This window comes from Esox lucius, chromosome 5 (genome assembly GCF_011004845.1).
Source record: "Esox lucius isolate fEsoLuc1 chromosome 5, fEsoLuc1.pri, whole genome shotgun sequence".
NCBI lineage: Eukaryota > Metazoa > Chordata > Actinopteri > Esociformes > Esocidae > Esox > Esox lucius.
Window position 1 is genome coordinate 21,100,756 of NC_047573.1, and position 130,341 is coordinate 21,231,096.

A 130,341-nucleotide genomic window follows, 5' to 3' on the forward strand; every position below is an offset into this window, starting at 1 on the left:
CACGCACACTCTCGCACCCACACACTCTGTCCCATTTATCGACTATGCCTGGAGATACTGACCCATGTGTAACCATCTCCTCTGCCCTCTAGTGTTCTTAAGAAGAGTCCCCCCCACCTTGTCAAGGAGATTATCCTGGTGGATGATTACAGTGACAACCGTAAGTTGCTGTTTGATGACTATCCATCTCTTTCCCTGTGCCTTCGTCAGTCTGTATCAGTGCTCCAGGCTTTTGTCTTTCCCACCACTTGGTCTGTAAACGTAAGCCCTTGTACATAACCTTTTCCTAGGCTACCTCTCGACTCTGTAACCCCCTGACACCAAGGGCATATGCCTCCTGCCTGGGCTGAGCACGTCAGGCACATTGACGGGCATCTGTCCTGTCATATTTATTCCCTCATTGGGTCATCCAACGTTTATTCCCCTCACCATAGTTGTCATAGAGGTTTATTGTAGTACCAGTCAGCTTTTTTAAATGAATAACGTGACACCAGGATCAGAGACCGTTTTGTCTGACACTTGATTTGAAGAACCAAACTAAATAAAGTAAAAACTTTATAGCACCTCTGTGGGTGTTTATTTGACATATATATATGTGTAATATGTATAGGGTTAATAACTAATGTTTGATTTCTCATGGTTCAGCTGAAGATGGAGCCTTGCTGGGGAAAATTGAGAAGATCCGGGTACTTCGCAATGATCGACGAGAAGGTTAGTGGACTTGCAAGGAAGGAATAAGGCTTTTAGTCAGAGTACTATTTGGAGACCATTTCTTTTGACTTTGTCCTAAATTTGTACTGGAGTCAAATCTCCAAAAGTGAGTTGTAAAAGTTAGGGAAGGATCATTAGGATGTGGAAAGGGTTGACCAAGCAGTTTCGATAGTTCTCATGTAAAGCACTTAACATGTTTTAAGGGGCCAATGGGGATAGACATTTTCTTAAATATAGATTTATATGGTCATGTTCAAAACAATGTAGAGTTTGTAAGAAGCCATGTCTTTTTTTTTAAGTGCTTTGTGTGTTGTCCAACAGAAAGAACATAGGGGGAAATCTGCAGTCCTCTGTTCTTTATTGCCATCTCTGCAAAAACGGATGATCTCATTTATAAACCCCGCTTTAACATATGGCAAGCTGCGACTCTCGACCTTCTAAGCTTTCATATCATTCTATAAACCTCGGTAAAAAAATATGTTGACTAAATATCCCTTTTCACCCTCTATTATTTAAAAATTGTATCTACAGGGTGAATTAAATGTAAATAACTAGAGGGGAAAAAAGTGGCAAATGAAGATGCGCTCCTCCTGAACGTTTGAGAACCAGTGCCTGGATGGAGAAATCCAAGGCCGTCAGTCTTTTGAATAGCCCATTGTGTGTTTGCAGATGACATGATGTTGCTACAAACACCCGGCTCACACACGCCCGTCTCCTCTCCACAGGTCTGATGAGATCTCGGGTGAGGGGGGCCGACGCGGCTACTGCCGGTGTTCTCACCTTCCTGGATAGCCACTGCGAGTGTAACGAACACTGGCTGGAACCGTTACTGGAGAGAGTGGCTGAGGTCAGTTTGTCCGACAGTTACTTCCTGATAGGCAGTTTGTACTGGAACTCTACCCATTTAAAGACACAGCCGAGCCGAATCGTAGTGATTTGTGTCATACACAGACCTGGCGTCTCCTTCCCAGAACAGGGCAATGTTTATTAGGTGGCTCTTAAAAAAAATATATATTATAATAATCATTGATTGTTTGAGCGTCAGGGGACGAGAGGGTGCTCTGCTTACCACTGCTTGGATTTGGTTACAACAGAGGGAGACACGGCGGACAGACAAGACATTGTCTCCCTTCCCTGACAGACGATGGTGACAAGGCATGATGGGGGGGGGGGTCTCAGTGTCTGTCACTGAGACCTGCAGAGACCTGGCTGACTGAGTGCTGGGGCCTTCGCTGGAGCTTTACTTAAATCATGTTCTATTTTGTTGCAAGTCTGTTTTTCTTCGTAGGTGCGGCGGTACTAGGCTTTTCTTAAGTTTAGGGTTTGTGTGAAGTGTTTATGGGTACCTGTAAATGATTTGTGTAATTCGGGAGCCTGCTCGATTATCTCGTTGAAAGAGCTCAGGGCAACAGTTTTTACTCCGGTTTACTTCAACAAAACAAATGACACATCTGATAATGTTTCTGTGGTCGTTCCTGTGTACTTGTACATTTATTACTAAATTCTGTATTATGTTGTTTATCCGAATGTTGAAGATTTACCTTCTGGTGTAAAAACATGAATATTATAAACAGAAAACAATGTTTTAATTGAGCCACATATTTCCCTGAAGGCGAAAAAGAGAGAACATTCACCACAAAGGCATATTTCCCCTACAGCCTTGTTAAGATGCATTGTTTTCTGACGCATGTGGAGTCTGTTCCCTGTGAATCATTTGGTTCACAGGGGAAAAGGGATAGAAGCATGAGGGCTGAGCGGATATTCTGCAATAGGTGTGCCTCCCTTTGGTCCAGATGGAAGGACGACTGGGACGATCATTATGAATAAAAGGCAGCATGTATTCGTAGATATACTAGACCTATTTCATATGTGTATTATTGTAGCTTAATTATCTCGATTGCAAAGAATATATATTTTGACAGTTGTAATTAACTTTCAATATCCGGCGCAGTAATTGATAAAGCAGGACCATGTTTGAGAATCGTTGGGTTTTTAGGTGAGCTACCACATTATTACAAGACATAACAGCTCACTTGAACCTAATGGTGTTGTACTGTAAGTATAATTATTGATTTCATTTTGAATCAGATAATGTTTTAGGGTGGAATGCATTACCTTGTTTGGGATAAAATTACAATGAATCACACCTCAAGAAGAATGAATTAGCCTAGAGTGTCAGCCTACCCATTGTTGGAAATATAATAGACCAACCTGACTACTGTATGCAGTGAGTCAAAGCTTTGTGCCGTTAGAGCTCATGGGTGGTGCTTCTGGAAATGTCCTTGGTTCTGCTTTAACATAAGTCTCAGCTGCTAACACCTCGGAGGCTTAATTAGACGACTTCTTACATATGATGCTAATGATTCTGAATGTTAGCATTTTTCCTCATGTGGCTAGAAGTCACGTGTGATGAACTAGTGTGAGGTAGGTGAAGAGCATAATTAATTCCCTCCAAGTATTGGGACAGTAACATCAAAACTTTTTATTTTTTTTTGTATTCTCAAAGCAAATGAAAATAAGATTAAAAGATAAATATGAGGCAAAAATACAGACCGTCACTATTTATTTCTGTCCGTTTCATCGCCTGTATGTTTTAACAACTAGGAATAGCAGCACTGTCAGCAATGCATTGATTGTTCATAAATGAAAGTGCTGTGAATGTGTAGTTCTCTCAGTTCAAAGGTCTGTTTTGTCCTTTGGTTTTACATTTGGAGTCTGCTTTCTTTGTGTCAGTAGGCATAATCCCACATGAAGATTAGGAAGCTGTCTATGAAAAAGAAATTGGCATAGTCAACACTTTGGAATGTCAGTTTTCCTTCATCAGAGGAAAGAAGTGTAGTGTTTTAGACTGGCCAAGTGTCTCCTGATTTAAATCCTGATTGAACATGCATGTAATTTGCAGAGGAGAAAGCTGTCAGAAACTACCCAAAACAAGCAACATTTAAAAACAGCTGCAGTAAAGGCATGACAAAGCATCTCAAAGGATGTTATCAGGAGTTAATGGATATCGTTGGGTTGCAGACTCACTGCTGTTATTGCATGCACGGGATTTGTGACTAAATAGTAGGTTTCATACTACTTACATTTGCATTAAGTTGAATTATCCCAATACTTATGTTCAAATAAAATGGGGGGGGGGGGGGGGATACAAATCTGAAAGTGCTGTTATTCTTACTTGGTAGAAGTTGTTGAAACAGCAAGGGAATTAATGGGGACAGTTTTGTACTTTTGCCTCATATTCATCTTAAAAAAAAAATCATATGCCTTGAGTGTACAGCAAAACCTTTGTCAAATTTCAACTTTACTGTCCCAATACTTATGGTGGGGATTTTAAGTCAGACTTGCTGATTGGCTGACGTCGGGCACATTCCTCACAACTGTTCTGAGCGCTGCTTAGCATTCAACATGTTTGTTAATGTATTGGGAAGGCCGTGTCTGCACATACACTCTGAGCTAAAGCATTGCATTGTCTTCCGGGAGTTCCCACGATTTGGATGGAAGCCTTTAGATGGGACTGAAAATGGGTCTGAGTGGTCTTACCTCACGGTTGGGTCTACAGGAACACACTCCCACAGGCAGGGATACCATCTCTGAAACGCATGCAGATGTTTACAGACCTGCTGGAACATGTGCACACACACACACACACACACACACACACACACACACACACACACACACTGTTTATACTGTTACATGTCTGGCAGATACTATTGGAGCAGCAGCCACCGCTGAGTTTGGCCGGAGCTCAGACGCCTACTGTTATCCTGTTATTAGCATTTCATCTGCCGTCTACTGGCCTGATCTACTGAGTCGTTGCGTTGGCTAGTGGTGACAGAAGACCGCACCTGGAGATTTCTGGAGACAGACAGGCGGACAGACAGTGACATGCAGGCAAACAAACTGACAAACAGAGGAGTATAATCTACATGTAACACAATACGCTAGTCAAACATATATACTATATACATATCCTGTTTGGCACCTGACCAGCAATGACCTCTCATAGACACAAGCAGCGCATGCACACAGACACCCAGACACACACACACTTAAGCTTAACTAACCAACCCAGACTTGTACCACAGAGGAGTTTCCATTCTTTTTATTGGAGACAGTTGGGTTCTACGCTTGTTTACCTCTGTCTGGTTTGCACACAGTTTAGGAAAAACTAACCACTATTAATATGATTCATTGAGCTCTAACTGACCATTGGTTTGACGAAACCTCCATGAAACTGCAGTTCCTTCAAAAGACTTAAATAGTTGTGGAATTATACAATCCGTCTGATGTCATTTTCGGCAAATTATCCACTTAACCTCTTGGAAATATATTTTTGTTGCATCATATGTTCTTTTTGCATGGTAATTTCCTGTTAGTTCAACTAAGCGTTTGGCTGGCGAAAGATTTGTTTTGGACCGTAACACTGTTATTCAGCTTTTATCTAGTTCCGATTGTGAAATTATATGGTGCCCTTACTGAGTATTTCAGTTTCTCTGCAATGCTGAAATTGGATCCAGACTCAGATCCATTTTTATTTTTTTATCTTCATTATGCATTGTCTACCCTCATGCCCAACCCATCAAAGACCTTGGATTTTGTGGTTCCAATTACGTTTTGATAGCTGGGGCCAGGTTTCTTCTTGGGGCGTTGCGTCCAACCAGCAAAATAATGCCCAAGAACAACGAAACGCTTGTCTCATCTTTACCTCCCCGCGTCTCCCACAGGACAAGACGCGAGTTGTTTCGCCCATCATCGACGTCATCAACATGGACAACTTCCAGTACGTTGGCGCTTCAGCGGATCTCAAAGGAGGTAAATCCCACTCGTCTACACCAGCAGCTTTCCTTTTCTCTCCCAGACAGGCTGGCTTTTAGGAAAATCACATTGCAGTTTCCACTCTGTACCCAATGTCACCTTCTGCCAGAGACATCTGGGGTGGGTGGGTGTGTGTGTGTGTGTGTGTGTGTGGTTTTTTTTAGGTCTAATTATACTCATGGGGACCAAATGTCCCCATGAGTATAGTAAAACCAGAGAAAATTTGACAGTCAGTTTCCGGCTCAGGGTTTAGGGTCAAACTTCATTTTATAGTTAGAATTTCTTAAAGGTCCAGGTGTTGTTGGTTAAGTTTAGGGTTAAAGTTAAGCATTACATCTAGGTAAAGTTTAGGCATTAATTTTACTTTATTGAGGTTATTTCAATTTTCTGGTCCCCATGAGGATAGCCATACAAACTTGTGTGTGTGTGTGTGTGTGTGTGTTGGATGGATGGCTGTGCATGTGTATAGTAGCAGATGACAGGGAATAAGAGCTTTGTGTAAAACAGTGTGAAAGCAATACAGTTGTCAACTAGAAGGAACAAAAACACACTTGACAACCAGCACAGATAAAAAAAATTCAGCAATCCAAATGACTCCTCGTGTTCATTCGAAATCCCTTCTTACCTAATTGGTACCTGGTGTGCATTTTCCCATTCTAGGGTTTGATTGGAACTTGGTCTTCAAGTGGGACTACATGACCCTGGAGCAGAGGAGGGCACGGCAAGGGAACCCCACTGCTCCAATCAAGTAAGCCCTGCTTGCCTTTGCGTTCCTCCCGCTGCCCCTTCTGCCTGCCTGCCGGCCTCACCTCATTTAATAATTCACAGCCAGGCATCTGGGTCGGCCGGGACAGGCTGAGAGTCAGGCAGCCTCAGATGTCCGTATCAGTGTGCAGTGGCTGTGCTGAGCCCACTGTGGGAACCCCCGAGTCCCAGAAAAAGACGCAGAGCCTTTGAGGTTCCGTATGTCCCGTTCTCTCCTCAGTGGTGTCATGGGGGGGGGTTAAGAACTGGCAACGGTGATTGAAGGTGTCCTTCACATATCTCCCGAAGCACATCTGATAATGTTCGGTTCTTTTCATGCTGCTATTTTGACCAGGAAGTCCTTGAATGAACACACAGACACTCAAGCCACCATAGTTGGGGACGTTGAGGAAAGGCGACCATATTTGATTACAGACCCGGGTCAATGCTGGCCAAACATTCACTGTTGATCAGATTTGGAATTGTTATAAGTTATGTTTTAGATATGAAGTATGTATTAGTGTTAATTGTGTGGTATATGTGGTTATATGGTCTCTTTTTAGTTTTTCCGTGCATGATTCACTGTTAACTAGACTAGTTAACAAAACCATGGAGTCATGGATATGTCTGTAAGCACTCAGGGATTTGTGGTACACCAAATTCAAACATTATTGTATGACGTAAAACACAAAAGAATGGGTACCCCTTTGAAAATCTCAGATTCCAGATAGTTAATATTTAGACATGCAATATTAAATAGCATGATTTTCATAAATTGCATGATTTTTATTAATAGCATAGCCATGTTGTTTGGTAGCAACGTTCAAAATGAAAATTTTACCTACAATAAAACTTGAGCTGAAAATGATAATAATCATCTGAGAACTTAATTAAAAAAATATTAAGAACACTGGCTTCTTATTGTTTTAAATGAAGTTATTTGACTAAGTACACTCAAGGCCAAAATTACAGGCACTGTTTCACTTTATTCAAATAATGAACAGTTTCATTATTGTCAGATTCCAGACGGTGGGCTTAGACATTATTATTTTGGATATACTTTTATTAATACCGTTGCCATGGTTGCCGGTAGTAACATTCAAAATGAAATCCTGACCTAAACCAAAACGTGCGCAGAAATTAATAATAAAAACAGCATTTTTACAGACACATCCAAAGTTAATCTTTGCCGCTTAAAGCCAAACATACTTATAAAATTAACCTCGCCCAGTTTTGTTATCTGCTGTTTAAATTGATGGCTCATCGTGATTTCTCATCGGCAGGTTTGGGAGAGTCACAAATGCTAATGAGTTCTCAAATGATAATGATGTCCTTTGTTCTGTACCGGCGCACCTGTACTCTGATTGACCCCTGCACCTTAACACTCATTGTCATGAACTTGTCTGATCATGCCAGATACTCTAATGTCCCTAAAAATACCCTCCTCTTCTAGCTCCTGTTGCTTTTTGGCTTCTTCTACTGATTTCTGATTGGCTCACAGCTTGAGCCTACTGATTCAGCAAAACATCTCTAATCACCAAATAGTGGAATATGTTTGCGATTTATACAAGTAAAAACTTGTCAGAGTCTGGTATAACAGCTGATTATTTCAAGTTGAATTATGTGGATCCATGGAAACAATTGCTTTCACAAAACAGAGTATAAGTGCAAAGACCAACCGAGTAGTGTCATAACAATTGTTCTGATTACACATTATTGCTTATAGCTCTTTATTCTCCTCCTTGTCAGTCCCCCAGAATATTTTCTCTAATGCTATGAGATACATACAAAATAGGGGTGTGCAAAGCAGCCAGTATTTGTATCTGTATTTGTTAAGGGGGAAAAAGTATTTGTTTTTGTATTCGAGTAAAATTCAAAATAGGCGTATATTTATTTTTATTTTTTTTGCGTTAGGGCTGGTTCACCCGATTGCAGCGTAATTAAATAATATCCAGATCAAACTCCGCTTCCTGAAAGTTATAAATTGCCTTTGGAACCCAGTTAAGGTACAAAAATCTATTAAACAAAATTGTGACGCAGTTAAGTTTTTCCGCTCAGCCGAGCGCTCTCTGTTGCTGTGTGGAGAATGGAGATGTGTGGAGCAGCCTGTGTCAGTTACTGCTTTTATTCTTTTTCCCCTCCCCCGACTGAACGTCATTCACTCAACCCGGGCATGTACTGCGGTCTCATGAGAAAACGCAGCTTTTTGATATAACGGTTTTCTTGTTCCCGAATACAAATAAGTATTTGTTTGAAATAAGTATTTGTAAAAACCACGTTATTTGTGCCTTTCCGAATACCGTATTCGGGTTCGGCTCCACCCCTAATACAAAACATGTCGTCATACTAATAGGAAAACAAGAGAACCCTATACAGTCATGGCAACCATAGTTCTAGGTCATAGTTAACAGACCTCCCTAATCTGAGCTACCCCCAGTCCCTGTCCTACACAAACGGAAGAATACAGAGGAGACACCGGCAACTTTACCTTGGCGCCAACTGAACAGGGTCGTGATAAGTTAGGGTTGAGGCCTGGTGCCTTGGTTGTGGCCCTAATCACTTCTAAGAACAGGGCATACTGACCTGGGTCGTTTTCTATATGTGGCAACCATGAACAGTCTAAAGCAATTTAAGGCCTCATCTAAAACAGTCAATTTGCAGAATAATCAATTGAATAAGAATAGGGTAATGAATTCATCTTTTACACTAGACACTAGCTATGTGGGGTCAAGAAAACACAGCTTGAGGTGTGTTAGCGAGGTAAAACTATTGAAGTGATCGCAAGGTCTACGATTGCTGGTGTTTCCTGTCCTTTAGGGGTTCCAAACAGCCTTTCAGGTCGAAAAAGTGTATTTCTACTGATTTGGGGCTTCAAGGAGTGAACCTGTTTTTCATTTTGAAAACAAAATGGCCTCTGAGGAGAAGTCTTGTATTATTCCAGCCTGAGGACAGAACACCACAATTGACCTGCTAAGTACAGGCCCATGCTCAGTAAATCACATGCTATTGATGGGACTTGCAGAAGAGAGAAACTTTGCTCAACTTTGCTTAGTCTGACTCATCATGTTGTCTCATGGTCATGACTGTACTGGACTTTCTACCTCTCTCTTAGGACTCCCATGATTGCCGGCGGCCTCTTTGTCATGGACAAAACCTACTTTGAACTGCTGGGAAAGTACGACATGATGATGGATGTGTGGGGTGGAGAGAACCTTGGTAAGAGGACACAGAAACCTGTGAACTTGTTTGTCTTTGTGCCAAGGCGCAGAGATCTCCAACCGATCAATCGGCACCAGCGATCACTGGCATTATGCCTAGCTCGCCAAACAAGTCTAAAAGTGCATGCCAGTTTCATGTGCTTCACCACAAACTGTTGTGAACTAACCAGGCCCATCAAGCACCCAGCTACTATCCAAAGTATGCTACATTGAGATTTTCACATCCCCATGTAGCCAGTATTGGGTTGAAAAGTCAAAGAGACAGTCAAACGTGTAACCCCTTCCAATTGATTTCCAGCATTATTGCCCGTGTTTGTTAGACGCATTCATCTGTCAACCTTCGTGTCTAGCCAGTTAAATGATAACCATCTTGTAGGTTGACAGAACTACTTTAAACTTTAGTAAACATTTCTCTTTAAACTACAAAGTAGGCTTATTTGGAAGTACAAGTATATAATTTAGTCTATTATTTGTTGTTTTCGCACCCTGTCACTTTATTCAAATAATCAACATTTCTTCTAGAAAGTTATTGAAATTCAAAAATAAACATGTATTTATTTGGTTGGCAGAACAAAACCAAAAATCTAAATAATAAATAAATCCTATAATTGAACAGACAATATTATAAGCACCTTGGTTTCTGCCATATGAAAGTCATTCACTCAACCATTTTGAATGAAGAACATTGTTCTGTTTTGTTTTCACTTTGTGTACTGCAATGAGCATGGAGAAAAGAAAGAACGCAAGAGAATTGAATTGCAAGTACAAATTCAAGTCCATCTCCAGAGACCTTAATGTTACTGTTTTGACCTTATGTAATGTTATAAAGAATTTCTATGGCCCAAATCACTGTAGCCAACCTTCCTGGATTTGGAAGACCGGAGTGAAGGATTGTTTGAATGGTAGAGAAAGCACCTTGATCTCCTGCCACACAAATCAAGCTGACCTTCAGGTACCACAGTTTCCTCTTGCACCATCCATCAGTGAAAGGAGGTTGTATTGTAGGGAACCAAAGTTCAGGGAGAAAAAAGCTTGATTCACCAAAGCACACATGAACTTGCCAGAATCCTTCTAGGACTCTCCTGTGGACTGATTGGAGCTTTTTGCTCTTATCAGCACATCAACGTTATTTACAGCAAAAAAATGAAGCATCATATTACACCTTCCCAGAAGTCAAACGTGTTGGTGGTTTTGTGACATTTTGGGGTTATTTTGTTGTATCTGCCACCAGGTGCCTTGACTATGTGCATGGCATCATGAAATCAGGGGAATACCTAGGCATTCTGGAGCGCAATGACAAACACAGTTTTAGAAAAACGGTCTCTGTCATGGGTTTTCCAGCAGGACGGTGACACCAAACACTCCTGGAAAGCACCCTGGAATGATTAATAATGAAACACTGACCTGTTCTGAAAGAGGGAGTTAAACCACCTGTATACGTTGTCAAAAATATATAACCCAACTTTCTCTGAAACCGTGTTGACGTCAAAGGTTCCGGTCATGGAAAGCATAAATATTGAAATGCCGCTTTTTAAAACTTGCCCAAACTATCTATATATATATATATATATCTTTTTTAAATGTGTTTGTATTTGTCTTTTGTCATTGCAGAGATCTCCTTCCGCGTGTGGCAATGTGGGGGCAGTCTAGAAATTATTCCCTGCAGTCGGGTGGGACACGTCTTCAGGAAGCAGCATCCTTACACTTTCCCTGGGGGTAGCGGCACCGTATTTGCTAGGTGACTATTGATCGTCCCTGTAACATAGACTCGGCTAAAGCCTGCCCTCTGGTGGTTCCCCATGAGTATGAACAACCAACCACGTGCCGTCACATTACCACACGGAGCAGCTGAGCATGCATTAGGGCGGGCTAACAATTTGTGGCTGTGTTTAACCACTAACGCTTACCTTCATTTTACCCCTAATTGTACCCTGGACTTAAACGTTCTCCAAGAATGGGTGGCTGAGGGGGCGACGCCAATACCTGCTATAATTAGTTGATTGTAGCCCGTGGAGAGGCCCGGTTTCCATTTCCCTGAAATAACCCCACTGTTTACAGTCTCGCTGAGCTGCAGTCATTAAAATAGAGGCTCTCGTCTTGCCTGCACCCCTGCAGTGTCAACTCTGTGACAGCACGCGTCACGTCAGGGGGATTCATCTATGCGACCAGAGAGAGAGTCTGTCAGTCACGACGCAACCGACAAACCCAGCGCGGATTCTCAAGCCTTATGATGTGTGCACCTCTCTCGAAACAGGCCTCGTCACGTTATCTTGTCCTGTCCGTCGTCTTTTAACATTCATCCCACCGTCCCCTTGATTAAAATTCACACGATCTGCGTCTAACATTTAGGCTACTGTACCATTAAGTTGTCAAAAGGGTCTGGAAGCAGGAACGGGAAGACTTCTAACTGGTCTGTTTATCCCCAGGAACACGAGACGAGCAGCAGAGGTGTGGATGGACGAGTTTAAGAACTTTTATTATGCAGCTGTGCCATCGGCTCGTAACGTCCCTTACGGCAAGTAAGTGTCCCTTCAGCAACGCTTCCAGGAGATTCCACTGCGTTCCCCGGATGGGCCATGAAAACCAGGAATATAATGGTCCAAACACATTTGAGTTAGGGATCTCTGTTGCCTCCTGATGTTAGGCTACTTCTGTCTGTCCGAGTGTGTCGGTAACAGGAAGGGTCATTGTTTTCTGTGCCTGCTAGCATTCAAAGCAGAATGGAGATGAAGAAGAGGCTGGGCTGCCAGCCATTCAAGTGGTACCTGGAGAATGTGTACCCAGAGCTACGGTAGGTAGAGATCAAACCTCGCCATGGTGGTCACGCTGGGTTTTGCTTTGAAATTGGGCACAGTTGAAAGGGTTAGACATTCAGTAGGTGTTGACTGTGTACAGTAGATGTTTACTGTTTCCCCCTATCATTACTTCATACATTATAAGTGGGTCAGACTTTGGCGCCACTTGGAAATTATACTAAGAGAATGTAGCTAGTGACAGACTCCGTTGTTACAGTGGTGAACATGGTCCATCCATGCAATTCTGTGATGTGAATTTAAACTTCAGAAATGGAACGACTTAAATCGCACCCACCCGTCAATTAATCACAAACGAATTGAAAAGAACTCCTTTTTCATCAATTGTCAAATAGCGACCTGTTTTTAATCCCTGAATGGTCTGCCTTCTTTTCAAATTGACCCCGGGCCTTTTTGACATCCGCTTGACCTGTGCCGCATGCCTGGTTCGTTTAGGGTCCCCGACCATCAGGACATCGCCTTCGGAGCTCTGCAGCAGGGCGGAAACTGCTTGGACACACTGGGGCACTTCGCGGACGGAGTGGTTGGGGTCTACGAATGCCACAACGCTGGGGGAAATCAGGTACCATTCAGGGCTCAGGTACTGCTCAGATCCGTTACAGAAGTAGGGTTACAGACGTCCTAGAACTTTCTGTGAGCTCCCTGCTTGGAGGATTCCAGATGTCCTGCTCATAACCCCTTCTGACGCCGCGAATCCTCCAACTGGGATTTGGAAAGGTCCTGGGAGTGTGTGACTCTACACACAGCCAGCCAGTACACGGTGCTTGGCGGTACACTGAGGCGGGTTCCTAAATACACCACGGTCCAAGCTTTTTACAGGGTCACTGTTCACCGCGGGTCGTAAAACGTCTCTGCACAGTCAACTACCGGTTCACATAGGTGTCTCGCATTCACTGATCAGATGGACTGGTTTTATGTCCTCCTGTGTCAGAGGCGCTTCAACCCCTCAGATGTGGTTTTAACGTTATTAGAAACGTTATTAACGCCACCCTACGTCTTCATTTGAAAGTCCACCGTTTTGTCTTTATTTGTACAAAACCGGCCCCAGCAAGTGGTTCCACTGGTAGGATGCCAGATGCTGTTGTGGAGGCAGGCCGCAGCGTCAGTGGAGGAGCGGGGCTCAAGAGTGACGCACGCACGCGCGCTTCGCGCGTTCAGAGAATGACTATGAACCGTGTGAAAGTAGCCGACGGTCGTCCTTCTTTTTGTCCTCAGGAATGGGCCCTGACCAAGGACAAGTCGGTGAAGCACATGGACCTCTGCCTGACGGTGGTGGAGCGCACGGCAGGCTCACAAATCAAACTGCAGGGCTGCAGGGAAAACGACAGCAGACAGGTGAGTGAGCTGATCCCCGAGCATCAGGTCCATCAGAACAGGTCCATTAGGTCAATCAGAACAGGTCCATCAGAACAGGTCCATCAGAACAGGTCCATTAGGTCCATCAGAACAGGTCCATTAGGTCAATCAGAACAGGTCCATCTGAACAGGTCCATCAGAACAGGTCCATTAGGTCCATCAGAACAGGCCCGTTTGGTCCATCAGAACAGGTCCGTTTGGTCCATCAGAACAGGTTCATCAGAGAGCAGCAGGAGAAAAACCAAATTGACTGACTTTTCAGGCTTGCTGTTATGAAGGAATTGGAAAATAAAGTAGTTCCTTTATTACATGGAATTTAGAATAATCTAAAAATGTTTATGGGGCGGTTGATTCCTTTGGATGTGTACTATAAATAACGCAACACCCAGTCATTAAAGCTTGCATAATTGCGGAACCCGTGTATGTTTGGTTAGTGAAACTCTGAACAAGTTGTGCAGCCCCCATGCCCTCCCTGACCCCGCCTTGTGTCTCCAGAAATGGGAGCAGATCGAAAGTAACTCCAAGCTGCGGCACGTGGGCAGCAACCTGTGCCTGGACAGCCACAGCGCTCGCGCTGGGGGCCTCACGGTGGAGGTCTGTAGCCCCAACCTCAACCAGCAGTGGAAGTTCACCCTCAACCTCCAGCCCTAGAGAGAGGGAGAGTCCCCGCCAACACCACCTCCTCCTCCTTCACCACCTCCTTCTCTCCTCCTCCCCGGAGCTACAAAAGACTAGAGCCACCCAGCACCAACAACAGAGACATATGGACGGACGGGTGAAGACAAACGGACGGACGGATGGAAGGTTATAGACAGGGGCCCCAGGACGCAGACACAGAAAGGACATGAAACTACAGACTACAGAGTGGGATGATGCTCTCCATCCAACTATATACCTCAGTGTTTCATCTTAGTCCAGCCCTTTGGAAAGTGAATGAGTTACTTTTCTTAATGCAGATGAAATGGAATGGGACTTTTCTTTTTGGGGGGGTGGGGTGTTTTTCTATTTTGTGTGTATTTTAACTTTTTTTTTCTCTCTCTCTCTCTTTCCACTGATGTTCAATGCATTTCTGAAATGGATGTGACTTACTTTGTTGTTATCCCTGAGTAATCTACCTTTGTTGAATGTAAAAGACATGTTCCACAGAGGTCCCCAGGATTAGACAGACGCCACCCAGGCAGAAAGGGGAGGGTTTTGGTATGGTTTCAGTTCGGGTGGGCCAATAAAAGTCCTGCTATTTAAAGGGAATTATGCTCTGTTCCAGTTGTACATTGCAACGTTTCTCTAACCTGGTTGGTGGGACGTCCTGCCCAAGTGAGTGGGAAAGTGAAGTAAAAAAAAAAGGCTTTTTTTTTTGTTCCACAGTTCATACTGAGTTTTAACTCTGCTCCTGTCAGACTTGTTGTAAGAAGGCGTCCGATCAAAAGTGTGCTCTTTGCGGGCCTCTCATAGATGCTGGTGGGTGGGGTCAGGGGTTGCTGAGTGTGGCTGTATTGCTGCTGAATCATCACAAACTGTAGAACAGGCTGTTACTGCTCTTCTGTCATGGCTGCTTTGTCCATCGCAGTTAAATGGAGCAACCCCCCAAACTACAAATCTTCTATAATGTCATTGTTTTTATTCTACTTTACAAAAGCAGTAAGTACAGTGTCCAAGTTTATTGTGGATCTTTTGTTCCTAACATTATTGGGGGCAAAATTATACTGTAGAATAATTAACTGCGTAACAAACTAAATTTAACTTTTATTTCTTTATAGCCTTGTTGCATTCTGACTTCTCTTGGGACTGAAATTGTATCTGCATTTGGTATTGATTTTCATTTTCAGTGTCGGTGTTACCATAACTATCCCGTCATAACCTCATAGAATTTACATGGGAAAAGACTTGTGTGCATGTTGTACCAATACTTTTTTCTCAGCCCCCCCCCTTCTCTTTTTTGCTATGCTCACAAGCTGTGTCTAATGTCTTGGCCTTTTTTATATTGATCATGTGTCATGGAAAGTCTTTGTGCAATAGTTAACAGATTTCAACAGGTTTCTTAAGGGCAGGTCTGTCTGCTATAGTTAGCAATACGATTTCCATATTTCAGTATCATTGTTGTGTGTCTAGTTTGCGTCTGCGTCGGAACCTGTTCTGAGTTGGTTAATACATACATGTAGCTTGTAATATACAGTATGTGGTACTTTAAACGTTACTGTTTATTTCAGAGGGAAACAGAACCCACTTTAAATGTGATGGCCAAAGGAGCCTAAGATCACTTAGGAAAGAACCATCCATTGAAATGGCAGTGTTTGTCTTGGTAAATCCCTTGATATCAATAGACTAATTTATTCTAGAATAGCAAATTACTAATTATTTAGTAATACTTGCTGTCTGTATTTTGTGAGCCCTCGTTATATATGAATATATCAACCATTTCAGACTGTCAGTCCGAAGCATCAATCCCTGTGTGTTCGACATCGTCCTGGACAAACTAGCATATCCAAAGGGAATCCCCAACCAGCACCACATCCATACAGAAAACAAGCCTCACAGTGACCGAGCCGAGGCAGGAGCGCTCATCTCTCCCTTATGTGGAGGTATTGCATTTCAAAAATGCCAAAGAGATGAGGTATCCTACGGTGTGAGATGTGGAGCAGGGGATTGAGGAAACGTCCCATGTTTTACCTGCAGTATCTGCAGTTCAGAATGTGAGATCTGTGAGTGGGCAGGACTGAGGGATCATGAGGAGAGCAGGAGGTTGCAGCCTCCCATGTGAGAGGGGTTAGTAGGGTTACAAGTTGCACACGGTAAGAACTTTGTCGGCCATCACTTCACTGTTGAAATTGTAACAATTTCCGAGTTCACGTCAGTTGTAACAATTCAAATGTGAAAGTTCAAATGTGTAGAGGGAGGCCTACAGTACTAAACAGGATTGCCCGTGTGAACCTTGTCTACATGGTGGCAGCCGTTGTTAACGTATTGAATAAAGCCTTTTTTTTATAAGATTTGTGTGAAAATGACATGTTTGCTGTTCACTTTAGGCATTACGGAGAGAAAAAAAAAATCAATTTTAATTGGAAGAAATGTTTACATAGCACAATGTGCCAAAGTTATTTACTTACCTGATTTACATTGACAGTACCATTTGTGATCACGTTTTGGTGAGATGTGCCATTGACTTGATAACTGATGGTAAAACCAAATTATTGATCATAGGAAAATTGTCATTGGAACATTATCTAACAAGATTTGTTCCTTTGAGAAGATGATTGTTTACTGTAGAAGAAATTGTAATTCGAATCAAACAGTGGCAAAGAACACAGCATGAGGTTAAAACATGTAAATGTCTGTATATACAGTCTGTTTGTCTATGTACACTATGTACATGCATACACAAGCGACAGCAGTTCCTAGTGACTTGGTCTACTGTACACAGCTTGTAACTGTTCATTGTTTTATAGTTATGGCAAAAAAATCTACTTTGAATGAGGAAAAATTATTAACTTAAATAAATGCATTTATATATAAAGGAGGTGTGGACTTTGCTTTTTTTGAAGGCTTAATTAATATGAAAATGAGGCGGGAAATGAGCAATGGGAAATTAAACTTAAGAAGCTGATGCTTTTCAATTTTGTTGGCAGCTGTATTTAAATCATGCAGCCAGTTTTCCTAGCCTACTTCCACTCATTGCTATGCAGAGTCATTCTCAGGGGATGAGAGGAGAGTATTGTCATGGAACAAAAATAGCCTCAAACAAAGACATTCAGCCCCGGCTGTTCTCCAGTGTATGATTTCCAATCAGCACATTCTGGTCTGCAAACTTGAGGCTTAATTATTGTGGCAATACAACCACAATGCCTGGCCCTACTTAAGAGTTATTAAGCCTTTGTAAACCCCTTCATTAGGCCTTCATAGACTCCTGACAACGTTGGTGTATAAAATTCATGAACATTTATTAGATGGGTGCAAAATGGTGTAAACAGACGTTGTACATGTCACAGTCAGTCATCAGGGTGGGGCACGGTTAACATGGAGATCATATAGGGAAGGTGTGTAAAAGGCTACATACACACTCAATGAGTAGAGGACAAAGATGTGTAAGATACAACAATCACTTATTCTCCAGCAATGAAAGACACAGACAGGACAAGAAGCAGTACCTGCAACAATGCATTCTCAGGGCAGTCACACATTTCAGTTAATGGTTTGCACATACATGTTTTGACATTCAGTTCTTATAGAACGAATCTGATACATCAGGAAGTTTGGTCCAGTGTACATGTCACTTGTACAATGTCAAATGCACCATTCTGAAACAAAATTTCAAATTGAACTTATCTGTTGCAACATTTTTACTGACCGGTAACGACAGATGAAATGTTTAACTACTTCAATATTAATCTTTATTCTGTACAGTGTTTTGATAGCACCTATTTTATTTTTTAGTTAACCTTGTTATAGCAAGCAATGATGCCCCGAAGTCAGCAAAGCAAATCTCCTGTTCATTACTTTTTAATTCTCGTACATACAGGACGTGTTAAGTTTTCAAATGTAACATTACACCTGGAAGAAGTCATCTTTTAACCCCAGAAATACCAGCGTGAATAAACGGTCTGAAATGTTTTGGCTAAAGGGGCAGTGTTGTATTTTGTGATGGGCCTGAATATGTAAATGAGCCAACAGAGACAAGGTCACGTGTCACAAAAGATTAGCAGTTGACTGAACGCCGTAACATCCATTACACTTCACTCCCCAATAACATTTCAACATCCCATTGCTTTTCTGGGTGGGAATTACATTAGTACACTGATGTGGAATCCGTGCTACCTACTGTCATATTAACATGTTTATTTCAGTAATGTCGATCTACTAATGCAGAAGGGAGACGGTATAAAATGAACGCACTTCACAATAGATGTTTTTGTTTACTAGCTAAGGACTTAATGGGCCTGACTAGACAGGCAGAGGCAAAGTGTATGGTAATGATCTTATTTGCATGCAGCAAGTCCATTTAAGAGCTAAGAGCCTAGTTCAGAGGTGGAGGCGGGTGCACTGGACTCTAGCGCTACTGTCAGACAGGGAAAGACTTGGAGAATGACAAATTATTATTGAGAAAATTATAGGATCTAGCCTCGGCTATGGCTTAGCTTGGTTAACCTATTGATATGGTTTGTGTATGTAGTCTTTCGGGCTTCTTTAAAATAACAATACATTTAAAATCTCAAGTACTGTAGAATAAACCAAATTGTCTAATCCTGTTGTAAGAAATGAAGATCCAGTTTTTAAACACAAACACATACATATTGATTTAGTAAACACTCATTTAACACTCATTTACAATCTAGTCTTAAATAAATTATAATTTTTTTTTTAGATATTCTCAGCAGTAAACATCTAGTGTCCACTTGAAGCAAATCCATTTTGGTGGTTTTGTCTATATTGCTCTCTCCTTGACATGAAACAATAAATTTAAGGAGATGTTACAGATAAAGGCACTAAGACAATACCTAATACATGGCTGAGAAACAAAACAAAATAAAACTCTAATCATTATTTGACCTCTTTGTATATTGTAAATATGATCATTCCTATAAACCTGAGATTTTAAAACATCTCTTTAAAACATTGCCCAAAACCTTTCATACAGAAATGTGTAGGTCTGCAAATTAACAACCCGACTAGAATTGGTTAATAAATCACAGATAATGCCTTGCTATGGTGGTACTAACATAATTAAATATATCCTAATAGATGTTGCTTAGTTACAGTAGATATTTGAAAGCACATTTGAGTCATCAAGGCACTTGATGACTAATCATGATACACGACAGAGATTACATTTTAAATTTTTAAGTGTTTAATTTGAACAGTTGTTGACTCTATCATGCGCACTCCTTGGTGCCTTTAAGTAACATTTCAGAACAAAAGAGCATTAATATAAGAATCATCAACAAACGTATGGCGTGTCAGAAAATCTTTCAGACAGAGATCAGTGCACAGAATCAGTAGATCACACAAACATTCACAAGAAGGATCCATGTTGTTTATGGAGAAAAAAAAGTGAAATATCACAATCATGTGTCTTACCTAAAAGTGAATTATCTGATAACACTACAATCGTACTGTATATACCTTCTAATAAGTACACACACAAAACAAATGACCACCTCATTAGCCTATGCAAATATTATATATTTTGGTATGTATTCATAGTTTTTATAACATAGTTTTCATTTGCTTTTAGTATTCATCATCTTAAAATGTACTAGTTCATCAACAATATCCCCTTAAAATCATTGCTGCATGAATATTTTATCACTTGGTTGTGGCAAGTCACCACACAGTGTACACTAATTATCCCTTTTGTAAAAAAAAAAATCCTGCTTTATAAAATGGTTGAGCTGTCCTGTCATTATGTAGGAAACTTTGGCACCACCAAATAAACAGGACTATGTCTTCCCTATTTTGCCACTAAATATGGATGCGCACAATAGTTATTGCGTATTAACGTGTTTCATTCAACTGATTTGTTTCTCCGAGGAAGCATTTAGTACCACCATTAATAACAGGGATTAATCAAAGCTAGGGATGTTTAGTAAACGTATCAATAGACAGTTATTGAATCACTTCAAAGTGCGAGACCATGGAGGGGAAAGTGCATGAGCAGTGCTCTAGCTAGGACAACTCTGCTTCAGTAGTACAAATCTCACAAACACTTTACACATCAATAAAACAGTCACAGTGACAAGGAGTAGACAAGCACGAATGTGTCATCGGACCACTGGGATAAATGGGGCCTTTTCTGTGTGGACTTGCACACAATTGAACACTTTTTTTGTTTTGTTTTTCTCAAAGCTCTGATTTAATTTTTACATTGACGTTACATTCTCTACTGGCAGAAAAGACATGGTAAATCCACGGTGACATTCACTTCACTAACTTAAACAGCTCAACATACAGCACAGTGAGGAACTATTCTGTCCCCAGGCAAGAGGCAAGACAGCACCCTCACAAAGTAATTACGGTTACAGGAGGATCCATTCGCCGAAGCACATTTGGAAGAAAAAAACGTTGACAAACTTCTGTGAGCCTGGTGTTTTCTTCTCCGTGTGTTTTCCGGTGACATCATTGGACTGAGATAGTCATTGGCTGACGGCATTTAATGTTCAACTCAAACCCAACTCACACACCTTACCGTACAGATCAACATCCGACTCGCTTCCTTGAAAAGTGCGGCAGACGTGACTGAAGTACATAGTGCCTCGCCTGATGATACGGCCCTTTGTTCCCCAGCGAAGCCAGAGGTATCATTTGGCAGACATTCCAGTCCATGTCTGTGTCTGTGAGCTCGGTCTGAGTGAGTCAGGATTGAGCTGTGGATGGTTCAGTGTACATTTCGTGGTAAACTGGACTGACCACTGCAGCGTTAGATGATTCGAAGGTACAGTGTACCACATGAAGACGGCAGAGTAGCATTAGGAACGGATACTGTTTATCATACGGTATCAGTCCTGCGAAGGTCTCCTACTAAGCGCCCTTCCCTTTGTTGCCTGATGGCCTGACCACAATATTTCAAAAAATATTCCAAATCAACCGGACAGACTGATTACAGGGACTGCAAGCCGTAAGATTGGATGACCAGTTGCATTTGTTCCTATAGGCATGGTCGGCTCCTGGCGTAAGCGATATAAGCGGTCGCTTAGGGCCCCGAACGCTAGGGGGCCTCTGACTGATATGGGGAGAGAGGGCCCCAAAGGAAATTTTGCTTAGGGCCCCCAAATGGCTAGAGCCGGCACTGCCTGTAGGATAACGCTTACTACTTACTTAAGTGTACTGAAGTGCTTGAATACAGTAAGTATTATCCTGGCATGCAGATGATTTCCCATTATGTAACCTGAACCATCAGCAGGATCCCAAGCACTCTGGGATTAGATGGTAATGAAATCTAGTAACCGGGTCCACTCCTTTGTATTTGACTTAAACAAAATGGAAGGGCTGGATCCTGAGCTCACAAAACAACGTTAAAACCCGATCAGAGTGTACTTTTTTTTTTTATGTTCCACAAACAAGAGAACATTATCCAAATGCTTTTCGATCATGCAGTCTGTGACACTAACAACGCGGCGGCGTGTGCACTCGTGAAACGTGAACCTTTAGACATTCCTCTTGTATTCCCGACTCAGACCCGGAGACCTGCCCCAGACAAGGAGGTGTTGTCACTCGACCCACTTAACCCCTGACTTGGCACTTCTAAAATATGGTCTCCGTGATTGTAAAGAACAAACGTGTTAGTGTGTGGGTGGTGTATGTCCGCGCTTCAGATAAACAATGGGTGCCCGTGTGGCGGTGTACATGTGTGTGAATGCACAGGAATGGGCAGGTTTTACAAAGACAACGCGGTCGTTTCACTGGCTGGGGGAGCAGTCGTCCAAGTCCAGCAGCTCCTTCACCAGTCTCTCCCCGAACTGAGCTCGGCTGTACCGCTTGACATGGTAGGCGTCGGACATCTTGTACAGGATATAGGCGTTGTTGATGGCTATGCTGATGGTCAGCCAGAACACCTGCTGCCACGTCTTGTTGGGCTTGTGAAAGATGAAATACCTGAAAGGGAAAAGACCAACCCTGATTGGCTGTCCGGGGATCTGGGGAAAACGGGGTTGCTTCATAACACGCGCCTGGCGCTGACGTCTACCGGATTGGATAACGCGCGCTGGAATGCGACCAGTCAGGGCAGATGGAAGGGCAGAACGCCAGAGACATTACCAAAGTCAGGAGGATGCGTTTCAGCCTCTCCAGATGGATCCGCACATCCTCTGTGTCAGCCTCTGAGCTGCAGAATACCACGCAATTACCATCCAAACTAATTGGAGGCAGGGGGAGGTTAGGGAGGGACAGAAAAGCCCTGCTCCCTGGTGTGTGAGTGTGTTTGTGTGTGTTGAGTCCTCCTATCCGTCACTTCGCTTGTCCCCTTAATTAAAGGCTTCTGTCTTTAACTATTGTTTCCATTTGGGACATATACACATCACTGGATGGGCCCTTGACAGCAGCCAGTATATTAAACTGTAATGAAGGAGTGTGATTAAGAACTCGAGATTATTCATTGCACAACCCTCTTGATAACCTCAACCCGCAATCATGATACAGAGGCATTTTCTATGGCTGAATGTACTTCCCCACGCTAAACGCTAAAAGGCGTTCTGTTTGTCATGGTATCGTCTTCAATTACGCTAATGTGACAAGTATGATTGGCATTCCAATGGGTAAACAGTAAGCGGTTCACATTCTTAACTGATCACTTGCTTTGAACAAAAACAGATAACGCAGCTGTAACATTTTCAAGTCTTTTTGCTTTTTTGTGGATGGCTGTAACCATGGCTGCCAAGTTCCTGAGAGCGTTTCGGGTCAGCTTTTTTTAGATAGCGCTGTGCATGTAGGAAGACTGTCGTCAATTCGGCTCCGCATGGAGCACTTGCAAAAGGACAACCTGAACCCCCATCCCTAGCCTGGCCAATGTGGGCCCCCAGAACCAGCCGGAAAAGGGGCGGTGGGGGTGGGGGGGGGGTGAGAGGTGAAACCGCCGTGACACCTCAATTTATTCTGAAACCCTTTCAACTTAACCCAGGGAAAAACCCAGGGCCTTCTCAACACACAGGAATTCCCCATATAAAAACCAAACAGGTCCATGCTTTTCACCCACACACTTTCAGCGGTGTGGGGGCTGGCCACCCCATCCTACGGCAGGTAATTATCACACAGGTGAACACCATTCGCCCAGGAGGTGAAGAGACTACAACCCCTCCCGTGGCACTGGGCAGGCTAATAAGTAACACTCACTTGCTGTACTTGTCGTCGTACTTGCAGATGTAGCTGAGGTGTGCGGCGAAGGCCTCCACGGCCAGCGGACAGGGAATCTCTCCACTTTTCCTCTTGATGATCACCCCTGGAAACAGACACACGACTCAGACGGGGCTAATAGGAGCTAGGAGTCACACTTTACTGGGTTCACTCAAACCCACCCCAGCTCTGTTCACACACGGCCTTCATTTATTCATAGGATAAAGAGCTTCTAGGCTTCTCCTGCAATGCAGGTTGGATTGATTTCAGCCCACCGTGTATTAAAAGAGAAATATCATAAATACTTCAAACAAATATAATGTCAAACAACATTAGAGTAGAGCCTATTTGTAACCAGGTATCGAGTGAAGTTGCAATTCTATACATATCTTAAGTCAAGGCCTCAAACGCCAAAGATGATGGTTTCTCGATATGGCTTTGTAATAGTCAATTTATTTCGCAGTGGGAGGCTCAGGGGGAATTGTTTTGTTGTTGAAAGTTATGACAGCCAGTTAAAAATAAATTCATGAGTCTTGTCTCTGTGCAACATGACTGTAGAAACACTCTAATGGTTTAGTGGAGAGTTTCTGTTTTGCTGTATTTTAAGTCCTCATTATCTGTAGTCAGATGGAATTTGCACTGGATTAAGGGGAAATGAGGACTAACATAAAGAGACTACATCCTCTCTAGGATTATTTCAGATTAGAAGGATTTTCCTAGTTGAATACCAAAACTTCAATAAAGCAGCTTTTCTTTTAACACAGTCCATGATCAGAATCCAAAACCTCCCTTGATCCCGCTCATATAGTCAGGATCCATGCTGTTTATCTATCAAGATCTAATGTATCTCCTTGCCTTCGGAATTCCTTTGAACAATGGTGTGGTACTCCCATGTTTGTCTTGTCTCTGAACATCTCTTTATTCACACAGGGAGAGGCTGGTAATTCATTAGGTGTTACATCAGATTTCCTCCGCCGTCTACAGGGTAGATTACGAGTGCATTAACACCTAGCAGACACTGTGAAATCCACCTCATGTCAATCGTGGGAGCTGGCTCAAACTGTCCACCCTCCCTGAAGAGCTTAATGACAATAGACCAATGCAACTAGATGTTTTCCCTTCAAACTTGCAGTTCCCCACAAATCATTGCCGTTGATGGAGTACAGTATAAACACCAACTTGAACGCAGCTTTTGGGTATCTTTTATTTTACCCCGTTTTTCAGCCCAATTTCGTTATATCCAATTTGTGATTAAGCATTCTACGTCAGCTGAACCCCCAAGGCAAACCCTAGTCTGAAGCAGCCAAACGCAAGGCAGTGACTTAACAACGGCACCATTCAGGGGCCCCCTTGAGTACATCTTCTGAAATACATGAAAAACAAAGACGCGTTCCAATGTAAAGCATTATACCAGTCCCGGAGCAGAGCTCCTCACCTTCCTTGGTGGGTGAGTAGGCGTTGGTGAGGAAACGGAAGTGACCCTTGTTATACCAGCTGATGAGAGAGGTGTTGCCTTTCATCATAGCGCAGGACTGGCCTCTCTGCTGGGGACTCTCGGGGTTCACCAGCATGGACTGGGGAAGGCCGGTGCAGTCGCTCTTCCTGGTGCTCAGCAGCCCACAGCAGTAGATCTCTGTCACAGATCAGGCAGACATTAGAAAAATTTTTAGAAGAAAAAATTTTTTTTTGAAGACCAGATGATAAAGCCCAGCAGACAGATATGTTCTCACACTGCCTCTAACTCAACAGGAAGCAAACGGGAGACCAATGACTCACATTTCTGTGTCAGCTGCAGGGCAACAGGCTGGTTTAATGTGGCTTCCCTTCTCATTACACTACTGTAGGCTGTTACTTCTTAAGTAGAACTGGTGCTTTAAGTTTTAAAATGGCAATTGTCGCACATTACTTTCTAAGGTAACATGGGACACTTTTACGTCCGATGCTCCCAGCAGTTACTAAGGTCTACAGACCACATGTCGCTCAATGTGTATTGGACTGGAATGAGCGGTGACATAGGAAGTCTGGTTCTGTAGGAAGTCTGGTTCTGTAGGTACAGCTCCAATACAAACCCTTCCATGCAAAGCCACTTTACCTAGAAACATCTGGGTGTCATTGAGCATGACGTGGCCTTTGTGGGTCCTGCTACATCACAATTGGGATTGACTGGATCATACCAAAATATTTTAGCCATGATGATGTAGACTTGCTTGTGTATCTTAGAGCATCGTCTTGTTGCGTGATCCACGTGCGCTTCAGCTTCACCTCACAGACAGATTCACTCAAATACCCTTTCAGGATTCTCAGATAAAGAGCGGAATCCATGGTTCCTTAAATGATCGTCCTCAGACCCCACAGCATTCTCAAAATCCACAAAGCACCACAAGCCCACATCAGAATGGCTGAAATACAAAAGCATCATTATTTTGGAATGGTCTATTTTTTTATTGACTGAGAACATATTGTCAGTTGAAGAAATTATCTGGGAGTAAAAAGGGTTAACTGCCTAGCTCAGTAAATAAACAGATGTCTTTCACCTAGCTGGCGCAGGGATTTGACCAAGAAACCTTTTGGTTACTGGTCAGATGCTCTAACCGCTAGTCCAAATTGAGATTTTGTGGCAAGACCTATAAAGAGAAGTCAATGCTTTCTGAATTAAAGCCTCTCTGCATGGAAGAGTGGGAGGAACATCCTCTACAGCAAAGTGAGAGAATGACCAAAAAAAAAGGTAGCACTAAGTTGCAGTCATTCCACTATATTAAGTATATACCCATTTGTTCACTCTTCAAAATGTTTTGGATGAAGATATACATGCAAAATTTGAAGAAAAATCTGATAGGGGTAAATCATTTTCCACGGCACAGTAGATGCATGAAATATAAACACGTTGGTTCTCATAGAATAGTCAAGGGTAACTTCAATTGGCTATATTACCTTTTGTTGCTAGAGTACACAGTTACAGTAATTAAAATTGCAGTGTAGAGGTAAATATGGAGATTAAAGTACAGGAAAGAGAGACAGATAGGGAGAGGCAGTAGACAAAGACAGAAAAGAGGGACAGAAATAAATGGAGCGATAGACGAAAAGCTACCCTGTTTCTCAAACTCCTGGAACAGGTTGAGACTTGTGATGCTAGGCCCGGTGAAGATGATGGTGTTTCGACCCGAGAGGTTCTGACACAGCTGTTTGGCCACCGTGCTGTGGAGCTGAGGCTTGTTCTTCAGGGTAGCCAACCCGTCAGAACCTTGGCCCTCCTTCAGATGCACATAGATCTGGAAGGCACAGTCAACGCAACAGAAATCTCATACACTGACATATACAAATATAGACATACATTTCCTCAGGAACACTCTGAGTAGCGTTATCATTCCGAGTGTTCCACCTTGCTCCTACAATCTGAATCACAGGCCTGGCTAAGCTCCATTACTTACATTTTACATCGGAATATTACCGCAACCAAACAAGCTGACTGATATGGCAGTTTTAAAATCAGTTTATTTTTTCATTCACATTATGAAGCCTGTTGTTTTAAAGCAATAGATAAGCCAGAGACAGTCTTGGTCTTGTGACCTACACAAAATATTACATTCTCGATAAAATTCTTCTTCCCATCAATTAGGATGAGTTCTGTGGAAATCCATTAATTTCCTGGCCTTCCCGGGTCTGAGGCATGTGGCAGCAGTCCGTTGGCTTATTATATGCCCACCAAACGCAGAGAGCAATTATTTTAAGTGGGCTGGCACTTTGTTTTTTTAAGCAGAGGCTGGCCATCACTAATGTGGTCCGCTTGATTCCCTCTATTGCCTCATAACTCATCATTTGTGTTTTTGTTGCATTTGTATTTTGACATTCCTGCTGTAAACGGAGGGAAAGTCAAATGGAACTGATTGGGTTGGTAAAAACCTGACTCATGGCAAATGTCAACAGAACATTGGGTGGGTGGGGGGGTGGGGGGTGGGGGGGCTTTAAGGCACTGGATGGTCCCACATTAGTCATCCCACCCCTGCACTGTCTGAGTAAGTGGGACAGGCATGGCCTGACTGCGCTAGTCCTGTCCTGCCACGTTGGTATTCTCCAGAGTCTAGACGAATGGCAGACAGACAGTCTTCTATAATCCCAGTGTTGCAGAGTGGGTGATTAAAGTTACGCGGCCATGGATATACAAATAATAATCAAAAAGGTTACAGTCTCTACCTCTCTGTTTTATGTTTCAGTAAACGTAACATGAAGCATGTTCAGTAGGCCCCCACACCATCGCACACACACACACATACACCCACACCATCACACACCCACACCCCCACACCATCACACACCCACACCATCACACACACACACACACCCACACCATCACACACACACACACCCACACCATCACACACACACACACGCCCACACCCACACCATCACACACACACACGCCCACACCCACACCATCACACACACACCCACACCATCACACACACACACGCCCACACCATCACACACCGACACCATCACACACACACACGCCCACACCCACACCATCACACACACACCCACACCATCACACACACACCCACGCCCACACCCACACCCTCACACACACACCCACACCATCACACACACACACGCCCACACCATCACACACACACACGCCCACACCCACACCATCACACACACACCCACACCATCACACACACACACACCGACACCATCACACACACACACGCCCACACACACACCCACACCATCACACACACACACACACACACGCCCACACCCACACCATCACACACACACCCACACCATCACACACACACACACCCACACCATCACACACCGACACCCACACCATCACACACACACACACCCACACCATCACACACCGACACCCACACCATCAAACACACGCCCACGCGCATGTACGCACACACTCCGTACCTGACAAATGAAGCCAGTGGAGGTACACTGGCGGACCCACAGACTGAACTTTCTCTTCTTCCTCTTCCTCAGCTCCCTCTCTGTGCAAGTGGTGATGAACACAGGGTCCTCGTCGATGAGTGGCTCATGGAGCACCTGCGGTTCAGGGCCAAAGATCAGAATCACCCCATAGTGATGCACACTCATCCCCTTAGTTATTCATTCATTCGAACACCTCTATCCGGCTACAGGGTGGTGTACAAGCAGGGCTGTGGGGTACTGAATCGCCTGAAGAGGGCGACACGGCAGCTGCTGAAGACTACTGGAAAAGGTGGATGCGTGTGTGTGCGCGCGCTACATGCTAAGGCTGCGGGGCGTCTCATCACAGACGGCTGTTTCAGTGGGTCTGAACCTGGCTCCTCCAGTGTGCACTATATCAAGGTGGATTCAACCCAGGCATCTGTTACCATAGTGACTTTCCACCAGGACCAAAGGGACACAATAAAGCAGATGGTGTTTGTTTTGCCCAGAACAACACACGCCAACCATACTGACTAGTGTGTCTCCGCTGCCCTGCTACTTTCACAGTCTCTTAACTCTGACTTCCTCCCACTGGGGAGCCACAACAAGACCCATCGCAGACAGCCAGACTGAGAGGAAGGACAGAGGGGAAGCACCGGGCAGCCATCTTAGAACTGCTACCTCAGCTGGCTTGTGAGTCACACTGAGCACGGTGGAGAAGTCACCGGAAACCCAGAGATCTTTTCTGGTTGTTTCTACAGACCCTATTGGTTTGTTTCCATTATGCAATGTTGTGTTATTATGTTCCATCTAATTTTCATTGGCTGATTAATGACCTTGTGATTAAATGATTTTATGGTGACAGTTTTACATTCACTGCTGTAAAACATCTTTCCGGGTGAGTGTTCGTTCGTGCAAGTGTTCATTCTCAGTCAACCCTTCCCGATGAAATTAAGAACAAGCTAATAAATAAATGTGTAAATGAACCATCCGGCTTCTTTACATGGAGTCAAAGAGCTAAATAGCAAACAGAGACATTTTTACAAGAAGAATGTGTTGTATTGAATGTTTTCCAACTATTCAGTCAGAAACAAACCGAAGCTATACACAGGTGTTATTATTCTCAAAAAGATACTTTGCATTAATTCCTGCATGGGTGCAATCAATCCCAGGTGGAAGCAGCTCTGTTTAATGTCTTTTATTTCTTTTCACTGCTGCCATTAAATATCACAGTATGGTATTAGATATATCCTTTAAAATATTCTACTAAGTGCTCTACTGATGTCTATATTACTACCTATGAATGCTCTATTGGTCTTTGGCCTCTAGGGGCTGGATGTGTATCAAACCAATTTCACAACCCCAATGGCTTAATCTTAGTGGCCATTATACAGATTCATTATATCTCTCTTCTCTGTTTTCTGCAGGGACCACTGATAGCTAAAGCATTAGCTAAGATAAGTGGCAGTCTGAGAACCATTAACTGAGGGAAAAACATATACGGTGCTGGATTTGATTTTAATATGTTGTCTGCTATGTTAAAGGGAGAGAGAGAAAATGTCCAGTTATCTACGCAGAATTGTTATGCCACAAAAAAACTGCAATTATTCTTTTATTTTAGAAGAACCCATGCAAGGCCATAGATCAACCGGAAGGCACCCTCTGTTTTGACATGCACTTTTTCTTTCTTCTTATAGCAGAACTTAATTGGCTGTACAAAATATATAACTATAAAATATACCTCTCGATAAAGGCTTCTGGTATGCTCATTATAACCGGCATAGGCTGAAGGAGGTGTGCTTCCCAGACAGTACAGGGAACATTTTGGATACACAATTTTTCTTCCCCACAGCTAGGGAGAAGCCATTCATTATTCAGACTGAACATTCCCCCCAGTCTGTGCTGATCAGAGCCCCAGACAGAGGCAGCCTTATAAGAGACAGGCGGCCACAGCACACCCACTGTGGAGCGATAGAGGGCATGTTGCACTAATCTCGGTAAACCAGAAGGTAAATAATCTCCTGAACGCATGTCAATTCATATTCTTAGGCAGTTGATGTCCATGACCGAGAAATGTTTCACTTGGCCGGCTAAACAAACTCCTTGCCAGGCCAAACTCTATGCCACACCCACAGACAGGCGTGAGTTTCCCATAAACCAGTGGAATAATAATAAGAAAACTGATACATAGTCATGGGAAAAAGTCATTACATCGTCCGTGTACAAATGTGACTGGAATTTTGCTAAATTCCAATCACATTTGTGGATAAAGGTAACCCATTTCAACAAATCACAAATAAAAAAGAACTGCAAAACCATTAATGCAATAAAAAGATATAGATTTGCAATTTCCTTATGAGGAAAAAGTTAGTACATCCGTACCTTTACCATCACATAAAATAGCTAAAATTGGAATCAGGTAGGGATACACCGATATATAAGCCAGCAGATCACTTGATAGACCAATTGATATTGATGATATTATCAAACAATTTCTTCATCTTCCATTTATTAACTTTTAATTTCAGGAAGGAAGAAGCCTCTGCTCTCAAAAAGGTTCAACACATGACTGATATTTGTCAGTGGTTGCAGTGCCAGACACCGTGTTTGAAAACGAAACTCTCACTTTGAATAGAAAAATCTCTAACCAACCGTGAAGGATGAAGGTGGTGGCATTATGGTTTGGGACTTGCCATCATTGAAGTAACCCTGAATTCCACATTGTACCAGAGAATTTGTGAGGAGAATATGATTAGATTAAACTTTGTCATTGACCAAGTACAAGCACAGTACAATGAAAAGCAGTTAGCATCTAACCAGAAGTGCAAATAGATGTGCAATTAAGGCAAATGCAGTACAAATGGCAATACTAAATGTGCAATTAAGGCAAATAGAGGAGGGCTAAAAATGTACAATTATTTAGTAAAATGTATGTTACAAGTGGGATAATAGTTTAGGCCACCTGTCAAATAGCTAAAGCTAAACCAAACATAGACTGTGAACAGGACAATGATCCAAAACAGACAACCAAAGCTACAACAGAATGGCTCAAAAATAAGAAATGAGGGTTGTGGAATGGCAGAGTCAAAGCACAGACTATTGAAATGCTATGGGTGGACTTTAAGGAAAAACGACATTCAGTTATTTTAGCCACAGAAAGGGAACACCAGCGAATAAAACTACTTTGTTTGCACTTCTGTTGAGTTTTGATGTTGAGTTCATGTAAATGCATTTCTGTTGAGTTTTGATGGAAAGTCTTTGAGCATAACTTGTTAAATTAGTCACCTTTATCTGTCATTAGTTTTAATGTGAAGATCACATATCCATAAGTACAAATACATAAACAAAAAACTATTTTCTGGGGGTGTACTTACTTAGGACTCAGGACTGTAGATGGCCTAGGTAGTGGGCAGTAACATAATAAGAAAGTGATTCTATGAGTGAAAGTATTTGCATTGACAAATTATGAGGGTTTTGTAAATTGCCTGTCTGGTTTGCAGATGTGGAAAGAAAGAGAGCGATAGAGAGTGATTAGTGTCCTTATCTGAAGCAGAGACACTGAGGCTTTCAGCAGTGCTGTGTCCAGGCTCCAGCCTTGGACACCCTAACTTACAGGCCAGTGGTGTGAAGGAGCATTCCCTGTCCCTCAGCTCTGACTGACTGGTGGGGTCGGCCTCATTTCCATACAGACTCCCTGGAGTGGAGCAGAACAGAGGGGGAGGAATATGCTCTCTCAGCACTCCACTACTCTCCGCCCATGTCAGCTCCTGGAGGCAGCAGCGCGCCTTGTCTGACTGAGAATGTACATGCAATGCCAAACCTCTGACAGTCACCAGGGAGCATGCTGAAGCAAACACTGTCAGCCTGCTGTACAATGAATATATACTGTAGCTTAGAATACAGCACTATTTGACTGACACACTGGGCACGTCGAAGGGTTGTTTTCAAAGACAGTTGCAGAATATTTTATTAGACATTTGCATTTCACACATGCGTAGGATTTCCTTACTCAAATGTTATATTGGTTGGTTGCTTACTGTATGTCTGGGGGTGGCAAAACATCCAGAATGAATCTTACCCTCTGATCAGCATAGCCTCCTAACATCACCAAGCATGAGTAAAATGTATTGTATATTTAGTTAACCCTTATTTTATCAGATAGTTTTCTCCTTCAACTTATTTAATTCACAGCAGAGCCTGTAAAATTAATACAAGCCTGGGGATAATTAGGAGGCTATGATGATATGCTAGATTAGAAATGTAGCCAGAATGCCAGGGTTAACATACCTACGCTTTGAATACGCACTGGAATATTTAGTGACCACAGAGTCAGGACAGCTGCTCAACATCCCATATAAAAGACTGCACTCTACACAGAGCAATGTTCCTGGATTGGATCTTTAGACCCGAGGGAAGAGTGCTCCCTACTGGCCCTGGAACATCACTTCCAGGGGCGCCTTGTCTCCTAACCAGGGACTAACCGGGAACCACCCTGCTTAGCTGCTTAGATGCACGGTGATATGCAGGTGACATTCATAATTATTTCTGTAAGGTCAACTATCTTTAAACTTTGCATTCTCCCAGACCATTTTCTAGCACAGAAACACAACACTGGCCTGTCCTACCTTTAGAACATAGCCCCTCGTCCAGATTCTGAAAGTGTTGGTGAAATCCCCATAGGCCAATGCCAATCAATTCAATATTCTGAACTTAATCTAAACCAATCTTCATTAAACAGGCCACATTTTATTTGGGTGCTGCCATTTTGGGGCATATTTTAGGCAGAAAACAAGTTTACTTTTAACGGAGCGCTACTTTGGGAGCTGGATAACTAACCATTTCCATAACCAGGACAAATATGGACACAGCACACTGCTGTTTTAGGAGTATATTTCATATGATAACATTCTCACTCATCCCTTCCAAATGAGTCAGAGCTGGACACAACAAGCTGTAACATCCTCTGTCTGTGTCCCAAATATTGACAGAGCAGGATACTTGTCAATATTAGGAAGGGGGTAAAAATCTGTAATACACAATAAATTATAAATATCACGTATAAAGCTTGTCAGCTAGCACACACCATAACCCATACCTGAGTCTGCGAAGGTCGGAAGGTGTTGTAGCCAAATGACTGCTGCAGTGAGTCCAGGAAGGGCTGAATCTTATAGAGGCCCTGGCTGCCGTGGCTGGAGCGGAAGGCTACGATGTGGAAGTACTTGAGGATCTTTTCGAAGCGTGCCTGACTCATCTTGAGCGCAATGCTGCGGTTGCTGAAGAAGCCGCCGCTCCAGATGCTGAGCACCGATTCGCAGCGGTGAACACTGGTGGAGGTTACAAAGCCCAGGAAGGCCCTCATCTCGGCTGGCGTCACGTTCCGCCAGCCCTCGTCGCTGCCAAATCGCTCCTGGTACTTCTTGGCGTACATGTTGGTCTGCGATACCATGTTCTGTATGGCGTTGTCGGGCACAAAGAGCTGGAAGAAGTCCATGCAGGTGGCTGTGGCTGGCATCCTCTGGGTAGGACCTGGTGACGGGTTGAGAGACGGAAACATACATGATGCAGTTTCATTTTCGAAAAGGTTTCTCCCAGATGATCATGTTAATTTGACAGCATCCGTTCCAAATGACTTGTAAATGGATCACTACTGTGTAAACAACTGTGATTCCCAAGAAGAGAGTTAGAGTTTGATAGGGTGGAGTTATATTTGTGCATGGAGTTCTCTGTGCTATAAAAGAACAATGTGTGGGCCAGCATATTAACCCACATTTATCTCCAGTCTACTTAGATTATTGTAGGTCACTGATAGCCCTTGGGGTCCAATCAACATTTATTCAACATGACAATAACCATAATTTAATTGAAATGACACTGCATTTTTTGGGCTTGAGGGAAGGACTCATTATTGCCATATGCTACACATTCGTGTATAAACACAATCTTGTCTTAACATACAGTTAATGTGGAAAAGGCTGACCAAATGAACAGTTACCAACTATAGTTTCCTGCGCAAGTTAATCAGTTCAAGGCCAACTTGGTGAATGGAGATCTAACCTCTTTAAGCAAATTGAATAAGATTAAACAGACATACGCAAGGTAAGAAAGGCAGTCCTCCCCTGAAACTTACATAGCCAGTCTTCCAGACAATTAACTTTAACATTTACAGGAAGCCAGTTAATAGAGAACAGAGTGCTCATTAAAACTGCTGCATAAACCTGTCACAGGTCATCATCAGAACTGTTCATTAACTGTGTGAACTGTGAATTATCTTTGAACATGCCCCGGACACAGACAAGAACAGAAATAGAACTAATTTAAGTGTTGTTCCCTCCTGTTGTACATTAAGTGAAGGAGTAGAGGAATACCTCAGCCAAGAGTCGAGGTTCAGCCAAAAATCACAAGAGATCCACAAACATAGAGGTAGCTCTTATTCACAATAAAAAGCTGATGAATCAAAAGGGACAATAAAATTACATTGTTAATTGATGACTCACCTTCGACTCAGAAAATAGTATAGTGAGTAGTATAGCACTTTGACATTTAAATCCACAGGTGGATTGTTTATTTTTCTAAGCATCCAAATGTATAATAAATTATTGTGTTTTATAAAATAAATAACTTTTAAATACATTTCTATAATGTACTTCCCTGGGCCTCCTTTGGCTCTGAAAATGCTGAAAAGTCTGATTGTGTGAGCATTAGGAAACCAATATGAAGATACTTCAGTACACATATCTGATTGGCTAACAGAATGTTTAACAGCATTATCGTAATTTTAACAATTATAGTGTGAGTAAATGAATCTAGACTGTGGATGAGATGAATAACTCTAGGCTACAGGTCAAAGGGTAAGAGCCAGGGATTTCCAATAGATTAATTTGGTTTGCAATACAATCAATAAAGTTAACCAGTCTGGCCTAAAAATAATTATTGATTTGGTGCAACTGGAATTGAGAATAGTTTTTTTCCACATTACCGTGAACTCCTACTGTGTCCGTTCACTGTCAGCAACAGATTTAACGACAATGTTACTATTTTGGAAGACATTTTCATCTGACTGATGAACTATTTTCCGAGTGAGGAACCATCAAAAATCTCCCCAAGTCACAAGTCCGTTAAGTATTTTGTTTCTGAAAATGTCACTCACATAAATTTCATAAGCATTTACCACTGCAGATGCTATTCTCACATAATTCCATAAGCCTTTATGGTTCATATTTTAAATTCTTTAAACTCAATACAAGACATTCAATATACTAAATATAATATAATAGTATATATTGAAATTCATTTACATTAGTAAGCATTCCAGATGAAAGGATCACTGTGTTTTATGCATTTAACAGGAAATAAGACACTGAATCACCTTTGATAGCTACAGTAATGTACATACTACACACTTATGAACACGCTAAATGCATTTGTAGCTCTGAAATGGGTTGATAATCTGATTATATGGGTTTTTAAGATCATTCAAAATGTCAGTCCTTTATGTATGGAAACAGACAGGCACCTTTTTGGCTTTAATAGGTCTGAAATGCCTGAACACTGCAGTTTCCCCATTGAGTGTGTATTCTAGCACCGGAGACAGATACATGAGCAGTTCAATACAGTCAAATGGAGCGTGATTTATTCTAAAGCCTTTCCACGATCGTAATGTTGCATAACATATAATACTGTAATAGATTATACTGTTATTTGTTGTAATCCTGAGGGGGCTGTCCTGAAGTGCATGCATACTGCTGGGATTTTATTGGGATCATAGAATAAACCAACAGGATGATATTTCTGACCCATGGACAATTTTACTAAGTAGTGTTTTAGCCGTGTAGCAATGATTACAGAGTAACAGTGCAGATTTATGCCAGTTTCCCCTCTTTTTGTAAGCTCTAGCATGGTGCATTGAAATATTACCTTGAGCTAACAACAACCGAACCGACTCATTTTCATCTTTCCTGGCTACACCAGCAAACAGCGTGCCATCAGGCTTTTTCACCAGAAGCTTAATGCTGTCCAGCTTTTACCACATTTCAATTAGGCAGCTTGTTTCAGAGCCAATTACTGAATTCAAATCCCACCAGCTAGCACAATCCTTGTGTCAACACAGTGTAACATGAAAGGGTTTTCAGAGAGAAAGCTAACCAGGCTCCAGTTAAGTCAGCAACAGCCACACATTTTATAGTGAAGACTTTAGAGAACCTAGGCTTCTGTATGATGAATTGATTCCCAGAGCCTTTTAATGAATGCATTTGCAAATTATTAACACTAGCACCTGTCTATGCCTGTACTGAAGGCCCTACTAAAGCTTACAGGCAGATGGCATGATTTTCTCTCAGATCGTGACAGTGGCACAAGGCACCACCAGACAACTGTGGAGAGAGAGGGAGGCCTTTATTTTCGAGTGACATCTTGGCCAGTCTCCACAATCAATCTGAGAGGAGTGCTTACATAGGATCCGTTTGCCTTTCAGTTCATAAAAAAAAATGATTGTATGAACAGATCCTAAATGAGTACCCTTACTCTGAAATGCTGTGAGAATACGAGCCCTGGTCTCACTGAGAAGCTGCTTTGAAAACCAAGTAATGATGAAGCGAGGAATCTCAATATATATTTACTTGTTTTTAGATCTATTGCGCTAATGTATTATTCCATTTGAAATACACTGATGAGACAAAACATTATAACCACCTGCCTAATATGCTGTTGGTCCACCGCGCGCCTCCAAAACCGCACACACTGTGGCATGGACCCTATTAGACCCCTGAAGGTGTCCTGTGGTATCTGGCACCACGACATTAGCAGCAAATTGTTCAAGTCCTGGAAGTTGCAAGGTTAAGCTGCCGTGGATCGGACATGTTGGTATAGCACATGCTACAGATGCATCGAAATGAGATCTGGCAAATTTGGAGGCCAGGGCAACACCTTGAACTCTTATATGGTTTTCCTCAAACCATTTTGAACAATGTGTACAGTGTGGCAGAGCGCATTATCCTGCTGAAGATGGCTATCAGGGAATACCATTGGCATGATTGGGTGCAACTGGTCTGCCATGATGTTTTAGGTAGGTGGTACATGTCAAATTAATGTTCAAATGAATGCCCGGACCCAGGGTTTCCCAGCAGAACATTGCCCAGAGCATCACACCCCCTCCACCGGCTTGTCATTTTCCCACAGTGCATCCTGGCACCAACACTTCCCCGGTAAACGGCGCACACGTACACAACTGTCTTTGTGATGTAAAAGAAAAAGGGACTCATCGGAACCAGGGGACGTTCTTCCACTGCTCCAAAGTTAAATTACGATGCTTGCGTGCCCATTGTAGGCGCTTTCAACGGTGGACGGGGGTCATCATGGCCTCTCTGACCGGCCTGAGTCTATGCAGACCCATATGCAGCAGGGTGCAACACACTGTGTGCTGTGACACATTCCTCCCGTAATCATTTTTCATATTTTCTGTGACTTGTGCCACAGCAGACCTTCCGTAGGTTTGGACCAGACTGGTTGGTCTTCACCCTGACGCCTGTTTGTGGTTTGTCCCTCCTCGGACCACTGTCAGTAGGTACTCACCACTGCTGACTGGGAGCACCCCTGCTCATTTCACCTGCATCCAATGGAAACTGACTACGAAAAACAACTTCCATTGGATTATGAGCCATCCATCATTGACAGTAGCAGATGTACTTTACATGACTCTCTCTCAGCCAATAGACCCTTTCTGTGTTTACCAACGTTGGTTTCGAGAGGGCGATGCGCACACATCCTGGAGGCAGAAACACCGCCAGGCCAGCACGGAAACCACCAGTTGCTGATACAACTAGTAACGTTGAATCGGATTAGAGCGTGTGGGAGGCAGTGAAAGAAAGTCTTGGTTATCTAAAATGTTTTTGGAATATTACCATTCATTACTTCCTCAAGCTCCGGGAGACCTTGTCAGAAAAAGCAAACTAGCCAATGGAAGCCAAGGATGTTCTCCCCCGAAAACATATCATAACCAACATCATTTGTTTCCGTTTTGGGTGTATTCTATCTACAGAACATACACTAATCAATTTTCCTGTCTTTCCTGACTGATTTCCGACAGTAATCAAATTTTTCTGTTAATATGGAGAAGAAAAAATATATATTACTTTGAACCCAATAAGCATCTTATTTTTGCCTTTCTTGAAGGTTTAATTATGCATTAGCAAAAATGTACAATTACTTAGTGGGTATATACATGAGGTTAAACTGGCAATGATGTTATTGGTTGCTGGAGAGAGAGACAAACAGCAAGAGAGTGAGAATGAGTTTAAACATGTGTCCTATGCAAACATTGTGTCTGTAATTCAGTAAGGCTGCTTTGCAACATGTCCTCCATGTCCACATCCTGTTTGATCCTTAGTGCAGTGGTCATTGGGTGAGCTATTTCATTTGGAAGAGCAGCGTGATGCTGGTCTGCCCACTGTTGACTCACTCAATTACCTGTGTCTCCATGACAAGCCTAGTGCCATTATCTCTGACCAATCATATAGGCTGTGACCCTCCAACCAGTTTAACTCATATTGTGACCTGATCCCTTATTAAACCACTCGCGGGCTGAAAGTGCAATATGTTCTAGTTAATACTGAATGTTTGTTCATTTTGCTCATGTGAATTACAACCTAATTTAATCAAAAAAAATTATTCTAGGGAAACGTCAGACTAATGCCAGTAAAATGACAAACACTCCTGTACTGTGTAGGGCATGTATTTTAAAGGGTTCAGGAAACATTATTTGACATGGTACAGTAGGTGTGCCATACAGTATGCAACATTAGGTGGGAAAGTAGAAATAATGAATGTGACATTTTACAGTGATTTTGATCATGTGTGTGACCAAGGCCTCTATCTCTCTCGCCTTCTCTCCTCTGTCTTTGGCTGTGTCTTCAATCAGGGCCAACGATCATAACCTTACCCTCTAGCATCAGCACACACCCACGCATGCACACACACACACACACACACACACACACATCCACATTTTTATTTATTTATATACCTGTGGGGACTTGATGATTTTTTCCAATAAATATACTAATTTCCCTAACTGAAAATAACAAACACTTAACACTAAATCTTAACCCTAACTCTTAATCGTCATAACTCCTAACCTAAAAGTAACCCTAAGCCAGACCACAAAACATCCCCATGAGCTTGATTTTCCGTATTTAACTACCCTTATGGAGATTTTTGTTCCATACAAATAGTAAAACAACAACACACACATACTCACGCAGATTTGTGAGAGAGGATAACACTTATGGTCCAATGCCTTAAGGGATGGAGATATGACCTATATAGCCAATTCATAATCAAAGTGAGGCTTTAATTCTTAAAATTACACACCATATGTGTCGTTGTAGGAGGGCACCGTGATATCTTGCAGTGTGTCGCTCCATCCATCCTCCTCTGCTTGAGTCTTTGAGACCGAGCCGGGTGGACCCCCGCTTTGACTATTCCCAATTTCACCTGCCCTTTGCTCATCGCCAGCCTCCAAGCAGCAGTTATCTGAATTCGAGTCACCCGAAGTGCTGTAAAAGGGATTGTCGCTGCTGTCATCTCCCGATTCCCCAAAAACATCATCTGAGATCTGCAAGCTCTCGTAGCGGGAGCGGGCCGCCTCCAGAACTGACAGCGCATTCCTCCCACATTCCGCCATCGCTCGATGCTCTTGTAGCTTACCAAACCGCACAATATTTGCATGCAACTATCCACGACTGGCAAAAAAAAACGTGTAACACACACCTGCCTACGTCTAGTCCCACTGTGGGTTTTTAGAATGATACTACTGCAGACTGGACCTGATTCAATAACTTGAATGCCCTTTCTTCAAGGCATATGGACGGGAGGGGAGCTGTCCTCATCAAGGGTAGGGTAGGCTAACTTAAACTCCCATCCGCGCTGCGCACGGAGACCGAAATTATCAATAGAGTATCACCACTCTGCGCATCCGGGTTGGGCCGGCTATTTGGTGGATTGTAGGAGGCTACCGTAGAGATAATAACAGCCTACCCGTCGCCACTAGATTCTCTACTCACAAAGTCAAACTTGTCTTTATTCAAAAAAATATAATTAATAACTTAAATATTGCGCATATTTTTTTTAAAATCGAAGGCAAGATATAAAGATAGTAGTGTGGTTAATTTTAAAATTAGAATATGGTTAAAAATCAAATTGTAATTAGAGAAATTGTAGAAATAGGCGGGGTTTACCATAATCTAGTCTTTGTGGCTATAGAAGCTAGTCAGGACCATGAATAGGCTACGCCTTATCTACTTGATCAGCTGATCTGGTTTACTGACCAACAGCGTTAATAACCCAATGTAACATCAAATATGGTGCATATAATGTATGCTATAGCGTCCGGCCGAACAACGCAATTTACCTATATTACTGTATTTATGATACAACTCTGCCTTGTGTCTTATTGTTCATGTCTGATGCAATAGAAACGGCTAATTCGAATATAAAATACAGTTATGATCAATTAATTCGTATATTCAATGACAGTTCAATAATTTTAAAACCAGGTTCAACATAAATAGGATGAAATTTATTTCAAAGACCTCGTGCTTCGAACGGCTTAGAATAAGCAAAGCATCCCTACTTCAGGCGACCTGTGGGGGGTGCAGTAGACGATTCACTCGATGCACTTAGCCACTCATCTTATTTGTTGGTACAGCATCCTGCCATGTTTGCGGAAGTATAATTGGATACTTTTGATCTGTCATTCTTCAGAAATTATTTTGTATCCTTTCTTGACTTTCTGTTATAACTACATGTCCTACATTTCCCAGTTTCAAGGATAGGACGAATGTAAGATGAATCTGCCAAAGGGACCGGATTCTCTTTGTTTCGACAAGGACGTGTTTATGAAGGTATTAAACCAATATGACCAGTAGAATGGCTAACTTTAGCTAGCTGCTGTACTGTAGCTAGTCAATGTTAGCTAGCTAGAATTCCCATATTTAAATTCTCTAACGTTAGCAGTGATCTAAACTAAATTTTTTATGACATCTTGTAAAGGACATAGATTACATACGCATAAATTCGTTTCCACAAATGTAGTAAACGTGTTTATCAAGCTGTTAATAGCCCGATTAGAAACTGTAAGCACATAGCAAACTTAGCTAACAAGTTTTTTTTTTCTTTGCAGGACAGAATTTGCATGATTATTCTATACTTAGCTAGCAGCATTGTTACCTGCACGTCTCTTTATTCCATCTATAAACATAATGTGTTTTCCTGTTCTCACATTCAGGATGATTTCGACGTGGACCAGTTTGTTGCAGATTGCAGAAAGCATGTCCAACTTGAGGAGATGCGCGAGGACCTTGAGATGTATTACAAGTTGCTTAAAACAGCAATGGTTGAGCTCATCAACAAAGACTATGCAGACTTTGTCAACCTGTCGACCAATCTGGTGAGGTCTTACGGCTGTCACGATCTAGTCCAAGCCACACTGTTCCCTACTTACAAGTGACATTAGCTACTGAAATTGTACAACCATGCATTTGCAGCCAAGATGGCAGTTATATTTTATGATAATCAAAATGAATAGATTTCCCTCAGAAATACAGCGGGAATCTGCTTAATGTGAATAATATAAATCAGTTTGTCTTGTCCCACATTGGTTTAAGATATTTAAAATACGTATATAGCTCCAGTGGTATGGCATGATATTGGGAATAATGGATCATAAAATTGATCTATATCTCCTTAGGTTGGAATGGACAAAGCCTTGAACCAGCTTTCCGTACCACTGGGTCAGTTGAGGGAAGAGGTGCTGGTATGTGCTCAGTTCAACAATTGTTTCCTCTTACATTTTAGAATGTTTGTAAACACATCTCATCAGTTTCTTTCACTTTAATTTCTTTTGGCTTGGTCACACTGTTTGCTTTGTTTAACAAAAGTTTTTTTCCACACATTTTCTTTTTTTCTGTTTGCATTTTCTCCATTGTCAATTTTCAGATTAGGGCTCCAACTAACAGCTACTATTCTGATAATCTATAAATCTGACTCATTCGATCATCATATTAATCAGAACACATTAAATTCAAATTATTTATTCAGAGAAAGACTTTTTTGGACAGTGAAGCGAAGGAAAGAAAATTTAGCCACATTAAGCTTCAATTCAAAATGAAATGTGAGGTCTAGGCACTCAGTTTCCCATAACGATTGGCTGATGCATTCCTTGTTCTTATCTGGGCAAGGGACAAGCCTTGAGCAAGCATGAAATCTCAGGTCATGATTTGGAGATAGGAATTGTAGTTTTTCGCCCAGCCACCCTGTGGAGAAAGCTCATTTCGGCTGCCTGTATCCGGGATCCCTTAGAGATAGGGTGAGAAGTTCGTTCACCCGGGAGGAGCTCAGAGTAGAGCCGCTGCTCCTCCACATCGAGAGGGGTCAGCTGAGGTGGCTTGGGCATCTGTTTCGGATGCCTCCGGAACCCCTTCCTGGGAAGGGGTTCCGGTCCCGTCCCACCGGGAGGAGACCCCGGGGAAGACCTAGGACACGCTGGAGGGACTATGTCTCCCGGCTGGCCTGGGAACGTCTCGGTGTCCCCCCGGAAGAGCTGGAGGAAGTGTCTAGGGAGAGGGAAGTCTGGGCATCCCTGCTTAGACTGCTGCCCCCGCGACCCGGCCCCGGATGAAGCGGAAGAAGATGAATGAATGAATGAATGAATGAATGAATGAATTGTAGTTTTTGGTGTTTTAACAATATATTCAGTTTTAATAACACCTTTCATAGAGTTTGAAAGTTAACAAATCCTTTGTTTTATTTGTTCATTTAGGTATTGAATATCAGATCTTAACATTATCTTAAGAGAGTATGCAGAAATAGAGAATCATAAATGAGACATACTTTCTCATAGCACTGAATGTGTTATTTTTCTTTTCCATTGCTTTTTCAGAGTTTGAGGACATCTGTAAGTGAGGTGATCCAAGCCATTGACAACCAGCTCTCCAAGCAAGATGACTTGCAAAAGAAAAAGGTTACATACATGTCTGTAGCTGAATGCCAGAGATGCTTTTAGTTTTGCAATTAATTTAGGACAACAGTTTATAGATCACATTTATGTTAGACAAGTTTTCTCAAACTGATTTCTCATGTCATTGTTGCCCTAAACAAGATGTGCGTTATGAGACTTATCCAAGTTGTTCGATCAGTGGAGAAGATTGAAAAAATCCTACATTCCCAGAACTCAAAAGATTCAACATCTCTTGAAATAAGCAGGTATGTTAAGGATTTGACATACAGTCACTCTAGCATACTGATGTTTTTCAGTTAATGATACAGCGAACTCTCAAAAAAGATGGCATTGTTCCCATAGATTTTGGCCATGCTTTTCATATTTCCAGAGAGTCCTGTGTCGGTGTGTGTTTGTTTCCTAATTAACTTCTTTTTTTATTTTTAAGTCCTCTCTTAGCTGGCCAAATTCTGGAGAGGATCGCTACAGAATTCAACCAGCTGCAGTTCCATGCTGTCCAAAGCAAAGGCATGCCCCTGCTTGACAAAGTCAGGCCTGTAAGTCCAGTCACATCATTCACCCTGGCTGCCAAATTGTGGGTTTTTGTCAGTACCCAAACCAGACTAGGTCAATGGTTGATCATTTATCGACGGCATGTCTGTGTACGGTTTATGTTTTAGCGAATCGCCGGCATCACGTCTATGCTGCAGCAGTCTCTGGAGGGCCTCCTTATACAGGGCCTCCAGACATCCAATGTGGACATTGTACGACACTGCCTACGCACCTATGCCACCATTGACAAGACCAGGGACGCGGAGGCTCTGGTGGGACAAGTCCTGGTCAAGCCCTATGTGGATGAGGTACAGTTGTGTGGCAGGGGAACAGTCAGGCCTACGAAGAGTGTATTTAGCCAGATTAAGCCTATTCCTGGAATAAAAAGCACATGTTTATTGCTTTTTAATCCGGGTTTATGCGTTATCTGGTTTCTGGGAAATCAGCTCTGAGGCAGCACATTCACTGGCAACCGAGTTTACAAACCTTTCCCTGAGTATTGGAGAAAGAACTGGTCCGATAAATGCCAATTAGTGGACAGAACAAATGTCACAACCGATCTGCCTGTATAAACATGGCCATAGTGACCAGCTCTCCAATATCTTTGTAAAATGTAAAACAAGATTTGAGTTGTTTGACTGTGTTCTGCTTCAGACATGGACGTTTATCCTTTACTGTAAAATAACGATACGTGTCATTATTGTGTTGTCGACGACAGGTCATTGTAGAGATGTTGGCCAAGTCCACCCCAAGTGGCCTTCAAAGGATGTACACCAAGCTCCTAGAGTTTGTGCCTCATCACTGCAGACTGCTCCGTGAGGTGACTGGAATGGCCCTGTCAAGGTACACGCCATAACTGAAACCTGGAAGTCTTCCTTTACTACAGGTGGAAGATGCTAAACAGTGGAATGCTCATTACAAATGCATAGCCTGCAAATGTGTTTTACGCCCGTGCCCTTCTTTACAGTGAAAAGGCAGATATTGTGCCTGGATACGACTTCTTGGTGAACTCGGTCTGGCCGGAAATCATCAAAGGTATCGAGGAGAGAATCTGCTTTCTCTTCAACCCTGGCAACCCTGACACGTTTTATGAGGTATGTGATGTAGGTACTAGAGGTGCCCCCACAGCTCCCTGATTGGTGTGACGGGGGGGAAATCCAGATCTAATAACCTTACTAGTTAAATCTCTGCGTCTTTTATGGTGTGAGTGGGCTCATCCTATGAACTCAGGTCACATGGTTTAACAAAAAGTGTTTGCCTTGGGAAGGATGAAATTGACGTCTACAGCCTTGTACTTGTGGGTGGTGGGGGCGGTGTTGTTAAACACTGAGGAAGTCACCTGATTGGGCCGTAGCATTCACAAGACTGCTTGCTTTACAACATCGTGTTGTCCTGTCTTAAGCACCGGTAGGTCTCATATTGTAAATGTATTTCAACCGTTGTTTTATTTATTATTGCCTGTTAAATATGTTATTGGATCACATTTTTCAGTAAGAAATGGGCTATAAATTCACTTCACCACTTAGCTTACCTCGAGCAAAGCGACAGTGTGTGTAGTAGGATGCTTCACTATCTGAATGCTAGAAGGGCCTGTTTCCTTTCAGGTACTGAAACTACAGTTGCCTGAACTGTATGCAGCTTCTGTAAGGAGCAGATTGTCAGACCTGAAGATCGCCTTGTTTTCATGCGCTACAGCATGTCACATCACCGTCTTTACGCATAGGCTGCTCCCATTATTTGAGACTTGCAGAATGAATTGCCTTCCGGGGAGAAAAGTGGGGAATGTGCCTTGAGCTTTGTTCAGAACTCCAGTGTGATAGATGAGAAATGGTGTGCAAATTGGCAGGTCATGAGACAAATGGGTATGAGAGGAAAAAAAAGGTTGCTCCTATTTTTAACCGCATGTATTTTATTAAACTAAATCAAAAGTGGTTTCACACCTGATTGAATAGTGCCGTGGTAAATACGGGTTCTCTGGCTACTCTGGGAACCATCTGGTCAAACTCCTCCGAGCATTCTTTGCCCTCATTTATTTTCTTGCTCGTGCTCTTACACTATCCTTGAGATGTCTTTTTCCTTGTCAGAAAGGGAGGCCTAATTCTCATTCTATCCCTTTCGGCTGTGTTGTGCAGAGGTACACTGTCAGCATGGACTTTGTGAGGAGGTTTGAGAGGCAGTGTGGCTCCCAGGCCAGCGTGAGGAGATTAAGAGCTCACCCTTCCTATCAGAGCTTCTACAACAAGTGGAACCTGCCAGTCTACTTCCAGCTCCGGTGAGCAGCTTCTCTGGCAATTTAATTCAAATTATTGTATGTAATATCTCAAGTGAGGTTTCTAGCATGTAGGACCTCGTTTTTGACTTATTTTTAGGCTTGAAGCATCATCCATTTACACTCACCTAAAGGATTATTAGGAACACCTGTTCAATTTCTCATTAATGCAATTATCTAATGAACCAATCACATGGCAGTTGCTTCAATGCATTTAGGGGTGTGGTCCCGGTCAAGACAATCTCCTGAACCATGCGTGGCATGGTTGTTGGTGCCAGACGGGCCGGTCTGAGTATTTCACAATCTTCTCAGTTACTGGGATTTTCACGCACAACCATTTCTAGGGTTTACAAAGATTGGTGTGAAAAGGGAAAAACATCCAGTATGCGGCAGTCCTGTGGGCAAAAATACCTTGTTGGTGCTAGAGGTCAGAGGAGAATGGGCCACCTGATTCAAGCTGATGGAAGAGCAACTTTGACTGAAAAAACAGTCGTTTCAACCGAGGTATGCAGCAAAGCATTTGTGAAGCCACAACACGCACAACCTTGAGGCAGATGCGCTACAACAGCAGAAGACCCCACCGGGTACCACTCATCTCCACTACAAATAGGAAAAAAAGGCTACAATTTGCACGAGCTCACCAAAATTGGACAGTTGAAGACTGGAAGAATGTTGCCTGGTCTGATGAGTCTCAATTTCTGTTGAGACATTCAGATGGTAGAGTCAGAATTTGGCGTAAACAGAATGAGAACATGGATCCATCATGCCTTGTTACCACTATGCAGGCTGGTGGTGGTGGTGTAATGGTGTGGGGGATGTTTTCTTGGCACACTTTAGGCACCTTAGTGCCAATTGGGCATCGTTTAAATGCCACGGCCTACTTGAGAATTGTTTCTGACCATGTCCATCCCTTTATGACCACCATGTACCCATCCTCTGATGGCTACTTCCAGCAGGATAATGCACCATGTCACAAAGCTGGAATCATTTCAAATTGGTTTCTTGAACATGACAATAAGTTCACTGTACTGAAATGGCCCCCACAATCACCCGATCTCAACCCAATAGAGCATCTTTGGGATGTGGTGGAACGGGAGCTTCGTGCCCTGGATGTGCATCCCACAAATCTCCATCAACTGCAAGATGCTATCCTATCAATATGGGCCAACATTTCTAAAGAATGCTTTCAGCACCTTGTTGAATCAATGCCACATAGAATTAAGGCAGTTCTGAAGGCGAAAGGGGGTCAAACACAGTATTAGTATGGTGTTCCTAATAATCCTTTAGGTGAGTGTAGTTGTTTTGGTCGAAGTTCCATTTCGGATATTTGATTGGCTGACTAGCTCCAAGTAAAATTCTGAAGGTGAAAGGTTTTTGGGCAGCTTTTAATAAAATGTGACTTTTTGTGCGTTTGAAGAAAACAGATTAGCTACTTTAGCTGTGGTATGTTCAGGGTTGTTCAGCTCTTGGTTGTCTGTGCAGGCTGTGTGGCTACACGTACTGAAATACCAATGAAACAGTGTAGCACTAGAAAGTGGTGTTAACACTAATAACCTTGAGAACCAGGCTCCGTGGAGTTTTGGAGGTTTGGTTACGCAACACGAACTGCGCAGATTTAGAAGTGAGTTCCAAAATAACTCAAAATAATCCTGAAAAAGATTTGAACTTCGCTCCCTTTACAATTGCTACCTACTGCTTATATCCAGTTTTCCATTTTACTTCATGGATGTCCTTGGGATATAATGTTATGTATACAGATGTATGTGACAACCATATGAATCATATATTTCAGATTTAAGAGTTGCTTTATTGCTGTGTCCAGCTTAATCCCAATTTATTTTTTGCCAAGGCCTCCTGATAAATACCCCTAAAGGAAATATTGATCGCTTTTTAGAATCACAGTGAAGGTTGTTGGACACTGTGTGTCAACCAGCCCACGCATGTTTCACAATAGAAAGTCAATCATGCCACACACACTTTACCTATTAAGTGTGCTTTTATTCCTGTCACAGCTATGTTATGTAACAAATGTCTTTTTTCAGTCAATTTAAAAAAACTTTCTCTGGCACATATAGCACAATTGTCATCCTCTGTTGCAATGCCATTTCCAAGAAAATGTAAAATGGGAAAATGATTGATCAGTTCCAACTGTTTGGCTAGTAAAACAGTGTCCAACAGCCATGTATTGACTTGTTCTTACCCATGTCTGTCACAGGTACAAGGAAATCGCTATGTGTTTAGAGAATGCTATTGCTGACGGCTTAGAAGCAGCGCCAGGTCTGTAGCTACACTCCGTAATGATGTAATAATGGATGTGTTATTCCTGGCTTGTACTGATTTTGTAGCTCCTCTCTTCACTGTCCCCACAGCGGGCAGTTCCTACCACCTGCTGGTGTCTCAGGTGTTGTGGAACAGCCTGCTCAAGTGCTGGGAGGAGAACATCTACCTGCCCCCTCTGGCTCACCGCTTCTGGAAGCTCACCCTGCAGCTTATCTCACGCTACTCCAAGTTCCTGACTGAGGTATGACCTCCAAGAAGGAAACTTATCATTTGTCTAACACTACCTAACGTATCTCCAACATAATCCAGTGAATCTCCAACACTCCAGCCTTCACTTCCTCCACCATGATAACCGAAACTTCTGCCAGCATAACTTAACTTTCCTCCACATGACGACATAGTCTATGTCCGACATAAGCCAGCCTTCTGTCCGACAGAAGCCAGCCTAACAACGTAAACTCCACCATGGTAAACCAAACTTTGTCCAGCATAACCTAACCTTCATATAACCCGGGAACTTAGCCCTCCTCTAACATAACATTTTAACATTCCTCCAAAATGGGAATACTATGAAGGCAAAAGATGATCCTAGAAAGTCATCATAATATGTGTTTTCTATGCCCTGACTTTCAGGTGTTGACTAAATCTCCCTCCGCTGAGGTCAGTAAAGACCCTGTGAGGCCCCTTCCCAGCTCCGCCTCTTCCACGTCAAGTCGCACCTCTCAGGATGATGCGGGCAGCGAGAGCGGGAGCCCAGCAACACTTTCGACAAAACAGCTGGTCTTTATAGCCTCCGATGTAGACAAACTGCAGGACCAGGTTAGTGATATGGGCCTTTTTTATTAATGTGTGTATTATTCGATTATTTGATGTGTCATATGTCTTCACCATTAAATGTTTGCCTTTCTTACAGATTCCAGAACTTTCTGAGACGATAAAGCGGAGACTGGAGGTTATTGGGTACAAAAATTTCACCATTGTTTCTGGTATGTCATCATCGTGCATGAAATATCAAATGCACAAATCTATAAGTTCTTCCAGTCAGTGATACGTTTTCCATCAGCTCTTATGGAAATGTTTCTGAAATTCAGTTCCTATTGACTTTTGAAACCCTCTAGAACTTTCCCTCTCTGCCTTGCATTCTTTACCCAGAGGCACTAGAGGACTCCAAAGGCTCCTTGTCTGGCTGCATTCCCACTCTGAACAGAAAGATGACTCAACATCTCACAGAGAGGTGCTGCCGCTTCCTGAAGAGTGCCTCCGAGACCCCCCGGTTGTACCGCAGAACCAACAAGGTGGGAAGGCCCCTCCATCCCCGCCCTCTCAGCAGTAGAATAGTGCTCCTTTCGGGCTTCCGCGTTCTGGAGATGATTAGAGAACATCTGTTGTACGGCTCCAGTATATCGAGTGCTCATGTCTGAATGCACCCCAACGGGCTTGAACCAGCGGCCCTATAGGAACATGTCAACGTCGGTCACAAACAAAGCAGTTTCCTTTGCTCCGCAGAAGCCACAGCCTTTGCAATGGAACAGCTACTTTGAGGTCTCTCAGTGAGGAGTTTTGAACTAAATTTGAGCCGGTCATTTTACAACAGTTCACACTCACCGACTTACAAAGAATGTTCTTTCCGATTATCCCGTCCCCTGTACAGGACGTGCCGTCCAGAGCCTCCGCCTACATGGACAATGCCTTGCGGCCGCTGCACCAACTCCTGAGCGACTCCAAAGACATGGTGAAGCCCACCATCGCCCAGGACTGGCTACGGGTCACCCTCAATGACTGCACCCACAGGTAGGTGTGGACACTGCTGTCTGTTGGACGTCTGATTTGGCCCGAGTCTCATGAATGGGGAGAGAAGATCATTTGAGGCTAATTCTGGTATGAAATGGACCTCTTAGTTCTTAGCCCTAGCATTGTGTTATAATGACATTTTAAAAGATCGAAAGCTGCCTCGTCTGCTGGTTCTACCTGAGAGCAGAGCTGCCTGTTCCAATGTTTGGTTCTAACAACGGCATCACACAAGGACACCGACTAACCATGTAATTCCATTGAACTCAAGGTCAGTCCACCTCACTGACTTCAGTGGCTTTTCGTTCCGCTCCGCTAAGCACAAGTTTGTCATTTTCCCTCTTGACTTTGGGCAGATATTTTGATACGATATCAGACGTCTTGAGTTCTGTGAAGAAGATGGAGGAGAGTTTAAAAAGACTGAAACAAGCCAGGAAATCGGCGACCGCCAACACCACAGGCCCGGCCGGAGGCCCCACGGATGACAGTAAGATCCGCCTGCAGCTGGCCCTGGATGTGGAGTACCTGGGAGAGCAGGTGGGGCCCCCTCGTTAGAGAGCACCAGTGTTAACTTTTGGTTGAAGGAACATAGCCTAGGGAAAAAACCGAATGGTTGCTGTCATGGTTAGCTTCTAATGGAATATGGATGTTTCTTTCCAATGGCAGATTCAGAAGATGGGTCTGCAGCCTGCTGACATTACAATGTTCTCCGCGCTGAATGACTTGGTCCAGGGAGCGCGGGACGTGGCTCAATTAGAGCAGGCTGTACCGTAACCCAGGACACCGGAGGAATGAACGTGTGTGCGTGCTCAGGTTGAGAGAAAAACGGTCTTAACCCAAAAACAAAGGGAGATGTTGAAATCAGGAGAATTTCAAAATGTTAGTTACAATAGCAGTCAATACTGCCCACTTGACTGACACAGTGCTGATGTAATGGGGTCAAAGGGGGTTTCCTGGAGGTTCACCTGCCTGAGAATTGCTGAAAGAAGACCAGGGCAGCAAATTGTTTTTACTTTTGGTTAAGGGAAATTGTATTGTACAGTAAGAACAGAGCTCTTGAAGGATGCAATATTGTACATTTTAAATTAAGATTAAGTGAATCAAAGCTGTAATAAAATTGGTTATAAAAGCTTTGGATACAACTTCAGTGTGTAGTATGTTGTGTAAAAGTTATTTAAGGTCAGTTGTTCCAAAAGCTGAACTAATGTAACTAAGTTCAGTGACATTTAGTTTATTTGTCTTCAATCAGTCTGGTTTTGGGAAGAGGATAGTCATAAATGATTAACATTGATACCCCAAACTTTAATTCTCAGGAAAAATATGGTACATTTTAGTCGGAAGGGTTTATCAAAAGATCTGTATTTCCACGGTAATGAGTAACAATTTTATTTATCACAGATCTTGACAAAAAAATCTAATAAACTCTTCATAAAATAACTACTAACTCACCTTTGAATAATCCTGTGGAAGCCTTTCTACATTTGTCATAGTATTTACAGTACACTGATTTAATTTTACAATGTACTTCACATTCTTCATTCACTGTAATACAGTGTTACTTTACAAACCTGACACACACAAGTTCCTAACTCCAGGAATAAATTATCATACCAGTAAAGGAAAATGCAATAATGTTTTGATCTTTCGGTACAAAAAAAGTACTGATCCAGGTTGTTTTCATGCCTGTTCTACTGATCCAGGTAGTTTTCATGCCTGTTCTACTGATCCAGGTTGTTTTCATGCCTGTTCTACCGATCCAGGTTGTTTTCATGCCCGTTCTACCGATCCAGGTTGTTTTCATGCCCGTTCTACTGATCCAGGTTGTTTTCAAGGCCGTTCTTGTGCTGTTGGTCAGTGATTTGTATTGCTGTAAAAAGCCCTAAAGGGATGGGTCTTTTATTTTTCCCAACATGAGAATTGCATTGGAGTTTCCCTCTACAATAGCAAAGAAGAAGGGCCTGTTGACTGTAAGTTTAAGAGGAATGCCACCATCTTGGGTCTTGTCTTGGATCTCAGCGCCATCTTCAGACATCTCAAATGCTGCCTTGTTGAACACCTGAACAAAAGTCATACAATTCAATACAGTTGTTAAACACTCCATTCTAATGATCTATTATTTCTCTTTGGTCTTTTTGTGTTCACTACACTGCACAGGTAGAGTTCATGAAGTCAATCTGCTCCCTATCATATGTTTATGTAAATGCATTTTACCTTATCTACATTGAACGGCTTCTTGCTACTGAGTCTCTCAAACTCCGCTTCTGAACCCAGTAGACGTTTCTCAATCTCAGCTGCCATGTCAGAGAGCAATGACCTCAGGTCAGTCAAGGCTGACATGGAGAATTTTGGCAGAGACAGTTCCAGAAACCTACATGGAAAACACCAGAACAGATTGAACAGTGGTTATTTCTCTCCATATTAACATCCTGGTAGCTTACAATGAATTGATCGCTTTTATGTCTTTAAATATTTGTGGAAAGTGTGGGATTAATACCAAAAAAAAAAACGATTGCATAACAAAATGATACACACCGACATATGCACTCGTACTGTAATATATACATATACTGTATATAAGCAATTTATGTTGCAACACTACTATATTCAGCTAGTTTTCCTTGTTTAATGCTGTCTGAAATGCAGCACATTTAAGTGACTCAAAGTTGACTTGTAGGCATAGTGACCCATCTGAACAATCTTTAGTCACTTACCCCTCCTTCAGGTGGCTGTGCCAGCCAGAGATTACGTCTGACCGTAGCTTAGCCTCCAAGTCATTCAGGCTGCTTCCCTCATCGGGCAGCACCAGGAGCATGTACGCCCGTTTGCTCAGAGCCAGTTTCACCACTTTGCACTTTCTGCTCTTATCATTCAGGTACTTGTAGTTGCCTGTGTGGGTCATGAGTGGAACTGAGACTGTTGTCGTCTCGTCGACCTTGAATTCCTGCATGGTCGTTTTCTCCGGCTGGAATGCTGTCCTCCAGTTGCCTGAAAAGGGGAAAACAGCTATGTAGGGCAGTCAGCAATGAAAGCACATGGCTTACACACTCAGAAGGGTTATTTGGCTTCACCCTTGGGGGGAGTCTTTTGAATAACCCTATTTTGGTTCTGGGTAGGACTCCTGAGGGTCATGTAGAACTCTCCATTGAATTGAAGGTTCTGCGTGAAACCCAAACATGTGGAACCTATCTTTCTGAGAGTGAATGAAGGGCATTTAGTTGTATTGATACTGTCTGATGCTGTGATATGTTGATGCTATTCTGCACATGTTCATTTGGCCTGAACATCAAGTGCTTACCTTTAAAATGGACAGAGCTGACAAATAAGAGATCGGTGATGGGGCTGAGGTCCTTGAACAGGTTTGTGATTTTCCCCGCTGAAGTCATCTGGACGAAAGGGTTTACCTGGATCTCGGCCTTCTCTGGATCTGAAAAATTTACTGCTCTGATGTATGAGGTATCAGAAAAATCCTTGGTGCCTTGGACAAAGTCCTTGGAGAGGTCGGCTCCCTGACGAACAAAGGCCCACACCCTAGTGTCAATCTCATCCGTGGGCCCATCCACCAGGGAGTTAATGTCCTGTAGAGTGCGGAGGACATTGTGCCCGTCCACTAAGGAGACACAGTCTTCTCTGTCAGTGTCCCTGTTCAGGCCAAGCAGTTGCTGATAAGGGATGGCTGTTTTCTTGGAGGCCCCAAGATACAACGTGACCAGGGTGCCATAGGAGTTCATGGGAGAGAGCAATGTGTTGGAGTCCTTATGCTTGTGGCTCAGAGTCTGGTACATGCGGAGCCCCAGCGAGTTGAGCAGCTCGGCCAGAACGGCAGTACGCTGAGTGACGTTCTGTTTCAGTCCGTCAGTGTCTGAGGGGGCCCGAGTGTCTGGGGCAATGCTGTCATTGTCAATGGGGGTCAACGGGACTGTCTCCAGGGTTCTGTTCACTTCGCTTATGATGGTCTCACAGCTGACATTCTCAGAAGCAAAGAGGTGGAATGGGTGGACGTAGACACGGTTCGCCAGTCCCACCGAGAGCCAGGAGGCGAGGAGCAAAGACAAAAATATGTAGCGCATTTTCCAAATTCTTTGGTTTGAAATCTCCTTTGAAATGTTTCTATGAAGAGAAAGAACTCTGTTGGTTAATTCTGTCCTGCATTTCAAACCATGTCCATGGTATTTCGCTAAGTCTGTCTGTCAAGATACATTTATTTCCTTTTGCACAGAAAAACACTTTCCTTCAACCAGAGTGTCAGTGTGTTAAACGTTAGGCCATGAAGGACTGACCATGATTTTGGGGTTAATTCCACATCTAAATTATTATTTAACTCCCTCTTATTATCAAATTAACTTTAAATATATTCAAATTTCAGTCAAGCCTTTAAGTTCAGAGATGAACATTTTAGTCAATTCTCAATCACATTGTTAGAGACATTCCTAATAAATACAAAAGTCTGTATGTAATTGGTCAATGTACATTTTTAGAAATGCATGGCCTGGATGCAGCGTGCAAATGTCGACAGCGTGCTGTTTGATCGTTTTTATTCTCCTTACATTTTCTTCAACTAGTTACAAGTACGCAACTTTTGTTTCTAAAAAAATATATATTGCTTCTAGATACAAGTCAAACATGGAAAAAAAATATTTTTAAACCAACATTTTCTTTTTAAGACAATTCATATTCTCTCTCTCATTTCATAATTTCCAACTGCCTGTCACGTTATTACTTCAAATATGGTATCTCTGTACATTGAAAGTGAATTGAGAAAGCATTGCCTTACCCTCGGAAGGCTTCCCCGAGTCCTAGTGAGAACAGTAGTGGACTTGCTGTCTGCTTTTAAACAAAAAAATCAAGAATTGAACTGAAGCAATCAATCTGTTACTCATTAACCAGTCCAGTGAGTCACTGAGGATTCTGGGATGACCTGTTCCAGCGAGGGTTTTGTACTTAATAAATAAATGGATAAGAGGTGACCACTCATTTGTTCTTATGCCCAATGTATTTACTCAAATGATTGTGCAAGCTGAAGTTTGGGGGATTACTTTCACAATACAGTGTTTTTGTGTTCATATGTGAAAGTGACGTGTGCGTGTCTGTGTGTTTTTGATAAATGTTTACTGCCCTACTGCAGCAAACATTACTATCGGCACCCTTTAACATCTATTATTCTAAATGTCACAAAATATAATAATAATGTTTTTCGTCATAGCTCTGAAAAAGGTTTGTTCATGTCAACCACCACGTAATGCATTAATCGTTATTCAGAATGAATGTATAACAATTACATATGAAGAACGAGGCCCTAATATCCATCAAAATGTTACATTAGCTTGCAGTGTACAATGGCAAAATGAAGTATGTACTGAAGCAGCTGTATCCTGGCAGTTCTGTGGTTATAGGGGATATGCCTGAAGCACAGCCACAGTGAAGTTACCACACCCTCTCAAGTACAGTTGCTTCAGTCTGAACTGCCATTTCTCTTGCTTTATGAAACTTTCTTATTAGGGTAACTTCCTTGTTCTGGTTTCAATAATAAACACATTAATAACACATTGTATTACTCGCAATTACAAAGGTTCATGTGTTTTTGACCACATTTTTGTGCCTTTGTAGAGCAAGTACACTGTAAATAAAAACATGTACATTTTCTGAAACAATACTGCCACCAAATGAATTGCTGTGGTAACTTCACTTGTGGAGAATTATTCCATGTAGGCCTGTATTTCTCCCTGTAATGTGATTATGGTAATATACAGTGGATTGCATTACTCATTTTTAGGCTATTTGTTTTTCTTCCGCAAAATATTTTGTGATGCGTAATTAGTTTTTGTACCACATCCTGTATACAGTGGATGGATATTAAAAGTCTACACAACCTTACAGAAAATGCAGCTTTTGTTTACGTAAAGGCTGAAATTAAGAATAGAAATGTCAGACTTTTTTTTAAAGATCAATATTCACAGGACAAACTTCTGAAAATGTATATTTCTATATCTTTTTAAACGGTCAATGCTTTGGTTGCAAAAGTGTGAACACCCAACAACTAATCCAGAACTAATTATTGTGTAAGTACCTTTTGCTTGGATTACAGCAGTTTGTTTCGATAAGTCTCTCAACCTAGCATACCTGAGTTTTGTAAATTCATCCCACTCTTGCAGAAGAGTTCAAGCTTAGTGAAATTCTGAGGGGATGTCCTGTGCAAAGCCCACTTTTTAGGTCAGTGATTAACATATTTTTTAAAACCTCCCATTCTGGGCTGGGTGTGTAATATGTTGTTTATGTGTCCATAGTGGAATCACTATTATACCTCAATTAGCCATTACATTTTCAAAAAGTTTGGAAGAAAGTGGCTTTGTGGTCATCATTTCATGACAGAGGAGACAACAGGGAAAAACAATCAGACCATAACACCTTTTCCGACATTGTTTGGGGAGATTGGATGTGTCTTTGTGCAAAATACAGTGGGGAGAACAAGTATTTGATACACTGCAGATTTTGCAGGTTTTTCTACATAAAAAGCATGTAGAGGTCTGTCATTTTTATCATAGGTACACTTCAACTGTGAGAGACGTAATCTAAAACTAAAATCCAGAAAATCACACTGTATGATTTCTAAATAATTAATTTGCATTTTATTGCATGACATAAGTATTTGATCACCTACCAACCAGTAAAAATTTTGTCTCTCACAGACCTGTTTTTCTTTAAGAAGCCCTCCTGTTCTCCACTCATTACCTCTTTTAACTGCACCTGTTTGAAGTCGTTACCTGTATAAAAGACACCTGTCCACACACTCAATCTAACAGACTCCAACCTCTCCACAATGGCCAAGACCAGAGAGCTGTGTAAGGACATCAGGGACAGAATTGTAGACCTGCACAAGGCTGGGATGGGCTACAGGACAATAGGCAAGCAGCTTGGTGGGAAGGCAAATACTGTTGGCGCAGTTATTAGAAAATGGAAGAAGTTCAAGATAACGGTCAATCTCCCTTGGTCTGGGGCTCCATGCAAGATCTCACCTCGTGGGGCATTAATGATCATGAGGAAGGTGAGGGATCAGCCCAGAACTACACAGCAGGACCTGGTCAATGACCTGAAGAGAGCTGGGACCACATTCTAAAACCATTAGTAACACACTACGCCATCATGCATTAAAATCCTGCAGCACACGCAAGGTCCCCCTGCTCAAGCCAGCGCATGTCCAGGCCCATCTGAAGTTTGCCAATGACCATCTGGATGATCCAGAGGAGGAATGGGAGAAGGTCATGTGGTCTGACGAGACAAAAATAGAGCTTTTTGGTCTAAACTCCACTCGCTGTGTTTGGAGGAAGAAAAAGGATGAGTACAACCCCATGAACACCATCCCAACCGTGAAGCATGGAGGTGGAAACATCATTCTTTGGGGATGCTTTTCTGCAATGGGGACAGCACAACTGCATCGTATTGAGGGGAGGATGGATGGGGCCCTGTATTGCGAGATCTTGGCCAACAACCTCCTTCCCTCAGTAAGAGCATTGAAGATGGGTCATGGCTGGGTCTTCCAGCATGACAACGACCCAAAACACACAGCCAGGGCAACTAAGGAGTGGCTCCGTAAGAAGCATCTCAAGGTCCTGGAGTGGCCTAGCCAGTCTCCAGACCTGAACCCAATAGAAAATCTTTGGAGGGAGCTGGAAGTCTCGCCCAGCAACAGCCCTGAAACCTGAAGGATCTGGAGAAGGTCTGTATGGAGGAGTGGGCCAAAATCCCTGCTGCAGTGTGTGCAAACCTGGTCAAGAACTACAGGAAACATGATCTCTGTAATTGCAAACAAAGGTTTCTGTACCAAATATTAAGTTCTGCTTTCCTGATGTATCAAATTAATTACTTAAAAATCATACAATGTGATTTTCTTGATTTGTGTTTTAGATTCCTCACAGTTGAAGAGGCCTTTCTGAGCGCAATATGCCTTTGGTGCCTTGATTGGATATAGGATACATTCAGTACATATTTGTATTCTTTATTTTTTGTTTGGGTCGTTATTGTCGATATACTACAATTTAGTGTAACCATTCTATGGGAGGAGTTCGGTGAGGCCATGGAGAAGGACTATCGGCTGGCCTCGAAGAGATTCTGGCAAACCATCCGGCGCCTCAGGAGAGGGAAACAGTGCCCTACCAACGCTGTTTACAGTAGAGGTGGGCAGCTGTTGACCTCAACTGAGGATGTCGTCGGGCGGTGGAAGGAATACTTCGAGGATCTCCTCAATCCCGCCGTCACGTCTTCCATTGAGGAAGCAGAGGATGAGGGCTCAGAGGTGGACTCGTCCATCACCCGGGCTGAAGTCACCGAGGTGGTTAAGAAACTCCTCGGTGGCAAGGCACCGGGGGTGGATGAGATCCGCCCTGAGTACCTCAAGTCTCTGGATGTTGTGGGGCTGTCTTGGCTGACACGCCTGTGCAACATCGCGTGGCAGTCGGGGACAGTGCCTCTGGGATGGCAGACCGGGGTGGTGGTCCCTCTTTATAAGAAGGGGGACCGGAGGGTGTGTTCCAACTATAGGGGGATCACACTTCTCAGCCTCCCCGGGAAAGTCTATGCCAGGGTTCTGGAGAGGAGAATACGGCCGATAGTAGAACCTCGGATTCAGGAGGAACAGTGTGGTTTTCGTCCAGGCCGCGGAACACTGGACCAGCTCTATACCCTCTACAGGGTGATGGAGGGTTCATGGGAGTTTGCCCAACCAGTCCACATGTGTTTTGTGGATTTGGAGAAGGCATTCGACTGTGTCCCTCGTGGCATCCTGTGGAGGGTGCTTCGGGAATATGGGGTCCTGGGTCCTTTGCTAAGGGCTGTCAGGTCCCTGTACGACCGAAGCAGGAGCTTGGTCCGCATTGCCGGCAGTAAGTCAGACTTGTTCCCTGTGCATGTTGGACTCCGGCAGGGCTGCCCTTTGTCACCGGTTCTGTTCGTAATTTTTATGGACAGAATTTCTAGGCGCAGCCAGGGGCCGGAGGGTGTCAGGTTTGGGGACCACACGATTTCGTCTCTGCTCTTTGCGGATGATGTTGTCGTGTTGGCCCCTTCAAGCCAGGACCTTCAGCATGCACTTGGACGGTTTGCAGCCGAGTGTGAAGCGGTGGGGATGAAAATCAGTACCTCCAAATCCGAGGCCATGGTCATCAGTCGGAAAAGGGTGGCTTGCCCACTTCAGGTTGGTGGAGAGTGCCTGCCTCAAGTGGAGGAGTTTAAGTATCTAGGGGTCCTGTTCACGAGTGAGGGAAGGATGGAACGGGAGATTGACAGACGGATCGGTGCAGCTTCTGCAGTAATGCGGTCGATGTATCGGTCTGTCGTGGTGAAGAAAGAGCTGAGCCGTAAGGCGAAGCTCTCGATTTACCGGTCAATCTACGTTCCTACTCTCACCTATGGTCATGAGCTTTGGGTCATGACCGAAAGGACAAGATCCCGGATACAGGCGGCCGAAATGAGCTTTCTCCGCAGGGTGGCTGGGCGATCCCTTAGAGATAGGGTGAGAAGCTCGGTCACCCGGGAGGAGCTCAGAGTAGAGCCGCTGCTCCTCCACATCGAGAGGGGTCAGCTGAGGTGGCTTGGGCATCTGTTTCACCAAGCTGCTTGCCTATTGTCCTGTAGCCTTCCTGGGAAGGTGTTCCGGTCCCGTCCCACCGGGAAGAGACCCCGGGGAAGACCTAGGACACGCTGGAGGGACTATGTCTCCCGGCTGGCCTGGGAACGCCTCGGTGTCCCCCCGGAAGAGCTGGAGGAAGTGTCTGGGGAGAGGGAAGTCTGGGCATCCCTGCTTAGACTGCTGCCCCCGCGACCCGGCCCCGGATTAAGCGGAAGATGATGCGATGCGATGCATTCTATGTTTTCTTCCGTCACATACATTTTAATATCCTCTATGCTCTCATGATGACATCTCTTCCTGTCTTGAAGCTTGGTTCAGAAGAACAACTCCGTCTTTTCTGTGTCTAGATGGTTAAATACGTCATTCATAATTATTCACATAAACCATGATTGAAGAGATACTAGTTGTCTGATTTGTTATTACGCAATCTACCAATCATTGCCTTTGAAATGTAAATGCTCCTTGGGCTTTTTTTGTACTTGAAATAAAATGCTTGACTGAGGGACCTTATAGATTCTGTATGTATTAGGGGGCAGAGAAAGAGTTGTCATTTTAAAATATATATCAGTTATTTCAAATCTATTAAAATGTTGTTTGGAATCATCACACAAAAGAGAAATTAAATTTAAATGACCCAACAAAATGTGAAAAAGTCCAAGAGGTGTGAATACTTAGCTAAGCAATCTGCTGTAAAATTTATTTATTATGGATTATGTTAATAGCATGTGGTGGATAATATTACTCAGTGTAGCTATGACTATAAACAAGCTATTCTCTATAAAGGTCTTCTTTGATTGGACAGTTCCCATGACTGTATTAACGCCAATCCAGTTTAGATATGAAGTGAAATGTACAGCACTATAGGGCGGAACTAGTGAATGGGAGGGGTTGTTACAGAAATATGTGGTTCTGATAATGATCTTCCAGAAAAGACCACCCTGTCATTGTCAGTAGACCACAATACTGTATAGATTTATCTCGGCGTTTTATTGATCAGATGGCCGATGAAGACAGTTTCCCGGATTTGAAGACATTCCCTCCGATTTGCAGAGTTCGTTCTCAAAGTGACAGTTCCGGTTTCAGATCGAGAATACGGTTTAGATTGCGATGCGCCCGTTCAGGTGAGTATATGAAAGTCTATACGCGCCAAAGTACATTATAGCGTCTACCGCTAGTCCATCCTTTATTTAAATATGCTTACTGAAATTCAAACTACATCTATTACAAAATGAAAAAGACTGAGCGCTTTAATAATGGAAATATTGAGATGGGTTTGTTGTACTGTAGTCTACCTCGGGTGAAAGTTCAGTAGTTTAAGACCAGTATCCCGCACTTTGAAAAAAAAGAAGAAATGTCTACTGACACACGAATGAAAAAAAAGCCTTAAAGCCTTAAAAAACGATTGATTATAAGATGCTTCCAATGATTATTTCTCAAACTTTAGTGTTTAAACTATTTTTATTGATATATTTTTTGGCATCTACAATAAAGTCCTAAACTTTATTGGGAATTGAACGTGATTACAACTCTGGAGTCAAAAGCCTCTTACCAGACCTCAAGGTGTTCACCCTGAAAGTCTGCAGGGGATAATGCCATCATGGCCTTTTAGATTTCTGTAAATGTACAATATCTACATACATTTAAAATATATATTTTTTTATTCAAAAGAGCACACAGATATTCACATCAATTGCTTAATGTATAGATTATTGACAAGTTGTTCTAAGTTCCAATTCCATGCAGGCCGCAGAAGATAGACAGCTTTTTCAGATACAGATAAATACAAGATATATTCTGATATTAAAGATGAAATGAATGTCATATTTCTTACACTTCAAAATGTATATAATATTTAAGTTATCCCACACTGAAAATTTAGTTAAAAGTATCTGGCAGATAACTCATACCTGTTTCATGAGATAACCCAATGAACATTTCCCTTACGCTTTTCAATTAGTTGATGTATGCATCATATAAGATCTGGTAGCTTTGAGAGAAACATTTGGGGATCCTTTTTTAGAATTTACTTAGAACGAAGTTGTCCTGTTTGTCGTTGGTTTCCTGTTGACATTTCTGCAAACTGTACAGTTTCTCCATTACTTAAGTCCTGTATGTGTAGCTATGAGGTAGAATGCACTCATGCAAGAACTGTGGGCTTTGAATAATCACACTTAAGATTTTATTTCCCATAGAAGGTTAGACTCAAAACAAGAGAGAAGGTTAGACTCTCTTGTTTCAGAAGTTCAGTAACAACCCCATTTGCTGTACGTGTTTCTTCGTTTAACCCACACAGGTATGACAGTTTTGACCTATTTCACAATATTGTTGAGACTCCACAGTTCTTATGAATGCGCAATGTCAAGCTTGTCGCTAAAAATGTTCTGACATTTAGTCAGAAGCTTTACTATGTCTCCTCTATCAAATGTCACATCACTACATTACATTACTGTCTACTGACTGTTCCAACCACTTCCTCTCATCAGCGTTGTTTTCTCTTGTTGGCCATGTGCATTTTATTTGCCATTTAAGTTCAGACTAACTTTTCAACTCAGAGGTTGTTGGTTTGAATATCAGGGCAAAGTGAAAAATGGGTTGCTGTGTCTATGTGCAAGTCACATATCCCTAATTGATTTCAAGGTAGCCCTCAACAATGGCTGACCATTGGAAACTTCTGGAGTCATGACAGAGTGGAGGGGGCAAAGGACGGAAGGGTTGCTCTGCCCAAAATATGTTACTATCAATTCAATGAAGTATAGATTCTTATTTGACATATTTGTTTCACCATTTACAAATGATATCACTTTTTATGCAGATGAGGTAATGGCCCTATTGCCTTGATGTGTTTCCGATTAGTCGGGTGTGTTCTGTCACAATTGGTGGAGGCATAAGAGAGCTGTCAATGTCGAGTCTTTATTCTAGGCTTTGTGTTAACCTTTTAAGTCTGCTATTAGTGTCTGTTGACGTGATTAGCAAACAGGTGTTAATGAAAGCCTTTATGGGGCTGAAAACTCAGAAACATAGCCAAAACCTTAAGCTTACCAAAAACAACAGGAATGTCATTAAAGAGAAGGTAAGCGATAATGAGCTCAGCCATTGCTAACGACCTGGTAGGCCAAGGAAGACCTTTACCATGGACAACCGAACAATGATTAACATAGTGAAGAAATAAACTGTCTGACAGATCCAAAAAAACTCTCCAGGATGTGGGGGTGGATGTTTCAGCCACTGTCATATGCAGAACATCTCACCAGCACAGGCAACTACAGAGTCTACACTACAAGGTACGAACCACTAGTTAACCTCAAAACTGGACAGCCAAACACATTGTATTTCCCCAAAGTGCCTACAGTATCCTGTGAAGTACAACTTCTACCCCAACCTGAGAGTGCTTAGTTGGACAGGAAACAATAAACAAAAACATATTGCCGTATGATCTACAGTCTAGGTTTTTCAGGGCCAAATAGTGGGAGGTTCTGAACTGGCCAAACCTATCTTTTATTTGGTGAGGATGAGACATGAGGCAACGATGGGTGGTTGTAGTATAGGCCAGTCAGATTATGGCCGGACGAGATACCTCGTATCTGGTGGGTTCAATAGTTTGCAGACAGCTAATGCATGGAAAGGATACTCAACCGACCACTACACCTAAATGCTTAGTTTCACATAATATTAATATTAGGTCAACGTTTATTTTGGTCCACTGAAAGAGGGGAACTATGTATAAATAGTGTTAGAATTCTAAATGGTGAAACCAGTATGTATGCCGAGAGAGAAATAGAAGGAAGAACAACAACCTGTCTTTATGCAGTTGAAGGAAATTACAATCAACTCCAATTGTTAGTCAGATCCATTCGTTAGAGAACATTTCATGCAAATATCCAAAATCGTGATATTTTTGTCCTGGTTTTGTGAGGAAGGAATTATTCAGTGTTTATGGTCTCATTGCTGTTTATGGAACTTAATCAACCTTGCAGCTGACAGCTGCTGACTAACTGTTCTATAAATCAACTTGCCTCATATTGACTCATTATCTGTCAATGAGTCAATTTGTCTGTCTGTCAGGGTTTTTACCCATGCATGACCGATTTTCTGAAACACATGCCAAGTCTAAATCTTGGTCATATTTATTATTATACAGCTATTTAGATACAATTACCAGTAATATTTTGTTGACAAAAGTGGTCACATGACTTGAAGAACAATGAAGAATCTTCCAAGAGAAAGAAGCGCGAATATACACGTGTACTTAGACTATTGTGTATTAGTTTGGGGTCACTTAGTACATTTTATGGTCCATTAAAATAACATCAAATTGATCAGAATTACAGTGTAGACATTGTTAATGTTGTAAATGACAATTGTAGCTGGAAACAGCAGACTTTTTTATGAAATATCAAGATAGTCGTAAAGAGGCCCATTATCATCAACCATCAGTCCTGTGTTCCAATGGCAAGTTGTGTTTGATAATCCAAGTATATCATTTAAAAAGGCTAACTGATCATTAGAAAACCCTTTTGCGATTATGTTAGGCATCGCTGAAAACTGCTGTGTTGATTAAAGAAGCAATAAAACTGGCCTTCTTCAGACTAGTTCAGTATGTTCAGGATTAGTGTTTGTGGGTTTGATTACAGGCTCAAAGACATATCTTCTGTAACTCATCAATCTGTTTTTATTCTGAGAAATGAAAGCTATTCCATGTGAGAAATTGCCAAGAAAATGAAGCTCTCATAAAACGATGTGTAGTACTCCTTTCACAGAACAGCGCAAACTGGCTCTTACCAGAATAGAATCCATAGTGGGAGGCAAAACACCAGTCTCAACGTCAACCGTGAAGAGGCATCTCTGGGATACTAGCCTTCTTGGCAGAGTTGCAAAGAAAAGCCATATCTCAGACTGGCCAATAATAATAAAAGATTAAGATGGGCGAAAGAACACAGTCTCTAGAGAGAGGAAGATCTCTGCCTAGAAGGCCTGCATCCTGGAGTTACCTCTTCACTGTTGACGGTGGGACTGGTGTTTTGTGAGGAGGACCTGTGAGGCATCTGTTTCTCAAACTAGACACTCAAATGTTTTTGTCCTCTTGCTCAGTTGTGCACCAGGGCCTCCCACTCCTCTTTCTATTCTGGTTAAAGCCAGCTTGTGCTGTTCTGTAGAGGTATATTACACATCGTTTTCTTGGCAATTTCTCACATGGAGTGATTTTCATCATGCCTATGTATGTATTCCATTGAAAATCTGCTGTTTTCCATTGAAAATCAGCAACAAAAGTAATTTACAAAATGTACAATGTCTACACTGTATTTCTGATCAATTTGATGTTATTTTAATGGACAGAAAATATGCTTTTCTCTCAAAACAAGGACATTCCTAAGTGATTCCTGGTTCCTAAGTGACCCCAGTGTACATTTAAATCAAATAATAATTTGAATGAATAAAAAAGGGAAAACGTTGTGGGGAACACTGTTCAGGTAATGTTATATTTTAAATCTGTAATATCTACTGCCATAGAGGTTGTTAAGGATGTCTTTAAATTGAATAGAGGTCAGGTCAAAAGAGTGGGGAGAATAGCATCTTTTTTTTATAAACAAATAAATAAAAAAATATATAATTTAATTTAGCCACAGAGCTGGTGGTATGCAGATTTACAACTCAGCTAAATTCTGCAACAAGCCAGAAGACGTTTGAAGGCAATGATGTTAGAATATTTGGAATGTGCAACATCAGGTCTTTCTATACCTCGGAAAAATAGCAGCATGGGGTGATTGCTGAAATTGAATAGCTAAGACCTTTGACATTCCAGAAATCAGTTTGGAGCAAGGCCATAACGTATGTGTGAGTTTAGCAGAAAATTGCAATCAGCGTTCACTCTTATTGTTTAGGTGAGGATATACTTTTGCCAATCGGGACTTGATGCAGCATTTATATTATACTGTAAAACAAAGGGAGTGGATGGGTTTACTATTAAAGGGAGTAGATAAAGCTAAGGGAGTATTTAAAAATAAAGAATAAGCAATCCAAAAAATATTATTTAATATGAGCAGTCCCAAAGTAAATTGTTAACAGTTTATAGATCTAGAACAATATTATGAAGTTGAGTTATGTATAGCTGTCAAACAGTACTTTGCAAAACTGTTAGGCATATGAACTTACTACAGTATATCTATATGTTTTATAAAACACCCAAATTACCCAAATAAATTGCTTTAGTTTGAAGTTCAGGTGCCTAAAACGTTTGCACAGTACTGTACATGGTTTGCATATCATTAATACAGGAAGTGTTGTGTATTAAGATTTTTAATGGCAGGAAATGCTGGATGTTGTCTGGGAGATGTTGTTTCTGTTATAACCACAAGAGGGAGGGAAATACCCTGCTGTTCAAGCTCACTACCTTTGTTTTATCTTCAATCTCTCAGGCCAGCTTGTTTGAAAAACAATGGAGTACCTACTTTATTAAAAGGAAGAATTATTAATCTAATTGTAAACATAAAGCTGTGATATTATTAATACAAAACTAGGGCTGCATACTGTATTAATAGTCAACAATAAAGGTTCACATTGAATTTATAGAGAATTATCAAAAAACATTTACATACACTCAGTTTATTAGGTTCACCCACTTTATAATGGAGCAGACCTCTTCTCTCCAGAACAGCCTGAATTATATGGGGCATGGATTTTACCAGATAACCAGAAATGTTTCACAGGGATGTAGGTTCATAGTGACAAGATGGCATCCCACGGGTCCTGCAATTTGGATGGCAGTGCATTCCTTCTGTGAACTTCCCATTCCATCTCCTCCTAAAGATGCTCTGTTAGATTGAGGTCTGGGAACTGTGTAGACCAGCCAAGTAAACTGGTACATTTTTCATAATTGGTGATTGGATGCCCACTGGATCTGCTTTTTCTTATTTTTAGCCGATAGAAGTGAAACCCAGTATAGTTTTTTGCGGCGTTATTTGCCTGTTATTTGCCTGTTTGTGGCCCGCATGTTACCTTACACGATTCATGTCATTCTACTTCAACCTCTCTCATCAGCAAGTTGTTTTGACCCACAGGACTGCCACTGGCTGGATGTTTTTTTGTTTGTCACACCATTTGTCAATTTGGTCTCTCGTAACTGAATTCCTTGATGCATATCAGACTGCTTTAAATAGCAAGTCAAAGCCATGTGACTCACAATCTCTAGGAGTGATCCATATTCATGAATGGTTGGTGTTCCTAGAAAACTGGTTACTGGGTGTATTGACTTGCTTAATTACAACATGTTTTGTCTCTCATTTCAGTATATCTGACCTTTCCAATTCTTTCTGTGTTCCCACTTCACAGAACCTCTGGGATATCTCTGATTGAACAGACAATGACTTGTTTGTGATAATTATAGGTTTTGTGTCCCTTCAGCATCAGTAAGAGGTTGGATCCTGTTTCTCCCTTTACCCAATTAGTCACATAATTACAGTCAGGCAGCCAGGCAATGTAGCATGCTATGCACACTGTGCCATTTATGTACAATCTGCCCAAAATAGATACTATTTGGTTGAAATGTTAGAGTCTAAAGACTACATATCTGGGCTCTTTGCTACTACTGCTTTTTGTCAACACAATGTCTTTTGTTGTAGTATGTTTGAATATTGTAGTTTGAATACCGGTGTTTCCAACACATCCAGCATTGCATTCTATCAAAGATTCATACAGTATAAGATTTATACAGTATATCATTACATTGTGTAATGTGTAAGATGCTCTGAAAGTTTACAATGTAGCAGCCTCAATTGTCTTTACAGCCTAACAGGCATGACAAGATATTACCAATTAACATCAAAACATGCTATGTTTGTGTGTGAATTATTCACATTTACAGCTGGATCGGCCATGGGAAAAAACACTGTTCTGTGAAAGTACATCGATTTGCCAGGTTTTTATAAACCAGGTTGTTCAAATCCTTAATGCCTAATGGCTGATAACCTCAGTATCAGAAACGGTATACCATCGGTGAGTCATGACATCACTTCTTAGTTCTCTAACTGTGTTGGTAACCAGTTTATAATAGCACTGAGGCAATTATTAAGGTTTGTGGTGTATTGCCTGTATACGATAGCTAAGCACTGTGTCCAGTCCTTCTGTGATGCGTCGTGCCTCACATCAGTTGGCCATATACCATGCCCCCTCGTGCCTTAATACTTGTTTGGGACATTAGCAGCTATGAACAGTGTCTCTATGCAGGCAGCTGTGTGAGTGAAGACGGCTACCTGCAGCTACGTGTGGTCTGTGGTTGGTTCTGACTATATTAATATCACTGAACACCCTCCCCTCCCCTGAAATGATCTTTCCTCAGGTCTGCTCATGGATTTGAGGACCTGGCAGAGGTCTAATTTAAGAGTAGATATTTATTTCCGGATTCAGGTGTCCAACAACACTCACGTCTCTTGTTGTTAAGGTTTTCAAGGCACACCATCATCTTGAGCACTCATCGGGTCAAGCCTGCTAGGGTATTTTTACCCAATGCAAAATGTTAGGTTGTCTGGTTGTACTTCAGTAGCTTACATTTGTGTCAAAGAAAACATTGTTAGAAAATCCTCACCAAAATCTGGTCAGACCAGGCAAATATTTCCGACCTTCAATCCCCCAGTTATGGTGATCACGTTATCACTGTAGCCTCATCTAACTGTTTACGGCTGACAGGAGTGGAAACTGGTATGGTCTTCTGCTGCTGTAGCCCATCCTCTTCAAAGTGGGACATTCTGTGCGTTCAAAGTTGTCCTTCTGGTCATTTGAGTATTTGTGGCCTTTCTGTCAACTTAACCAAACGAGTCTGAATTGGCCAGAGAACCAACTAAATTGGCCACTGAGTATGTTTAGACTATTTATACCCAACCATGTATATCTTTCCGGCTACCTGTAGATATAATGTTCATAACGTTAGAATCTGAGCCACTGTCAAGCATTCTGTTCCCCTGCATCATTTTCTGTATTTTAATCAGCAACATTAACAGACATCTATTCCTGGCTAAATCCCCACTAACCTGTGGGGTAAGCTGGGAAAACTGCTCGAACATCTTGCTTACTGTTTCCCAGCCTATAGTCTTCCCTCAGATGCAAAATCATGGCCCTGTAAGCCGACGACGCCAATGAATTCACATCTGCATGAGTATCATTACCAAACGGATGAAGGGCTGATTATTCTTCCATTACAGATTTCCGCAAAGCTACCCCGGTTATCCTTGAAAGTGGATATGATATGTAATGTTAAATTTCCCTGCTTAATTATTATTGACGTAATTGTAGATGTAACTCATTATCATGGAAGGGGTGGACCGGCCCAAAATATCAGATGGGCTGATCCATGTCTAACTTGGGTCTTTTGCAGCAAACAATCATTATTTGGCTAAAAATAGCGGCCTTGAGGGAAAAAACTGTCTAGTGTGTGGTCAATTTGTAATTTTTCTAGTCCGCCCCCTGATCATGGGTCAAGTTACAAAATAGTTCTGAATAGGTCTGAATATATGCTGTAGGCACATGTAATGCCTTGTTCAAGGACAATGGTAACCACACTGATCAGTGTGATTGTGCCAGGTCATTGGTTCATTGTGACTATTACCTTTAAAAAGCCTCAAATATAAAGCCAAATACATAGTCAAAACTACGGACAGGCACACCGTGCAATTTCTTCTCACACGATATGACCAAGTTGTCAAACAGTAACTTGTGGTTAAAATGTTAGCCTTTCCATCATTCAATTCTGCCAGATGAACAGGACATTACGGATCTTGTTGCTATGCGTTTGTTATTATGTAACTTATCTTGTAATATTATAAAGCCTAAACAGTAATGATTACATACATTCAATTACAGTATGTGTTGAAACACCAGCGGATGCCTTACGTGTGGGTGTTAAGACAATAGGTGTAATTCTGTGGTCCAGCTGTAGCAGCATCAGGTATGGTGGTGTTAGTAGGGCAGGTGGTGTTCAGTAGGACACATGCTGTTCAGGTCTTTTTCAATGTCCATCATTTACACGATTCTCTAATTAGGAATCAGGCTTTTCACTGGTCAAGCGGCGGAAGGATGTAGCTGGAAAAAACACTGGATTTCAGTTGGGGAGGTCACATCCCTCGTTTGCTACAGGCAGTAGTCAAGACAGTTTCTTTTGTGGACAAGCGTTGGTTGGTACAGTAGAACTTTGGCTCTTATCTCAGGTAACATATCAGGCTCTTCAGCTACAGTACTACCGTTTTAGGCCCATGATTCCTGAGACAATGCGGTTTTGAGTGAAGTACCTTAGCGGAACAGAAATGATCTTGTCATTATCTTTGGGGTAAATCATTATCTGTCCAGGCTTACTGTGCTGGATGATTTCTATGGTGCAATGCAATTTACAGCCTTCTTACAGACAACTGGCTCAGGGACTCCAACACCCTCAAGTCATTTTTTTTCTCAAAATCCCACTCTTCAGTGTTGGCTGCCAGAGAGAGAACATTTCAAAATGACTCATGCCTTTTAGAACACTGGCCAAGTTCAGCACACAGCTTCAAAATAACTGTTAAGAGATGATCCTGTCTCCATTGGGTGGAACCTCAAATCCACTTGTTAACCAAATCCTACCATCTAGCAACCTTTCATATTTGCTCACAGAGTCTTAGGTGCTGCAAATAGCATAAGTAAAAATCAAGGTAAATAGCAGTAATATAACTAGTCTGTCTTTAATGGAGGTTAGAGCTCTCCCTCTCTCTCCCCGTCGTCTCATACAGCCACTAAAAGCCCCAGTGGACAGGGAGGTTCCACTTGATGGGCCTAGACTTGCTCAATCAGACCCTGCTAATGGAACTAATGGTTATTCTGTCATCCCCCTGTGCTCCCTGCACTGCTGGATAGTCAGGTCCTCTGCAGAGAGGCAGGCTGTCTGGAGCACTGATTAATGTCTAAGAGCCAGCCCCCTGCACAGGAGGGCTTCAAGGGAGAGAGAGAGAGGAAGATAGGAGAGAGAGAAGGCGGCACGGTAAGGGGGAGGGAGATGAGAGATAGAGGGAGGCTCGGGGAGAGGGAGGGAGATAAGAGAGAGACATGGAGGCAGGGAGAGATAGAGGGAGGAAAAGACAGTGACGAGGAAAAGAAGGGATCACAAGGGCGATCGTTTTCTCTTCGGCCAGTCATGGAACATGCTTGTGAGTGCCAAATTATGTTTGCATGTTTTTCTCTGTGTGTGTGTGTGTGCGCTCTTGTGTGTGTGTGTGTGTGTGTGTGTGAGATAGTTTTTGTCCTTGTTGTCAAAGTTACTCTGTGTGCTTTAAAAGTAGCTACATTTATCCAAATGTTCTCTGTTGGGTACATTTCCCCTGGTCTGTGCATGAAGCAGGTTGCCTAGAGACAGTTGTGATTTCTGCGTACCCTACTGTGTCAGCATATTGAAGAAGAACTTTGTTTGTTTTATTCTGTGTAATTCACTCTGCCTTTTGGGACCTCTGCCAGGCAAATAGATCCATTCCTATAATGGGATTTTGTTAGATTAGCGTTGTTTAGGATATTAGCTTGGGCCTACATTTTCTGAAGACCCGTTTTGTTTAGCATTTATTTCGTAACACAAACAAACAGCCATTATAGGCATCAACACCGCCAACACGGCGTAATGTAAGGTATTATCCTAGCTAGTGACAGGGATTGACTTGAGCGGTACAACACAACAGTCTTCTACTATATTTAGTCTGTCATATTCATATTAATATTTAGTCTGCCGTATGGATGTTTAATGAATGCCATACAAGTTAACCAAATATATTCAACTATGGACAAGGTAAGATAAGTACATAGATCGCCCACATTGAGATATAAGTAAAATGACCACACTGATGAATATATCAATATTACAGAATAAAAAAAATTGCATCTAATATAGACAAAGATACCTAGCCATTCCTCATGACTTTATAATGTGTGTTCAGATTTGTGTGTTTCTTAATGCATGTGTTAATCTTGTCCAGGTTGTTTGGATCTGTGTTTTACAATGCAAAATAGAGTTTTGTATGCTGTAAGACTATCATATGTAGCAGGTTGTCCACATTTGCATTGCTTCAGACAACAATGAATCAACCAATGATGCAACAAGGCTAAAGTCGTGTACAGTGATGGATGAGATCCGGTCACACATGATGTAATATTCGCTTGTGTGAATGGGAGGTGTATCTTTTGCCCTGAGTCACCCTCGAAGGTCTGGTCACAGTCATCATTGAACGCAACCCTTGAGTAATTATAATTAACTGCCATGCTCAAGGGCTGAATTACTTTTTTTCCCCTTGTTGGCACTTGGATTGAATCCAACAATCTTTTGATACTGGCCCAATACTCTTAACCACTGGGCTACCTGCAGGCTCAATACCCTTAACCAATAGGCTACCTGCTGGCTCAGTACTCTTAATACTAGGCCACCTGAAGGCTCAGTACTCTTAATAATAGGCGACCTGCAGGCTCAATACTCTTAACCAATAGGCTACCTGCAGGTTCAATACTCTTAACCAATACGCTACCTGCTGGCTCAGTACTCTTAATACTAGGCCACCTGAAGGTGCAGTACTCTTAATAATAGGCTACCTGAAGGCACAGTATTCTTAATACTAGGCTACCTGAAGGCTCAGTACTCTTAATACTAGGCTACCTGAAGGCTCAGTACTCTTAATACTAGGCCACCTGAAGGTGCAGTACTCTTAATAATAGGCTACCTGAAGGCACAGTATTCTTAATACTAGGCTACCTGCAGGTTCAGTACTCTTAATACTAGGCTACCTGCAGGTTCAGTACTCTTAATGCTGTTACCTCTAGGTTACTTGCTGGCTCACTGGTCTTAACTCCAGGCTACCTACTGACCCAACACTGTTAAACTATAGGCTATCTGCCAGGCCAACGAAGATTACATTTTCCTGTCAGAACCACCCTATACCAAAATAATGTAGTCAGTATCAAATAACCTTGTCCAATTTGCATTGGACAATGATGTCTACTTCTAAGTTATGATTTCCATTTGAATTTGAAGTGGAATATCTTCAACAGAGTGAGACAGCATATACTGCGCCCTTTCAGTAACAGACCAGTCTTGAGCCAAACAACAGACCTCAGTGTGGCAGTGGAAAAGTTGATATTGGAAAAGGGCCGATGTACATTTGACAGTAATAACTGTACAAATCAATAACACTAAGTAGAGAGGTTTGAACCAATGCACACCTTCAGTGGACGAAGCATCAATAAGCTTAATAGCATGACATGTCTGAAAAAAACACTGGATTTCATTTGGGGAGGTCACATCTCTCGTTTGCTACAGGCAGTAGTCTAGACAGTTCTTTGTGGATAATGATTGGTAAGTACAGTAGAACTTTGGCTCTGTCCAGTTTGTTCATCTATACGTGATCACTGGATAAGATTTCTCTGCACTGTGAAATATAATGCTATTGATTTTCACTGCAATGTGCTATTATTAAAAAGCCTAGATTTCAAAATGAAAGCCATCCGGCCAGAGAAAACAAGTTACTTACTAACAGGATGCCTTGTATTGATTTGTATTAGCTACAGCATTTGAGCTTAAGAAGTGAAGTGGTCCCTTAATGACAGATTCCTGCAATCCAAACAAAGTTACAAAGTAACTGATATCAATTTCAATTGTTTGCTTCTGAAGAAGGTTGAATCTTATCATGCTGTGTATAAAGTTGTCCATTCTGGTATGTAAATGTTAAGGTTTCCTCTGAATACTATATAGAGCATAGCATTTATATGTAATGGCAATGTGTTTGGATTTGTTAATGTACAAGAGCATTTTATTTACAGCATTAACAGGGGAGTAATGAGGGTTGCCTAGGGACAGAACAATAGTTTTTTTTAGTTTATTGTGTTGCAACCTCTCATAATGCCTTTTATTTTTCGGTATAGTTATCTAATGGCTTGTAGTAATGGTATACACACCATACAAGTCCACAACAGAACATTTTAGCCGTGAAATGTGTACTGCAGAAACCTGAATGCCCTCACTGTTTGGATTTGTACACTAAATGTTTTTGACGTAGTGAGTAAGTAAGATTGATACTATGATTTTGCTTTCATTTAAAAAAGTTATACATAAAGCCTAGGATATATGATCTAAAAATGTTTGGAGTTTTCTCAGTGTGCTAAAAATACTATTAATCGACGCATAGGAAGTAACCTTTGAATTTTGAGGTTAATAAATAAATAATATGGAGAAAGCACTAAAAAGCATCACTTAAACAATAATTACCTTGTATTTTTTGCTGAGATTGCTGGTTAATAATGTATTGCTATTTCCCTTTTGCCTCCACTTGTCTATGAGCTGTGTACTACATTGAGCTTTTGTGCTCGGAAATCCTGTTACAGAGCAGTTCCTTTTTTGTCTTTGGCCATTAGTCAATCAATCAGTAAGCTACAGAATACAGTAACATGACAAAGTCATGTGAATCCAGTATCCATTTCACTTTCTACTACTCCCTTCATAAGGAATTATTAGATAATACAGAAAATAAGTTCCTTTCATGTTTTGAAAGAAGATATTGTATTAATTATATTCTAACTAGCATTAAAAGTATTTACCTAGTTCTTTCTCAACAGTCAGGAACCGAACAGGGGACAGGGGAATCACTAGTGGAGTGTGCTGGAAAGTAATAGTATTACGTTTGAAAGATTTGCAGGGCTGTATTTGTGTTCCTGTGGAAATGTTGGAAAGTAGAGGACTTTCCTGAAGTCAGACAATCAGACAATCAACACCCTTTCAATATGCACTTACACAACGCTTTAGTTATATTCCTCAGTGATGTCTTCTCTATAGCAATGTAGGCTTTAGTTTTTAGACAAAATGTGTGGTAACCTGTAACAGATAACAGGTGCTGCTGTGTTCTTGTTTTAATTTGATGGATTGGATGGTTAAGCTTCTAGAATATCTTTGTAAACAGGATTCTTTATTTAACAGTAGATGGCAGTCTTGCACCTAAACCAAACTGTCCCTGCATTGGCCAATAGATTTTCACAGACAATTTGTTAATTTAGGCTACTCTGTATACCAATGTATGAAGTATATACATTCTTGCCATTCATTGTGATTTTAATCCCATATATCAACATTACATGTTTCTTTAATCAAGCTTCTATATATACTGTAGCTGTGTGAACATTAAACTTAATCTCTACTGGCATGTTCCCTGTATGTACCATACCAATGCTCTTACTAAACCTGAAGGCTGTAATTAGCATTTGTGTCAGTGCCGGGCTGCATATTCATGTTTCTATAATGTGGTGGTATTTTATCTCCTACTTCCACACGTCATGTGGCCAGGGTGTTGACTGAGCCCGTGCAGAGTTCTCAGTGACATCAGTGATACAGTGATTGCCCATAGGCTGTTCAAAGCTGATGTTCACTGGTGTTGAGATACACCCATGGGTTGAGCCTCTTGCCACGAAAGGAAATTGAGCCAGCCATCTTTGGTGTATTTTTGAGTGGTGTGAGTGAGCTCAGGGCTGCTGATGTCATACTCTAGTGTTAGCATTTGGGGCCAAAATAGCTGAATGTGCTAATTGTTAAGCGCTGGCAATGCCGCTAAATCCAAATGATTGTGATTTAATAACAGAGAAGATACACTTAATGAGGGCAGTTTAGGTTTAGGAAGTGGGAGGTGGGAGGACAAGGGGCTGACTTATGGTTAAGCTGCCTGTGAAACAATGCTTAGGGGGGAGAGCTGGTTTCCGTTTGCTCTGGGCAGGAATTGGAAAGCCTTCCTGAGAGGTCCCCACCCACTGGTCATACTGCTTTTCCTTCTTCTCAGGAAACCATAGGCCACAGTACAGAGGTAGCTGTAATATTATAGATGTTTCATCCACTTGGCCCTATTACCACTTAAAAGCTATAATCCTTGGTTGCTATTTAATATATTTGACTAATATGTACATTATTTGTATATATCCCAAAACTATAATGTTAGTATTATAGATGCCTCCTTAGCCCTTGCGACCATATCTTTGCATTATTTGTTTTTTTGCTAGGCCTATCCCCTATCCCTTAACATTGACCAAAAATCTGAGGCATGGTGACTGCTCTTTTATTTATGCAATAACATATTGTACTTTAAAACTACTTTCTATTCAGTTTTCAAATTCAGAGTTAAAGGATTGTGCTAATTTAATACTCCTTTTAAAATGAAAAATAATAAAGCATGCCATGATTGTTTTTATTTAATACATTGTCTTCTTCTGCAATCATCTGCTTGCAACTAACATCTGATAACATCTGTCAATATATTGTAATGTCGTTGTGTGGTTGAAAATTATATAAGATGTTGAAATTCTTGAAGTATAGTATATACATATCAGTTATACAGGCTGTGGGGAGATAAAAGACACTTCCTACCCGTGACCTCTGACGGTTAGCTGCCTAATCTGCATAAAGGAATGACTGGCATTCATGAGCTGAATCAGAGGGAGGTTACGCAGTGGTGTTGAGACCCAGCGAAGTTTTAAAGACTTAAACCCAATAGTTGGCCACTGCCTGAAGTAGGTGAAATGAATTTGAGGATTAGGCGATGGCGACGATTTTGTGGTGAAAGTTCGTCGGGGACCGCGTGATTGTAGCTTTTGCGGTCCATTGAAGACAGAATGGGCCAGACGTCAGCCTCCACCTTGTCTCAAAATGCTAGTGGTGAGTCTGCGTTCGTCGTTTACGTGTATAACGCTGTCTTATTGTTCAGGAAGTCGATAACTGATAATTTAGACTTGTTATTTTCTTACTTTACCCCTTGAAATGTTCAACTATACAACAAGTTTGAGTTGGTTGACTGAAAGGAACTTCTGTCCTTTACTCAACTGTTCTCATGATATGCATCTACATCACTGCAGCTGATTCTGAATGTATCTTTAGGTAGTTATTGTGCATCAGACGAAAGTAACTTTCGTTTTACAACCATTGTATCAGTAGCAGAACGTTATGTTAACCAGTAAAGGAATGAAAAATACTAATGAAAACATATATTTACTCTGAAAACCAGGGTCATGTAGGTTTGCTGAAATGGAATAGGCTAGCCGACATAATCAATAACCTTACTTGCATTAAAACATTTAAGCAACACTGAAGAAATGACACTTTGCTACAATGTAAAGTAGTGAGTGTACAGCTCGTATAACAGTGTAAATTAGCTGTCCCCTCAAAATAGCTCAACATACAGCCACTAGTGTCTAAAAAAAGTGAGTACACCCCTAAGTGAAAATGTCCAAATATGTTTTTACAAAAAATAGATTTTTGTAATTCAAATATTTACAAAAATTTGAGGGGTGTACTCACTTTTGTGAGATACTGTATGTATGTATGTATGTATGTGTGTGCGTGTGAGAAGGCACAAAACATTTGTACATGTGTCAATCTTTTGTGTCTTCATTTTCCTTACAGACATGGATAAACAACTTTTTGATTGGGAAATAAATGTACTATTACAAAATGAACCCTCACACTTTTACTGAAAGATGGAAATAAGCTTTTGAAGTCAAATATGTTGGTGCTGTTACAGGTGACTGTATACACATGATGCATAATCCAAAGTAATATCATAATATATAACTGAATTGATGTCAGTGTACATATAAGGGTGGGGAAATATGTTGCCTGCCAGCTGGTAATGGAGTGCGAGATGCAACCTTTGTAACATCCTAATCACAATCCTTACTTGAAGGGGCACCGTGTGGAATCCTGCCTCTAAACAATAACATGACTGAACTCCTCCTCGTCTTCCCTTACTGAACCAGACCAGTATAGTATTAGCTAGTCCAGGGGGGTTTAGGGTGGGAAGGTCAGTACTGAATGTCTAAGCGTGAGTATGGTGATTTATAAGTTATTGCGAATTCAAATGTGGACCGACGAGAAAGTTTAAATGGGTAATTCTGTCAGTCACTCTAATTCATTTTGTTGAAAAATATTTATTTAAAACATAATTTTAGCTTATTTTTATGCTAGTAGTACAGTAAGTACAGTAACAGTCTTACATATTGCCCCTTAAAAGGAGAAGTGCACTTTTATGTAAATGTATACGGAAATATAGAAAATGCTTAAGTGTTCATACATTTCAAGGTGTACAGCAGGTTCCCACACTTATTTGGCAAATCATTATTTTGGACTTCACCTTTGAGAAAGCCTGGGTTTCAATGAGGCCATCATCAGAAACATTAGATTATTTTAAAGTGGTCTTCTCTGGCTAATGACCACAATGAGCTTGCAGATGCTAATACGGGATGTGGCAAGGCAATCCTGTCTGATCATACCTCCCCCAGCACCCTTTGGAGGACAACCAGGCAATATTGGTGTGCAACAACCACGATATGAACCTGGGTTGCAATGAGGCAAAGACATTTCTGTATAATAGACTCTCTGCCACTCAAGAACATGACAGCATTTTTGGTTAAATCAAAATCCTGCATCTAGCCAATCCTAGAGGATTTGAGGAAAAATGTTTTCTTTATCTGTTCATTTCCTCATAGAAGCAATCATAATCTATATTTTTACCTATTTAAAAAAAAAATTGCATGTAACTGTTTGCTGGTTGATTACGTTGACTTTGAAAAACGTCTTGAATGTCACATGCACGGGATCTTAAAATACTTTATATTTTAGTGCAAAGCCCTCACTAGTGGCTGGATAAACCGCTTCTAGTGGCTTCAGCTGAGGAAACCTCTCCCTATTATTTCCCGTTGACCAAATATTTTTCTTGTTGCCTGTGGCACATAAAGCAAAACAATGGGAAAAACATCTGGTGGAACATACGTCAAGGCGGATTTCATTAAAAAGCACACCGATGTATTGTTAACCACTTTATACTTTATACATTTGTAGTTTCATCTTGTCATTCAGCTTTTCTAGGTTCTGTTTATGAGGCTGAAACTTTGTTGTTGGTTTTTTGGTTATGAAACTTGACAATTATGTCATGGTGTACTTTGACTGAAGCTAGATTGGCTTAGGGTTTAGCAACGCTAGCCAACTTCGCTGCTGCCATTTGTGGAATTTACGAAGAGCGGCTTATAACAGAAATACTGTCTATGCCTTCTTGGCTAGGAATCCATTGCAGACATTCTTCTTATTTTCTGAAGTTAACTGATATCAACTTAAAACCCCACTGGACTTGTAGGATAGCTTTTGAACAAGTAAGTCTAGTTATCAAGCCATTTGGATATTTAGGATATTACCTTTACACACCCTTGGTAGAAGAGGGGCTGAAATGAAACTGTTATAGAGCTTTGAAATAGGATTTTTGAAGCAGTAAAATATTTAGTAGGAAACCGCATTGCTTATCATTTGATATTCCCAGACCGTGGCCTGGTGCATGTACTTTATAGGCCTTTCGGCTATAACCTTTTCTCCAAAATGTCTTGAACATTATATTGTTTTACAACTGAAGCTAGTATACATGATATTTGTGGTATACAGTGTGTGATATTAAATGGATTCTGTACCATTCTGGTCATAAATTTGTCTACAATGTTCTGTGATGTTCATTTTGTTAAGGCTACAAATAACTCTCCTCAACGCTGAAGGGAAGCGTTGTAGGAGTTGTGCACTGTCCACTTTGTTTTTGCATCTCTGTTTCCCTAAACCTTTTCTTTTCTGTCCAGCATCTGTTTGAATTGTTGGTGTCCTCTAGAATTTTGGTTGATAGTGTCTGAGTTATGCCTCCACAGCTGCCTGGAATGAGGTGTCGGGGAGAAGAATACACATCTTATTTTAGGATTTGTACTGTATGTGTTAGCAAATCCATACTGACCACAAATAATACATCCGGGCAAGGCAACTCTGGTCCTGGAGGGCTGAAACGCACAAAGGATAAGGTGAAAGTCACAAGTGTTTTGGCCCTACAGGATTAGTGGTGCTTACTCTTGGAATTGGGTCTTTTTGTGCCCTCAAAATCAATAATGCAAGGTCTTGTGGTGGAAACACCTTCATGTGCAGTAACCATCAATGTCCAGCCAAAAACATGGAGTCACATAACTATATATTGTGAGGTTCTCCCACTACGCTGGCAAACAAAATATGTCATTAATGAGGCTACAAATAAAATATGAGGCGGTAAAAGTGCATGGTTCTCAGCTGCCTTGATTTGTTTTTGTAAATTAACATCAATGGACTGCTTCCGATTTGAAGATTTTTTTTTTTCCCTATTGTCCATAGTTATTTTGGCAGTGTGAAGTTCATTTTGGCAGTGAAAGGTTCATCTTCAGTCTCGCTAGCAATTACTCAATTGTTATGACTATTCCAAGAAGTAAACTGGTAGATACTAGTAAGCCTATTACTGGCTAATAAGCTGTTAAAACGGCCAGTGGCAAAAGCCAAACAGTTCATAGATACTAGTTGTGGTGGAAGTAAACTTTATAAGAAACGTTAGTAAGTTTAACACAGTGCTTAATTGTTTCTAGCAACTCAGCAAATGTATGGCACGATGGCGTAGTTGTTAAAAAATGCAGCGTCTCAGGAGACCTGGGTTCGAATCCAGTTAGGGCTGTTTTAATTGCTGGTTCCTTTTCTGTTTTTTCTGGAATCTTCTTTCTGATGGAATATTTATTTTACACACTTAGGCCCAAGGCATTGATTTAAATAGTTACTGGGAAAATGTTAGAATTTAAGTGACTGACAGTTACTCTGAATTCCTTTTTGGCATGTGTCAGCTTAAGGACTCAGAACGTTTTCATTATAAATGGTTAATAATAACTTAAACTGATAAATATCGTGAGAAGAGGTGGAGTTATAACGCGATAGCGGGTTGAGAGTATAAAGATCAGTTGTTTCTATGTCGTCTTATATGCTATTTGGGCTGTATTCATAGATTTTTTTAAACACTGTTTTTATGTTGCTGTTACAAAGAGGAAATTAATCTCAGACATTGTTGGCTTTTATGGTTGGGGCTGCAAGTGTTTATGTCCCTGAGTCTTTGCACTCATCGTAAATTAATTTTAATTGGCTTTGTAATGGCAGACTGATTGGATGGTGGACATTATGAGCACTAGTGGGGTTTTAGGAGCTCTGTATATTTTGCCCTGTTCTGAGAAAAATAGGTCAACAGCTGGCTAGCAACATACTGGAAGCTCTGTGGTCAGGTCCTTGTCAGCCTGACATGCCTGCTTTTTCTTGCAACAAATCTTGTTGTATCAGGCACAATTCCATCTCCTCGCCATTGTGGGACTGTCGTCTTTGGTCTCTTCGCCTGTGGCTAATGCGTCCTTAGCCAAGAAGAGGATGCAGCTGTGTATTGCCCCCACGCACGTTGGGGAAAATGGTGAGTGAGGCAGAGAAGAATCAGAGGTACAGTGTTTCAGAACGGCACAGTCAAGTGGAATGTGGGGGTTATCAAGTCTCAAAATCAAGATGACATACATGTCAACTTGCTTTTTGGAAAGCTTACACGTAAGAAGCACGTACTCAGTCCAACTCACAAATTAAAGTGTCTGAACTTTGTCAAGGGTTATTGGAACTACAGTTGGAATAGGGTTGTGGCCAGATGAGACACTTTTTGGCCATTCTCACCATCGGAGTGTTTGGCAACAAAAGGGTACAAGGAAAACCACCTGAAATTCACATTATAAAATGGTGGTGGGTCACAGATGCTTTGGTGCTGTTTTGCTACTAGTGGTCCAAGTGCTCTTGTTAAGAATTATACTAAGTACCAAGGTATTTTAGCCCAAGGTCCAAATAATTCCACTAAGTACCAGGAAATTTTAGCCCAAAGCCTGGATGCCTCTGCCAGGAGATTGAGACTTGGCTGTGGGTGAACCTCCAACAAAACATACATCAAAATCAATACTGAAATGGTTGTAGGATTACAAAATGTATGCTTTTCAATCTAAGTCTCTGGACTTGAATCAATTTGAAAACTTGTGGTGTGAATTGTAGAGGGCAGTCCACAAGGACCCCGGGACCAAAGACTATCAATGATTTTGAAATGTGATTCATGAAGGAGTGGTCCAAAGAACTCAATAAAACGTTTTGTTTAAAGAATTGTAGTGTTGTAATGAAAGTTTACAACTCCATCATTTGTTTTAGCCCAAAATATTATTTATTGTTTGTGAAACCTCTCATGTGCTGTTGCGTTTTATTATTCAAGACATCCGGTTAATTTTTGTGTACAATGATGTACTGCAGAAGCATCCACATTGTCTTACCTCAGAAATATCAAAATATCAATTCACTCTCCAGACTGGCTAATCCCTATAGCGGGCTTATTCAGAGTTAGAAAGAACTGCTTTTGACTATATTATTCTCCCTTAAGGTTACTTTGAATATCTTACAAAGCAACCATAATCTGTTCTGGTGCCCATAAGGAAATTTTAATGGTAGATAAATTCCCCTTTTTATTGTTCTGTTTTCCTTTTATAATAAAAAATGTATCAGTATAAAGTATAAAATTGCAAAGATGGACACATCACACCATTGACCCACTTAACCATAGATTGTTTTGTGAAGAGAAATCAATGGTAAAGTTTGAAATGAAACTATTTTAATTAAAAGGTTTTTGTTTAGCACAGTCAATGTAGCAACTAGATTATTTTAAGGGCTACTGTTTCTCTATCAGTTTAGTTGGCTTGTCTAAGAATATAATCAAATTCACATGACAGTCTCATTTAAAAGTTGGTGCTGTAAATCTCAATGTCTTTCTGTCAATTTGATTGAATTTAGAACTACGTCTAAAACCTGTTCCCCTAAATCAAATCTTTCTCTTCACACTGAGCAGCAAGAACTGAAGCTTTTGTCCTGACAGTTCTTGTCAGTTTAAGTCTAATGGTGGTAATTGTGAGCATTTCGAGATGTCACCTGTCATTAATCATATAAAGAACCTGCTTTAACAGTCGCATTGCTCTAATATGATATGAATCTGGAAATGTTTGTTAGCACAACTTGATATATTAAGGCTAGATGTAATAAATCTTTGTGGATATAATGAGTTTCTCTTGGTTTACTCCAAAATGGCCCTAACAGCTTGGGGTTGTTTGTTTCAAACTTAATGTTTGTCATTCTAGATTTTGAGACCCTAATATAACATCCCCTTCATAGTCCAGGGATTTGTCCTTCCTTTATGCCAGTGCAATATGTCATAATTAAAAAATGTGCCTCTGAATAGAGGTGCAAAGCCTGAAGGTAAGGTATTTTCTGATTGAGTCGAGTATATCTGTTATAAGACATGACAGGTTACTGATAAAACCCATCACCTCATGCATTTCCAATATTGAATGACCTGCCTTGGGCATGACATTGTTATGACAACTTGTTTGTTCATTCATGTGAATAATAATAAGAATGGAAAGTGCCATCTATGATGATATACTTATCATTTTTACATGGCTAATCTATTTTCATTTCGGTCAAATAATTGAACTTTGAACTAAAAGGCTGTCCAGAAAAGCGGAATGATCAATAATAGTCTATTACTGATGGATATTATATGTTGCCTGTGTAAACACAATTGGGGCTATAAACCTTTTATTTCAATGAAATAACAGGGTATGATTAGGCAAATGATGATGAAGAGAATGATGGACGATGGTGACAAATTAAACAAACTTACATGCTAGCTCAGCTGTTGGAAATTCTACTGGCCTCATGGTACTTCTCTTTGCAATGAAGCACTAGCCATCTGGCTGAATCAAATATGATTATTTTCCATGACTGCCTGAGGTAAAACTCCCACAGTAAAAACAGCACATTTGCTTGTTACCTGTAACGTGCTTAATCAAAAAAAGTGAACAATGATGTGGAATTTCTTCAAATTCCATTATCGTTTTGTTTTTCTTTCCTTTGGTGATTGTTCCTAAGCTCCTTACCTTGAACTTGGGGATGTTTTTCAGATGAAGTTAAGGGGAAGTCATAAGGAAACAATCATGGTCATGTTTTACACAGAGTTTTCTTAGGAATCTAAAGGCAGCCTATAACAGCAGTAAGTTGTTCATATGAATCTACTTACTGGATCTTGGCAGGGAATGGCAGTGAGTTCGTCTCAGATTGGTGTGAAGGAATGCGTAGTGTACATGTCAGACTTTTCACATAGCGTAGAACTGCTAATGAAATTCATGGTAAGATGGTCGCCACAGGGTCCTATTAATGACGTTGTTAAACAAACAATACCTCTGCTCTGTTTTAATCTCTTGGAAACCTCAGAGCTGGGCACCAAACCGTTAAATACGTTAATTAACGAAGGTAACATTTTCGTTAACAAATTAACATTTAAGTTAACTGTGAAAATCATTATATGACTAATTAACTTTACATTTTATAAGTTACATTTAACTTCTGCTAAATATAAATATATTTCATAAATATACTGCCATTTTTGCTTGAGTCCGGAGTTGGGAATGAGACCAAATCCAATGCTTGCTGTCAGGGCCATCCCTAGGCATAAGCAACATAGGCGGTTACTTAGGACCCCTGACCACTAGTGAGCCCCAGAACGCGAGGGGAGAGGGGGCCCTCAAATCAGATTTTGCTTAAGGCCCCCAAAAGGCTCGGGCCGGCATTGCTTGCTGTGCTTAATATCTAGATGCTATTTTCAAAGATAAAAATGTACTTCTCTGCAGTAAGATTATGCACTAGTCTCAAGGCTTCAGTTTGAAGGTCAAGAGTGAAAAAAACACTCAGCAACCCTCGTATTACTTGCGAGCAGCTATTTGTGTGTTGTAAACATCATCTGTGATTGGCCAATAATGTGTCTCTAGTATCTGTAAAATGGGTTGGATTTTCATTGTAGACCTTCCAAAAATGGTGCGACTTCAACGTGATGGAAAAGGACTAATATAATATAGATATTAGACTAATATAATATAGATATTTTAGTTTTTTTTAAAAGCAAGAAAAATAAGAAAAATAAAGTTTACCTTTATCGGTAACTTCCATTGCATTTTTAATGATTTAACTAATTAGGGGTTATCGAAGTGAACTTTTTAGTGAACGTTTGACGGTTAACAAAGTTAAACTTTTTGATTAACTGTGCCCAGCTATGCCTAACCTCTTGAGGTATCGTTGTAAGTAAGGTTGACTTTCATGCCCTTTGTTGACGCCTTCGGCAATTTACCTTTTTGGACCTGCTCTTGCTGTGGTATCTTTTAGAACATTTTACACACAGGTTAACAGGTTGGGGTAAATTTTACACACAGTTAATTTACAGGAATTGGACTGATCCCGACCCTGACTGGCATTATCCTGTTGCACTGCACTGCACTGCACTGAACAGCAAATGAAAAAAGGAAGCGGTGTGTGTATAACAGACATTGGATTGTATTGAACATAACCCTCTCCCCCCCGCCCTATTACTGGGTTGTGGTCCAACCCAGTTAACTTGTAATGAATGCACTTAGTGTCTACAAAATTGCTAGAATTAATGTAAAAATGTTTGCTTTTGTAGTGTGGCTGAAATCTTTGACACTGATGTTTCTTCTACACTGTCTTATTCGGGTTTCCTTTGTCAGATGGGAGACTTACATGTGCTGCTTTTTGTGTTCTCTTTTTTTTTTGGACAGGCTACACTTCACTTCCTTTCCATTTACCAGAAATCAGTGGTTTAATATACACGTAGTGCTACTAAAAACAAAAAGATTAATTCGAGAGAGACACTTTTTGTCTATATACTAGTGTTGCATATATATATATAATATATATAGATATAGATATAGATATATATATAGATATATATATATATATATATATATATATATATAGATATATATATATATATATATATATATATATATATATAGATATATATATATAGATATATATATATATATATATATATATATAGATATATATATATATATATATATATAGATATAGCTACTTCAACATTAAACAACATTTTACTTTGTTCTCAAGGCAGTCTGGAATTCTTTCTCACAATGTTTTCTTATATATTACTTGAAAACAAAAAACAAGCTGTAAGGTATTTCCAGTGGTTTCTCCTGAACAAGGAGTTCCTGTCTGTCAGGAATCCAAACATGCTGCAGAGGGAACATACATAATGGCCCTGATCTGGAACAATTAGGCATGAGGACATGTCACACCTCACATCTTTTTCCCTCAAGGCTCAGTATTCCTGCCTTTTACCAATCCTAGGCTTCATACTTGTGGAAAAGAATGAATGGATGGATGAATGAATGAATGTATGCGCTCATTACTGAAAGTCACTTTAAATAAGAGCTTCACTAAATGATTAGGGAAGGATGTGGAACTGGTGGCTAAGACTGTATAGCCACAATGTGAAGACACTAGCACATTACCTGAAAATTACTTGATTTAGACAAGCATTTGTACAAGAAAATAAATGACATCTGAAATATGATCCATCAATTTAGAGAGTAGCCTTTCTGTTTAAAGTAAACGACCTAGCAATGCCCAGCCCTTATAAATAACCCAACACACCTTAGATTGTCATAGGGTACCTGGCTATATAAGGACATGCTATTTTTATTGTCTTTTTTTAAATGACCAGTAGCTTAGCCACGCTATGTCTATGTAGGACTGATCACAGTGGAGTAGGAAAGGTTATCCATTAATTAATATTCAATATCATTGTTGTGATTTCTCCACAGTGGATGGACTGGAAAAAGCTTCTCTGGCCAACTGTGACGTTGTGGTGGGCTGCACCCAGACCCAACCACTAAAGCAGAAGGGTAAGCTCTCCAGCATAGGGAAGATCTTCAAACCCTGGAAATGGCGCAAGAAGAAACCCAGTGACAAGTTTCAGGATTTATCCAATGGTACGTCTTAAGTAGCCTGGCAACATGTGTTGTTGTTATTGTTATATTAGTATTATGAAACCCAGGCTGTACATACACTTACACCGTTCTGAATCCCTTCACATTATTTAATACCCTTTACAAAGTGTTTTCCAATTGATTTGCAATGTGTACATTATACCATATAACCAAAGAAAATCCAGAAATCAAGTGTTGCGTTTATGTGAAGGTTTAAAGCTTGGGTTAAAATAATATAGGTCAAATTTCACTCAGTCCATGTCAGTGCTGCTAAAAGTATTTTAGCAAAACGACAGTTTTCTGACCTCCTCTACTGTGTCTGAACAATGTATGGACCACGTTCATACATTGTTGTTGCGCACATTTTGCCTTTCATATTACGTTGGATTATACAGTGGGGGAACAAGTATTTGATCCACTGCCGATCTTGCAGGTTTTCCTACTTACAAAGCATGTAGAGGTCTGTAATTTTTATCATAGGTACACTTCAACTGAGACAAAAATCCAGAAAATCACATTGTATGATTTTTAAATAATCAATTAGCATTTTATTGCATGACATACGTATTTGATCACCTACCAACCAGTAAGAATTCCGGCTCTCACAGACCTGTTCGTTTTTCTTTAAGAAGCCCTCGTGTTCTCCACTCATAACCTGTATTAACTGCACCTGTCTGAACTCGTTACCTGTATAAAAGACACCTGTCTACACACTCAATCAAACAGACTCCAACCTCTCCACAATGGCCAAGACCAGAGAGCTGTGTAAGGACATCAGTGACAAAATTGTAGACCTGCACAAGGCTGGGATGGGCTACAGGACAATAGGCAAGCAGCTTGGTGAGAAGGCAACAACTGTTGGCGCAGTTATTAGAAAATGGAAGAAGTTCAAGATGACGGTCAATCTCCCTCGGTCTGGGGCTCCATTCAAGATCTCACCTCGTGGGGCATCAATGATCATGAGGAAGGTGAGGGATCAGCCCAGACCTACACAGCAGGACCTGGTCAATGACCTGAAGAGAGCTGGGACCACAGTCTCAAAGAAAACAATTAGTAACACACTACGCTGTCATGCATTAAAATACTGCAGCGCACGCAAGGTCCCCCTGCTCAAGCTAGTGCATGTCCAGGCCCATCTGAAGTTTGCCAATGACCATCTGGATGATCAAGAGGAGGATTGGGAGAAGGTCATGTGGTCTGATGAGACAAAAATAGAGCTTTTTGGTCTAAACTCCACTCGCCGTGTTTGGAGGAAGAAGAAGGATGAGTACAACCCCAAGAACAGGCCAGTCTCCAGACCTGAACCCAATTGAAAATCTTTGGAGGGAACTGAAAGTCCGTATTGCCCAGTGACAGCCCCGAAACCTGAAGGATCTGGAGAAGGTCTGTATGGAGGAGTGGGCCAAAATCCCTGCTGCAGTGTGTGCAAACTGGTCAAGAACTACAGGAAACGTATGATCTCTGTAATTGCAAACAAAGTTTTCTGTACCAGATATTAAGTTCTGCTTTTCTGATGTATCAAATACTTATGTCATGCAATAAAATGCTAATTAATTACTTAAAAATCATGCAATGTGATTTTCTGGATTTTTGTTTTAGATTCCGTCACTCACAGTTTAAGTGTACCTATGATAAAAATGACAGACCTTTACATGCTTTGTAAGTAGGAAAACCTGCAAAATCGGCAGTGTATCAAATACTTGTTCTCCCCACTGTATTTTCATTTGAAAACATTAAGACATTTTTTGGATTTATTATACAGGAAAGACAAATTTGAACCAACCTCTCCTGTCAAATTTGGTACTCCCCCGTTGATACTGAGGTATGAAGATGGTATCTTGCACAATGTGTATTGGACTGGAATGAGCAGTGACATAGGAAGTCTGGTTCTGTAGGAGGTCTGGTTCTGTAGGAGGTCTGGTTCTGTAGGAAGTCTGGTTCTGAAGGAAGTCTGGTTCTGAAGGAAGTCTGGTTCTGAAGGAAGTCTGGTTCTGAAGACCGTGCTGCTCCATGAATAGAATCAGAAAAAATATTTTGTTGTTAGAAAGCAACTAAAGCATCTCACTCTGGCATCTACGAAATTCTGCTAGCAGCAGCACCTGATTGACAGAGAGCACCACGTTTGTTACCTGGTTAACAGCAATGTCAGTTTCTAGGTCAGTGGTCTGACCAAAGAGCTGTGCACGTGTCCTGCTTTACAGCACAGCAAGAGTTTCTCTGTGCTAGTATAACTGAAATTGTATTTGCATATTATATTAATTCTGTATAAATGTAATAGTTTTCACAATCATTTTTGCAGTCTAAATATGCTCTAAATTAACCTCACCAAAAGAGTCTGTGCAAATTAGGTTAGGGGGATGGAACTGCCTGCCATCCTAATTGTTGTCATTAGTTGGAGGACTGCTCCAAAGTGCTATTGGTTTTGGTTCTACTCCTACTTCCTGGTTGAATGTAAATTTTTATAAGCAGGTGGGTTGCGCTTTGGAGGACATGACCAGAGCTCTGACTCTCCCAAGCCCCTGCGAGTTGTTTTAAAAAGGCAAGGCCACAGTCTTGGACACTAAGAAATCGAGGAAAGAAAAATGGGGTTTCATTACATTAAACAATTCTTTACTATGAAGTGTTATCTGATCATATAGTCATGTTGAGCTGTAATTGGCCTACTTAATCTGTTTTTTTGTGTTCTTTCAAAAACTTAGACTGTTCAATTGAGAATGTCTGAGTGCCCATGGAAATGAAGGGACCAATACTGTTGTGTCCCTGATCTGTTTTCTCCAACCTGTATGGCTAGTAGTGTAAAGTCTAGTATAATATTTTGCTTTTGAACACGTTGTCAAATGAACATTGCCTGAGGCATCTCCAGTAGTTGTGTTACAGCTGAGTGAAAGTGATTGTATGGCTGTATTTCACTGGAACAAAAGCAGCTTTGTTTCTCCTTTCTTGGTTGAAAAGTTGGATGCTGTATTTGGTCCGCCAATAACCAGCAGTGTATCCCAAATCTATGACAGACTATCAAACAGTCTGTCACATGCAAGGTGGTATGGAGTTCAACCTTCTGCTTAGGTATTGAGTTAAACTTTATGCTGCCAAGTCAGTCCCTATTTTTAATGGGGCGGGGGGGGGGGGTAGTTGCAGATGAGTTTTTCGCTAGGCTTTAGATCTGAGAATACTTGTGTGGACTGAAGTAGACTGGTTAAACCTGGTATTTTAATATAAGCAATTTACAGCATTTTCTCATCTTGGAAATGGTTTTTTAATCCGTTCTTTTGAAGATCTCCTCAAGGCCCATGTAGCACTTCACTGGGAAATCTTCATGCACTGTTGACGATGCATAATTGGAGATGCCATAAAACCTTAGAGGGATCCTAATTAAAAAAAATTATGTAACACTTTTGTTAGTTCCCCATCTTTTATATAATGTGTTCTAATATATTCCTTTGTGTATTTGTTCCTGGACTTTTATTTCAATGCTAACCTCAATGGCTAATGCATGTATAGTACAGCCTGGTGTATAGGGAAGTTGAAGGGAATATGGTTGGTCAAGGTAGGAGGAATGACAAGCCTGGAACAGTTGCTTTAGATATGACTTGTAATGTCAATCACAAATCATATTGTCCATAACATTGACTATTGAGCCCAATTAATTATGTGTTTGAGCATGTACTCTATTGCTAGAAGACACTTTTTACTGGTGGAGGAGATCACTTCAACCCTGACTTCCAAGTCTGTATATGTAGAATATCTCACAAAAGTGAGTACACCCCTCACATTTTTGTCTTTTCATTTGACAACACTGAAGAAATGACACTTTGCTATAATGTAAAGTAGTGAGTGTACGTCTTGTGTAACAGTGTACATTTGCTGTCCCCTCAAAATAACTCAACACACAGCCATTAATGTCTAAACTGCTGGCAACAATAGTGAGTACACCCCTAAGTGAAAATGTCCAAATTGGGCACAATTAGCCATTTTCCCTCCCCGGTGTCATGTGACTCGTTAGTGTTAAAAGGTCTCAGGTTTGAATGGGGAGCAGGTGTGTTAAATTTAGTGTCATCACTCTCACACTCCCTCATACTGGTCACTGGAAGTTCAACAAGGCACCTCATGGCAAAGAACTCTCTGAGGATCTGAAAAAAAGAATTGTTGCTATACATAAAGATGGCCTAGGCTATAAGAAGTTTGCCAAGACCCTGAAACTGAGCTGCAGCACGGTGGCCAAGACCATACAGCGGTTTAATGCGACAGGTTCTACTCAGAACAGACCTTGCCATGGTCGACCAAAGAAGTTGAGTGCATGTGCTCAGCGTCATATCCAGAGGTTGTCTTTGGGAAATAGAAGTATGAGTGCTGCCAACATTGCTGCAGAGGTTGAAGGGGTGGGGGGTCAGCCTGTCAGTGCTCAGACCATACGCCGCACACTGCATCAAATTGCATGGCTGCATGGCTGTTGTCCCAGAAGGAAGCCTCTTCTAAAGATGATGCAAAAGAAAGCCCGCAAACAGTTTGCTGAAGACAAGCAGACTAAGGACATGGATTACAGGAACCATGTCCTGTGGTCTGATGAGACCAAGATAAAAATGTATTTGGTTCAGATGGTGTCATGCGTGTTTGGCGGCAACCAGGTGAGGAGTACAAAGACAAGTGTGTCTTGTCTACAGTCTAGCATGGTGGTGGGAGTGTCATGGTCTGTGGCTGCATGAGTGCTGCCGGCACAGGGGAGCTACAGTTCATTGAGGGAACCATGAATGCCAACATGTACTGTGACATAATGAAGCAGAGCATGATCCCCTCCCTTCGGAGAATGGGCCGCAGGGCAGTATTCCAACATGATAACGACCCCAAACACACCTCCAAGACGACCACTGCCTAGCTAAAGAAGCTGAGGGTAAAGGTGATGGACTGGCCAAGCATGTCTCCAGACCTAAACCCTATTAAGCATTTGTGGGGCATCCTCAAATGGATGGTGGAGGAGCGCAAGGTCTCTAACATCCACCAGCTCCGTGATGTAGTGGAAGAGGACTCCAGTGGCAACCTGTGAAGCTCTGGTGAATTCCTTGCCCAAGACGGTTAAGGCAGTGCTGGAAAATGATGGTGGCCACACAAAATATTGACACTTTGGGCCCAATTTGGACATATTGACTTAGGGGTGTACTCACTTTTGTTGCCAGCGGTTTAGACATTAATGGCTGTGTATTGTGGTATTTTGAGGGGACAGCAAATTTACACTGTTATACAAGCTGTACACTCACTACTTTCCATTGTAGCAAAGTGTCATTTCTTCAGTGATGTCACATGAAAAGATAGAATCAAATATTTGCAAAAATGTGAGGGGTGTATGCGCACACTGGGGGATATTCTCCTGTCATTGCAAAAGACACAGAATTAATTACTTAATCCAACCAATAATTAACTGTTCTATGCTCATCTCCATAGTTCTAGAGCGGAAAATCTCCACAAGACAAAGTCGAGAGGAGCTGATAAGACGAGGCGTCCTTATTCCTGAAGGTGAGAGTTACAGAAATAAATAAGATATATTTACAGATATCCCACCTCAGGCCTCATATCCCTGGCCACATTAAGTTGTTAACACAATGACAGTTTTTGATTGTTGAAAGCATTTAGATATAGCTATCTGAACACTTTCAAATATTTCCATCCTACATTTTGATGCCAGGAAACACCCCTACAGGAACTTTCGCAAGACGGGTTGCACTGGTCTGGTTTAAGAAATGATTTACCTGCAGCAACATGTTTTAATTGTGTTTTTGTTAACACTGACAATCCCTAATGTTAGCTGTTGCTAGGATGTGGAAAAAGCCCAACCTGAAACAGCATCTCAGTTTATTAGTGTCCTCATGGAACATTGTACTGCAGTCACTGAAGACTACTTTGGGGTACAAGTTCTTGGTAAATGTTTCAAGACTAAAGCCCCTTTTCTTTTTCCTTCCTCGTCCTTACTGTATGAGTGGAATCAGATAGCCGTGCCCTATTTTGCTAATTGTAATTTTTTTTCCATTTGCGCCAGAGGAGCCAGTGAACTCTGAAACCCTTAATGGTCATGCCACATCTTCTGTGGCGTCTGAGGAGGTCAAAGTTGACATAGAGTCTCCAGAAACGCCATTGGAGGAGAAGACGGAAGGTTTGGAGAACAACGAAGACATAGCAGGTATACTGGAATGCTTTATGTTTTCATGTGAGCAGGGCTACTCAAAATGAAAAGCCATGTCCTGAATACATTCAGTGAGCTCTTATTGAATAAAGTGGCTGCTAGCCCTTCATATTTTTGCTTTCACCTCCATCAATCTAAATGCGTCCGTAACCCATCACCTAATGGATAGTGGATGTGTTACGACCCGGTTAGACCTGAATATTACCATCGAAAGCTTTGAAAGTGTTGTCGGGGGTTTCTTAATTCAATTTGTATTGGTTTCTCAGCCCGTATCCATTAAGAAGTCTCCATCGCCTTTGATCCTGCCGCCCCTGCACCGGCATAAGGCTGCACACTTCAGGAGAATATATTCACAAAGCACGTCTCCGTTACATCCCAGTCATGCACAGGTAGAGGAACGAAAGAGTATCGTTCCCCTGGGCCTAAGCCCTGCAGATCAAAGGAGACTCTCACAAACTCCTGTGATCAAAGGCCTTCTGTACTCTACACGACATATCAGTGTGTTCCTCTTGGTGAACCACCGGAGCCAGATCTCTGGTATTTTCAGATCAATAGTACGCCACTCTGCTCTTAAGACTAAACCAGGATGGCCGACTGGATCTCTGTTTCTCCAGCTTTCCATCCAGAGTGGTTCAGCTGGAAAACCGACTCGGTGACCTCTAGGCTCATAACGGATCCATTCGGTGCTCCGTCTGGGCAGCTACCCAGACATCCAGAGTGCTTTGCCGCTGAGGGTTCTCCCAGGCAATAATGTGCTGCTATAATGAAGGCGGCAGGAGATTGGCTGCTGAGAGCTCTTATGAGAGGAATGTGAATAGAAATGAGTCTATGATGACTGCAGCACTTTTACTCTCATCTTATCTCTTATGTTTCTGATTATTTTAAATGTAAGTGAATCAGCAGGCGTTCTTATCCAGAGGTTAAGGCAGCAGTGAGGGCTTAATTTGTACCCATTGTGTTGGTCCCCTCGAATTATTAACCAGTCAAATTTCTCTCCATGGTCCCTTTTTCTCCCAAATCAGATGTAAGCCTCCCCATCATTACGCGTCTTTTTTGTCTGTCTCTCTGGGTTTTGGTAAATGACAGAAGAGGTTGCTCAGCTTCCCCCTCCTCTTCCCCCCATAGTGAAGAATGAAAATAAAGCAACTCCAAAAGGGAACCAGGCCAAAACACGAGAGACAAAAAAAAAAACAGCCGCCGCTCTTCCCAGATCAGCCGGCGGGGCGACAGGGTCCACAGCAGGGCGAAGGGACGGGGCCGCGGGCACAAAAAAACTGCCCAAAAGCACAGGCAAGCAAGCGCCCGCTCAGCCGCCCAAACAAAACCCACAAAACAATTACCGTGGGAACGGTGAGTATCAGTGATGCTGGTTGGTTGAGAAGCCTGTTTGCATGCGGAATGTAACCGTCTTGGCATGTCGAAGGCCTCTGTCTGTCAGTCTATCCCTCCTTCCCTCCCTCAGGAACCCTAAAAACCATTTCCAATTAAATGGACCTGTGTGCGCCGACTTGAAGTTCAGTTAACATTTAATTTAGCAGGGGTACTCTTATCCAGTGCATTTTCATACTTTTTTCACAACTGACCATCAGTGGGAAGTGAAACCACAACACTGCCGATGCAAGCGCCATCATCTACCAACTGAACTACGCGGGATCCAAATGAAATCCACTGCGGCCACTGTATTAAAACCAAATGGACTTTTGGTCAGATGTTGTAAAGCGACTGTGCCCAGGGGTCCAGCAGAGGGCGGTGCAGGGCTCTGTCGGTTGTGGACAGGTAGATGTTGGACACAGTTGCCTTGCCGCTCATTAGCGACTCATAGTGGAATTTGTTATCTCAAAAACGTTCGCCCCCGAAATCAACGTTGGAGAGTTGAGTGGAAAAACATGCCTGGTTTGTGTAATCCTGGTTCGGTTTACTTTAATAGTGTGCGAAGTTCCCAGAACTCAACCCAGTTGAGCATTTTTGGAGGCGTGAATGGAGTGTTGTCCAATCTGTAAGATGCCATCGCATCAGCGTGGACCAACATCCAGGTGAAATGTTTCTGGCTCCTTGTAGAATCCATTACTCAAAGAATTTGGGCTGTTCTAAAGGCAAAGGGGTTCGAACCTGTGTGATCTCTGTTCATAACAAACTTGTCACTGAGTGTGTGTATATTAGGACTGTCAAAGTTAACACATTGATTGATTTTAAATGCTTAACACTGTTAGTATTTTTTGGCAGTAAACAAACTAAATCTACAATGCCAATTATTTTTAGCTAATTTTAATAGACAGCTCTTGCAGATTTAATTCTAAGACCAGAACTGTATATAGTTAACAGTAAAACAATGTCTTTGGCATATACTGATTTTAAACAAAAAAAAGTGTATTAATGGTTTATTAAATAATTTGCGATTCCATTACATACTGTTATTAAACAAAATTCATTTTTATGTATGAGATTTTTTGTGGAAAATTTCTGATCAGTTTTGTTTAGTATACATTTTAGAATTAAAATGTAATTCCATTACCGTTAAATTGGAGTGACACTTTAAAGGGTTTCCTTTTTTCTGATAAAGAAGGGAAGTGAGATGTTTGTGTGTGTGTGTGCGTGTGTGTGCGTGCGCGCTCATCATGGCTTACAGACTCTTCTGCATTTTTAGAGAGCGTTATAATAAGAGACACTGTGCACAGTGTCTCCCATCTCTAAACCCCTGCCTGCCTCCAGGGTTTCTGAGTAGTCTTGCTCATGTGGTTTCTCACTTTGTCTTGTGTGCATGATGATCTTGACATGCTGTTTTTAAATAGAGGCACAACATCGTGCGACTTCGGGGCATGCTTGCAAAGTAAACTCAATAGATGGGGTTTCATAAGTCAATGGGAGAAGTGAGAAGTGTCCTTTAGTTTTTTTCTCAACCCTAAATGAAAAACACAGAATCAAGCAAATGTCATAAATTACTGAAACTACTACCCTATGAAAGTGACAACACATTTTATTCAAGCATTGCATGCTTGTGTAATTCTGGGTTTTGTGCGTGCGTGTCAGTGCTCATGCACGTGTTGTATGCCATATACTGCTACCCAGTGCCAGTTGCATGTGATGGGCATGTTTACCTTGGTGTTCCTGTATATATGAATAAATACCAGATGCTGCACTATATAATATATGTTGTTATTCTCAGAAATGGGCTAGCCAAGCTCATTGACATGCCCCTGCCACGCCCTCTACTACACCTACCAGTGATGCGCCAGTTAGCATTTGCCCGCCCACAATTCCTAAAACCATCCACCACTGCCAAACAATGGATACTGTGAAATCCTGAAGTCCCCCCCCTCCCCAAACCTGCAAATACAGAAAATGTTGCTGTAACATCCAGTTCATGCATGCATTTCCCCATCGGCTTATTTATCAGACAAGCAAAACTATTCTCTCTTGATGCGTGAACTGTGTCCAGAAATGCTAGCTTAGTTTAGCGCATAAATAAAATCACAGAAGAAGCTACTGAAGTATCTATAGCCTACATTGCCTGGAGATAAAGTGAGTGGTATTTAGAGGGCAGGAAGTAGCATTGTTTTTAGAGCACTTTAAGCTGATAGAGATCCGCATACTGGCAGAAATGTATCTTACTCTGAGAGACATACTATTGTCTAGTTCTCTCAGAAGTTACAGATTGTAACAAGTAGAAGTGTTAGGCCTAGCTATGTCAATTAATATTTAACACGCCCACAACCAACCCACTTTTCATTCCAAAAATATTTTATGACCCCAAATTTGCTCGTATACAACCAGTGGGCATGTGAGTCATCCAACGCATCACTTACTCCTGCCAGCTACGCCTTTTTATGATCCAGAAACACAACCTGATCCGCTGGCTACTATGATCTTTCACTGTTATGCATCATTTATCTAATTCACATTATAGCCTCAACTGACAGTGCTAATGCTCCTTATTCCAGATGTCTTTTTGCTCTGGGGTTTAGCCTGGAGATTTATAAAATCAATGTGATTGATTCAATTGATTGACAACGTCCCAAACATGTTAAACTGACAGATTTTGTCTGTAATCTTTGTTCTGTAATCTTTAGGCAAGTTATTTTAAAATGACAGTGCACACAAAAGTGCGTTCAATACAACCGGACATCAGCCAGTTTTGCCGTTGTGTTTAACATAATGCTAATGGAGTTTATTTTCCTTTCAGCCAAATCCTCTCAGCCTAGAAAAACTGGAGTTCCATCCAAGACCGCTGGCCAGTCTTCAACCTCCACATTGCAAACCACAAAGACCTCCAAGGATGCCCACCCACCCAGGACAGAGAAGACCAAGCGAGTCCTTCAACCAGCAACCTGCCCTCCCAGCATCTCTGGAGCACCCAAGGCCTCGCCCGAGACGGACAGTTTACCTGGAGAGAGAAGGGACCCCGGCCCCGAAGATGGAAGCCCGGGGGCCAAAATGGAGCCTTCTTCTGTCTCAGAGGGCAGGCCTGACGCTCAGGATGACTCCTCTTTGCCTGGAGTGGACAAAGACAATACCTCAGGTGATGCTGGCCTTCAGGATGTTGGGGTGAAGGTTCCCCGGGTCAATGATTCCACAGAGGACACTTCCTTCACAGAGTCACTGAGCCGGAGCTCAGTGGAGGTCACCCTGCAGACTGGGGAAGATGGAGGAGATGATGGTGGGAAAAAATCTGGGGAGGCAGACAGTGTCCAAGAAATTGGTCTCCGGTATGTATCTATACTACAGCAAGCTTCTATTTGTCTTTAGTGCAGAAAATCCCCATCTGGGTTTTTTGATAGGAAGGAGCACAGAAAAAATTCTGCTTAGCACTTTACTACTCATTTGCCAAAACCATTTCCCCTCTGGCATTCAGGTTGCTTCATAACCTATGATTAAACAAAGTTTGTTTTAACATTTATACTTTATAGATGTGGTAAAGAGGTCAATGGAACACAAGGTGAGGGGTTGAAGGACACCATCATTGAGGCACAGTAAAAAACAAGTAGATATTTGTCAAATTTGTTTATTTTTAAGAGGCCCAGAAGGTGGTTACTTAAGTGTGTTTTGGATATTCTGGTTTTTAATGCATAACATCTCAACGATTTGAAGAAGTTACTTTTAAACGCTATCTCCCATTTTGTAGTATATCTAGCTTGCATAAATCTGTGGTGGCAAACGTACAGTAGAGTACATTCTTAGAATGCAGATTGATTGAACTTCAACCAAATGGTTCTCTTTGAAGTGTGGTTTTCTTAAGGCTATGTTGTTGATTTCCTCAAGTTACTGTACTCCAAACACTTAAGGGCTCAGCTGGATAGATGCCTGAGGAAAATCAATCTGGAGGCAAGGCCAGTGTTTCTACATTTCAGAAAAAGACATTGACCAGATAAGGTTAAGAGTCACTATCATGCATGGCCTTTATTCTCATGAGTGTCCTGCTATGTGGGAAACACTCATTACTGTACATGCAGGAATGGGGGAGGGGAACTAGTAATGGCTGTCTCCTGCTAAACCCAGTGGCTTTTGAGTTTGCACTTTGCGTCTGGGTTTATGAAGTGATGCAGACCTGGGTCCAACACATGTATAAAAAAGGTACACATGTTTAGGTACACATGACTGGGATTGTATTTTGCACTTTTGGAACCATCCAATGGGTTCTATTGGACCATGCACATACAATTTAAAGGTTTTTTTTGTGCTTTTTAAAGTTTTTGAGATATATTTTACAAAGGTTGGCCGTAAACATCTCTTTTCAACTCAAGAAAAGCTGTTGGCATCTCCTTATGAAGCTTAAGAAACTTTGGAATGAAATCTGATGTTATTAGGGGAAATCTCTTTAATGCATGATGTAATTCAGTGGTTCCCAACTACGTTCCTCAAGTACCCCCAACAGTAGACATTTTCATTGTAGCCCCAGCCAAGCACAGCTGATTCAACTTGTCAACTAATTATCAGGCTCTCATTGAGTTGAATTGGGTTCTTGTGTGCTGTTCGGGGTCCTCGAGGACCGGAGTTGGGAACCACTGATACAATTCTTATTGCAAGTATAAATGGATTAGAACATTTCAACAGGATTTAAGGGAAAAACATGGCGTGGCTATAACCTTCTCATTGTAAAGGTTTTTCATCAATGTTAGTGTTTTGATTTGCAGCTTGAGATGGTTTGAAGTTGTGTGAGTCATAACAATCCAGAATTCCAAGAATTACTAATTTGTAAAATGTGATTACGTTCAGTATCACAATATAACCAGGGCTTTTACCATTGCAACCTGGCTGTGTTGGCTAGGATGGTGAGTAGGAGGAAACACAACTAACATTCACCCAGATGGTTGATTGTTTGATTTCATCAAGAGGCAAATGTTTTTTAGTGGTTGTTGGTGAATTTGTCTATTCATTTTGGTAATTTCTGTTGTTGTAATGTTTACCTGAACCATAGTCATAACCCTAAACTCAGGAGTGCGGTGCCTAAACTTAACCATCACCTAACCTTAACCAAAACAAGATGGTTTTTGATAGTTGCGATACAATCAGTGTAACCTAATGTGACGTGCATTAGCTTGAACGGTTCGTTAGCAACATAATAGCAAAACGTTAAGGACCAACGTCATAGTGACACATTAAGTTGGAACGTAATAGCAGTGGATATATTTTGATACTGAATGTAATTGTGTTTTAGATTTTAACATAATTCTTAGCACATATGGTTGATTAAAGGACTGCAAAATACCGCACAACAGAGTCAACAGCGCTCCTAAGGGATGCTATGTGGGAATGTAATTATGATAGATTTGTACTGTATTGTCTTGCTTAACTGCTATACTCATTCTCACAGAGAAGCTGCATTAGTTCTCAGGGACATTGCATTTGGTCATGTGTTGATGTTTAAGGTCAACACAAGGTCAAAGTGCATAAATGTGAACTACTCCTCTGTTAGGTCACTAGCTCCCCTAAGTATGCATTCTGCACATCATAGTCTTGAAACTGAAAACTGAAACATTGTGCTGTATTTTCTCGTGTCTCATATTTCCTGAGCTGGTAAAAGTTCTACAGTAAGTGATAAGTTATAGTCTTTGTATTATAGGCCTTAACCCAATTGGAAAAGGGGATTGTGGCCTAATACTAGGTCTATGAGGAAAAGCCTTTATTGACCTTTTCACTTATGCAACAGGGACTAGAATGGACTTGATAAATCAATCAATTTCCAAGCTAAATCAATCATGCAGAATGCTTTATCTGGGTTTAATGATGTGATTCCAGGCCTTCCAATGGGAGTGGAGAGAAGAAGCTCAACAGTGTAAACCTGGAGAGCCCAGAGGTTACAGTTATCCCAGAGAGCACTACGGAGTCTGACTACCAATCCACAGTTAGCGACTCCGACTCGGATGGGCCAATCCTCTACCGAGATGACGAAGAAGAGGATGAGGATGACGAGTACACCAACAGTAAGTCATCAGTCGTGGGTATAGAAGCTTACATCGGAATTATTTCTGGCCTTTTTAGTCAGTCTGCAAGTCAGGCCTTGGGATGAAGTGTATGTGTGAACAGTCATGCTCCGGACCATAAAAATGATCTTGCTCTATTGTGTTCACACCGTTATTCTTTCATTTCATATTTACCACTTAAGCACAGTTTACGACAAAACGCCTTATAATCTGACTCATCCCGTTTCAGGAATTTCTCTGAAATAATGGAGACTTACATTGTTGTTATTATGGGATTTGTAGGCTCTCTAGCGAGTAAGATCCGCCGTAGAGACACCCTGGCCATCAAACTGGGCAACCGGCCCAGCAAGAGGGAGCTGGAGGAGAAGAACATCCTGCCTCGCACTTCTGAGACTGAGAGGCAGGAACTCCGCCAGCAGATTCACTCCAAGCTAGTGAGGTACGGAATACAGCCCTTGAGGCACGGACATGGACCAGCACAAGCCTGTTTTTGGGGCTCGTTGTTGTGCTGCAATTTTTACTGACTTAGGGCTTGTTTACATTATGCTATATTTTGTGAGACGTATCGAAGACTCAATGTTAGATTATTTTGTCTCTGTCCATGACCTAAACATATTTGAAACTAAGTTAATTTGGTTTGCTAGTAAGATGATGCTTATGAAGACTAGTGATTTACAGATCAGCAGGTAAGAGTTCTCTGAAGTGGCTAGCAGATTTGCTTCCATTGCTCCTGATAGGACACATCACTCTATATTCTTCTGTAAACTGGCCAACACACAAGCTTTAACTGATACTTGAATCATGAAATGGGACAGACTGAGGCCTGAGAGTATCTGAAATACAGACTGCAAAATTCACATTCCCAATATTGTACAGCACCCATTATGCTAGTCACTCCGTTGATGTTCTCCAAAGCTAACACTTCCCTGAGTTCATCCTCTTTTCAGCACAGCACAGCTAGCTACTGAAACATACTGCAGAAATATCTACACACTTTTGTCTCCATTGGCAAATTGATGAACTAAACCATCAAGCATTCTCTAATGACATCTGTAGCTGCTTCACCTGATTTACTTGTTTTCCCTTTCTGGTGTCTTACTGTACTTGCCTTTCATGCTGTCAGTGCCTGACTGTGTTCTTGCCACATTGTGACTCATGCTATTACCCTGTTGTGTTTCCAGAAAATTGTGTCTCAATTATTGTTGCGTTTTCTCTCTTGTTGTCATGTGCTCAAGTTTGTCTTCATCTTTTAATCCCGGCCCCTGTCTTCATAGGACACCTTTTTGCCTCTTGCCAGGCTGTCGCATTGTACAGAAAAATTTCTTCTTAACTGACATGGCAGGTTAATTAATAATGAAATCAGAAACCCATGCGAATGATCATTATTTATTCGCGGTGGCACTAATTGGGTATAACTTAAGTCTCAAGACTTTTAAAATGACTGGATTGGTGATGCCACTAAATTCCCTGCGCTATAAATGTGTTGGATAGAATTCTAGGGGGGGACATGGTAATGAACTAATGACACTTTTATTCTACTTTTTGTCCGTCACAGACGACTTAGTCAGAGGCCCACCACTGAGGAACTGGAGCAGAGGAACATTCTGAAACGTGAGTGTTTCAAGAGACTGGACCATACTGGCCATGGTCAGACCACAGCATCGTAACAACTTGGTGCTATTCAAACATTTCCGCCACCAAAAGGTCTATAAAACATGTTTTTATTTAACTAGTAACATTTTCATTATGAAGGTGTGTGTGCGTGCGCATGCGTGTTTGCGTGCGTGTGGGTGCGTTGGTGCGTGGGTGCGTGTGTGTATGAGCCCTCTGGAATCCAAGGCAAAGCAGTTGTTATTCTGTCTGGGAAAGCAGTGCTTCTCTGACTAATGGTATTGGCGTGGAGGTAGGCAGGTTATCGACATCATGCATTATTCAGACTGAGCTTGTATTGTCAGCATTTTGAAGAAGATAACATCTTTAGCCATTTAGGTGCCCAAAAGGGTTTTACTTGTTTTTAGTCAAAGGCTGAAAAAAGTGTAGTTTCATTTACCACGGCATTCTCCCAATCTTCTAGAAGCTTCTTTTGATGTACTTAAATCTGAAATGCATCGGTACACACTTCACAGAAGGATCTTTAGGAATAACATTTGATTAACAAGCTTGAAAGCCTGTAATAAGGCCAGTGCTCACGTAGAGACTTCCCGTCGGTTAAACAGGAAGAAATGAAAGAGGGGGCCATTTTGCTGTTGTCATCTTGCAGGGGATTTTACGGCATTATTTATGAGATCTTGGCTGTGGAATCATTATGAATGTGGCTGTAGAGAAAGAGACGTTGCTGCCTGCTGCATTATTGAACGCCAATGAGTAGCCCTCCAGTGGGAACACTGTCAACACAGGTCTCCCAGCCTCGAACGGCCTCAATGCACACCACACACTCAACAAATGCCGGTCGAAGAAAGCAACGCAGGTCTTCTGGGCTCTGGTTTAAAGAGTCGTCCGCGTATGGTTCTGAAAGTGTGTTCACATCTCAGGCGGCCGTCTGTTTTGTGGATGCAGCCCAGTGACACAATCAAATCAAGATAGGCATCATTTAGCCTGGAAATGACTGTGATGCTTTGGAAACAATCAATGTATTGGGTAATGACATGCCTCTACTTATAACTGATTTTGAATATCACTGCAGAGACGAATGAAGCTGATCAACAGGAAGCCATACAAGAGATTAAAAGGCGACTCTCCCGAAAGGTACTGTTTTTTTTACAGCTCGTTAGCCACTGTATCTGTAGTTCAGTATTCAGTATGGTTGCCTGAGTCACTAAAAAGGAGCACACATTTGATTGGTTGTCTGCCAGTTATTATGCAAGTAAGAAATTACACGACTGGACACATTGACATTTGCCAGAGTTACACCACTGTAAAACCGCTCCTAGCAGCCAGTGACAGAGTTTGACAGTGGGCAAGTCTGCGTGTTGGGTGTTTTGATCTGCTTTTTTGGATCCTGTTTATGTTTGCGTAGGCTACTATGACAAGTTCAAACAGACGTGTCGTATAACACGTCCAAGTCCTCCGTCAGAGTTCCCCCAGACTACACCAAACACAGATGGCCTTTAAATGCAGCAGGGTCTTGGGACTGGAAAAGGGTGTGCTAGCAGCAGCTTTGTGTTGAATCCAAGCGCATGCACAGAACCTTCTGGACCTATAGTCTGGAGAAATAAAGAGCTGAGAACAGATGGAGCCAAGGCCACTATTTTTAGATTTTAGGTCTCCAGTGGATATATTTAGTACACGGATCCATCTGCTGGACACAACTGGAAGTGACATGACAGGAAGAAAATCCATTTAAAACATATTTGTGACCCTTGTCAGTTAGTTAGGGGGAACTTTGAAGGTGGTCATTGCCTGGCACTATACATACTGTAGTGGGTTCCAACTCTGGGAGCAGCATGCCTCGAAATTCCTTGTGGCAGTGGGGGAAGAGCGGATCTGCAAGGGTCAGGCCAACTGGCCTAACTGGGCTCCGTATTAAGAATTGTCCATTTCAGCGCTGCTCCATGGATTTCATTGTGGAGGGAGTTAAGCGTTCCATACAACCACATCATCTTCTATCCACCAGCTGTTTTCTGGTCCCACCCGTCAATCACTGGTGACTCGTATTTCCTGTCTGTTCCTCTGTGTATAGCTGAGTGTGAGGCCCACGGTAGCGGAGCTGGTGGCCCGGCGGATCCTGCGCTTCAACGAGTACGTGGAGTGCACTGACGCCAAAGACTACGACCGCCGCGCTGACAAGCCCTGGACCCGGCTCACCCCGGCTGACAAAGTGGGTAACCGGGTCTTACCATGTAACGTTTCGCAGACTCAACTGAAACGCATGAAATTCATAATGGGATTTTAAATAGTTGGAATTTATGAGGTTCTATGAAAGGCTTTACAGAAAACAAGTGTTCACATTTTATTCCTCATGGACACCACCCACAAAAACCGCTCATGTCTTTTAGCGGGTGCTCCTGTTTAAATGGGGGGGGGGTATACGATAAGCAGGTGCTTCCACGGGTGTTAGTTCTTGAGGTAATTAAGCAGTTATCCCATATCCAGGGTAATGCTGGGTTGGCTCAATTGCCTGTTATTTTGGCTTCATTGTCTAGAAGCAGATTTCTCCCTGATGTGGAGAGAATGTACTGGTACTTTTGGATGGATCTTTAGTGAAACATTTCTGACGTTCCCTGAACAACCTCAGGCCTAGTTGAACACTTGAGGGATTTTCTGACCCAGTGCCTGAGAATGGATTTCCCACCGCCATCGACAAAACTGCAAATGATGAGATGTATTGTGATGGGCATTAAAGCTCTTTTAGTATATTTTCTGGCAGTTACCTGTGTGTTTGCTGGTCTGAAGCATTTCCATTGTTGAAAGTTTAATAATGAAGATTGTAAAGAAATACTTTGCTTCCTTAGGCCGCGATCCGTAAAGAACTGAATGAATTCAAAAGCAAAGAGATGGAAGTTCACGAAGAGAGCAAGCAATTCACTAGGTAACTTCAGTTATTGGTCCTCAGCAATTATAAATGTTTGTATTATGGGACATTACGAGTTATTCAACTGCTGTCCGATTTAAAGCTGGTACGTGTTCTGTGCATGCCGCAGTCCTGAATCAACGGCGTCTGCTTTCCCTGTGCCTCCGGCAGGTTCCATCGGCCCTGAGGCGCCATCTCTCCAGTGGTGGTGCTGGTCAGCCCTGCGTCAGGGCCCTCTCTCCCCACTGACCCGTGTCCTGATACGGGCCTCACCATCCGGCTTCTCCTCAGAGCCCGGATGCCCCTAAGCATGGACACGGTCCCCCAGGGCCTACCAGAGAACGGGAACGGGCCGAGAGCTGTTGCCCAAGTGTCGTCTTTGCACAAACTGAAAGTACTAAAGTGTTGCACTTTCTAACAAAGTGCTAATTTAATTAACCCACCTGCCTTTTGGCTTCCATAATGGACCCCACTGGTTTGGACCAAGTCCCAATGGAGGGGAAATGGTTTTGCAACTCTGCTGATGAGCCACGGGTGAAAAGCAGGTCAATCAAATCAGTTTGTAACTTGTGCAATGAAAGGCTTGTGCGCTTCCTCATCAATGCTATGAAGAAAATCTGCAAAAAATATATAGTAACAATTCTAACGTAATCACGTGTTGGCATGGGTAGGTGTGTTTAAAATGGAGTGGTCCTTTTTACAGTATTGATGATGGAAAGGAAGGTGTGCAGGTCTTTTCAAGTGGATGATAGCTAATACTGATCACAAGGCATTTGGAAATGAGCTACAGAACCAAGGAGTGCGTAAGAAAGCCTTAGTTCCCACTGTGCACACCAATGTTTTACTGGTCACATACATTGTAGCAGATGTCGATGCAGGTGGAGTGTGTCCCGGCTCCTAAAACAATACAGTCCCTTCAATAACATTAGTAGTTGCATTCATTTAAAGCAAGTACAATTCAAATTGTACAGTTAAAGTAAAAAGAACAGTGTGTGTGTGCATGGGTGAGTGTGTATGTCTGTGCGTAGATGAGATGGAGTGTGTGCAAAGGGCCTCAGGGTGCAGTGAAGATAGGCCGCTAGTTTAACAGTCCGGGGGTGGAAAGTCCAGTGTTTTTGTTGGTGATCCTCCACTGTCATCTCTGTCTGCTAGGAGGTAGCAATACAAAGTCTCCTTGGCTCGAGTGGCTGTGGTCCATGATGATCTTTGAGGACTTTCTCTGCAGCGTGTGTAGATGTCCTACAGAGCAGGCTGCAGGCCCCACAATGCTCACAGCGAATGGGCTCTCTAGAGGGTCTATAGAAATTCATCATTAGTTTCTTCCCCTGGCCGCCTGAGGTGGTTGGGCCTTGACCACGTGTTTGTGTGGTTTGACCATTTCAGGTACTCTGTGATTGAGGGGCAACGCGGATGTGGTGGTTTTGCCCACCTAAAGCACCTGGGGGATGGCTTGTCAGGAAGTCCAGGCTGGGTCTGGTACCAGGTTTCACAGCTTCCTGAGAGGTTTTAAGTGCATTAGGATGTTGAAAGCGGAGCGGTGTTATCTTCATGAGGACAGGACAGAGTGCGCCCTATTGACTCGTGGTTGCGTTACCTCCCCATTGTCTGCAAGCCGTCCAGTGACTTTCCAAATGTAGAGCAAGTTCCGACAGTTGGTCTGCCCTTTTGATTGTTTGGACTGTTGATAAGGGATTGTCTGTGTAGAAAGGATGTGTGTTAATGTTAGTATTGTACAGTCTCAGATGAATCCATCAGATGTGTTGTTCCTGGTCATAAAATGTCCAAATTGCCTTTTGTGATGCATTTCTTGGGCATTTATATGGTGAAAGGCACCCATCAGAATTAATTTTAATTTCTCTTCTGAGGAAAGGTGGGGGGAGAACCACAGCATTTATGTACATTTCCTCCTTTGTTTTTCTTTTTGTTATTTTAGATGAATTTATATCAGATCATACATAAAATTCAAGTTTACTGCCAATTACAAGAATGGATTTTTACATTGTGATGTTTTAACAGGACTATTTTACCACCCTGATCTTGACTGACAGTGCTATGTAAGTGCTGTACATATGAGAGTAATGTATCTTGGAATAATGTCATGTACATAATCTTCATTTATATACATGTACTGCCACTTCTATATCTATCATGCATATTTCTCTTTATTTGTGAATACTTTTGACGGCTTTTGGAGTGTATATACGTGGAAGCATAGTAAGTAAGTGCATTATATGCCCTCCATATTGCTTTTACTGTTCTGTTGTTAATCACGTACTGTATATAGACCATTTATAAGAAACATCAATGTTGAATGCTCAGGAGGAAGATGCCATAAACCTTCAGTATTATCTACATATAGACTGAAAGTGATGCGAAAGTCACTGAATTGGTATCACTTGACTTGGAGACCTAGGGAGGTTTATATTGATTATTATGCATATACTGTGTCTCAATGTCATGCTGTATTTTCTTGTATATTGAGAGACCAAGCCATGAAAACTCAAGTAGATTTCTTTTCAGACCTTTTCTCTGACTGCTTCTGCCATCTTTCTATCCATTGTTTGACATCTTGCATAATGGATTTCAAGTGGTCGGGGTCCACGTGTTGTTGAAGTGCATTTGTATTTAAAACCTGTGCAGTGAAAAGTATTTTGTCAAGACAACTGTGAGTCCACAGTGCAGTCAACTGTGAAGCCATTGATTGGGTCAATAAAAACCTGAGCAGGAGGTCTGTACTCAGGCTGTGTCTCATTGGTATAATTGTTAGACCCATGTAGCTTGGTTGGCAGAGCATGCTGCTTACAGTGCCAGGGTACTGGGTTCATACAAACAATAAAAGAAATGTATGCACTCATTATTGTAAGTCAAAGCAATGGTTTAAATGACACTTATAGGGGCCATATGTAAGATTTTTATGAATAATATAACTACAAGCATAAATGACTAGAAGACCTCTGCAGTTAATATTTGAACTTAAGGTTTATTTCTGAGTGCCTGAGATACTCCCTATTTTCTCACCGGCTAGTCTATCAGTTTGCATTGACTTAACGTCTCCTCATACTCACTTCAGACACTTTAAGCACTAGCACCCCTCCCTAAATCACCCTGAAACAGCTAATACTATTCCCCTTCCCTGAACCATCTGGACTAGCTAATACTATTCCCCCACCCTAAACCACCCTGGGCTAACTAATACTATTCCCCCACCCTAAACCACCCTGGGCTAACTAATACTATTCCCCCTCCCTGAACCACCCTGGGCTAACTAATACTATTCCCCCTCCCTGAACCACCCTGGGCTAACTAATACTATTCTCCCTCCCTGAACCACCCTGGGCTAACTAATACTATTCTCTCTCCCTAAACCACCCTGGGCTAACTAATACTATTCTCCCCCTTCCTAAACCACCCTGGGCTAACTAATACTATTCTCCCTCCCTAAACCACCCTGGGCTAACTAATACTATTCTCCCTCCCTAAACCACCCTGGACTAACTAATACTATTCTCCCTCCCTAAACCACCCTGGGCTAACTAATACTATTCTCCCTCCCTAAACCACCTAGGGCTAACTAATACTATTCTCCCTCCCTAAACCACCCTGGGCTAACTAATACTATTCTCCCCCTTCCTAAACCACCCTGCGCTAACTAATACTATTCCGGTCTAGTTTGGTAAGGAAAGAGCAGGAAGAGATTTTTTTTGTTTTCTGTCATTTCAGTCTTGTAAACTAGGCAAGATTCTGCACAGTGCCCATTTAAATGTGTTATTTAACATTATACTAAAAGCAAGAACAATGCTCCATGTCAATTTGTATCACTTGCCATTACATTACAGCAATAAGACACATGGATGGGGCCATACTGGTTTAGGTTAATGCGTAGGAGAGGCGATCAGACGTATTTGGCATTTTTTACGTTGGTTTCAATGGCTCAGCAATATCACGTTGCATCACCATACTGCCTTGCAACTTCCTGTTTACAGCCAGGAAGAACAAAAACAAGTTTAGTGCATTTTGCAAAGGGCACAGAGCGCAGCAAAAGAACACGAAACGTTAATAGTGCAGACATACCAGCCTGCCCGCTGTCTCCAGGGGTGTTAACGTCCTGTGTATAATGAACGTGTCTTTGAAAGAGTTCAGGGAATCAGTGTTAATTCGTTTCCCCAGTCTAAGATTCACTTAAACCTGCAATAGTAATGTTTATACCGGAATTGCCAAGCTTTTAGTTGTAGGTTTTTCAACAGCATCGTGAAGTAATTTGACCTTGGAAAATTAAGAGCTATATGAAAGATATGTAAATGATGTTGAAAGAATTGGTAACAATAACACCACGCCATCAACAGATGTTTTCTTTTTTAAGATATCAAGTCCAATAAATAAAATTGTAATGGGAGTCATTGCTTCTTTACAACTATTCTTTTTAATATTAGTTCCCAGATCTCCAAGGAGGCATGAAGAGATTTGGAGAGTTGGCCTCGCAAGACACCTCTTCGTAACCTGGAAGAGAAAAGCGCAGACAGTTCTTTCTGGATCTCGGTTGTCTTGTTGCAAGGAAGTAAAAAGGAACTTGTATTCCTGTTCCATTCACTCTTTTTCTATGCATTTTTCCCCGTTTTAGGAATGACCCATGCGTGACTCCAGGTACGCTACTCATAAATGGAAGGAGGATATACAATTCCTCTTATTAATAATAGGCTAATTATGTTTGAGTATGAGTAGTGGACCTGGTCTTGTGCCCTATGGATCTACAGAGTGGATTATATGTGCAAACAGGATGGCTTCTTTTTAATCTTAAAGAACATGTATTTGACTACTAGATATGCGAAGAGGTCTCGTCCATCATCTCGTTGCAGGCCCAGTTGGACATTATTTTAGCTGTCGTGGATGAATGATTAAATCAGTGGCCATGGAGGAGTGATGATTAAATGGGTACGTTTGGCTGGAGCTTTAAATGGATGGACTTACTCAACTTACTGCTTTTTCATGATGTAAACTGGCTGAAGTGAGGCGGTCTTAAAACAATTATAGGAGATTCTGGAGTGGTGCCTGAAAAAGGGTTTTTCACCACCCTCAACAAAAAAATATATGTAACATATGTAGAAGGAAGGATTTAGGATCAACTAAGAAATTACCTCACAGCTCTACCTTACCAATCTCTACAGCTGTTCATGTGGGCTAGCTGCTAATGGCCAAGTGGACTCATATACATACTAGGGAAGGGCATGGTTAGTCAAATATTCAAATAACTGAAATTAAGTTTGTATTCAAGTACTGTGTGTGTGTGCATTCATTTTTGTCCCCAGTTTGTTTTTATATTTATGTATTTTTTGGATGAAATAAGTAGACATGAACATGATTTCTCTAACTACTATTAAAATTCCAATCTCAAGCCATATCTTTGTGCAAGACTGACTTTATGATCACAAAGTAAAAACCATGCTACATTATTTTCTTGATTGTAGAGTGCTAAAATAAATGTTTGCCTAATAGCCTACCCAAAAAAGCTAGTATAGGAATTACATTTGTTCATTTTCTTTTTTGTTTAATATTTGTTTTGTTTTTTCACATCTGACACCATTAAGCATAACAAATATAGAAAAGAAGGTGCAAATTCATCATTACGAAGTAAATGAACTCCAGATCAACATGCTTCCATCATTAAATAGGTTCTCCCAGTGCCTGAAAGTGTGAAACAAGATGAACAACAAGGTGATACTGCAGAAAAATTTGAAAGAGCTCAATTATACTGAGGTCAATGGATACTATCTAGCGGAGGCTTTTAACAATTGGATGAGTGCCCGAGGGATACTGTTAATGACTGCACATCTCCCCAACAACAGCTACACCAAACAAACTGTGCAATGCAGTCTGGAGTTGGTGAAATTGTTCTTGTAATTCATGGAAAACAGGAATTTGGACATGGCAGAATAATGGGTGGTGTTATCCTTTTATTCTGTTTAACATCATAATAGATGTGAATGTGAAACCCTAGCCATTTTTACCCTTTCCCTGTTTATGCTAGAGGTAAAAATGATATCTGATTGGCCATTTTAATAGTGTGATCCTGTCATATGTTGGTTAGTCGGTAGCACATTACAAATGCAACGACAGGGTCGTGGGTTTTCATTAGGGCCAGTAAGTTGCTTCGAATATTTTTTTTGTAAAATGTCATGTATGATTAATAAGTTCCAGGTTACAGTTATGATGGGAGTTGTTTGCAGTAAAACCTTATGATCTTGCTCCGACTATTTCCTTTGATATACTGTCTACATCTTTCCAAGATTTGGAACATGGAAAACATCGACAATAACAAAATATGGCCTTCGGGCATGGGGGCCCAGTGGGGGAGGAAATCATACCGGAGCCCTGACCAAGCAGAAATCCCTCATCCGTGATTCATACCGTGGGGACAGCTGGCCAGGACTTGCCCTGGCTAGGTAATGTCCCTGGCACGGGCGCTCACACTCCACTGGAGATTTCCCCAGCAGTGGAGGCACCAGAACTGAGCCTGTCTCTGCACAACCATACTAGTTCTGTCTTCCAGGCCAGCTGGGGGTGTCAGGCGATAATGTGGGTGAGTGTTTGCAGACTTTTCTGACCAGCATCCCGTTGTCAGACTTGCTAGAATCAAAGACCAACTCTTACTGTAAAACCTAAAGAACTTTGCACCCCCCCCAAAAAAAAAAAATTCTCAGGAGAAGCAACCCAATTTTTATAAATGTTTCGGGCACTGTACGTTTCCATTATTTCAGACTGCCCTCCGTTCCTCCTGTCTGTTTGAATAAAATGGTTTCCACCTGTCAGTGTAAACTGCTGTGTTGGCAAATGCACTTATGTAACAAACCGGTCTTGTTGTCAACTAATAACATGTCCTTGTAATTCTGTCAGGGCAGAAAAGCCTGTCAAATTGTTTCGTGTGGGCGAATAAGTGGCCACGTGTCATGTGTGGGTGGACAACATAATGAGGTGCATCGTTTCAACCAGAACCATTGTTCAATGGAAAAAAGATAACATCTAATGTCCATGCATAGCGAAGGCGATCTCTCTACAGTACATTGTGACCAAAGTCGCAACAAATAATGGACTCATGTAGGACTACAGACTGCTGAAGCCCAACTCCTAATAGCTTGTGCACAATCAGGACTGCACATCGCTGGGCCATATAAAGCCATGTTTACCTCAGATTGGGAGAGCAGAAAGCACCCTACAAGCATACAAAATAGATGCCGCATTGACTGGCAGTAATTTGTGTGGCCGTGCCCCAGCCATGTGTCCAATGGCGGTATGTGGGCTTATTGAGGATGCGGGGGTAACTGGAGGAGGCGTGTGCAGTTATCTGTGTAACTGAATGAAGCTGAGGAGAGAAGACAGTGGTTGCGAGGGACTGAGCCTAATTTGCAAATGCAGGTCATGCCATGATGAGTATCAGAGAATGGAAATGAACTAACGCATACCATGTTGTTTCCCCACTTTCACTTGTCCATTAAAGCATGCGCATGCCCCAAAATCTGCATAAATGTTAGACTTTTGTTTTTGAACACTGAAGCTCAAAAAGAGTTACTGTAAGGTGCCATTGTTATTGTTGCAAAATATTTGTATGAAAAATAAGAGACAAAGCGCATGCCCAGCCATTTTGGTTTCATTTGAGTTCCATAAACAATTGTCCTAAATTGTAAAAATACATATTTATTGAGACAATCTAACTATTTGATCAAACGCTTGCTCTATTGTAGAATGACAGGCACTAGGCTGTACACATTTAAATTAAGCCAGTCATTAGATGTATTAAAATACCCTTTAAATATGTTGACAGCATATATATTTAACCCACCGCCCATATTCGGTAGAAAAACGCTCACTGCTAAAACAGCTTTAAATATTTTGGGAAAGTATGTACCAGCTTTGCAGTAACAAAAATAATTGGGTACATTCTTTTCAATATTTTATGTTTCTCAACATTAAACTAATTACTAAAATAAAGATGACATTTCAGTGTATTATCATTAATTCCGTTATATGGGAATTAGTCAGGGATGTGTACAATGTTCGGAAAGAATTCAGACTACTCCACATTTATGGTTTTTATAAGTTTAATTTAATGATGAGCGGTACCTTGTTTTTGCCAGATATAGCAATTGGCATTTAGGGCTGATTAATTGTGATCTCATCCGACCAGAGAATCTTTCTACTCGTGCTCTCAGAATCCTCTAGGCAGCATGAAATTCCTTTTACTCTGGAGTAGCTTCCATAAAGGCCTGATTGATGGAATGCTGAAGAGATTTTTGTCCTTCAGCCAGATTCTTGCATCTCTGCAGATAAACTCCTGAAGCTTTGTTAGAGTTGCGATTTGGCTCTTGGTCACCTCCCTGCCCAAAGCCTAGTTACTTAGTACAGCCAAAGCTGGAAGGTTCTTGGTTATAACCTTCCAAATATCTAAGCCTCCTTGGACTTCATAGTTTGGTTTTTGCTGACATGCACTGTGAACTTATACAGGCGTGTGCCGTTCTATCATGTCCAATCAACTTCTAGACAGTTCATGTATGATCAAAAGACACAGGATGCACTGGAGTTCAGTTAGGAGTATCATGGCAAATGGTTAAAATAGTAAAAAAATAAATCTCAGGTTTACATTTTCAAGTTAGCAAAAAAAAAGTTTTAAAATGTGTTTTCACTGTCATTATGGGATATTGTGTGTAGATTGATAGCAATTTTACTATTTTCATTTATAAATTAAGTCTACAACACAATATGAAGATGAAGGGGTGTAAACACTTTACGTAGGCACTGCATACACTTAATGATTACTCATGTCCCCTGATTATAAAGAGAAACTAGTCAGATGATATTTAGCAGGCAGTCAATTTAAAAAGACAATATCTTATGATGACAAGGGCAAATAAAACAAGAACATCTGACTTATTTTCACTGTTTATTTTATCTGTGCAAATATTAAACTATATAAAGTGTGTGGGGAGGGGATGAAAAACATATCATCGACGAGCCTTCAGTTCCGTGAACTTCAAGCCTCAAACATGGCTTTCACGAACATGGTGGATAGCAAAATCGCAGAAACAAAATATTTCTCATCTTGCCAGCTTAGGTTAAGTCCTTAGGCATCGTCAGGTTTGTCCGAAGGTGGGCCACAGGGCTGCAGCATCTTTTCCATCAGATTGAAGCGCACGCGGGCTTTGCTCTCATTCTCAGCAACAGAGAAGTAATTCAGCAGGTCAAAGTGACCCATATATGAACAGTAGGAATCCCGGTGTTGGTTAACCAACCATTCCCACTTGCTAGTGTCAGCATGACCAGTTCCAATGTATTTTGATTGAAGATGCTCCAACTGGCTGTGAATGTTGTAGCGGTCTGTCATCTTCAGTCAACTATCTGGAAGGGGAAGGAAAGTTACTTATTAGTTATAATATTAGCCGTTATTGGTTGAATAACGACAAGTGTTTGTTGTGATATTATCAGATATTGTGCTGTTGAAATGTGGCTTCTGCTACGCTTAAAACCATCCGAATAGCAACCTCAATTGGAAACTATTTATAGGTCAAGGTTTGTTAATGGCTAATGTAGACTACTTAGCTACTTAAAAAGCTACTCTCCACATTCTCTACTACTCTGTAACCTTTTTCTAGTACTTCATGTACAAGAAAAAGTACTCCACTAAGTATTAGAAGCAATAAATAAGTTTAAGGCAGGCTCCATAAAATCTGTTGGGTTTCTGTAAAAATCTATAGAACAATTTGCAAAACTCTGGGTTTTCCAGAGTATTTATTCAAAATGAATGATTACACCACATCAGAAGATACATTTTAAAGGTCTCCATAAAAACAAAGCTACCCTTATTTGAACCTTTAACTGTGCTTTTTCAGACTACTAATGTCTAAGTGATTTGACCGTGTATGCAGGGGGCTGCCACAACATTTACCACATGCAATTGTTGTTCAAAGCAAAGTCAATTGTTCATAGTCTAAACTCCCAAACCTATTGCTGAAGGTATACCTGAACAATAAAAATAATATGTCATACCCAATCAGCAGGAGGCCTAGGCTTTAGCTCGATGAGAGAGGCATCACTGGGAGTTTAGGATACTTTTGTCCATAAAACATTTCTCACTCCCTCCCACGTTGCCACTTCACTTGAACCCACCGCTTTGATCCACCTACCTCACATCCAACCTCATTAGACCACATCTATGATCCACCTACCTCACATCCAACCTAATTAGAACATCTACCTCCTACAATTGTAGATGTTTTTTCTATTGATTTATTCCAAAAAAGGTGGATGCTGCCAAAGTCTCTTTCCTGTCTTCTCTCATTGACTGTGAAAGGTGAGTAACATAAGATCTGTGACCAAATCTAATATTGAGAAAGTTTAATCAGTTTCAGATAGTTTGATGGGTAGCCATTCACAGGTTTGCCAATAATAACTACACTTGCATGCTTTAAACTTAGTTGATTTAGCTTAGGTTGTTTGTACAAAAACAGCATATAGGTCATTCAAGGAGAGCCACAAACTGGCGCTTTGAATATTTTTTGTCCTGTGCATTTAAAAAATAAGTTATGCTCATTTATTGAATAATGTGGCTATATAGTTCAAAAAGTTTCAACTGAATAAAGGCTGACCTAATCAGCTAGCTATTCCAATGGTAAGCAGCAGACTTCTACAACATGAACACTGGTAAGCAGCCCTTCAGCTCAGTGCTTCGACCAAAGATGATTTGTTTTACATTTGCAGAGAAAAATTTATAAATCTGCAGCAGGATTACAAAGACCTTTAAAAATGTCTGTCGATTATAGACTGTCATGATAGACACAGATCGATAGTATAAAAACATATACAGAGTTTTTGCTGAAGTTCAAATGGACTCTTTAACAACTCATACAATTTTATTAATAATTGAAAAGACCGAGTTCTACAACATCAGTGGCAAATGCCATCGTCCAACTCAGAGCAGGGCTCTACACTAGAACTTTTCAACAGTGAGCACATGGCAGCATTAGTAGAACGCCCAAAATATTGGATCACCGCTGCAAAACTGTACGTCATTGGGGCTACAACATTTGAAAATTAAACACCAATCAACAGTAGTGATGACTGCTAAGTTAAACTTTTTTTCATATTTTTTCCCTCCATATACGTCGGACAGAGCACTGAGCCGGAGGACAGAGAATTAATACAGCCATTAACCCAGTAATAGAACTTTGCTGCCGGCCATTGGAATTTAGAATACAGTTGAATAATTCAGTAAAAAAAGAAAAGTCGTTAATCTTCACTGATTACAACAAATCGATCAAAAACAAACATTCGTTCGCAAAATGTACATACCTATGTAGTACTGAGTTTGCCCTATTAATTTGAACTACATAATGCTGTCTGAGTATTTGACGCAATTGTTTTGTACGCAATTGTTTTTGCGTAAGCGTCATACCCCGTAAGGTTTGAAAACGACTAGGTTTTGGGGGAACGTTGACTTTTTACTCAAACAGATTCGCACTGTGACTTCCACAAACAAATTAAATTAGTTTTCACTGCCTATTGTTTCAGTTCCGGCTAGCCTGGTTAGCAGGTTAAGGCGCTAACATCAATGAAAGCTAGCTTCAACGATAGCCAAGCATTCGTGTTTTCCCTTTTAAGGTAGCACGCCCATTTCATGCAAGCGTTTTATAATGTATTATTCATACAGAAAAACCCAAATTACATACTATAAGTTATACTTACATTCAAAACAGCGGTTTAAAATGTACGACTCGCTCACGTTTCCCAAAGAACATCCGGTATGTGTAACATAAAATGATGTCGGGTGGGAAACATACCTCGTCTTGAACGTTTCCGGGCAAACTACACCTTAAAGCGTACTGCTACACTTAACGTTTAGTTTAATGATCCTCCATCCCATCAAATTCTCCTGTACCAGGACAACTTTCTCCTCTGTGCCGTGGCATGGCCAGTAGAGATCTTATTCATTTGTACTTCAATATCACTAGGCCTACATGCTACCACTATCATGATTCATTTGATATCACCTAGTGAACACAGATTGCAATCAATCCAACTGAGTGCACTGGATTTCCATTATAGATCAAAGACATTGCCATTTTTATATAGAATGTAATATAATATCTAATCACACACATCTACAATATTACATTATTATTATTTAAAAACTTCCTTGTGCATGTAAACTAAGATCTTTTTCTAATTTAGCCGAGAGTATTCACAATATTTATTCCGGTATGCATCTAATTAATTTCATCAAGTGCAAAGGTCAGATCAATCTAATTGTCCACTGTTCATAAAATAATGTGGCTTAACTGTCAAGAGATGAAGAGTTTTTATAGGACTCTAAACAACTGTAGAACATGTGAACCTGATGCCAAAATAGCTGTCCAGATATAATGAATATTGATGCATAAGCTGCTGCCATCATTTAGGTCATGCTCCAACAATGATATTCAAGAGGAGAACCCATCTATAACATCTCGTATATCACAATTTCTACTGCAATAATTCTGGTAACATTATAATTCTGGTTTACCTTTCATATGGTGGGTGTGATCTACTTATAAGACAACTATGGTAATACACACATGAATGTGAGAATCATTACCTTATTACACAGCTCATAAAAACAAACATCACATGGATTTATAAAAGCCCATATGTGTTCTTCATTTTCTTTGCTTTTCTGAGAATAGACTATGAGTATCCAAATAAAATCAGAGGGATTTATGCTCATCCAATGTTTTGTTGTTTGTTGCTAAGCACTCATCTCAGTGTGCACTTTTGGGTTGGAAATGTATTTCCATAGTAATTAAAAGTAAGAGGCTGAGAGCAAGACACATAATACTGGCCCTTTTACCTGCTTTTTCTCAGAATCGTGCCTCTTTATATTTCATTGCAGCATTTGTTAAGTTGCTTCGTTTTCAAGGACATGTCGACACAAAGGATGCATGTGTTTACATAAAATTAACACTCATTGCATCTAACTAGCCAGTTGTACCAAGACATTTATTTTGTGGTATATTTAATTCATAGTGGAAACTAGAAACTCAAATAAACAACATAATGAGTAACAAGACACAGGTGTGTGTGTGTGTGTGTGTGTTTGAGGGGTGCGTTTGCCATTGTCTCCAGTAGGCAATTAGTACTCCGGCGAGGTAGAGAGCACACAGCGCCACGTGGAGCAACTATAACAAATAGGTGTCATTGAGTAAACTGATCCCTCGAGGTCCATAGTCTTGAGCTGTGGTACAGTCCAATATAATGAATTAGGAAAGTATTCAGAACCCTTCACTATTTCCAAATTTTTTTACTTTCCAGCCTGATTCTGAAATGGATGACGTTGTTTTTATCCCTCATCAGTCTACACACAATAAACCAGATTTGATTTTTCTTTTTGCAAATAAAAAAACTTATATCACATATACAGAGGTATTCAGACCCTTTTCTATTACACTCGGAATTGAGCTCAGGGCCTTGGTAGAGCTCCAGAGTTCCTGTGTGGAGATGGGAGAACCTTCCAGAAGGACAACCATCTCTGCAGCACTCCGCTAATCAAGCCTTTAAGGTAGAGTGACCAGATGGAAGCCAATACACAGAACAGGGGACATGACAGCCTGCTTGGAGTTTTTCCCAAGGAGGCTCAGCAGGCTGACATGAGCCTTTTACTTAGGAGTGGCTTCCATCTGGCCACTCTACCAACAAGGACTGATTGCTGAAGGTGCTCCAGAGATGGTTATCCTTCTGAAAGGTTCTCCCATCTCCACACAGGAACTCTGGAGTTCTGTCAAAGTAAGCATCTGTTTCTTGGTCACCTCCCCGACCAAGGCCCCTCTCCTTCAGTTGCTTAATTTGGCCAGGCAGCCAGCTCTAGGAAGAGTGTTAGTGGTTCCAAACTTCCATTTTAGGTGGATCGTCAATGCTGCATATGTTTTGCCTGTCCCCAGATGTGTGCATCGACACATTCCTGTCTCAGGGCTCTACATCATGGCTCGTGTATTTCTGTAACATGTACTGCAACTGTAGGACCTTATATTGACAGGTGTGTGCCTTTCCAAATCACGTCCAATCAATTGAAAGGAGAAAAACCACTACACCCGTTCACTAGCATACCTCTTCACTAATTACACTTATTCATCTTTCTATAATTGATTAGAAATTAAATAGATGAGGTAAATGAGTAAATTCAGATAAGAAACAAATAAGAAACTGAAATGTGAACTAACGATCTTCTAAGAAAATGAGTAACAAGTAAAAAAGACTAAGGCAAATCGATGTACCAAGCAACCAATGGAAACTAGAAAGGAATGTTTGAGAAACAGAAAATGACGTTTCAGACAAACATGCTATGAGAGATGTTATGCTGAAGGTGCAGAACATAGTGAGGCCCAGACAAGGTGACAGTGAAGTGTACAAAGATGTTAGCTGAAAATGAAAGGGAGATAAACAAAAGCTGTGAGAAAGCTGTGATAAAGGCTGACAAAGAGGATTGGGTGGAAATGTATAAGAAATGTTTCAGAGACAGCTTTGGCCAAAGTATACCAGGAGAAGAACAAGACCCTAGCAGCCTGGATGGAAGAAAAGGGAGATGGGCCAAGGCCAAGGCTTGCCAACAAAGCAACAGAGGAGGTGATAATCAAGCTGGGAAAGGAGAGAGAGATAGAGGCTCTGGATAGAGAATGAAAAGACAAGGACGGATGAGAGACTGTAAAGATTGACATGGAAAAGGAAATGTTGGTGCTAACAGGCGAGTGGGAAGAAAGATTATATATTTTTGTATTTTCTTTCTTTGTAAAACACTATGTATGAATTGTGCTATATAAATAAACTTGCTTGCAGTCAAAGTTCAGGAGATCATATGTCACCTAAGGGTCACACTATCAGATTCAAAAGATTTAGTTAACCTCATGCTGGAAATGGTATATGCCAAAGAAAATATAAAAAGATTTAAAGTAAAGTCTTGACTTTCATTTGACTTTCATTTGGAATTTTGCATAATAAGTGTTTATTTGGATAATAAGTGTTTATTTGGTTACTGGATAGTGCAATGCATGTTGACTTTGCTCAGATACAAAATATTTGAAGTACTATATTTAACATCCTCAGAAATGGTTATGGGAAAATGGTTTCCTTAACAAGGAATAGGTTGATTTTAGAAATTGGTATTGTATGAGTTGGCTTGACCACAAAGTAATTCAAATTATAATGTCATTTTGAATAATTTCTCAGGGTACACTGTGCTATAAACCCACGTTTGAATGATTGTGCGGTAATTTGGAGGTTTGCCGTAATTCGTTTGCTGGTTTGTACACCATATTCTCTTTGAGTAACCATTACACCAAAACATTAGTGGGGAGTCAGATAATGATTTAATTTGAGTTTGTAGCCAACCGAGATGAATTATCCTTACAGCATCTATGTCAGAAGCTTCTGTTTAATACTGGGAAAATGTTTAATGGATAGGAAAGCAATTTAGCATGGTTATGGACTTTTGGGATGCCAGCCAGACTGTAAATCCATGTTGACAGAACTTGGATAACAACACTTAACTGGGACTGGTTCATGTTAATGAGGTGTATCTGCCTTCCTTGGACTTTGTTAGAGCTGAGGCAAAGACTTAATAGTTTGTTATGGGACATTGAGAATGGGCGTTTCGTGGGTACTATTAAATGAAGCTGCTCTGGGATGCTGGCCTTCTACACAGAGTTGTAAAGAAAAAGCCCTTTATCAGACTGGCCAGTCAAAATCAAAGTTTGAGAGGGCCAAAAAACACAGACACTAGACAAAGGAAAAAAACTGTCTTGAAGGCCAGCATCCTAGAGTCGCCTATTCACTGTTGACATTGAGACTGGTGTTTTGCGGGTGCTATATAAGGAAGCTGTCATGTTGAGAACCTGTGAGGCGTGTGTTTCTCAAACTAGACACTCTAATGTACTTGTCCTCTTGCTCAGTTGCACACTGGGGCCTCACACAACTCTTTCCATTCTGCTTAGAGCCAATTTCCACTTTTCTGTGAAGTGAGTACAACACATCGTTGTACGAGAACATACGTTTCTTGGTCATTTCACTCATGGAATAGCTTTCATGTCTCAAAACAAGAATAGACTGACAAGTTTCAGAAGAAGGATCTTTGTTTCTGGCCATTTTGAGCCTGTAATCAAACCCACAAATGCTGATGCTGAAGATACTGAAGGCCAGTTTTATTGCTTCTTTAATCAGCACAACAGTTTTCAGTGTTGTTAACATAATCGCAAAAGGGCTTTCTAATAATCAATAAACTTGGATTAGCAATAACAATGTGCCATTGAAACGTGATGGATTGATGGTTGCTGATTGTGGGCCTCTGTACACCTGTGCAGAAATTCCATTGAACATTTGCTTTTCTTTAAAAAAAGGACATTTCTAAGTGACCCCAAACTTTTGAATGGTAGTGTATTTCAGGCTGTACCTCAGAATCCTCTGTAATATCTTACCAGAAAAACAAACTGGAAAACCTTCTCTGATGAAGGGAATAAGGTGCCACAATTGGGATGTGCATGCACCATGTACATCCATAAATACAAACACAATCACGCCTGATAAGACCCTACAGGTGTTTAGTAACCGTTGATATTATTTCTTGAAGTCACCACCACATCAACTGTTTTATCTGCTTTAAGTATAAGCATGTTTGGCATACAAAGGTCACTACACTCCCATGGAATAAAATGGTCTAATGCATTGGAGTCACGGGTGCTTGTGTTACAATCTGAGGAAGCCTTTGAGGTTAGCTTGCCCCGATAACACCAATAGTTACAAATGCACTCAGCCACTTCATGTTTTCTGTCCTGTCTGTATGCTCCAGTGATTCAAAATGATGCTACAAAGTCAGTTTCAAATTGTTGCAGTTGTTCTTGGCATCCTGAGGTAAATCCCTCAACCAAAGCATAAAAAAGTTGAAACAATCCCCCTGGTCACTCCAGCTATACACAAATGGTTGTTGATCCAGGCTCACATGCTGTTCGCAGTAGCCGGGGAACAAGGTTAAGGTTAATGAATTAATGAGTTAAGGTTAATTCATTTAAACAATATCACAACTTGTCTCATCCTCCCTTACCAAATGAAATCGGAATAGTACAGCTAATCCAGGGTGATTTAAGGCCGTTTCAGTTTCAGCTGGAGAAGAAAGCCGTTTCCTCACCAAGTCAACCAGTGCAGCCTTGTTGATCCCTAAGCGCCTGAAGTCGATTCAGCAATCAAAAACCAGTGTTCGGTAGAGCTCCCCCTTCCCACTTAGATGGGTGAAAGTGACAGAATCAATGACGGATTCAATGATAGATTTTACAATGACTGCAACCATGAAATAAATAAATTGTGAAATATGAAATAGTGAAATAAACCATTAAATGTAGAAATACACCATCAAAAATTGTACATGTTTTTTTATTAATTATTTTGTTTATCTTTTAAATTATATATTTCCCTTTATATTTATTTATTTCATGGTGTCTGTGTTTATTTAACAAAGTCCCTAAAATTCCTTCATAGACAACATAGGTGTTATTTCCAGCATTTATAATGATATCCCTTCACGCCCTTGAGATACTGGTCCATGTACAGGACAGTCCATCAGTAACAGGATTTTAGTTTTGGTTCTATACTCCAGCACATTTAATTTAAAATAAAACAACAACCACAATTATTATAAATGTAGATCAAACTGTAGATCTCCTCATACTGTAGATCTGTTATAATGCAATGTTTGCTTGAGATAAATGGTTTGCTTGTGACTTCCTGCCTGTTGGGCCCTGTCCAGAGCCACAGTGTCACTGGACCCCCCTGTCTCAGCCCCAAGGTTTTATGCTGCTATATTATTGTGCCGGGGGAGTGGGGTCAGTTCTCCTTCTCCATTGTAAATCCTTGTTAATCTAAGGAATGCACTCTCTAAATGTTCCTTGTCTCCTCCTCTGTTTAAATTTAGGAGGACACAACGTCTTGGACCACACCTCCAGAGTACCAGGCTTGAAAGCTGTCATCTGTTGTGCAGATCAAGACAATACCTGACAATTACAGCTGTCATTCCACTGACCCCCCCCATTTAATTAATAAATTAAATAGTGATTTATTAATTACTACAATTTGTACTCTTAAAATTTTCAACTGGCACAGCCAGAAGAAGACTGCTCACCCCTTTCGGACCCTTTTAGGGAGTTTTTCCTAGCAACTGTGCTTCAACCTTGTTTTTGCTTGCTCCTTGGGGTTTCAGGCTGGGTGTTTTATAAAAGACCTTAGTGACAACTGTTGATGTAAAAAGGGCTTTAAAAAATAATTTGATTGATTTGATAAAGGGCAGCTTTAATTCCAGCAGAATCTTTTTCACATGGTAGCATCTTTTGAATTTGAAAGGGTAGCTTATTTTGTTCTTCATTTTCAAAGACAGAGTAGTGGAGCTCTGTGTTCCAGAACCATCTTGCATGTGGACCTAGAACTTAAACACCTGGCCAAGTATGAAAGTAAGTATTAACTAAAAAAGTACAGGTCTACTGTTTCTTCCATGGATGCCTTCAAATGACTGTATTATCCCTCTTAAACTGGCCATATTATGACAACGATACGATTGCTACAGTGATGTAATGTATGGCCAGCTTAGAAACCTTGCTTGCCAGGTCCCATCCCTAGTCTCATTGTTCATGAACACCACTGGCTATTACTCTTGGCCAAAGAATTTGCCTCAACAGACACAGATTGCTCTTTACTACCTTCTTCTATCACAATTGAAAACTCTTGTGTGACCTTTAAGCTCTCCAAATTTAAGTTCAGGTGTCAGTTTGGCCACTAAGCTCAAAATTTGGCATGGGTATGAATACTTTTGGGCTTAACTGTATGTCCACCTTAAAATACATATTAAACTGCATGCCAGTTACAATGCTGAACACAAATGCTTCAAGACTCAAGTGTTGCTTGTAGTCCATAGAACATTGCACACAAGTAAAAAAATTAGGGGGCAATGTGATGATGGATTTCCACATATCTCATAAGAAGCATTTCACAAACAAATAAATGTTCCAATTTAAAAACAAGTGGTACATTTTATATTATGTTCAAGTTCAATGGCTCACAGCATTATTTGCAGTTTTCCTATAGTTTGATATGAAAATGTCTTACCTGCAAAAACATTGGTCTCAACTTTATCCAAACAATGGGTATTTTGGGAAACTGGAGGATGTTTATAAAAATGTTAACAAGGAGAAACTGTCAGGGTCACACAAACCACAGGTAGGTAATAAGTGTCCAGCTCCTCAAAGGCTCTCAGGAAGATTAGCTCTGCTAATCAGGAAAGGTCCTAAAACAACAACATTATGCTGTGACGTTTACATTTTAAATGCCATGACTTTTGAGGTTGTTATTTTAATTGTTTTCGTGGTTGGCAAACATTTGACAGACAGCATGGTAGATAAAATATGGGGGGAAAAATATGAATTATAGAGATTATTCCTCCATATTGAAAAGCGCTTTACAAATGCAATAAAATGTAATTATCACATGTATGCTTTTTAGATTTTAAGTCTCCATTGCCAAATGTCATATGTTTTTCCTCAGGCAACATACTGGCTTGTTGGTTCAGGGTAGAGTAGCTCTAAAAAGTATTTACCAAGTCCGTGGCCTTTGCCCTGTTTTAGGAAAAAGGTGACTGCCAGTAAGCCACATTGCACAAACCAAAATAACCCATTATGGCATGAGCCTAGTATTTACCTCAGTATTCCGTAGGACATGTTAGTTGGGGGAAGCTGAAAGCTATACTTCTCTGATAGTTGGGGGAAGCTGGATTAGGCATGAGAAGTTGTGTTCTTCCCAAATGATGGACCGCAGAAGCATTCAGCCCCTCACAAAGATGACTTCAGTGAAGAAACAGCAGGCAGAGTTCACTGTACTAGAGTTAGATCGAGTCAGCTAACTACTAATTATCTAAAATCAGGTAGCTGCTAGCAATGAGGAATGATAATTCTACAATTCTGCGCACAAATGGAAACAGATCCACACAAAAAAACATCCACAAATGCAGATTAACATTTTTATATTAATACAAATGTGGGTTACAAACACAAGTCAAGCAGTGTTTGTTTGTGGATAGTGATTGCATTTTATGCATAATATTTATTTTTTTACAATTTAGGATAAGCCTTCATGAGTTGGATGTGGTGTATTGACAGATCATGGTTTACATGTGTGAATTTCATATTATGTGTTTAGGGATCATGGTATACATTTGTCAGCTGTATTCTGTGAATTTACAAATCATGGTTCACCTTTGGGTATTGTATGCTGTGAACACAAACATTGAGGCAGTATTCACAAACATAATGGCACTGTTTTATCTCCATAGGCTTTTTCTCAGGAATACCACGCATCACCTCCAAATTCTCTTCCCCCATTTCACAAACAATGGAATCCTAATTAAATATTTTAATAATACTCTTCCATAATTTTCAAACCTGAGAGTTGTTACTCTAGGTCTGGGTCTGCAGTAAATCATATCTTAATATGTAATAAAGGCCAAGTCTAACAACACAATTCAATATTTACAGCCTTGGAAAAATCATTAAGGTCCAAGTCACATGTGAATTTCAGGCTGGTGACACTATACTCTTTATGTGTATAATCTGGTTGGTTGGCACCATCACATTTTATATCAAGAGTGACTGGTTAGCAAGCTGAGAAGTGAAATAGTTAACCTAGTTGTCATGTCTGTTTTCCATTTTCCCATGTGCCTGAAAAGTGTTTGAATGTTTTAATATTTGTATCCTAATGCCAAGATGATCAGACTAAACATTTTAACTGCCAAAAGAGGTTAAGGTTACGAAATATACTGTAAGTTGTAGTTTTCATCAAATAAACACACAGTGATGTAGACTAACCATGATTATTTAAAAACAAATGTCAAAAGCTGCATGGGGGGCTTTAATTCAAATTCAATATGTGACTTTTTAATTTCCCTTAGGTAACACTACAGAACAGAGTGTTAAAACTAATGATGGACTGGTGAACAGTATACAATTGGCATGAAGTATGATATCATGTGAATTACAGAGTCATATTCTAGCTCCTCTAGTCTGTGGAGGTCCCTGGTGGGGTATTAAAGAGCCTGGCAATATCTCAAAACAGCTGCTGCATTTTTGGCGTTAGATCGCAGGTTAGCTCCTTATAAAAAATGGTGAGACTGATCTCAGTTACCCAGAGGCAAAATTATCTTCTGAAAGTTCATCATATTCTGTTTAATTTCTAGGGGGAATGATGATAGCAATTGTGATTACTGCTGAAGTCAATTTACTATACAGCAGTGTCCTCGCAGTCCTTCATTTTTCCCTCAATGTCTCAAAATTATGGTCTTCATTAAACACACATGACATGTGACTTGTGGCCTGTAACACACCTGTTTATTCCAAAAGTGATATCAAAATGTCAAGAATTTCATATGAAACAGTGAGATCTTGAATGCCTTTTGGGGGAAGAGTCACTGGCTTGTTGTTGTCTCTATGATGTGCACTTGTGCAATTGGGCTGTACTCTGCTGACAATACTCTGCCTTCATTCAGGGGGGTTGCGGTTGGTGGTTGTCCCTTTGGTTGATGCCTGGCAATGTGGGTGGATTGATTTCCTGCCTGTTGGGACCTGTCCAGGGCCTCCCCCAGGTAGGGCCATAGAGTCGCCGGACCCCCCCGTCTCAGTTCCAAAGTCTTACGCTGCTATGCTATTGTGCTGGGGGATTGGGTCAGTTCTTCTTTCACCCAGTTCTTCCTTCTCCACTATAAATCGTTGTTGATATGAGGAACGCTTTTTCTGAATTTTCCCAGTCTCCTCCCGTTTTAAACTTTAGGAGGACATGAGGTCCTGGTCCACACCTGCAGAGTACCAGGTTTGGGGGGCCCGTTGCTGTCCCTGTCCTTGTCCATCTGGTCATACTTCTGACCAAGTCTAAATTTAAATAGACTCTGGATTCAGCCCACATGCATTTATTAATTAATAAATTATTATCTCACCCGGCACAGCCAGAAGAGGACTGGTCACCCCTCTGAGCATGGGTCCTCTCTAGGTTTCTTCCTAAAATTCCCTAGGTTCCTTCTTAGGGAGTTTTTCCTAGCCACTGAAATTCAACACTACTGTTGTTTGCTCCTTGGGGTTTAAGGCCGGGTGTTTCTGTAAAAGCACTTTGTGACAACTGGTGATCATAGAGTGGGTAATCTTGGGTACCCAGCATCACACATTTATATGTTGTGACAGATTTTAAATACAGAACATGAAGCAACCACATAATGTAGAATGCTCTGATTGGCCAGAGAGTGGTCAAGCCTTGGTGTACACAAATAGCAGCACTGCACATGTCATTCTTGGTTTGGAAAATTGTAGGAATATATTGCTCAAATGCTAACATTTACATGTTCGGTTATTTTGGTAAAATAGAGTAAATGAAAGTTGCAAGTAGATAGACCACTGTGGAATGTATCTACATATGTTTAAATGACGCAAAATATGATCTAGGATTGATCAATAACTGTGACATCTTATCAGTTTATCTATGTTTAAAAAAAAATTTATTTTATCATATTAGCGTATTTGCCACATTTACTTTTACAGTGGGGAGAACAAGTATCTGATACACTGCCGATTTTGCAGGTTTTCCTACTTACAAAGCTAAAACAAAAAACATAAATCCAGAAAATCACATTGTATGATATTTAAATAATTAATTTGCATAAGTATTTGATCACCTACCAACCAGTAAGAATTCCGGCTCTCACAGACCTGTTAGTTTTTCTTTAAGAAGCCCTCCTGTTCCCCCATTCATTACCTGTATTAACTGCACCAGTTTGAAGTCGTTACCTGTATAAAAGACATATGTCCACACACTCAATCAAACAGACTCCAACCTCTCCACAACGGCCAAGACTAGAGAGCTGTGTAAGGACATCAGGGATAAAATTGTAGACCTGCACAAGGCTGGGATGGGCTACAGGACAACAGGCAAGCTGCTTGGTGAGAAGGCAACAACTGTTGGCGCAATTATTAGAAAAGGTCCCCCTGCTCAAGCAATCGCATGTCCAGGCCCGTCTGAAGTTTGCCAATGACCATCTGGATGATCCAGAGGAGGAATGGGAAAAGGTCATGTGGTCTGATGAGACAAAAATAGAGCTTTTTGGTCTAAACTCCTCTCGCCGTGTTTGGAGGAAGAAGAAGGATGAGTACAAACCCAAGAACACAATCCCAACCGTGAAGCATGGAGGTGGAAACATCATTCTTTGGGGATGCTTTTCTGCAAAGGGGACAGGACGACTGCACCATATTGAGGGGAAGATGGATGGGGCCATGTATTGCGAGATCTTGACCAACAACTTCCTTCCCTCAGTAAGAGCATTGAAGATGAGTCGTGGCTGGGTCTTCCAGCATGACAAAGACCCAAAACACACAGCCAGGGCAACTAAGGAGTGGCGGTGTGTTTGGGATCATTGTCATGCTGTAAGACCCAGCCACGTTTCATCTTCAATGGCCTTGCTGATGGAAGGAGGACATGTACTGGCTTAAGCAGGGGGACACGTCTGGCACTGCAGAATTTGAGTCCCTGAAGGCATAGAGTGTTACTGATGGTAGCCTTTGTTACTTTGGTCCCAGCTCTCTGCAGGTCATTCACTAGGTCCCCCCGTGTGGTTCTGGGATTTTTGTGTTCATTTTGACCCCACGGGGTGAGATCTTGCTTGGAGCCCCAGATCAAGGGAGATTATCAGTGGTCTTGTATGTCTTCCATTGTCTTATAATTGCTCCCACAGTTGATTTCTTCACACCAAGCTGCTTACCTATTGCAGATTCAGTCTTCCCAGCCTGGTGCAGGTCTACAATTTAGTTTTTGGTGTCCTTTGACAGCTCTTTGGTCTTGGCCATAGTGGAGTTTGGAGTGTGACTGAGGTTGTGGACAGGTGTCTTTTATACTGGTAACAAGTTCATACAGGTGCCATTAATATAGGTAACGAGTGGAGGACAGAGGAGCCTCTTTAAGAAGAAGGTACAGGTCTGTGAGAGCCAGAAATCTTGCTTGTTTGTAGTTGACCAAATACTTATTTTACAGAGGAATTTACCAATAAATTCATTAAAAATCCTACAATGTGATTTTCTGATTTTTTTTTCTCATTTTGTCTCTCATAGTTGAAGTGTACATATGATGGAAATTATAGGCCGCTCTCATCTTTTTAAGTGGGAGAACTTGCACAATTGGTAGCACACTAAATACTTTTTTGCCCCACTGTACATTGTATGTTAACATTGTAAATTAGTACTTGCATTGTATGTTAACATTGTAAGTTAGTACTTACATTGTATGTTAGTATTGTAAGTTGTAAGTTGTGCTTATTGGTAGCATTACATTAAAAAGATAATTTGTTAATAATCTAATTTTGTTGGGAAATCAATGACAGATAAAACATGGCTTATCTTGGTATTGTCTTTTATAATCCTAGAAAGCTTTACATTAATAGACCATTGTGGGGTGGATGTCCAAAGGATATGAATGGACAGTTTGCAGGTTTATTTGAATACTTCAGCCAACATTGCCTTCATAAGCCTATCAAATGTATTTCATAAAGTCCTTTTTCATGAGCAGATACCCAGCCCTAAATCACCAAAGATAAAACAACAACAAAAATGTATGTAGAGCGGCTTGGAAAATCTCCTTAGTAGGGACAGAACCTACTGTAGGAAAAATGTTCCTACAGCAAAAGGTATTGATTTAATCGGCTTAGTCTACCAACCAATCATCTCCCTCAACACATTACCCCACATGCTTTGTGCACCCAAGCAGTATTTGTTACATTTTCATATTATTGGGGGACAGCCTTGTGAGCATGAAGTACAGCTGAGCTTTTTCACATAACAAGGCAGTTCTGGCTTAATTAAAACATGTTCATTATGATAAACAGTTTCAGTTTATTAGCTGATGTTATGAAGTGTCTGACTCAGGTTTGACTGTATGTCATTAACAAACCATTGAAATTCGGCCCATTTAATGCCACACTACACATAGTTTTGATTCGCTACATTGTAAAGATGACAAATAATTTAAAAACCATTAGAATTATAATTTCGAATGGTAGGTGATCCAGGACCATATTCATGGTGCCCAATAGTCTGGGGACGAGGATAAATAGAAACTGCCAATGCAGGGCAGTCAGTGTCACTGTTTTTGACCAAGTTATTCAAGGCCTGTAATTTCTTTGTGTTAATTCAAAATAAAGTTACTAATAATAACAGTTTTTTTCAGAAAATAACATCAGAGTGTTTGACAGTTAGTGGTTTATTTGATTACACATAAAAAAACATGAATAAAACTGTCATTATTCTCTGAAATGTAATTATACCACATGTGCAGATGAACCACCATGTAAAATGTGGTATCATGCATATTTATAATTTTTTGTAATGAAAATTTGACAAATGTAGTACACTGTACTTAGATATTTTATATATTTTGAGGCAAAATCAAATACTCTTTTAAATTCACAACATTAATTTAGAAAAACCACAGAACACAATGTTCACCATGAAAACTAATAAAAAAAGCATCCATCATTTTGAGACAA

The 130,341-nt window shown here is 41.2% G+C and overlaps 6 protein-coding genes across 15 annotated transcripts in view; 3 read left to right on the forward strand and 3 right to left on the reverse strand.

The window, feature by feature from the left end:
- Positions 1-16,644, forward strand: part of galnt2 (UDP-N-acetyl-alpha-D-galactosamine:polypeptide N-acetylgalactosaminyltransferase 2) — a 71,804-nt gene extending 55,160 nt beyond the window's left edge. For 2 of the 4 annotated variants that reach the window (XM_010888710.5, XM_010888707.4), the window contains exons 5-16: positions 93-160; positions 646-711; positions 1,437-1,558; positions 5,439-5,526; positions 6,190-6,277; positions 9,386-9,489; positions 11,103-11,229; positions 11,918-12,010; positions 12,199-12,282; positions 12,740-12,884; positions 13,520-13,639; positions 14,156-16,644. In XM_010888710.5, coding sequence (XP_010887012.1) covers positions 93-160; positions 646-711; positions 1,437-1,558; positions 5,439-5,526; positions 6,190-6,277; positions 9,386-9,489; positions 11,103-11,229; positions 11,918-12,010; positions 12,199-12,282; positions 12,740-12,884; positions 13,520-13,639; positions 14,156-14,311 — 1,261 coding nt within the window. In that variant the 3' untranslated portion in view covers positions 14,312-16,644. The remainder of the gene's footprint in view (positions 1-92; positions 161-645; positions 712-1,436; positions 1,559-5,438; positions 5,527-6,189; positions 6,278-9,385; positions 9,490-11,102; positions 11,230-11,917; positions 12,011-12,198; positions 12,283-12,739; positions 12,885-13,519; positions 13,640-14,155) is intronic. The other 2 variants (XM_010888711.5, XM_010888708.5) reach the window with 1 other exon arrangement.
- A 925-nt stretch (positions 16,645-17,569) lies between these two features.
- pgbd5 (piggyBac transposable element derived 5) lies at positions 17,570-40,073 on the reverse strand. Its single transcript, XM_010888712.4, has 7 exons — positions 39,761-40,073; positions 33,492-33,922; positions 28,397-28,531; positions 26,565-26,745; positions 24,912-25,109; positions 23,477-23,582; positions 17,570-22,243 (listed from the first exon to the last, which is right to left on the reverse strand). Exons 1-7 carry the CDS (start codon positions 40,071-40,073, stop codon positions 22,048-22,050), a joined length of 1,560 nt encoding a protein of 519 aa, XP_010887014.1. The 3' UTR covers positions 17,570-22,047.
- A 1,006-nt stretch (positions 40,074-41,079) lies between these two features.
- Positions 41,080-51,416, forward strand: cog2 (component of oligomeric golgi complex 2). The gene is made up of 18 exons (XM_010888714.4): positions 41,080-41,292; positions 41,676-41,837; positions 42,138-42,203; positions 43,329-43,409; positions 43,548-43,651; positions 43,834-43,942; positions 44,066-44,245; positions 44,656-44,780; positions 44,905-45,031; positions 46,070-46,209; positions 48,422-48,483; positions 48,576-48,727; positions 49,120-49,305; positions 49,400-49,472; positions 49,639-49,781; positions 50,138-50,277; positions 50,631-50,811; positions 50,941-51,416. Exons 1-18 carry the CDS (start codon positions 41,236-41,238, stop codon positions 51,046-51,048), a joined length of 2,196 nt encoding a protein of 731 aa, XP_010887016.2. The 5' UTR covers positions 41,080-41,235; the 3' UTR covers positions 51,049-51,416.
- Positions 51,417-51,555: 139 nt separating this feature from the next.
- Positions 51,556-55,110, reverse strand: agt (angiotensinogen). The gene is made up of 5 exons (XM_013133835.4): positions 55,046-55,110; positions 53,570-54,381; positions 52,986-53,259; positions 52,486-52,642; positions 51,556-52,330 (listed from the first exon to the last, which is right to left on the reverse strand). Exons 2-5 carry the CDS (start codon positions 54,339-54,341, stop codon positions 52,154-52,156), a joined length of 1,380 nt encoding a protein of 459 aa, XP_012989289.1. The 5' UTR covers positions 54,342-54,381; positions 55,046-55,110; the 3' UTR covers positions 51,556-52,153.
- Positions 55,111-60,804: 5,694 nt separating this feature from the next.
- phactr2 (phosphatase and actin regulator 2) lies at positions 60,805-107,467 on the forward strand. Of its 6 annotated transcripts, XM_020046788.3 has the most exons (14): positions 60,946-61,014; positions 81,051-81,174; positions 86,471-86,638; positions 92,069-92,140; positions 92,661-92,801; positions 93,930-94,154; positions 96,985-97,507; positions 100,038-100,222; positions 100,505-100,661; positions 101,778-101,833; positions 102,906-102,967; positions 103,902-104,039; positions 104,674-104,750; positions 104,904-107,467. In XM_020046788.3, exons 2-14 carry the CDS (start codon positions 81,135-81,137, stop codon positions 104,917-104,919), a joined length of 1,860 nt encoding a protein of 619 aa, XP_019902347.3. In that variant the 5' UTR covers positions 60,946-61,014; positions 81,051-81,134; the 3' UTR covers positions 104,920-107,467. The 6 variants fall into 6 exon arrangements, with proteins under 6 accessions (XP_034148168.1, XP_010887017.3, XP_010887022.2 ...); XM_010888715.5 differs by lacking the exon at positions 81,051-81,174 and having other exon boundaries at positions 60,806-61,014; XM_010888719.5 differs by lacking the exons at positions 60,946-61,014; positions 81,051-81,174 and adding an exon at positions 70,985-71,052.
- A 6,181-nt stretch (positions 107,468-113,648) lies between these two features.
- Positions 113,649-117,619, reverse strand: sf3b5 (splicing factor 3b, subunit 5). Of its 2 annotated transcripts, none has more exons than XM_020046302.2 (2): positions 117,601-117,619; positions 113,649-114,116 (listed from the first exon to the last, which is right to left on the reverse strand). In XM_020046302.2, exon 2 carries the CDS (start codon positions 114,100-114,102, stop codon positions 113,842-113,844), a length of 261 nt encoding a protein of 86 aa, XP_019901861.1. In that variant the 5' UTR covers positions 114,103-114,116; positions 117,601-117,619; the 3' UTR covers positions 113,649-113,841. The 2 variants fall into 2 exon arrangements, with proteins under 2 accessions (XP_019901861.1, XP_010887023.1); XM_010888721.4 differs by lacking the exon at positions 117,601-117,619 and adding an exon at positions 116,460-116,546.
- Between the last annotated feature and the right edge of the window lie 12,722 nt (positions 117,620-130,341).

Coding starts and splice junctions, on each gene's coding strand:
- phactr2 (XM_010888715.5), top strand. CDS start 60,891: ATGGCCGATGAAGACAGTTTCCCGGATTTGAAGACATTCCCTCCGATT. Junction 94,155..96,984: donor AAACAATTACCGTGGGAACG/GTGAGTATCAGT, acceptor TTTTCCTTTCAG/CCAAATCCTCTCAGCCTAGA. Junction 101,834..102,905: donor GCAGAGGAACATTCTGAAAC/GTGAGTGTTTCA, acceptor ATATCACTGCAG/AGACGAATGAAGCTGATCAA.
- sf3b5 (XM_020046302.2), bottom strand. CDS start 114,102: ATGACAGACCGCTACAACATTCACAGCCAGTTGGAGCATCTTCAATCA.
- agt (XM_013133835.4), bottom strand. CDS start 54,341: ATGCGCTACATATTTTTGTCTTTGCTCCTCGCCTCCTGGCTCTCGGTG. Junction 53,260..53,569: donor CAGCTCTGTCCATTTTAAAG/GTAAGCACTTGA, acceptor TCCCCTTTTCAG/GCAACTGGAGGACAGCATTC. Junction 52,643..52,985: donor CACAGCCACCTGAAGGAGGG/GTAAGTGACTAA, acceptor TTTTCCATGTAG/GTTTCTGGAACTGTCTCTGC.
- pgbd5 (XM_010888712.4), bottom strand. CDS start 40,073: ATGGCGGAATGTGGGAGGAATGCGCTGTCAGTTCTGGAGGCGGCCCGC. Junction 26,746..28,396: donor CCACTGGCTTCATTTGTCAG/GTACGGAGTGTG, acceptor TGTGCCTTCCAG/ATCTATGTGCATCTGAAGGA. Junction 22,244..23,476: donor TACGACGACAAGTACAGCAA/GTGAGTGTTACT, acceptor TTTCCCTTTCAG/GTATTTCATCTTTCACAAGC.
- cog2 (XM_010888714.4), top strand. CDS start 41,236: ATGAATCTGCCAAAGGGACCGGATTCTCTTTGTTTCGACAAGGACGTG. Junction 43,652..43,833: donor ACATCTCTTGAAATAAGCAG/GTATGTTAAGGA, acceptor TTTATTTTTAAG/TCCTCTCTTAGCTGGCCAAA. Junction 50,812..50,940: donor TGGAGTACCTGGGAGAGCAG/GTGGGGCCCCCT, acceptor TTCCAATGGCAG/ATTCAGAAGATGGGTCTGCA.